Raw genomic sequence first — 127,500 nt, forward strand, 5'->3', positions numbered from 1 at the left:
ACACAGACAGACACACAGACACACAGACAGACACACAGACAGACAGACACACAGACAGACACACAGACAGACAGACAGACACACAGACAGACACACAGACAGACAGACACACAGACAGACACACAGACAGACAGACACACAGACGAAAACAAAATAAAATTCCTATTTACATGTATATCAACAATTAGCGCTGAGTTACCAACATTTTGGTGAGTGGGTCGCATGTTTATTTATTAAGAAAACTATAGCGCATAACTTATTAACTAAATGTGGGAAGGTATGACTGAGATTTCAGTCAATCTTGCCCAGAGCAACGACTGTTCTCCTCTTTGTGGCACTGTGGTGCTGACTGGGGCAAATTAATGGAGCGGAGTGGCAGCCGGGTAGACTCTATTGTTCACATTTTCGTCCGGACTTTGAGCCCACGTTTCTCCAGTCGGAGGCTTTGGGCAAGATTGACTGAAGTCCCAGATTTACACACAAATAGACTAGTAAAACCACTATGGAGTCTATGATGACTCCATCAGTCCATGAGCTGCCCTCTTGCTTTGAAAACTTAGGGAACACTGCTTCAGCGATGCCTGTGGACTTTTTCAATCATACCCCTTCAAAAAATTTTCGTTAAGCGATTTACGCTCAATTTTACGTAATCTTGATCAGTGCTGTCCAGATGCCCAACCAGGTATTCAAACCGTGTGGTCGGCCATGATCACTGACAATGTGACATGCGTAGCATATAATCGACCATACGATGTGCAAAAACAAAAAATTACCTTCCTGGTTCTCTCCCTCAGTATCTTTTCCGCTTCGAATACATCAGAGGTGCGTTGCATAGAGCAAACGATCTGTTCGCGAAGAGACAAAAAGTTTTCATGTTGTAGGCAACGCTATGTTCGCGGCGAACTGTTCGCGGCGAACTCAATTCTACCCTCTCTACCTATTTTCAAGTAAATGGACCCATCTCTTCGCGAGAATCAGTGCCTTCCTTGGTGGAAAGGTCAGGCTTCGGGTAGGTCTTTCCGAAGACGAAATATCAAGGTATGTTGATCTATGTTGCTCTATGACTGTTCTGAATGTAGGCAAAGATCTTGAAATTTGTTCAAGATCTTTGAGTTTGAGTGAGATCATTGACATTGTCGACATTGCCACGTCCGGCTGTCACTCGCTCAGTGTGACCTCGACTGGCTCGAGATCGAGTCTGCGTGTAGCCAAAACCGAAACTAGAAATGTGTTTTTCATCCCAGCAACGTGGACAAGCTTGGCATATATTGTAATTGTCGCTTCTTTGCATTAAAGGCACAGTAAGCCTCCCGTAAACCATCACAGATACGGTCAGGCTTTTACACACAGTACAAACACCCTTTCATTTAAACACTCATCGCTTGAGAACATCCTTGGTGCCCTCCGTAAAGAACGAACAATTTTCAAAGAATTTATTTTTGCGTGGTTTATCTATCGTGAACCCGTGTGATTCAGTTTCCCTTTTTCACAATGTAGTCGTCAGTTAGTCATTTGAATGCGACTCGATGTGAGCTTATCTACAATAGCACGTTTTTTATGCACGAAACAAACGGCTGTGGTTCACAAGAACTCTAGCGATGGCTTTTGACTGTTGAGAGGAACGGCGATATGCATAAACCGTCCGGGCTTTTCTTTTTTCAAACTGTCAAAACTTCGAATTGTACTGATCTTGTCTTGATGAAAAAAGAATTCTTTTATGATTAAAGAATGTTTGTGTAACAAGCTGTCAATTTATTATTTAGATTTTAAAAGTTAGGTCTAGCGCAAAAACGCACCACGGTCCAAAAACATTCTGATAATCATCGATCCACGGCTATCGCCAGTTTACATCGATAGAATGAGACCCGAAGGGAAGTAACTCATTTTTGACCAGAGACGAGTTGCCCAGAGCGGTTCGCCACGGGTCGCTCGCAGTGCGAATGACAAAAAGCCGTTTCTTAGAGCAGTGCAGGAAAGCGCTCGCGAAGCACTCGGCGAGCGGCTTTGGTATATGCTCGCCCACCGCCCGCCGCGTTATCCAAGATGGCGGCGGTGTTTACACTGCGATGCCGTGTAACGTGTTGCGATCTTCTCGGCGTGGTTTTCGACGTGACCCGAGGGATCCACCGCTTTTCAAGGTTCAGGGACTACCCCAGCTAAATTTCCCATCATAACTACATTCTCTCTGAAGATTTCACCGACCGAATCGTCTACTAGTTTAAGAAGTACAACTTTTTTTCATATCTCGCAGCAATCGTGCTTTCTTCGTCGCCATCGTGAAGCGATTTGCCTCGTTGTGAGCCCGTTGCATAGACCAATCCAGAGCAACTTTTCTCTGACCGGGCTATTGTGATTCTGAGCAACGCATGGCTGAGTTCAGGATGGGTCCAAAAAGTGTTCGAGACAATCTGCAAAATTAATTCTTTAAAAATTGCTCGCTCTTTACGTAGGGCACCTAGGATGTTCCCGTTTGGTGAGCGTTCAAATGGAAGGGTGTTTGTACTGTGTGTAAAAGCCTGACAGTATCTGTGATGGTTTACGGGAGGCTTACTGCCCGGGCGTGATTTCCGGTATTGAATATTCACAACAGCCGTCCAGCACCAAAACGAGGCGCCATTGTTGTACAGCACCAAGTCCACGAAAATAAATTCTTTGAAAATTTCTCACGCTCGACAGAAAGCAGCCAGGATGTTCCCGTTCGGTGAGCGTTCAAATGGAAGTATGCTTGTGCTGTATGTAGACGCTCGGGGAGCTCTGTGATGGTTTATGGGAGACTTTCTGTGCCTTTAAGCTTGGATTTATTTTAGCGCCTGTAAACTTTAATATCAACAATGGGTTAAATTCAGAAACAATGGCGGGGAGACGTGTGTGACGTGCCAGTTTGGGTCACTTGATCTTCATGTCAAAGACGATCAAAGTCATGTTCGTTGGGGATTTTGTCAGGCATGCTACTTTTCCGGTAATTGCCGGAAATCCGATAAAGCCGTTTTCAAAATCCGGTAAAGTCAAATTTATTCCGGTGAAGTTGAAACATTTCCGCAAAAACGATCCGTGTGAATATCGCGCAACGCGACCGGGCGCCGGTCTCAATGAAGCCAGCGCACAGTAGTGTTGTTTTCACCAGTTTGGAGGTGTGTTGAATGGTGGTGGGGGGAGGCTAAAATGGGATTTTTTAACAAGATCACAACACTATTACAGCCTTGAAAATGATGCCTAGAATGCACCAGATTGCACAGATTTTAACCGGTTTTTTTTTTAAATTTCCGGGGGGGCATGCCCCCGGACCCCCCTACTTGGCTCGCCTGCTTCGCAGGCTCAGGCTTGTTGCTTCGCCACTGGCACTGCGCGCTTCTTTCAGGCCTGTTTGTTTTTCAAGGCCATGAAACCAGGCGATGGTGTACCTCAAATTGTATGGCAAAGTTGAAAATAAAGAACCCATCACACATACATGTACTTTAATTTCAATCCACCCAATAGTTTTTGAGAAAATGGGTTTACAAGATTTAGCTCTGGAAATGTGAAATTGTGCAAGTATATATTCATGTGTGTGAGTGAGGGTGTGGGAGTTGAATGTGTATGAGTGTAGAGAGAGAGAGAGAGAGAGAGAGAGAGAGAGAGAGAGAGAGAGAGAGAGAGAGACAGACAGACAGACAGACAGACAGACAGACAGACAGACAGAGACAGACAGAGACAGAGAGAGACAGAAAGAAAGAAAGAAAACAATGAAAACAACATTCTTGTTACTGATTACAAATCATGATATGTATTTCTATGTGTGTATGAAAGAGAATTAAAAAAAATATAATAAAAAAAGTGCAACAGTTCTCACTTTGTGTTGAATAAACAATAGATCCAGAGGAGCGAATTACTGTGTGGTTGTGTTTACTTTGACACGTGCTTTCTGTACATGCAACTTTTACCGTGACCGTGATTTGCCACTGGTGTTCGTGATCGTGAAAACAAAAATCAAGGTAACTGTGATCGTGAAAGCTAAAATTTCTCTTCCCGTGATCGTGATGATACCCCCCCCCCCCCCCCCCCCCCTTTGGGGCCCTCATCGTAGGCCATTGACCGGTCACACGATGAACGATAGACGAACGATTGACTAACGAGTTCCCAGACAGTTGCAATTAATGTTTCCCGCCCGCTGTACACGCCTAAAACGTCTCCTTTATATCTGAGTAAGAAACTGTTCTTCCAAAGAGTTTTGAATCGACAAAAAGACGCTGTCCGCCACTGTCCGCCATTAGTTTACGTCACGGCGTGAAGGCCGCAACGACGCGTTATGATTGACTCTGCCCTTGCGATTGACTGACGACTGGGTCGCAGGAATAGAATAAGTTCTAAAGCTCAAAACTACGAGGGAATCGCATGAGACTGAGTCGAAGACTTGTCGTAGCTATTTTCCACGACTCAGTCGCCCCTGTGACAGGGTAAATCTCACGATTGTATCGCGTGTGTGACTGCCCTCTTAGTGCGGCCGCGGGGTATGTAATTGACAACGTTGTTGAGTGTTGTCTGAGTAAAATAAAATAAAAAATAAAAATGCGTTGCGTTCAATTTCATTCAGTGAGTTCGATAGATCAACTAAATGTATTAATTATGCGTCATGTGACTTGTTTTTATATTTACTGGACTAAATAAGTCAAGGCAGCACTGTCACGCCCTCATTTTTTAATCAAATTGATTGAAATGTTGGTCAAGCAATCTTCGACACAGTCCGGACTATGGGATTGAATTTCAGCTCGGCAGCGTAAATATTAGTTATTTATTTTGCTCATTAAAGTTTTCATTAAAATCGAATTTTCACTAACAGATTTACAAATGATTGCACCGTATATCTCAATTTCTCCTGAATCAAAAAATATATACATATGTAATGTTTACTTTACAAAATGTGCTCAGAATTACAGAAAATAGGTCAAGTAAGTACTGCGTTCGCACGCTACGCGGAGACGAGCGTGACCCGTCTCCGTCTTTGGGTGTGGTTAGTCGAGACTATCTTAATTTAGTCTCTCGTTGTCCTCGTTGTTGTGGTTGTCCTGCTTCTAGTTATTGTCTTCGTTCTTGTTGTTGTCGTCCGTGTCGTTGTCTTCGTTTTCATCGTCGTCGTCGTTCTTGTTATTGTTGTTGGTGGCTTGTTGTTGTTGCCTTCGTCGTCGTTATTATTGTTGGTGGCGTTGTTGTTGTTGTTGGTGGCGTTGTTGTTGTTGCCTTCGTCGTCGTTATTGTTGTTGGTGGCGTTGTTGTTGTTGGTGGCGTTGTTGTTGTTGCCTTCGTCGTCGTTATTGTTGCTGTTGTTAAATCAGAAGATGTAGGGAAAGACGTCAAAATGGCAGATTACCCAACATTAACAGCATGGGTTGGGGCAGAACAAAGACAGACCAGGGCAAGTCATCAAGGCGACAGCACCAGCAATGAAATACCAATCTCTTATGGACAAAATAAATTCAATAAGAGCACAAACAACAACAAACAGAACAACAACTATCAGCCACAGACATATTTTTAATCTTCATCCGCCATGCTAAATTGTCAGCAAAGTCTTCATAGCGGAATCTTAGCACACAAAAAACTAAACGTTGCCGCTCTCTCTCGATCCTTTTCTCGTTGTAATGTTGTTGGTGGTGGTGAGGGAGGTGTTGGTGGTTGTATTCTCTGTAGAGCCTTCTTTGAAATTTGAATTCAAACAAATATGTGGAGGAAATAATTGTTTCGTGTGCCTGTCCCAATGTAAACTCCTGTCACATGATGCAACAGAGAGACGATCGATACTGTGTCCCAGCAGGTACTGCGCTCTGTCGGTGAAGCGACAACATCATTTCACAGAATCATCGCTACAACCGTCTTCTCTTGTGTCGTCACCTTTGTCGTCGCTGTCTGCCTTCACCTTAACCCCTCACTGACCTCCTGCTGCTATCCATAGCGGTGAGTTCTTGCTGCTTTTCCTCGCCCGGTCTTGCTGTCGGGTTTGTCCCTCTCGCGCCATCTTGTCTCTTCAGTTACCTGAGTATGTGCAGGTGACAATAGGTGTACACACATGGCTGTGTTGTTCGTGTGTTGTGTTGGTGATGAGTTGTTAAAAGAGGGATCGTTTTTCGTCTCTTCATTTGATAGCATGCAGGATTACGAGAGTATCGTAGCACTAGCTGAAATCAGATGGCATGAATTTAGTAACAGCTATTGTGTTTTCAGCATAGCAATAGGGACCGATATTTAGACGAGACAAGTATAATGCCGACAAGTCGAAGACGAGTCGCATTATACTTGTTCGAGTCTAAATATCGGACCCTAGAGCTACGCTGAAAACACAATAGCGATGATATAGCTGTTCTGACCTTGATTTGTTGTTCCAAACTTACAAAATGACAGTTTTTGCGTCGCGTTGATCTCAGGTTTTCAAGTGATAGCAGACGCCGTTTCTTATGCGCATTAGTTTTGCGCAGGATGGCCACTGACTTTGGAAAAAAAAACACACCTGGATTTGACAACACAGCTGTTGAAACAGCTTTTTTTGGCTCACGTAAGTCTAGCCTATGCGATGCTAACTTTTGTCTGTCTGTGCGTATGTGTGTGATAGAAACTTTAACATTTGACTGAACAACGCAATACAAATTTTACCTGGTTATTATCCAAGCAACAGCTTCAAAGTATTGAAGCAATGATCAACATTTCGTCGGCACGTATGTAATTAAAGTGTGTATCCAAAGAAAACGGGTGGTGGGGGGTTTTGGGGGCGTAAAAACTGGTGACTGGTTTGTGTCGTGTGTGGTATGTAGACCAGGTCAGGGGTCAACATTAGGTCAGGTCGCGTGAAGGATTGTGGTATAGATTCACTTTTCAGTTCTCACCGAGCTGCATTCGCCGATTCGGGGAAGACGATTTTACATTGTTCGGTTTCGTAGCTCCATAAAAATAGATAAAGAAGATACCAAAGGAGATTTCCTACGGAACGCGGATCGTATCAACTGATGCATCAAATCAAATGATGCATCCAAAACCAAGATTTGATGCATCATTTTCACAATTTGATGCATCTTTTTCACAAAAGGATGCATCATTTTCCAAAACTGATGCATCCTTTTAGAAAATGATGCATCCTTTTAGAAAATGATGCATCATTTTGATGCATCATTTTGATGCATCACTTTCGGTTTTGTATGCATGCGAAAGATCATTCATTTCCGGTCTTTCCGTAAGAAATGCCTGAGCACGGAAAAACTTGAAATGACATTTTGACGAATATAAACAGATTGGTTAGATAAAACAAAAATAAACGTACAACATACCATTAAATAGGGAACAAGTCAAAGTCACGGCATTATGCATTTTAAGGCTTTTTTTTGTGGTTTGTTTTCTGTGCACACGAAGTTTTGACGCCCTTGACCTTCAACATAGAGAATACTACATGGCTTGCTGTGTCGTACCAGATTTACACGAGTTGTTTTTTTAAATAGTGAACTGCGAGCGAAAGCGAGCTGTTCACTATTTGAAAAAGCAACGAGTGTAAATCTGGTACGACACAGCAAGCCATGTAGTATTCTGTTTATCCTACATTATATACTTCTGTGCCAGATCTAACTAAAAGTCACCGACAGCGCTATTGCCTTTGGATCAACCCGCTTTAGAACTTCAAACCACTTTACTCAATTTGACATTCATTCCTCCGCCATGACACACACTCTCAAACTAGGACAAAGTAGTTCGCCTTTGTTAACACTGTTAAGTTTAATATTGAACATTGATTAAATAAATTCGAACAACGAAATGATGGTCACTTCAAAATATACCAGATAAAAAGAAAAGCAGTGGCCACAGGATAAAAGAAACCAAAAGGAACAACAACAGCAAAGCATATCCTTCCGCGATAGGATGACAGTCAAGTCGGAGCCAGGCGAGTCGACAGCTTTCAGATGGTCACTTCTCGGTTTGGTGACTGGACAAATATTGGTTGATGTTGATGGTACCAACGTGCACAGGCCTTGCAAACAGTGTTGTTAGCGTTTGCTGGGATGTGATTGTGGCAGTGGCAGTGGAGACGGCTGGAGTTGAAGTGGCCGTGCGAATCCAATGTGTCGTCTGCCGACACTGGCGACAGCTCCGAGACCGGTGCAGTGCCGTTTAGCATCAGACTGAAGCCACGGTGTTCCTCTTGGGAAATGCTGCTTAACGTTGTTGTGCCCAGCTGCATTATTTTGGTCGGAGGAACGTTATTCTCGGAAAGTTTCTGCACTAGGAACTTGCGTGCAGAGTGGTTGGTGTAGATCTACCTCGGGTTGATGATCCCAGCTTTTCTTCACATGTCGCGCTGGCATGTTTTGGATTGTCTTTCGCAAAATTTGAGATATTCTCTGCCATTACTGTCTTCATGCAAGGACACGTCTCCCCTCTGCATGTGCCTGTGAGGTGTCACGCTGCGCAGACCAAAGTTGACTGTGTTTTGCCACCACAGAGTATTCAGGATTACTTCTGGATCTGCGACTCCGAGCTGTTTTGTCTGCCACAGCTTGTCAACATCTTCATCTTTCAGCGGTTGAGCCCTGTTAAATCTTCTGCTTTGTCTTCACGACTTCTCTCAGTTACAAGTGCAAATTCGGGGCCGTCTATAACGGGTGCACAGTACTTTTTAGACTTCAACTGTCGATGGATGCTGCTGAGAAGGCCCCTCAGCGTGGGGATGGTTCATACTCTTTGCCATCCGGTTTTTTCAAACTCATGAAAAGAGAGCAGAGAATTTTGCATAATTTTTGTGGTTGGATGGTGCTAATGTTTCTTTTGTCCCCGTGTTTCGCCATAAACGTCGATAGGCGACGTATATCGTAAACCGTTTTTCGGAGAGTGTTCTTGTTCTTGTTTGTCTGAACGAATGAGTCTATTGGAGAAAAATCATAAATCATGGATGACTCGCTTTTTTCTTCATCGACTTCGTCATTCGCGTCATCACCAAACATGTCTTCGAACAGCTCATCACTCAAAAATTCTGTCAGTGTTGACAAATCGGTTTCGTGGCAGTTGCCATTTTGTTGCAAAAGTAGTTCTTCATGAATATGTAATTACTAATTTACATAGCTTGACCTTCCGGTTGATCCCATGTACTACTAATTTACATAGCTTGACCTTCCGGTTGACCTCATTTACATGATATACACACGTGTGATTTGAACGATTTTTATCTCACGGGTATCTCTCTCACGTATGTAGGATAATCAAACTTTCGTTTTCCGACGTTCGTTTCGCTTCGTATTCCGGTTCAAATTTTGCTTTTTGCTCGGCACTTTCCGGGAAAACCCGAAAATTCTGATGCCTCCAAACGATGCATCAAATTGTGAAAATGATGCATCAAATTCTTGGTTTTGGATGCATCAATTTGATGCATCAGTTGATACGATCCGCGTTCCGTAATTTCCGACATACAGGTTGATCTGCACAGCGTGTTTCCAGTGTCTGCGCAAGGAAAAACTGTCGAAAGCGCAGTGTCGATCTGGCAGTCGTGTCCCCGTAAGTACAGACAGATCTAGTGTCTCCCACTCTTGCACCGTGTTACACAAGCTTACTTTGTTTAATTTATTTTTAATTCAGCAGACACGGATATCAAACACAGTGCTAGGCAGTCACCTCTAGTGAAATGAGTTCATCTTCTTCTTCGTGTCGTTCGCTGTTAGATCGTCAGTCCGGACTGCAGGGCGAAACGTGCTGTCCTCTGAAGTTGATCTAAAGTGCCTGTAATGTTTGGATGTTATTGTTCTTGGTTCGATTAATGTGAATTTTAAGATTTGCAGTAGAGTCTCAAGTTTACTCTGTCCGTATAAAACTGTCCACCATTTAATTGAACATGCATATATAAGGAAACGAAATGAATCTGTTCTCAAAGTCAAAATTATTACGATTTTGCCTCATAGCTGTGTGTGTGTGTGTGTGTGTGTGTGTGTGTGTGTGTGTGTGTGTGTGTGTGTGTGTGTGTATGTGTGTGTGTGTGTGTGTGTGTGTGTGTGTGTGTGTGAGTGTGTGTGAGTGAGTGAGTGTGTGACGGAGTGATTGAGTTTGTGTTACTGTTTGTCGATTTCTTACGGGAGCCTTGAAGGCTTCGCCTCTTGTTATTACAGTGGAACCTCCCGTAACGACCTCTCCCAAGAACGACCCCCTCCTTTTGTCGTCCGAATTTTTCGGCACGGATGCTTTTCACACTGTAACTAACCTCCTCCCAAGAACGACGCCCTCCCTTTTCCGACGACCGACCTACCAACTTAGGGTCAATAACGACTTTGACCTTTTAACCAGTGAGTGTCAAAGGTCGTAATTACGCAGCACACGCGGAACACGCACGCTATTAGTCACGCATCAAGAGTCAGGGGTGGTAGTATGTAGTCAGTAGTGCGTGCGAGTCCAGTGGCCCACGGCTGTCATCTTCTCACCTGTTGCTGTCACACATGAAGGACTGCCCTCGAAGTAGGGGGGGGGGGGGGGGAGGAGTATGAGGGGTTGGGTAGGGGCAGTTAGAACGACAACTCAATAATGAATTGATGTGTAGTATTCTGTGAGTGTGTGCTCACCAACTGAGACCTCGGGTCAATGTCCCATGGCCCATTCTTGCCAATGAGCAAGTTTAACCTATGGGACGGTATCCTTTGATGTCTGAGAGGAAACCTTCCTGTCCCAGGTTACAGACACTGACCTTCTTACCCGGGGTCAATCACCCAGTTTTACCTATGAGACCGCGCGTGTGTGTGTGTGTCTGTGTGTGTGTGTTATGCCTGCCCGTGTGTGCGCTGGTGTGTGCACGTACATCATGCTTATCCATATGCACATCAAATAGGAACAAAAATAGGACAAGAAAAAAGGGTTGATCAGATATCAACAGGGCCAAAACATGTTGTAGAACATGGGGGGGGGGGGGGAGGGGGGATTAGTTGTGTGTGCGACTTTGAAAACGTAGAATGGAACTCCGCATAAAAGAACGTTCCAACGTAAAATCAAACTAACTCCTTTATACCGTATTTTGCCATGTTTAGGCACGGTCATGAAAGGAGTTCCAATGGTGCAGCCATAGTCGTATTTTTAGAGTATGCACAAACACACGCCTCATCCCCTAGATCATTGGTGACCTGAAGAAAGCAGTTAGAGCTGGGCTCAAGGCCATGCCTATTCAGGAAAGCTTCCGCGCCATTGACAATTTCGGAGGTGTAATTTGATAACACCTCAGTTTTGGAGAAAAGGTAAATGTCCGACCATTTTACCTATAGACTCGAAACTTTGTAGAATGGTCGTGGACGAACTAAAGTTCATGCACAACAGCTATCAAAATATTTGTTAAATTCAAATGACTGAAAAAATAACCCCTTCGTTGTAAAGTTTCACTTGCGCAATATGCGCAAATTTAATCAATGATATGAACGCATTTATCCATGGGAAATGTCCTGACCCTGCCTGCAATTGCTGTATTGAAGGCATTGATTGTCTAATGTTGATTAATGTATACTATGTCATTTGAATTACCCGAATCCACTCATATGTACAGAAAAATGAACGACTGAAACGGGAATCAAAGGTGGGAGCAGCAATGCAACTTCAATCACGGTATCATCAGTGGAAGAAAAGTGACTAAAAAGGAGGAAGCACCAATCCACACATAATCACAGTAACATGTAACACAAGGTGACTCGGATGAAACAGCCACCCAACTAATGTATTATGACAATGAGCAATCTGCACATAACATAAAACCATCAAAGCGATGTTCCTTAAAATAAAATGGTATCCAGGTCACTTGGGTTCAGTTATGTCATAGCATAAAACAGCTCACTGCTCCCATGAATTGTTCTGAGCCTTGCAATGATAAGTAAAGCAATGAGAGAAGATCTGATGCAGTGCACTGTCAATCATTGGCCGGCTGAAATATACTGCAATCTTGATGCAAATTACCATGTAGTTTTCTTGGTGATATGGTCATCACTGCAGGCAGTAAAAGATCACCCAACGTTTTGCAATGAAGAACAATGAAGTTATTAGTCGAACAAAAAATAAACAGACGAATAAAGATTGAAAATTGTCAAATGCAATGGGGCTGGATCTCCCTGTTGAAGAACTTTGAGCAAAAGACCACAAATGAGCTAACAAAGAATACTGTACGAAAGTACGAAATGTTACATGCACTGCAAGATATCCCTGTTGAGAAACTTTGAGTAAAAGATACCCATTTTATTGCAAAGAAGACATACAGAGTAACATGTATATGGACAGAGTGCGAAGAATTCAAACAAAGAAGACCCGACATTTTTAAAATTATGTCAAATGCAGAGTGGCGGAAAATGTGTTTCGTGAGGAACTTACAGCACACACAAACACAACTATTTGGTTTAAACAAAACTTTATTCAATTTTAATCATGACAAGAACAATGCATGGATGATTACATACTCAAGCATATAATGCTTATTTTAAGCAATCATAGTAATTACAAAACAAAGGTTAGCATGATGGCGGAATAAGTACATTAGCTCATTTCAGGAAACGAAAAACAAAACAAAAGACAAAACAGATACACAAACAAGCAGAAAATGGGAAGGGGTTGGTGATACATGAGGTTGCGAAAGTGCAGCTAGCTAGTAGCTAGCTTAAGGGAAAAAGAAGAAGAAGAAGACTCGGAGCGCCAATATTTGAGGGGATTTTTTCAATTGTAATAAGTGCACATAAGACACTCGCACAAAGTTAATGCGTATTGTGATCAGAGGAAAAGTCACTACATTGCGCATAAATCGAGACATAATTGATAAGTCGGAAAACTATTTGCAAAGTGTAAAAACAACACGAAGAGAGTGAGAAGAACGAGTAACAATTAAAAACATTGCAAGAAATAACAAAATGTCATATGCAGTGACGATTCTGCTGCGGAACTTTTAGTTTTAGTAACAAGTTACGAAGTTCCTGTAAATAGTTAACACGGTGTTCAAACAACATGAACAAAATGAGAAAAAGAGCAAAATAAATGCAATGGTGACAGTTCTTCGCGTACAGAAATGTTCAGTGTGTCGGTGACTAAAACAAGGAATTCTTGTGAAACCTAGACATATTGCATAACACCAGCGGCGGAGCACGCAAGAATAATGGTTCGATATGAAGACTCGACAGAGTAAACCCTATCATTATCTCCAGAGCGCTTCCAGTAGAGGCTGCCCGCGCTCGTTCACTGATACAAAAAGGTACCAAGTGTCGGTGTCTAACTGTCCCTCTCAGCGGGAGAGTTGCTTTGTCATAACCCCCTCCACTTCTGTTGTTTCAATGCCGGGGTGAGGTCAACGGTCAATCACAGCCCACCCCAGTCGCGAGACACTCAGCTGGTCGTGGGCTTTGCTTTGCTTAATCCGAATGTTGTACTCCGATGTAAGTAGACATAATAATAACAAGAAAATTTGCTGATTCAAATCAGCAGGTTCCCAGACGTTCCTTCATGTAATTTTTAGGTGAATGGTCAAAGTGGTTTCTTGCACACACTCAGTCATCTTGCACAACAATGCAACACAAAGGAACTTAGTCGATAAATATCGACAGGGGGCCGACACATGGTTTAAATGTGAAATGTGTGTATATGGGTGTGGGTCTGAAACAAACAAACAAACAAACCATGTGAACCCCAAAGTCATGCGCCCACACGAACACACACACACACACACCCACGCGCGGGCGCTGTAGAACACACACATAATATAGTAAATACTTCAACACAGTGTGCGTATAATGTTGTATTTGTTTAGTTTCACTTTCAAAGAAACCACAAAAAAGAAATCAACATGAACAACTTCAGAGCTCTTACTTTGATTACAAACTGCATGATTTGGATAAAAGTTGATCGGTTTGATCTAATGCTGATTTCAGTTTTTTTCAGCGGCATAAGTCAGTGCTTCGTCTCGTATCGAAAACAAAAGCAGACGACAAATTTAGTCAGTTGGAGTTGTCTCCCGTACTCCTGTAGCATGCACTGATCTAAAAATAATCCACTATTCAGTTTAGATCAGTGCGCTGCACCGAGACGGTTCGGGAATTCCCAACAAAAGAAAAGATACACGGCACTGGCAACTTCAGTGTCAGCTGAACACGAGAGCGTTCGGTCTTTTAGAAGATTTGTATCTTGAAATGAAAATTAACGAATATCGCGCTGTCCGAAGGAATGGAGTACATATCGGACAATGACCACGCTCAGGCTAAAACAATAGGACATCTGACCGACATGCGGCAATGTGAATCGGACATTTGGGGATTTTCATCTATGTCCGATGTCCGACGCCTAACGACATCCCTGCCTACATTATTCTGATTGATCACAACCAAACCTACTATCATTGGACACATCCAAATGCAAGCGTCTGTTCTTGAAAATTTCCCACTGATCTAAAAATAAAACCAGTGCAATTTCCTCGGTCGGGCTTTGCCACAGAAACTCACGGTTTAGTAAAATGTACAATGTATTTTCTGATTTGTGCGCAAAAGCTTTTTTTTTCTTTTTTCTTTTTTTTTAACATAACAATGTGTAATGTCACTGTTTGTTTAAAAGAACATGGTCACATTTGTAAAAAAAAAATTGTTAAATTAGAAAATAAATAACATTTTGGTTCATGATTTTTCCTACACCTGTGCTGAAAATAAGAAACAAAAATGTTGGTATATAAGTCACTCAAATACAAGTAAGTATGCGGGGGCCCGGGTAGCTCAGGTGGTAGAGCACTGGACTTGTGATCGAGAGGTCGCTGGTTCGAATCCGGGCCGGGACGGACACGGGTCAACTTTATGTGCAGACCCAGAGACGGTATCCATCTCCCACCCCCGTGTCACCATTGTGGACGGACACGGGTCAACTTTATGTGCAGACCCAGAGACGGTATCCATCTCCCACCCCCGTGTCACCACAATGGCACGTTAAAGATCTTGGTCATTCTACCATAAGTGCAGATGGCTGATACCACCTAAACACGCAAACATCAAAAAGCCGTGAGGGCGTAAAACTCGAATCGTATAAACCAATTATAGGCAATAAAGACCTGACGGACAATAAGCCCCTTAAAATTTACGTAAGTATGCATGGCTCGGTTTGAGTTTGTTGCGGTTGACCCTGCACAATTCGATTTCTGATGTTTTTGTTGAACAATTTTGTAATTCACAACTTCCTGTGTTACACAATCTCAGTGATGACCAATTTTGCCTCCACACCTCCCATAGGGTGACGGATTTCACAACTTTCTACAGATGAACAACAATGTTGCCTTCACACCTCCCATAGGGTGACGGATGTCACAACTTTCTGTGTACACAAACTGATGACGACATAAGCGCATGCGCAAACGCCTGCCGACACCCATAAGCTTTCAGCTATACATACATGTGAGCCAACGCCAGCGTAATACTAGGGCTCATGGCCCTAGAATAACGGACACAGACTGAACTGCCCAACAGTTCCCACCCCTGTGAAAAAAATTATACCTCCCTAACTCCCAATAAAGACCCCTCCTTTTTACGACCGATTTTTCTGGACATGTTCAAGGTCGTTAGTGGGAGGTTCAGTTTACTGTAGTTCATTCGTATGCAACAAAAAAAGCTTGACTTTTTTAATTTTGAACATAGCTACTTATGAAGAAGATAAAAAAAAAAACCATCAACGAGATACACGAGTATGGTAATACGGCAGAGGTATCAGGTACAAAAAATGACCTGGATGTTCGTGGAGGCCTATAGTAAGGGGGAAGCATTTTTCACCATGATTCATTTTAAGTAGTCTTTATGAAGAAATGAAAGCACGAACGTGCATAGACCTTTTTTGTCGAAACAAACACTTAAATTGAATAACGGAGAACAGATGTCTTGATTTTTAGTGTGATACATTTGCTGCTGAACACGTCAGATGATTTCTAGCAGACGACAATTTCGGACGGGAAGAATGAGCAATCTGCTAACGAACCAATGAGTCACGATTTTGCGATGCAAGAAACGAGATTAGGTCACCGCAGCACACCCTCTTATTGACTGTCGAACAAATTAGGTCGCTGTTAACACAGTGTGTAAACCATTGCAGACGGGGGGGGGGGGGGGGGGGGGGGGGGGTGTTTTGCGTGTGCTAAATAGCCCCCCAAGCGTCCTGTACGCATCATGCAATGTTCTTGCAATTGACGTCCATCACTGTAGTGTGTTTCATCCGTCTTTGGGTGTCGAGACTATCTTGATTAAGTCTCTCCTTGTCCTCGTTGTTGTGGTTGTCCTGCTTCTAGTTATTGTCTTCGTTCTTGTTGTTGTCGTCCGTGTCGTTGTCTTCGTTTTCATCGTCGTCGTCGTTCTTGTTGTTTTTTTTCCACTGTTTTGTTGTTGTTGTTGTTGTTGTTGTTGTTGTTTTTCTTTCTTTTCTTTCTCTTTTTTTTTTTTTTCGTTTTTTTTTGTTTTTTTTTTTAGGAGATCAGACATTGTTAATCACACATGTGCGTGCGTTTTTTTAATTTTTTTTTATATCGGAAGTTTTTTTTTATATATTTTTTTTTTATAATCATTTTAATTCTTATTAAGTTATTATTGTTTTCCTTCAGTCTCACTCTTTCTCTCAGCTTCACACTCAATGGACAGTAAACAGATCATGGACAATTGTTTTTAATTTTTTTTTAAATTTACATTTACCCTCTCTCTCTCTCCTCTCTCTCTCTTTCTCTCTCTTTCTCACACTTGTCCACACAACATCTCTCTCTCTCTCTCTCTCTCTCTCTCTCTCTCTCTCTCTCTCTCTCTCACTCACTCCCTAGTCTGTCTTTCTCTGCATCCACTTTCTTTCTCTTCGACTTGTCTGTTTTTTTCTGAATTTTGTTCTTCGGAATTTTCTGTCTTCTTCTTTGTTCTTCTTTTTTGCTTCATCTCTCTCTCTCTCTCTCTCTCTCTCTCTCTCTCTCTCTCTCTCTCTCTCTCCTCTCCCCCATACTCTGTCGGTCTCTCTCTCCCCCTCGCTCCCATAGTCTGCCAATCTCTCTCTCTCTCTCTCTCTCTCTCTCTCTCTCTCTCTCTCTCTCTCTTTCTCTCTCTCTCACTGTCTCCTCTCGTTCTATCTTCTCTCTCTCCACCTATTTTTATTTTTTTTTAATACATTTTGTCCTATATTTTCTTCCGTCATCATTTCTCCTTTTGTTACCTAACGTTTCTTTATTTCAATTTCACAGATAGCAACATATATGCGAGTCACAAGTCAATTATTTTTCTTAAACTTAACTCTTTTTCAAAAATACATCCGATCTCTAAAGGGGTACCGTATCTATAAATACCTATGCACATTTTTGCAATCAAGATCAGCAAATTGACATAGTTTGCTTCAGCGGATGAAATAGAATTCCTTTTAACTAGGCCAAATAGGGCATCCCGCACATCAACATGAATTCTTTTTGAACAAGCGGTGAAGAAGGCTTCCTCAACAAGACTCCACACTTTGCTTATTTTTATACAATAATAAAAGAAATGTTCGATATAATCTGTCTCTTCTGTACAATGTGTACAACTAATACTCTCAGCAATGCCCATTTTATACAATATAATGTTCGTTGGATAAATGTTATGAGTTATTTTCCAGTGTAGCAGTCTCAATCTTACTTCTTTTGATGCGTTGCTTGCTATCTGCCAAATGTCCTTGTTTATTTCAATTCCCATCTTTCTTTTCCAGAAACTGACTGCAATAGTGTCAGTTTGATAAGCGTCTACCATTTAATTTACGAAACTGCCTGGGTTTAAATGTACTTATTTTTTGATAATCCATTACCTTCATAGCTTGTATTCCATTATCATTCATCTTCAAAAAAAGGGATGCTATTGCTGTGCGAATTGCCCCATATTCAAATAGTTTTGTTGGTTTATGCCCAACTCTTTCACAAATCCTGTGAAATGGTAAAAACATATTATTCTCGTATAAATCCTTCACATAGCATATATCAGATGTAACCCAATCACGTAGAAACATTGTCTTGCCACGATAAGCAATTAGAGAGTTATTCCATAGGCATAAATTCTCCAGCTGGGTCATTTTTTTCACGCATGGTAATATCTTTTCATGGTTGTCAAGCCAACATTCTAAAACGCTTTTCCAGAACTTGTTTGTAATCAACCCCAACCCTTTAAATAAGGCTGGTTTGACGTTTGCTTGAAAGCAGCATAGATTTTTTCCGAGTTTGGAGAACATACTGAGTGGAATACTTTTCCAAGCTTCTTCGTTTGGTTGCAGTAATTTTGAAAACCATCCAAGTACAAAGGATTTTTGAAAGTCACCCAAGTCAATCATATTTAGGCCACCTTTACTTGTTTCCTGGCACATAACTTTTCGTTTTACCTTTTCATAGGCTTTTGTGTTTGAAAATCTTTTTTTCCCAATGAATCTGAAAAACATTGAGTTCAGTTTACATATGATCTTTTCGGGTATAATCAAAGCTTGCAAAACATGTGTTAATTGAGGGATCAAAAGTGATTTTACAAGGCAAATCTTTCCCATTATACTGCAGTTTCTCTTAGACCACTTAATCATTGTGCTCTGAATATGATTAATTTTTTCCGTCCAGTTTTCTTCGATTTCCGAGGCTTCTAAATTATTACTAAAATATATACCAAGAATTTTGACTTTTGATTTCCATCTGAAGCCACATGGCTGCTCCTCAGAGTACTTCTGTGAACCCAACCACATGGCCTCCGATTTCAGTCTGTTCACAGCCAGTCCTGAGAACTTGGAGAAATATGACACCAATGTCAGAGCATTTTGCACATCATCAGTGCCTTTCAGAAAAAGCGTAATATCATCAGCGTACAAGATCATTTTCAATAGTCTTTCTTGATTAGTACTATTGGCTGATGGCAAGAATACCCCTTTAACTGACTGATCTGCCCTCATCTTGACTGCCAGCAGCTCTAAGGCGAGCACGAAGGCCATTGGTGAGAATGAGCAGCCTTGTGGAATTCCAGCGTTCATTTCTATAGGCTCTGACAACCACCCCATATAATTTACACAACTTACTGTTTCGTTCATGAGCGTAGTGACCCATCTAACAAAAGTGTTACCAAAATTGAAGCGTTTAAAGGCATACATTATGTATTCTTTTGATATTGTGTCGAAAGCAGCTTTGTAGTCTAGAGCTAGGAGTAGCCCTGGTTTGTTCGTTTGTTTGAGATGTGTAATTATATCATCAATCATTCTAACTGCTGTGCTACTATTTCTGCCTTTCATAAAACCAAACTGATTTTCATGAATTATTGTTCCAAGCACACTTTTTAGGCGTACTGCTAGACACTTTGCCAGTAACTTATAATCTGAGTTTAGTAAAGATATTGGTCGCCAGTTATTCAGATCATCCCTTGACAGTTGCTTCCCTTTGTGTATTAATGTTATTCGTCGTCGTTATTGTTGCTGTTGTTAAATCAGAAGATGTAGGGAAAGACGTCAAAATGGCAGATTACCCAACATTAACAGCATGGGTTGGGGCAGAACAAAGACAGACCAGGGCAAGTCATCAAGGCGACAGCACCAGCAATGAAGTACCAATCTCTTATGGACAAAATAAATTCAAGAAGAGCACAAACAACAACAAACAGAACAACAACTATCAGCCACAGACATATTTTTAATCTTCATCCGCCATGCTAAATTGTCAGCAAAGTCTTCATAGCGGAATCTTAGTACACAAAAAACTAAACGTTGCCGCTCTCTCTCGATCCTTTTCTCGTTGTAATGTTGTTGGTGGTGGTGAGGGAGGTGTTGGTGGTTGTATTCTCTGTAGAGCCTTCTTTGAAATTTGAATTCAAACAAATATGTGGAGGAAATAATTGTTTCGTGTGCCTGTCCCAATGTAAACTCCTGTCACATGATGCAACAGAGAGACGATCGATACTGTGTCCCAGCAGGTACTGCGCTCTGTCGGTGAAGCGACAACATCATTTCACAGAATCATCGCTACAACCGTCTTCTCTTGTGTCGTCACCTTAGTCATCAGTGTCTGCCTTCACCTCAACCCCTCACTGACCTCCTGCTGCTGTCCATTGGGGTGAGTTGTTGCTGTTTCTCCTCGCCCGGTCTTGCTTTCGGTTTTGTTCCTCTCGCGCCATCTTGTCTCTTCAGTTACCTGAGTATGTGCAGGTGACACATATGGCTGTGTTGTTCGTGTGTTGTGTTGGTGATGAGTTGTTAAAAGAGGGATCGTTTTTCGTCTCTTCATTTGATAGCATGCAGGATTACGAGAGTATCGTAGCACAAACTGAAATTAGATGGCATGAATTTAGTAACAGCTATTGTGTTTTCAGCGTAGCAATATAGGGTCCGATATTTGAACGAGACCAGTATAATGCCGACAAGTCGAAAACGAGTCTCATAATACTTGTTCGATTTAAAATATCGGGCCCTATAGCGCTACGCTGAAAACACAATAGCGATGATATAGCTGTTCTGACCTTGATTTGTTGTTCCAAACTTACAAAATGACAGTTTTTGCGTCGCGTTGATCTCAGGTTTTCAAGTGATAGCAGACGCCGTTTCTTATGCGCATTAGTTTTGCGCAGGCTTGCCACTGACTTTGGAAAAAAACCCACCTGGATTTGACAACACAGCTGTTGAAACAGCTTTTTTTGGCTCACGTAAGTCTAGCCTATGCGATGCTGTCACGAAGTGGTTTGCATGTGAAATAAATGTACGTGTTCTGCCCTATTGCACTGTCTCTACCCTTTTCACACCAAACACTTCAATAACAGAATTTGGGAGGATGCAGGCTTATTATTTCCTCAACCAAAAACAACATACTTCTTCACTTCAAACACATCAATACAAATCAACTTTTCGACACACAGTTCACACAACCTCTTAGCTTTCACTCAATGCATGTAAATACATATTATAAAGATACTTCCTCAAATATAGATTAACGCACAAAAGAAGGCACCGACAGACACTCACGAGTTCGAATCACGGCTCACTGCATGTCGCCAGTTTCACTTCCTTGTGTCGCTGAATAGATGCCAACACACACAGATGCCAACACACACCTTTCACTGAAGATGCCAACACACACCTTTCACGTTTCTCCCCGAGAAACCCTTCCGCCATTTGCGAAAACAACCGTCGTCGGCTACGACCGGTATCGATGAAGACTCCACTCGTCTAGTCATCTGCGCCGATGTGGTCCCTTGATCGCCATCATCGTTCCGCGCTTCTCCCGTGTAAGGACCCTCCCTTACACGCCATGGAAATCCCTCATGGAAACTCCTAAAGAATTTAACCAAGTCTTAATACAACATTCTCTAAAACCATCTCTTCTTCCAACCGTTCATGTACCACTCATACATTCTCGTTCATTCCACGTTCACATTCCGTCCACATTCAATATCCAAACTAATACTTAATCTATGAATAACACTCCCCATACAAAGCATGACCGTCTTAAACTTAACATAAATGCGTAGCAATTATGTTCAAGAAATTCCCAATGAAAAACCGTGATACAATTACATCAAGAATTCTCTCAAATCTTCACACTAAGATTTGGCGCACTTTGTGTACACTAACCTTTACACTCCAGCTATGTATTCCAACGTCAATAATATACAACATATTAAATCATTTACCTTAAGAGACCCGTCTCTTGAAAGAGTACTTGTTCCCAGAACAAGTCTGACACGCGCCGACAACCTTCCCGGTTGAAAATCTCAAACGCTGTGTCGTTATTTACCCCAGACCAGCTACATGTCTCAAAACACTGCTCATCTCAAGCTAAAGCCAGTTTTGCGTGGAACGCACAAAACACGTGAATAACGCCATTCCGGTCAGCTACGCATCGCCTCTACAACATTTAGGGAGGTTAAAACCACGACGTGGTTTCACCTCACAAATATGCTACTCACATCTTTGTGACAGATGCTAACTTTTGTCTGTCTGTGCGTATGTGTGTGATAGAAACTTTAACATTTGACTGAACAACGCAATACAAATTTTACCTGGTTATTTTCCAAGCAACAGCTTCAAAGTATTGAAGCAATGATCAACATTTCGTCGGCACGTATGTAGTTAAAGTGTGTATCCAAAGAAAACGGGTGGTGGGAGGTTTTGGGGGCGTAAAAACTGGTGACTGGTTTGTGTCGTGTGTGGTATGTTGACCAGGTCAGGGGTCAACATTAGGTCAGGTCGCGTGAAGGATTGTGGTATAAATTCACTTTTCAGTTTCTCACCGAGCTGCATTCGCCGATTCGGGGAAGACGATTTTACATTGTTCGGTTTCGTAGCTCCATAAAAATAGATAAAGAAGATACCAAAGGAGATTTCCAACGGAACGCGGATCGTATCAACTGATGCATCAAATCAAATGATGCATCTAAAACCAAGATTTGATGCATCATTTTCACAATTTGATGCATCATTTTCACAAAAGGATGCATCATTTTCCAAAACTGATGCATCCGATACGAAAATGATGCATCCTTTTAGAAAATGATGCATCATTTTGATGCATCACTTTCGGTTTTGTATGCATGCGAAAGATCATTCATTTCCGGTCTTTCCGTAAGAAATGCCTGAGCACGGAAAAACTTGAAATGACATTTTGACGAATATAAACAGATTGGTTAGATAAAACAAAAATAAACGTACAACATACCATTAAAAAGGGAACAAGTCAAAATCACGGCATTATGATTTTTGTTGTTGTTTGTGGTTTGTTTTCTGTGCACACGAAGTTTTGACGCCCTTGACCTTCTACTCAAACTTTCGTTTTCCGACGTTCGTTTCGCTTCGTATTCCGGTTCAAATTTTGCTTTTTGCTCGGCACTTTCCGGGACAACCCGAAAATTCTGATGCATCCAAACGATGCATCAAATTTTGAAAATGATGCATCAAATTCTTGGTTTTGGATGCATCAAATTGATGCTTCAGTTGATACGATCCGCGTTCCGTAATTTCCGACATACAGGTTGATCTGCACAGCGTGTTTCCAGTGTCTGCGCAAGGAAAAACTGTCGAAAGCGCAGTGTCGATCTGGCAGTCGTGTCCCCGTAAGTACAGACAGATCTAGTGTCTCCCACTCTTGCACCGTGTTACCTAAGCTTACTTTGTTTAATTTCTTTTTAATTCAGCAGACACGGATATCAAACACAGTGCTAGGCAGTCACCTCTAGTGAAATGAGTTCATCTTCTTCTTCGTGTCGTTCGCTGTTAGATCGTCAGTCCGGACTGCAGGGCGAAACGTGCTGTCCTCTGAAGTTGATCTAAAGTGCCTGTAATGTTTGGATGTTATTGTTCTTGGTTCGATTAATGTGAATTTTAAGATTTGCAGTAGAGTCTCAAGTTTACTCTGTCCGTATAAAACTGTCCACCATTTAATTGAACATGCAGATATAAGGAAACGAAATGAATCTGTTCTCAAAGTCAAAATTATTACGATTTTGCCTCATAGCTGTGTGTGTGTGTGTGTGTGTGTGTGTGTGTGTATGTGTGTGTGTGTGTGTGTGTGTGTGTATGTGTGTGTGTGTGAGTGTGTGTGAGTGAGTGTGTGACGGAGTGATTGAGTTTGTGTTACTGTTTGTCGATTTCTTACGGGAGCCTTGAAGGCTTCGCCTCTTGTTATTACAGTGGAACCTCCCGTAACGACCTCTCCCAAGAACGACCCCCTCCTTTTGTCGTCCGAATTTCTCGGCACGGATGCTTTTCACACTGTAAGCAACCTCCCAAGAACGACGACCGACATACCAATTTAGGGTCAATAACGACTTTGACCTTTTAACCAATGAGTGTCAAAGTTCGTAATTACCGAACACACGCGGAACACGCACACCATTAGTCACGCATCAAGAGTCAGGGGTGGTAGTCTGTAGTCAGTAGTGCGTGCAAGTCAAGTGGCCCACGGCTGTCATCTTCTCACCTATTGCTGTCACAACTGAAGGACTGCCCTCAAAGTAGGGGGGGGGGGGGGGGAGGAGTATGAGGGGTTAGGTAGGGGCAGTTAGAACGACAACTCAATAATGAATTGATGTGTACGTATTCCCTGAGGGTGTGCTCACCAGCTGAGACCTCGGATCAATGTCCCATATACTTGCCAATGAGCAAGTTTAACCTATGGGACGGTTTCCTTTGATGTCTGAGAGGAAACCTTCCTGTCCCAGGTTACAGACACTGACCTTCTTACCCGGGGTCAATCACCCAGTTTTACCTATGAGACCGCGCGTGTGTGTGTGTCTGTGTGTGTGTGTGTGTTATGCCTGCCCGTGTGTGCGCTGGTGTGTGCACGTACATCATGCTTATCCATATGCACATCAAATAGGAACAAAAATAGGATAACGGACACAGACTGAACTGCCCAACAGTTCCCACCCCTGTGAAAAAAATTATACCTCCCTAACTCCCAATAAAGACCCCTCCTTTTTACGACCGATTTTTCTGGACATGTTCAAGGTCGTTAGTGGGAGGTTCAGTTTACTGTAGTTCATTCGTATGCAACAAAAAAAGCTTGACTTTTTTAATTTTGAACATAGCTACTTATGAAGAAGATAAAAAAAAAAAACCATCAACGAGATACACGAGTATGGTAATACGGCAGAGGTATCAGGTACAAAAAATGACCTGGATGTTCGTGGAGGCCTATAGTAAGGGGGAAGCATTTTTCACCATGATTCATTTTAAGTAGTCTTTATGAAGAAATGAAAGCACGAACGTGCATAGACCTTTTTTGTCGAAACAAACACTTAAATTGAATAACGGAGAACAGATGTCTTGATTTTTAGTGTGATACATTTGCTGCTGAACACGTCAGATGATTTCTAGCAGACGACAATTTCGGACGGGAAGAATGAGCAATCTGCTAACGAACCAATGAGTCACGATTTTGCGACGCAAGAAACGAGATTAGGTCACCGCAGCACACCCTCTTATTGACTGTCGAACAAATTAGGTCGCTGTTAACACAGTGTGTAAGCCATTGCAGACGGGGGGGGGGGGGGGGGGGTGTTTTGCGTGTGCTAAATAGCCCCCCAAGCGTCCTGTACGCATCATGCAATGTTCTTGCAATTGACGTCCATCACTGTAGTGTGTTTCATCCGTCTTTGGGTGTCGAGACTATCTTGATTAAGTCTCTCCTTGTCCTCGTTGTTGTGGTTGTCCTGCTTCTAGTTATTGTCTTCGTTCTTGTTGTTGTCGTCCGTGTCGTTGTCTTCGTTTTCATCGTCGTCGTCGTTCTTGTTGTTGTTGTTGGTGGCGTTGTTGTTGTTGCCTTCGTCGTCGTTATTGTTGCTGTTGTTAAATCAGAAGATGTAGGGAAAGACGTCAAAATGGCAGATTACCCAACATTAACAGCATGGGTTGGGGCAGAACAAAGACAGACCAGGGCAAGTCATCAAGGCGACAGCATCAGCAACAAGGAACTTAGTCGATAAATATCGACAGGGGGCGGACAAATGGTTTACATGTGAAATGTGTGTATATGGGTGTGGTTCTGAAACAAACAAACAAACAAACAAACAAACCATGTGAAACCCCCCCCCCCCCCCTCCCACCGCTCGCGGGCTGAACGACTGACGTCACATGTCGCTTGTCTTTTCCAGAAGAACACCGCGTGTACATAATACACAATTCGATCGCGTAGCACTGCCAATGCACATTTTCGCAACGAAAACCGTGCTACTGTTTCTTGTGTGTTAAATCTGAAAGCAATATAAGTGAACGAACAATTGAAAACTGATATCACGTTACTAAACTCCCAAAAGTAATAAATTACTTCTGACTGCGGTACACAATACATTTTCAAAGCAATTTTTATTATTTTCAAGACATAAAAAATACAACGGAAGAAAAATGCAAGCAATAACAATTTTTTTTAAAGTACAGACTAAATACTGAAGCTCTCTATTTCTCTTTAGTATGTTGGATTCAGGTGTACTTACTCACAGTTGCAGACAGATACAGATTGAAACACGTGTCGAGCGTAAAACAAAAAGTGAAACTAGAGAATAACATGAACCTGAAAACTTTTAAAATATTTGTACCCAGCACCAAGAGAGATTATTGTAAAAAAAAAATGTAATACAAAGTGTGTGAGTTCTACATAAGACAGGAGAATTTACATAGCAACAGAAAACATGCTTGTAAATCACTGAGCACCAACAGTTAAAAATCACTATCGCTCACCTCATGCAGACTGAAATGCAAACCTGCACACATACATACACACAAACAAGGGGGGAGCATCCGTGGACTGGCACTAATGATATGGTCAACTGCATATGTAGCTAACTTTGCCCGTCTCACACCTTGTTAATGTTAGTGTCACTGGTACGCAACCTGTTCTTCATGCTCTACTCTTTCCACCCGCGCTGCACTTTGTCCATCATTGACATTGTCCTCGGCTTGTGGTGGACTCGGATTTTTAAAAAAAGCAGGACAGCATTTTCGAAAACATCTTCTTGCACTTTCAAAGAAATGTCAAATGCATAAACTGTGTCATAAAAAAGCACAGGCACTGTATCATTGATTTGGCACTGTTGCAGAAAGTCCTTGTCATCAGCTTTCATTTTGGCAGAGCAAGCGACACCCACAGTCCGACGAAAAATGTCCTGCATGTCAAGGAACATTTGCACAATGTTGTCTTTGACAAATGTCAGTCCTCCTCGGTTAAGCACCGTTGTCATGTCAGTTGAAGAATCACAATCACTTTCTGACAGCTCACTGAACCTCAGTGCTTCTAAACAGCGCAGTTTCTCGTATCTGTATGCACCTTTCTTGAGGCCCCAAACTTTCTTTTTTAGTTTCTTCACCACACTCCCAGCAACATACCTGATCACATCCTTCCTCACACACTGGCACCGGTCGGTCATTTGCTTTGTCTTCCTGTTTGCACCCATAGGTTGCTTCGACCAGCCTTTCAAACATCCTGAGGCAAATGGAAGCTGATGCATGAGTCGACTTGGTGACCTCTGTAATGCTTGCATGGCTTGCGTAGTACAATGAGTGAGCCTTTTCCTTGGCCGCGTCCCGGAACTTCCCTCGTAGACCAAGGCATGACTCAAACACCTGAAGTTTGTCCCGAAGAACAGCACCTGTCAAACAGACCACAAAGTCTTACACTTGAACACATACAATAGAACCACCTTTGTATTACCTCAAACAATCTGAGAAAGCGGGTCTTTAAAAGGAGGCAGTCTTAAAATGAAGGAAAATTTACAGAAGTTATGCACAGACAAACTGACAAAATAAGGTCTTAAAAGGTAGGGATTATCAAATGGGGGGGGGGGGGGGTGGTCCACTGTATATATATATACAATAATAGATTTTTATTAGTCCATATCTTGGGATAATTCCCTGCCTCGTATAACTTTAAAAGAAAGGCAAACACACACACCATTGTATCCAAAAAGAACACTTGCACATTGACAAGTCTGGAATGTGTACGCGAATGATCAACAATAATTACACGTATGCCATACAGGGAGCACTGCTTACTTGTCATGTATATATGACAGCTTATTCTCAGCGTAACTGAATAACTTGAAATTTAAACTTGAAATTGTTTTACATTATAAGCAAAAGTGAAAACACTACTCCAACAAAATTGTATTCATTCATACAGTGTTTCCCTAAACACTTACAGTCCAAGGTTTTAACATGGCTTCACAGATCAGCTGACAGGCATTCATTTTCTGCAATCTCACTGCACACCTCTTCCAAAAGTGGAACTGTCACCTGTTGACATTTAAAAACACATGTAAATGTACACACAGTGACACAATAAAAAATCATGCGTAATGAGAATTATCCAAAAATATTATATGATGCACTGGTGTCAAATGTGTTATGGTATTTTATGTTATCACAGAATCTAAGTCTTGAAAAATACACATGTTCACACAAAAATATGGCAAATACCACATGAGACTGAAATATACACAAATCTGCAGTAACTTGACTGAGAAATCACAAGCGGGTGTAGTTGTAGGCATCACAATCACAAGACAAACAAATTCTGCCTTTATGTTTAATATTTTTCAACAATAAATGTTGCAAATGTAACGAATAACTTCTCACCTTTTGTGAAATAATACTTTGAGCTTGACACACTTCTGACTGTACAGGGGTTTTCATCAACAACAAAAGTGGTGCTTGCTTCCTGAAACAAAATTATTCAATGATGAAAAGAACTGAATGTGGCAGTGTTCAAAGTGATATTCAAACTTGTATACAACTATCAGTACCTATACTGTAAAACGAGAAGGCTATAGTATGTGTCATTCAGTGTTTTGTGCTGTAACAATGAAATGCAATCAATGCAAGTTCTTGTAGTCTAGAAATAAATACAACAATAATTTCAATTGAAACCACAAACTAGTCAAATAAATTGTGTAAATAGTTGGACAAAGAGATGCTTATTAACCCAGGGAAATAACAGGATTTCTTAGCAAAACTTTCCCAACCCAATTACCTGATTCAGTCCGGCTTTTCTGCTTTTAACACTTACTTTCAGTTTCACTAGAATATATCACAACTACAAGAATAACAATGGAACAGGAATGAGATTTTGTTTTGTTTTTGTAAACTACATCAGGATTTAACTAGTTTGGAAGCTCTGCTTACATACAAAATACAGACAGTGACGTTCAATCGTGGTGGCTGATCAGTGCACTGACTGAGACGGACGATTCGATTTGATCGCTTCACCACGCCTTTCCAACTATGTGCTCCCATACAGTTTTGGTAGATACATGCTTGTGCAAGTATGTTATTACCAATATGAATCTTATTTTCCTTTCGATGGTCAGTTTTACTCACCTCTGTAACCGCAGTCACCTCTGCGAATGCTGTCGAAGAATCTAACCGAAAGTAAACATTCTGGGAATCTACGCGCATCGGCCTTGACGCAAGTTCAATACTGAGCCAATGAGCGCGGCGCGGCGAAGTTGGCGATCCAGTCTATCTCTGTTGAGGCCTTGCAAGGTTTTGACGGCAACAATAATTATTGTAGTTCTCTAAGACTTTATTTCTGTTTGATTTGTAATATGTTGGGAAGACATATTTATCAATTGATCAACAAAATAAAACATAATAAAAAACGACACAACGTACGTACATTGTTAAAATTATTATTGGCCAACGTTGAACATTTAACGAAGGCCTCAATCTTCCCGCACCGTAGACCAGATTAGTAGGTGCTTGATTTTGGTATTTTGATTTTACATAACATTAAACCTTTCTTGGGGTTCATGGTCATGGCAACAGCCATAATAATATTATATCATGTATAATATTACATTTCAGCATATTTGAATTACATGTCATCATACCAAATTGTCATACATTTTTATTCCCACATCATTCTGATTGATCACAACCAAACCTACTATCAGTGGACACATCCAAATGTAAGCGCCTGTTCTTGACAACTTTTAATCGATCTAAAAATAGCAACTTGCTGGGTCCTTTGCCGCCAACAGACACTGTTTGGCCTGTAGGTAAAATGTACAATGTATTTTCTGATTTGTGCACAAAAGCTTTTTTTCTTTTTTCTTTTTTTTAACATAACAATGTTTAATGTCACTGTATGTTTAAAAGACCATGGTCATATTTGTAAAAAAAATGTTAAATTAGAAAATAAATAACATTTTGGTTCATGATTTTTCCTACACCTGTGCTGAAAATAAGAAATAAAAATGTCGGTATATAAGTCACTCAAATACAGCTAGGTATGAATGGCTCGGTTTGAGTTTGTTGCAGTTGACCCTGCACAATGCGACGTATCATGTTTTTGTTGAACAATTTTGACGTCACTCCTCCCATAGGGTGACGTATTTCACAACTTCCTGTGTTACACAAACTCTGTGATGACCAATTTTGACGTCACCCCTCCCATAGGGTGACGGATTTCACAACTTTCTACAGATGAACAATGTTGCCTTCACCCCTCCCATAGGGTGACGGATGTCACAACTTCCTGTGTACACAAACTGATGACGTTTTTCACAACAAAATGGCGCTGCCCATGGTCAACCTCTAAACTATCCGTATAGAATGGGGGCGTCCTCGCCCCCATAATGAAGTACCATTCAAGAAGAGCACAAACAACAACAAACAGAACAACAACTATCAGCCACAGACATATTTTTAATCTTCATCCTCCATGCTAAATTGTCAGCAAAGTCTTCATAGCGGAATCTTAGTACACAAAAAACTAAACGTTGCCGCTCTCTCTCGATCCTTTTCTCGTTGTAATGTTGTTGGTGGTGGTGAGGGAGGTGTTGGTGGTTGTATTCTCTGTAGAGCCTTCTTTGAAATTTGAATTCAAACAAATATGTGGAGGAAATAATTGTTTCGTGTGCCTGTCCCAATGTAAACTCCTGTCACATGATGCAACAGAGAGACGATCGATACTGTGTCCCAGCAGGTACTGCGCTCTGTCGGTGAAGCGACAACATCATTTCACAGAATCATCGCTACAACCGTCTTCTCTTGTGTCGTCACCTGTGTCATCGCTGTCTGCCTTCACCTTAACCCCTCACTGACCTCCTGCTGCTATCCATAGCGGTGAGTTCTTGCTGCTTTTCCTCGCCCGGTCTTGCTGTCGGGTTTGTCCCTCTCGCGCCATCTTGTCTCTTCAGTTACCTGAGTATGTGCAGGTGACAATAGGTGTACACACATGGCTGTGTTGTTCGTGTGTTGTGTTGGTGATGAGTTGTTAAAAGAGGGATCGTTTTTCGTCTCTTCATTTGATAGCATGCAGGATTACGAGAGTATCGTAGCACTAGCTGAAATCAGATGGCATGAATTTAGTAACAGCTATTGTGTTTTCAGCGTAGCAATAGGGTCCGATATTTAGACGAGACAAGTATAATGCCGACGAAGTGTGTAAACCATTGCAGACGGTGTGTTTTGCGTCTGCTAAATAGCCCCTCAAGCGTTCTGTACGCACCATGCAATGTTGCTAACGTCCATCACTGTAGTGTGTTTTATCCCGGTAGGTAAGTGAAAAGCTTGAATCGTTCTGTACAACACCCAGGGGATTAAATAGAGTTGCTAGCTCTTGTATCATAATGGGCCTTGTACGCACAATATATATATTTTTTAAATACAGGCTCAAACAAAAGTCGATTTTTTTGACGGACTAGCTGTGTCTTTGAATGAATGAAGTAATCAATCAGTTAATCCAGGTATTCAATTTATAAGATGAATTCCGTAATTGGCCAATTGAGTAAGTAAGTAAGTAAGTAAGTAAGTAAGTAAGTAAGTAAGTAAGTAAGTAAGTAAGTAAAGTGTTTGTTTGTTTGTTTGTTTGCTTGTTGATAATTTTGTTTGTTTGTTTGCTCAAAAATACAACACTGGTTTGTGGCTCAGAAAGAAATCAACATAACTGTTTCATAAAATAAGAATGTCAAATATCTCGTTCAGGTAAAGTGTGGTACTGGGACAAGAAGCAAGCATGGCAGCCGCCTCCACAAGTCACGATGACTTCTACAAAATGGATGCCATTCCAAAAGGTCAGTTTACTGGTGTGTAAAGCATGGTATTTTTCATTATTTAAACATTACTGGCATAGAGAGAGAGAGAGAGAGAGAGAGAGAGAGAGAGAGAGAGAGAGAGAGAGAGAGAGAGAGAGAGAGAGAGAGAGAGAGAGAGAGAGAGAGAGAGAGCAATGCCATTTGGAAGTGTTGTCAACGGTAAAACACATTATGGAAACTGCTTTCCTTGCCGTCAACACAAACTGTTGTTCGGGCATGTCCAGATACTCTCCAAGTGTTTTGCTGGGGAGAAAACGGTAACGGCCATGTTTATCATGACAACCAAATGTTGCTTGGACAAAGTCGAAGGCGCGAAGCCCTAAGTAGGCTAACGCAGTAACCTTGCAAAGAGGTATGCTTTCCCGTATTTGTTGTTGTTGTAGTCTGTAGAATCTAAAAGCTCAAATGTGGTGCCATATGAGCATACAATTTACCAGTGTCGTATGTGACCTCAATCCAAAGGATTTACTCCGATGGAAACTGTGCATTGGGTGGCAAAATGTCTCCTGATATCCTTCGACATGCTAAAGAAAATTAGTTTCGGTCATTTTTGGTCAATTTAGGATTTTCAGGTTATTTTCAAAACTCTGCACTCCGGTCAAGCATGAATGAGGAAACAGTATACCTTGGTTTAGCCGTCAGTGTATGTTTTGTGCTGTGCCTCTCGGCTCTCAGAGTCTGCATGATATTTTCCTGGCACTCGATGTTCAAGCTTGTCATCTTTTCTCGCCAATATTAGTTATCGATAGATTTGACTGTGATATCCAGATTTATCAGTGCCAATGTCGAGAAAGCTGAAATCATATCAGATCGAGGCGTGATTCAGCCCACTTTGAGAAGGACTCAGGACTACCAATCAAGGCCAGACACAGTGGCTAGACAGCTACCCCCCTCCGCCTCACTTGACCGTGTCATCACCCCTCCAGTGCCACGAGCTGCTGGCGATTGCATCAGCAGTCAAAATAGCTACCACCCCCCCCTCCCTCCCCCCTCTTTGCGCTATTCACTTCACCCCCTCTCTGATCTTATCCTGCGCTGACCAATCCTTCAGAGACTTTCCTCTCAGATAAAAACTCGGTCAGGCAGCTGTGTTCAGATCGCAAGTACCGGTCATTGACCCAGGTCTCAAGGCCAACCAGCTTTTACAATGCATCTGCCTTTGATCTGACCGCCCATCCAGAGCAAACATATTCCCCCTATGTATTTTTCCTTTGATGTGCCTGCTACGTACCACTGATCCAGTTTCTGGGAAATGTATAGGTCATTGACTGCAGGGATACTCATTAAAGGCACAGTAAGCCTCCCGTAAACCATCACAGAGCTCCCCGAGCGTCTACATACAGTACCAGCATACTTCCATTTAAACGCTCACCGAACGGGAACATCCTGGCTGCTTTCTGTCGAGCGTGAGAAGTTTTCAAAGAATTTATTTTCGTGGACTTGCTCCTCTACAACAATGGCGCCTCGTTTTGGTGCTGGACGGCTGTTATGAATATTCAATACCGGAAATCACGCCCGGACAGTAAGCCTCCCGTAAACCATCACAGATTACTGTCAGGCTTTTACACACAGCACAAACACCCTTCCATTTGAACGCTCACCAAACGGGAACATCCTAGGTGCCCTACGTAAAGAGCGAGCAAATTTTAAAGAATTAATTTTGCAGATTGTCAAAAATGAGTTACTTCCCTTCGGATCTCATTCTATCGATGTAAACTGGCGATAGCCGTGGATCGATGATTATCAGAATGTTTTTGGACCGTGGTGCGTTTTTGCGCTAGACCTAACTTTTAAAATCTAAATAATAAATTGACAGCAAGACAAGATCAGTACAATTCGAAGTTTTGAAAGTTTGAAAAAAGAAAAGCCCGGAAGCAGGGTCACGCAAGGGCCGTAGCAGACGACGGTTTATGCATATCGCCGTTCCTCTAAACAGTCAAAAGCCATCGCTAGAGTTCTTGTGAACCACAGCCGTTTGTTTCGTGCATAAAAACGTGCTATTGTAGATAAGCTCACATCGAGTCGCATTCAAATGACTAACTGACGACTACATTGTGAACAAGTCGCGTAAGGCGAAAATACAACATTTAGTCAAGTAGCTGTCGAACTCACAGAATGAAACTGAACGCAATGCAACGCAGCAAGACCGTATACTCGTAGCATCGTCAGTCCACCGCTCATGGCAAAGGCAGTGAAATTGACAAGAAGAGCGGGGTAGTAGTTGTGCTGAGAAGGATAGCACGCTTTTTTGTACTGGCTTCGTTTTAACTTTCTGAGCGTGTTTTTAATCCAAACATATCATATCTATATGTTTTTGGAATCAGGAACCGACAAGGAATAAGATGAAAGTTTAATTTTGATAACAATTTTTATATATTTAATTTTCAGAGCTTGTTTTTAATCCAAATATAACATATTTATATGTTTTTGGAATCAGAAAATGATGGAGAATAAGATGAACGTAAATTTGGATCGTTTTATAATTATTTTTTTTTACAATTTTCAGATTTTTAATGACCAAAGTCATTTTTAAGCCACCAAACTGAAATGCAATACTGAACGTCCGGGCTTCGTCGAAGATTACTTGACCAAAATTTCAACCAATTCGGTTGAAAAATGAGAGCGTGACAGTGCCGCCTCAACTTTCACGAAAAGCCGGATATGACGTGATCAAAGACATTTATCAAAAAAAGGAAAAAAAAACGTCTGGGGATATCATGCCCAGGAACTCTCATGTCAAATTTCATAAAGATCGGTCCAGTAGTTTAGTCTGAATCGCTCTACACACACACAGACAGACAGACACACACACACACACATACACCACGACCCTCGTCTCGATTCCCTCCTCTACGTTAAAACATTTGAGTCAAAACTTGACTAAATGTAAAAAGGGAAAATGGATCACACGGGTTCACGATGGCTCAGGGGTAAGATAAACCACGCAAAAATAAATTATTTGAAAATTGTTCGCTCTTTACGGAGGGCACCTAGGATGTTCTCAATCGGTGAGTGTTTAAATGAAAGGGTGTTTGTACTGTGTGTAAAAGCCTGACCGTATCTGTGATGGTTTACGGGAGGCTTACTGTGCCTTTAAGACCGTTTTCTAAAATATGTTAACACCAGCTTTGCTGACCAACTTAGTACAAGTAGTGACAGTACTACTGCTGTCAATTATTTCCCTTCAACTAAGGAAGTAAAACAACAAACCGATCCAGTATATGTGATAAAGAAGAAAAGACAGACCTTCAACAATAGGATAAGGGGTGCAACTCTGCAACTCTTCTGAATCAAAAGCATAAAGATCACCTGTGAACAATTCTAGGATCAGGAAATCTGAACATCTGTTTGTTTTCATTATAGAAATAGAAATGAAATATAATGCTTTTGATTATTTATGACTTAAGCTGTGGTAAATTTGGCTGGTATGCAACTTTTATATTTCTGCTTGATCTAACAGTAATATTAAAGGTCCTTGTCTACATTTTTATACCGAAATCGCCATTTGACCATTAAAATGCAGAGTCTATTATCTACAAATATCAACAATACACCCCCTTTCGATCAGGAAAGACGAAGCCAGTGTAGCCGTTTGAAAATTCATTGTAGTATTCCAGCGTAGTACTCATAGTAGGATATCCTTATTTGGAAAATGCCAAGCGCAAAACTCCTCTCAAATCCCGTGCATTTTGTGCGTTTAAAAAAAAGCGTGGACAGCGCTCCAGTGTCAAACTGTTGCTGCACTTGTTTGGGCGTGGTTATAAGCATAGTGACATGAATTTGATTGGTCAGTATTTTTAGGCAAAGCACATGTTCTCAGCAAACAGAAAACAAAATATTGGAAGCGTGAGTCACGCTACCCCAAAATAAAAAAAAATGTCACATATTTTTTTTTCTATATCTTTTTTCCTCATGGTTCATTCATCATCTGAAATAACTTTTTAGCGAAATCTAACCATAAGATTATTGAAAAAAAGCAAAAATGTAGACGACCACCTTTAATAACACACACATAAAGAAAAAAAAAACACCCAAGAAATCAACTTGGAAAAAAATTGTAGTCAGCTTTTTATACTTAGTTTTACACAACAAAAAACATAATTTAAATTTAAAAAAATTGCTGATTTACTCTTTTGTTCAAAGTGTGTGTTTATGTGGTAAGTAAAGTTCCATAGTAAATTACTTTGTAAATTGTGTGGTAGGGGGTACATAAAGGGGGTAACTTTTAGTGAGGTTTAGTGTGTGGTTGTGTGACAGGGTGTGAATGTGGTTTTGATTTCTTGTTTCTTTGAGGCGGCTTTTATTTTAAATTCTTTATTAAAACAAGGTTAATTATCATTATATTAAAACATAGCATTTTAGTCATCAAGTTTTGTGTGTGTTTGTGGTAGTTATTAGTAGTGCAAATCCACATGTATGCATAATAAGTATGAATGTACGTTTTTTGTGTATGTGGTTAGCACGCGACGAGCCACTGGGGCGGTTGTAAGAAATCCCGGCCGGTTGGGGGCCGGTTGGGATTTTGGGAGGCCGGTTCAATTTTTGACTTACCAGCAAAAAAAGTTAAGGTACACCCCTGGGAGGCTACTGCCATGTCGGAAATGTTGGATTGTCTGTTCCTGCTTTCGCAACTTTGCTGCTATAACTTTCATTTTTCAAATACTCTTTCGTTTTCTAAGACGTAAATAAGGCATCTAAAAACAACAAAGAAAATATTGTGTAAACAGATCACACAAAAAAGTTTCAGTGGAGGAACACGGAACAGCCTTCGCGGTTACTTGCAGACTTTTAGACTTCAAAGGCTTTAATTTGGCAATTCTAAACGATGACAGGAACTGAAGTGCCCCGGACTGTATCAGTGAAGTCCTCTGGCTCATTTTCTGTGTTGAAGACAGCTTCCAGTTCTTCGTCGTTATCGACGAACTGCAATGTTGATAATGTTGTCGAATCGCCAACTGCAGACGACACAATATTCCAAGACAACTTTCAAAGATGGCGTCTTCCGATAGCGCTAGCCTTCGTGACTGTTTTGAAGCTGTTGAGGTTTTTGTGTGGATTTTGCATGGCTATGACAAAGAGGGATGGGACAGTGATTCATGCTGGAGCAAAACGTTTAAATCGGCTGCTCATCAGTTTCCAGCCTTTACGTGAGTGATGAGCGCTGATACCCTGCAAGAGAACTCGCTTCTTGCTCCAAAGTTCAGTTTGTTTACGGCTGTTCCAATCGCCTCCCTCGGTAAGATTAAAACATACCATTCTACTACTTCTCTGTTAAAGGTGGGTGGAAAAAGTGGGTGTTTATTCATTACACAGCTTAATCTTGCTGATGCAATTACTTTCCTTTTATAAAGTTGCCCTTTAAAATAATGAGAGACTTGTGTTTTCTTTAAGTGAGATTTTTTTCTTCAAATTTACAATTGGAAAACTACTTCCTGCCCGATATCAAATTCACTAGGAACTTCCTGCGCGATATCAATTGATATACAGTTCCTAGTTGACCAATGACAACAGGTGTTTTTGTCATGTGATCAGAAAAAATGCGATAACAAGAAATATTTCCAAGGGAAAACTTCTGATTGTATTTTCTTGTTTTCAGGAATCTGTTTGATCATCAATAATTTTGAATTCGAACGGTTTCCCTCACTGGACACTGGGCCTGCCGACAAAGGTAAGTGTTTTGATCGGGATTTAATTAGTCATACGAATATGTATTATGTTGTATGTTGGTGACTTCATCTTTATCAAACACGACCTCGGACCGAAAAGCTTGCCATCTATCATTCCATTTTCCATCTAATAATATATTAAAATAAACTCACATGCAGATGCATGCAATTAAACACGAACAAAAATGTACAATCACCAACAAAATTGTTGCACATACAGGGTGAGCCCCCAAAAATGTAACCCGCAAAAATGCTAATCATTTCTTCGTCTGGTGACCGAATTACTTTATATTAGGTTTACATTTACTTCGGCTTATGCATGACACGTGAGTTTGTAACTCAAATGGTCTGACATTTGCGCAAATTCAAGAAAACTTGTCAAATTCGCAAATCGACTTAGCGGTATGGGGTTTGAAATTGAGCGGTAGCCAAACTTATTCAGTTTAACCTTTGCCGTAGGTCGCTAAAAACATTCTTTGCAGCACGTCGTGAGTACCCATGTAACCATACTTCTCAGAAGGAAAAACATGCACGGGTAAACAAAACAAGAACAAGAAGAAAAAAAAAGAAAAAAAATACAGAAATCAGGCTTTTCATTGAATTAGATTATCAAACTAAATATATTTCCGATTTTGTACTTAAATTTATCTTTTACGTGTTGTGTAATTACGCACCAAGTTAATTCTTACCTGAAATAAACAGGAACCATAACTCAGCTTTTATTTTGACACCGAACTGTAACTCCCCTATGTGGGAGTGGGATAGAGATCCCTTTTCAACCAACAATCTCTCGCATATACACCACCCCTGAAGCACAAGACAGTTTCACAATCACTCAACTTTACTATACAATCATCCCACAAACAGTACTACACATCACTAATAAGCAAATCACATACACCACAAAACACCCACACACAAACTATTGGGAGTCTAGAATCAGGAGAAAAAAAACAATTCTGGAACAACAACAAAAATATAACAATCTTAAAAACAATCCCAGAAAAATCTAAGTACCCCCCAAGTATGTCAGTAATGCAACCAAGTACAGACGCCAAGTCTCTTCCAATAGACTGCTTCGCCACCTGCAATACAAGAATAGACTAAATAGGCTCTACCTGCAACGCAAGATTAGACTGAATATGCAATCAGCAAAATGTCAAGCAAACATGGCAATCACATAAATCAACAAGTCATAAACAAGAAAAGAAACCATGAATGTTCAGTCTTTCTTGATTCGGCGTAACTTAATCAATCACACTGACTGTAATTATCGACAGTCCATAGTTCCGCACAGTTTCACACTAAGTGAAGGCGATGACGACTATTCGGTTGGTGTACACTGTTCTTGTTTAGTCTTGGCGAGATCAATTCTTGCGATTACACACACCAGGCACAAAGGTGAAGCAAACCAGCTACTAAATGAGAAGTACTGGTATTGCCGGATACAAAGATAAAGTTTCAGCTAGGCAAAAGATATACCAGCCAGGACACAACACCAGACTGCGTGAAGTAAGGCCGGGCAGGAAGCTTGGCGGAAGTAGTGTCGAACAACCACCACCGTGCTTCTGACCCCAACTGAAGACAACACGCTGTCCCAGGCGTTACCGCACTCAGTACACCAACTCAGCGGTCGCAGCCCTGAAGCCTGGTAAACTCTCCCAGCAAAACTCAATAACGGGCACTGGAAATGAATGAAGGCTAAGTTTAAGCTACTAGCCTGAAATTCATAACACCATAATCTAGATAGACAAGTACTTACAAGTTCACTTGGTTGACAATCCCTTTGTCAATCAAAAAACAACAAAGTCAGGATTTTGAAACCCACAACAATCATCTTGCAAAAATTACAAACAGCATTATCAAAACTCCCAGTCCTGATTTTGTTCAAAACCATACTCGGTTTGATGCAAGGGAAACAACCGTGTTATTCTCAAATGGTTTAGTTTGGTTTAAACAGTTTTATTCAGTTGCATAAATACAAAGCCGTAATTGAAAATTGTAATTAAGGGAGCACAACAAGATAAACTTATAAATGTGCTCTTAGAAACAAACGAGTAATGTGGCGGACAATATTGTAAATGCATGATAATTAAACAAATGAAAACAAAAACAACAACAGCGATAACTATAGCAACAGTGGTACGGAAATCTCACACACACACAACGCACACTTACACACACACACGTGCACACACACACAAAACACACACACACACACACACACACACACATAGAGACACACACATAGAGACACAGAGGACAATCAGATACAGGGAGAGAGAGAGAGAGAGAGAGAGAGAGAGAGAGAGAGAGAGAGAGAGAGAGAGATATTGCATCCACTATAGGTCAATTCAATGTTCTAGTAACAAAATGACTAAACATAATATGGTGTTAACAAAAACGTTTGCTGTCTAATATAAATTTCTGAATCTGATAAAACAGCGCTGTGTTTTCAGCCAAGGACTTGTCACTATTACCGTACATAGCACACAAAACAGTAATATTATTATTATCTGGTAGAGTATCAATAGTGGTTGCTCTAACATTCGTGTACAATGGACAGTCAAATAAAAAGTGTTCACAATTTTCAACATGAAAACCACACCTGCAGAAAACATCATTTGTCAAATGTCTTTTAAACATATCTGCATTTAAATCGCTTATCTCTAATCTTAATTTACAATGAATGATTTCTGCTTTTCGAACTTTAGAGTAGACATACGGGGGAATTAGAGGGTCATCTCTGGACAAAAATCTTTTAAAACAACCAATTGAATTCGTTTGTTTTATATGATCAGGTAATTCATTCCATAAAGATGTTGCAGAAGGAAAAAAGGAATGCTTATATAATTCAGTTCTACATCGAAACATTTGCCTATCATATGGTTTGCGTCGGTGGTACGGATTTACTGCTGAAATGAGAGATGGTAAGTAATCAAGTAAGTACACTGGCGCTAGACCATTAACTAATTTAAAATAAACGATCAATTTATGTTTTCTGCGCCGTTCTTGCAGTGTTGTAAAACCTGACTCATTGTAAAGTTTTTGATGGCTTGTTCCACGAACAGCTCCGATAATAGTTCTAATAGCATCTAGGTGCATTTTTTCAAGTTCAACTGCCAACATTGCATTGCAATTATCCCATATTACATCTGCATAGTCAAAATGAGGAAGAATAAAAGCCTTATACATCATTTCTAGTGCCTTGCGACTGAGCCGATATTTATAGGAACGCAAACATGCAACTAAAATACGAGCTTTAACAACTATAGAGTGTACATGATGATTCCATTTACAGTCATTTTGCAGATACACGCCCAAATGTTTATGAACAGTGGTTTCAATTAATATCTCTTCGCCAAATTTTAGCGGCAATGTTTCCGGTTGTCTTCTAGTAGAGACAGTCAATAATTCAGTTTTGGACTGATTAAAATTAACTTTCCAATTTTTTGCCCATTGCATTATCTGTTGTGCATCAGAATTCAAAATTTCAGTGCGTTCAAGTGTATTATCGAGGGACACGTACATACTCGTGTCGTCGGCAAATAATTTAATTATTGATTTAATATCAACAACAATGTCATTAATATAAACAAGAAACAGAAGTGGCCCCAAGACTGACCCTTGAGGGACACCAGAATGAACACAGCGGTAATTTGACATGCAACCTTTTATAACTACAGCTTGAGTTCTATCAGACAAATAATCTTTAATCCATTCTAATAACATATCTCTTATACCTATTGCGTATAATTTATAAATCAGACCACGATGCCATACTCTATCGAACGCTTTGGAAATATCAAAAAATATTGCTTGTGATGTACATTGCTTGTCCAAAGATTGACACAAATCGTCATATATACCAAGAAGTTGAAAGACAGTTGAGTCACCTGGAATAAAGCCTGACTGAGATACTGTCAATAAATTATGATCTGTCAAATACGTAAACATATGAGTTTGAATACATTTTTCCATTACTTTACCGATACAGCTTAATAAGGATATTGGGCGATAATTTGTGCATAGTGACTTCTCGCCTTTCTTGTAAACTGGGGTAACATGTGCCACTTTCCAAGCCTTTGGAAATTTACCTTCGGCTAATGATCTACTAAACAGTTTTGAAAGTGGATCAGAGACAACGTCTACGGCTGCTTTAAGAATCTTGTTATGAACAAGATCGGGACCAACTGCCTTGTTTTGGTCAAGGGATTTAATAATTCCAGAAACCATGTCAGTAGTAATAATAAGTGGAGGAGCGGATCCTGGGTGCTCTGACAGGGTTGGAAAAGGATCATCTTCATCATCAACACAAGATTGGTTAACAAAAAATGTATTAAATACTTCTGCTTTCTCCTCATCAGAATAACAAATAATTCCGTTATTGTCAATTGGTGGAATTTCTGACTGTGATAGGCCTTTCTTGGTCATGAATTTATTTACTAACTTCCACCAATCTTTGTTACCAAAATGTATTTGCGAATTTATTCTATCATCCAATTCAATATCATATTCTTCTTTTCTTTTACGAATTTTGTCTACTAAAATGTTTCGAATGCGTCTGAATAACGCCCAACACCACATAGAATCTAAACGTTTAGCTAAACTGTGTATTATTTGTTTTTTCCTTATCAACTTTTTAATTCCCTCGGTTATCCATGGGGCATCTCGTTCATTTATCACAACTGTTTTTACAGGCATACAGTGCTTGGCAGTAGTCATTAGTATATCCGTAAATGATTCGACTGCTGCATCCAGTGGTTCTAAGTTAACAACCTCAGGCCAATCTAGATTTAGCAAATCATCTACAAATTTCCCAATATTGAGTTTTGAATAATTATAAATGGTGCGCTTGAATGAACGTTTTAAATTAACTGTTTTCTTTATTTTAACATACGGGCAAGAATGGTCACTGCAAACTGGAGGGAAAATATCAACTGCATCTATCATGTCTGGGCATGGGGTTAATATCAAGTCAATAAGAGTGGATGAATGCTCTGTAATTCGTGTTGGTTCTGTCACGATTTGAAACAAGCTATTAACATTTAATAATCGTTGAAGGTGAGGCGGAGGGTTGTTCATACAATCAGCATTAAAATCGCCAAGTATTATCAATTTCTGTGGTTTAGTTTCCAAGACAAGTCAAACCATACAGGAATTTTCCTGGGTCACAGTAACAGAATTTACTCCAACTGTTAGCGTACGTTTTCATGAGAACACTACCGAAACAGAATTCGTCTTCCTTGCCAAGCAAAAGTTTTAATGAACAAAAAGACAGGACTGCGAGTTTTACCTCCAAGAAAAATTCACGCAAAATCAAAATGGCGGCTCGCAACCATGTGCGGACAATTACACGTCTGGTCAAAAATCGTACGTTAAACAACATTGAAACGAGATATAATACCCCTCCTACATCATAAATTCCAAGGAGTTAGAGTCGCGACTAATCATGTTACTCCCTTCTGGGGCAACCAACATCGCAGCACCACGTGGAACTTGTGTTTGACCGGCCCAAAAAACCGACAACAAAACTACTCCACTCGTGGTGAGAGGATAGATAGCGTTGAAAAATATTATACAGTGCTATAGAGAAGATTACTGCACTAGCATGCATTCTCTCGCGCACGTGGTCACAAGAATATTTCTCCCCATATCCCAACGACAAAAATTAAACACAAATGAGAAAAACAACTGAACGCAACATTCATGCGCAAAACTCAACAACCACTCCAGACAAAGTCACAGGTAAAGAACAACTAACCTTGCTGCCCGAGGAAAACTCGACACTCAGCCCTACGTTTCACGGAACACATCAAGCGAAACACCACGCAGTCAAACAAGACTGACAGTGGTAGGCCATCAGAGACACAATCGAGCGTCCACTGATTTGATCAGAGGGAAAGACCCCGAACAAGCATGTGTGTCGCCTTTTTATACAAGTCAAGTCAAGTCAAGTTTTATTCCAATAAAACCCCGTGAGGGTACATCGAAAATTAAAAAACACAATAAAAACACATTTCATTCAACACCAAATAAAAGGAACTAAAACAAAAAGAAATCAGACTATGTACAGAAAAGGGAGTTGAGGGGTGAGGGAGAGCAAAAACAATACAAGAAACAATTCAACAATAATAATAATAAATAGTAATAATAATAATACTAATACTGATAAAACACTACAAGTGCAAAGTGATTACATACATTTCTTTACTATGGGAAATGGGGGGAAGGGAGAGGGGGGGGATGATGGGTGGGTTAACATAAGGACAAAAATACTATTACAAACAACACAAAACAGATAACGGAGTATTAAGCTAAAAGAGATCATAATACCGGAATCTACTCAAACGACCGGGAACGATCCCAATAACAGAAAACAACCCCAACAAGACTAGAATTTACGCAGTTACTTCCCCTACACCGTAAACTCGCAATGTTCAGTCAGTTCAGTTTGTGACACGAACCCACAACTATCTCCCTTACAATCGCGATATTGTCTGAAAACTTCTGTGTACACATCGAAGGCCCAATCAGGGTTTCAATCTACAAATCCACTACTCAATGTGTATGGTTAGGGTTAGCCATCTTGAAATAGATCTGAACTCTTTTCAGAAAGAGAACCAGAAAGTCACATTACACTGTCAGAAGTATGGTTACATAGTGTCTCACGACGTGCTGCGAAGATAGTCGATGTTTGACCTTTGTTTATTTAATTACCTGTCAATCAATTTTAATGCGGGTTTAGGAGATAATAGATTTTTAGGTGTTTGGGGCATTTCCAAAAGCTCATTACAGAATTCCACCTAGTTTTTGAGATATTCGCAATTAAAGTCCGGACTGTTACTAAAGTACTCACGACCTACGGCGAAGGTTAAGGTAGGATGACACTTTTGAAAATGCGTTGGAGTAGCCCCCCTTTTCGGATATAAACGCTTTGTGTGTCGTAACAGGTAATCCACGCATTAGCCATATCGATATATAGGAAATGGCAGAAGTTTACAAATATCGACATTTTCTTTCAGTGCAACTAAAAACAATCGTTAGAACTTGCATTTACGACATGTCATCCGTGAGAACGTGTCAGTAAAACAAGCACTTGTTGGCTGACTGAATGACCCCTACAACAGACGACAGGTAATGGAAAGCAGTCTGCGCGGATACTCAAAACAAACGGCTAATGAAAAAGTGTGTTAATCCCTGCTCTGGATAAAAGACATCGACTACTTGGCAGCGTTCACAAGAAGAACATTTTTTCAGATTATCACCAGGGGCGGATCAGTTCATTGTATGGGGGGGGGGGTCCAAAAGTATATTGTGAAGATATGGGTGTGAAGGCGCGAAGCGCCTAGCTTGATAAGGGGGTCCGGGGGGGGGGGCATGCCCCGACCCCCCCCCCCCCCGGGAAATGTTGAAAAAAAGGATGCAAAATGGTGCAATCTGGTGCATTTTGAGGATGATCATTACCAGTTTCAGGCAGCAGATTTTGTCACTGATTAATACCCCAAAAAATGAAACTCAATGTAAAATAAAGAAATGCACCATAAAAATATGTTTATTTTTTTGGCTGGGGGGGAGGGGGGGTCCGGAAACCCCAGAAACACCCCCCCCCCTCGTCCGCCCCTGATCACTTCTACATTGTATTGCTCAGATCAATGCACGTAACGTACTTGGGGCAGATCTGAATTTCACATTGAAAGATGACAAAGGGGTCTTCTGAGTTGAGAACCACATGTGGTAGGATTCAGCGCAAGAGACTGGATCCATCACCTTTATTTCACTTACCAAAAGTCTTCTTTTCCACATCCTTATTTCTCTGCACCCCGCATGTCGTAAGAGGCGACTAACGGATTCTGTTTCTCCTTTTACCCTTGTTAAGTGGTTCTTGTATAGAATATAGTCAATGTTTGTAAAGATTTTAGTCAAGCAGTATGTAAGAAATGTTTAGTCCTTTGTACTGGAAACTTGCATTCTCCCAGTAAGGTCATATATTGTACTACGTTGCAAGCCCCTGGAGCAATTTTTTGATTAGTGCTTTTGTGAACAAGAAACACTTAACAAGTGGCTCTATCCCATCTCCCCCCTTTCCCCTATCCCATCTCCCCCCTTTCCCTCGTCGCGACATAACCTTCGTGGTTGAAAACGACGTTAAACACCAAATAAAGTAAAGTAAAGTCAGCGCAAGAGACCTAAACTTCAACTTGTCATCTGGATGTTCGTTTTTTCCATGTTCTATCACGTTTTCGAAGGTCTCAAAGCCACAAGTACAGTACCAACACTTGAACTTGATACATGTATCCATTTACAACGCCGCGCGTCATGCTGCAAAAAAAGTAAGCATCGGTGTCAGTGATATGATACTCGTGCTACTGCTTCACCACCAGCACACGCACAAACTTTATCTCCCCACTTTATTGTCCCGCCTAGCCTATTTACATAATTGACAGTCACATATTTATGTATTTATATAAATGGTGTGTGTGTGTGTGTGTGTGTGTGTGTGTGTGTGTGTGGGTGTGTGTGCGTGTGTGTGTGTGTGTGTGTGTGTGTGTGTGCACCGAATATTTCAGAAAACCTGACTCGCACGTTCGAGAATATGGACTTTGACGTGAGATATTTTGAAAATCAAACGTGCGCGGAGATGAAAACACGGATGGAAAGTATACAAAAAGACGACCATTCCAAGTACGACTGCTTTGTCTGCTGCATAAGTTCCCATGGAAACGAGACAGGGGTTTGCGGAGCTGACGATCACACGGTGAATATCAGTGAACTCCAGGAGTACGTCTACTCAACCCAGTGTCGCTCCCTGGCTGGAAAACCCAAAGTCTTCTTCGTTGATGCCTGCCGAGGAGGGGAGGGCCAAAAAGGTATTCTTCTTCTTATTATTATTATCAGTATTATCATCATACCAGTTAATGAGACATCATGATAGAGCACATCGGGGAAAAAAATGAATTATTGAACGAAGCACGTAGTTTCGGGCGCGTGTAACCACTGACGTAAATTTGCTAGCCTTGTAAACGCGTGAGTAACAAGAGGCGAAGCCTTCAAGGCTCACGTAAGAAATCGACAAACAGTAACACAAACTCAATCACTCCGTCACACATACACACACACACAGTAAGCATAGGTGAAACTGTGCAAGAAAGCGAGACACTAGATCTAGATCTGTCTGTCTGCATGTAGTCTACTTACAGGGACACGACTGCCAACTAGTCTCGGCCCGCTCAAAATAACAATGACCGAGACTTTCAGTAATTCCTTCGCGTGATGTCTAACCCGCTTACGTCATAATGTGACGTCTTCAAATGACGAAATGTTAAAGTTTCTACCACAGACATACACACGCACATACGCACGCACGCACAGACAGACAAAGTTACGATCGCATAGGCTACACTTCGTGAGCCAAAAATGAAACGTTCACGCTGTTTTTCCCTGACAGCAGCGTGCCTCTCAGGACTTGCTGTGTTCACGCATGGCTGGTCATCGCTGTACCCACGCAATTATCCAAACAATATCAAGCGTGTTTACAGACCTGGCAAATTCACACCAGTAGCAAATGAAACACGAAAAATGTCCATTCAAAATGAACAGCGTCGATGCAATGTCCACCAAAGATTTATTTTGGGAAGTGTTAAAGGTGAAGTAGATACATTCTCAAACAAAGTTTCAACATGTTGCACCTAAATTAAAGCATAAATTCTTGTGACATTTAATTTAATTATTTAATTAACGAGAATTAATCAATGCTTTAATTTGGGAGTTAGAAATTTGTCGCAATAATTTCTTGGCCAAGTTTATTTACAAATTACATTCTCTGCTAAAGAGCTTTACAGTCAAATCCAATTATTCACACCTAACGTAACACACCATACAGTGACAATTAATGCAGTGCCTGACTACGGGGGGGGGGGGGGGGGTGTTATGGGGGTTGCGCAACCCCCCCCCCCAGCCTAAACATGTACCTCACTTATTTAACCCCCCCCTCCCAGCCTAAACATGTACCTCACTTATTTACCCCCCCCTCCCAGCCTAAACATGTACCTCACTTATTTAACCCCCCCCTCCCAGCCTAAACATGTACCTCACTTATTTAAAAAAATGTATTATTGTTTATTTTAAGCTGTTTCATGCAAGGAGCGACCATTTTCCTATCTCAGAATATGACCTACAAGGGGCAGAGGAACATCCCCCTGGACCACCACTGGCAACCCCCCCCCCCCCCCCCTCCTAGTCCGGCCCTGTAATGTACCAACATTCACTATCTCACTCAGTCTCAATTCGCACAATTTGACACAAGAAAGATTCCTATTCATACACATGCATATATATTTAATCAATGAAGTAGATACATTCTCAAACAAAGTTTTAACATGTTGCACCCAAATTAAAGCATAAATTCTTGTGACATTTAATTTAATAATTAATTAACGGGAATTAATCAATGCTTTAATTTGGGAGTTAGAAATTTGTCGCAATAATTTCTTGGCCAAGTTTATGTACAAATTACATTCTCTGCTAAAGAGCTTTACAGTGAAATCCAATTTTCCACACCTAACCTATAAAACACAACATTCCAAATGCAAAAAAAACCCCCAAAAAATTCATTCTCTTGGCTCAGAATTGGTGTCGAATAATTGTGACACAAAGCGATTTACTGAAAATGTTACTTGTCACTCACTTTGACACTGTCGCCAAGCCAGTCTAAACTGCAGCACGCTGCTTCGGGAGGGACTTTTTCCTTTACACTTTAAAGCCAAACACCATCAGCTGCGTAGAAAAAAACAACGAAAATGCTGACTCAAAGTCAAACCAAAAGCTGGCCTCAACAACCTTAACCAGGTTCTCCTCGTTCTTCGCGAGGCACCACGGCTCGGGAAGCTGCTGTACATCACGACACACTTCTTCAAAGTTGTAGTTGTCATTCTTGATAGATGCACAAGCGTTCTGCAATAAAGCATGCAATTTAGAAGTGACAATGAATTTAAAAACAACAGAAGACATCAAGCATAATTATATCAAAACAGAATTACGCTGGAGGGGAGAGAAAACTGATCTGTTTGATGTGTTGATCTGACTTCAGTTTCTGCACCATTTTTAACTTCCATGCATGATGTACATTCAAATCAATCAATGGTTCAGTTATAATATATCACTTATCGGTTATTTCTTGAATATCTGTTGTTCCAGTTCTAAATTTTCATATAGTCTTTTACACAGATCTGTCAATATTGTTACTTACTTTTGGCAATTCTTGCAGTTTCTTTTATGGTGATGCTGTCATCTTTCCAGCGATTGAGATGTCGGCACTTTCCCCCTGAAAAACAACCACCATGGAATAGAAAGGGTATATATAAATCTACAGCCGAATTTCTAACATTCAGAAATTGTTCTGTAGCAAATTTGTCGGTTCGCTGAGCTAAAATAGTGGCCGATGTGAGCGAGAATTCTCCAGAAAAACGATCTGCTGATCAGCTTGCGTGCACAGCTTCGGTTTTTCCAGTGGGTCAGATGCTCTCGCGTTTCAAGTGTTAAAAACAAAAATAATGACGTGCCGTCCACAATCAATCTTTATTGTTGATTCACATGACTCATTTCAATCATCAGCAATGATCTTTTTGTATTGCTTTGTTTGCTTTTCACATACCTCAGCCACACACTCCACCTCCCCTTCGAAATTCTCCTTCTTCTCCATGTGTTGAAAGACTGCACCGGAAGTAAAGATACTGTCAAAACCTCTCGCAGCCGCAGACGGGAGTTCGAAACAGGGCCAGCGTTGGCGCGCGCGCAGAGTTGGCGATCCTGTCAAGGGATATCTATGACTAGAGGAAGGGTGAATCGCGAGACAGAGACAGACAGCGTGGCGGTTCACCACAATCACCTTTGAAGGCGAAGTCCTGTCAAACGGGTTTGAGAATTTTAGAGCTTATTTCTTAGCCCTATATTATCTGCTGTGGCTTCTCAAATGCCAAAACATACAGACAGATGATGATAAAATCGTTTATTTAACGTCACTCTGTAAAAACATTGGCGACATTTGTCTTAGATTAAGAACACACACCGGCACGCACACAAACTTTCCCTTTATGTACAGTGGTTCACCACCCTCCCGCCCCCCGCACACTCTCGCTCATCTAATTAAAAATGGTGTTAAGAGATACTTGGATATAAAATGGTATTTTTAAAAGTTCTGATAAAAATATATAGTAGCTGTATGAGAAGCAATGGCGTCAGCCGCAGCAACGTCTCTTCATATCCAGGGACCAAGTGGGTGCGTGTGCATAAGTCCAGCGATAAGTTTGGGACCTTGCCACCCAAGGTCTTTATTAAAACTTAAAAGATAGCTCAATTTTTCCTTTGAGGTATTTGGCAGAATATTTCTATTTGAGTTTATAAACTGAGTCAGGGGTTGAAAGTGGCATGAGTTCAAATCACACTCCAAAGTCAAATGAGCAATGGTGAGGTCGGATTGACACGTGCATTTAAGCTCTAGAAATTGGTAATTCCCAGCTTCTGCCCTTAGGCGGTTAATCCTTTTTATTACACGTGGGCATGCATTATAGGTGTTCATCTGTTTTGATGGGGCTTCCCGAATGAGCCAGCCAGAGCTTATAGCCTTGTGCATATATTTGTTCCTCCATTCTCTCCAGAGAAGAGAGTCTGTAAGGCTACTGATCTCAGAAGCAGACAATGGCAGGTCTACCTCGGAGGCGCCTATGCCTTGGGCAGCTTCTTTAGCGGCTTTGTCCGCTTTCTCGTTGCCAGGCACGTTCACGTGTGCTGGACACCAGACCAGGTTAATCTCGCTTCCTTTTTTTATAATTTTATTTGCCAGCTCCTTTATGGCAATGACAAGATCATGTCTTTTTGATCTTTTGTTAGATCTTAATGCTTCAATGGCTGCTTTGGAGTCAGAGAATATAGCTATCTTTTGAGGAGGAGTGTTCTTGAGATTGAGATGAACAAGCGACATGCAGATGGCAAGGAGCTCAGCTGAGAAGATCGAGTTTCTGTTGCACAGTTTAAATTTCCCAGTCATGTCATCGCTGGGGATTACAAAAGCTGCACCAGCCTTCTTGTCATCCAACACTGACCCGTCTGTGTAAACATGAACATGGCCTTTGTATACAGTATCAATGTGCTCAAGGGCTTGTATCCTGAGTAATAACTGATCATCCTTTGTAGCTGTGCAATATTCTGTGTCAAAATTCATTTCTTTCATTGTCCATGAGGGATCACGAGATATGGGGTTTTGGGCCACATCATTTGGGTCGACACTGATTTCATTAAAGAGTGAAGCATTGAATTGAGCCAGTGAGGAGAAAGTAGTGCCAAAGTGGGCCTTTTTGTTTTGGACATGATTGTAATGCGGTTGTAGCTCCTCTTTTGTTGAGTTTTGCACTGTGTTGGCTCGAACATTGTAATCTGCGCAGCACTTACGCCGCCACATGTCAAGAGGGAGGAATCCTGCTTGGTGGTATACAATGGCCTGCTTTGAATGCCTTGGGTGTCCGAGGGCAAGCCGAAGGGCACGACATTCCGCTGACTGTAGCTTATCAAGCCATTTTCGAGCCGACGAGAAGTAGGCCTCCTGTCCATATGATAGTCTTGATCTTATAAGAGCTCTGGTGATGTTTGTTAGAATAACTGGGCACTTTGCCCATGGTTGGGCAGCCAGTATTTTAAGAAGGTTGATGGTCTTATTTGCTTTGCTTAAAAGATACTTTAAGTGAGCAGTCCATAGTCCATTTGAGGTGAAAAGTACGCCCAGATATTTCACCTGCTGACTGGGTGAGACAACAGATTTATCTAGTGAGAACTGTATCTTTTCTCGATCTTCCAGTTTTTGGTTTGTAAAGACAACGAATACAGTTTTCTCGGCAGAGAGAGTGAGGCCATTCTCCCGCATATAGTTCGCAATGTTATCTATAGCTGTTTGCCACTCTTTAGAGAATTTGTGTTCTGTTTTATAGGTTTTGTTTTGATACTCTTTGCATAGAGCAATATCATCCGCATAAAGCGTCAGTTCGGCTCCATGTGTTTTAATTGTCGATATGTCATGCAGCATAATGCTAAAAAGCAGTGGTGCTATTACTGAGCCCTGTGGCACTCCCATGTCAACTTTGCGAGTGGATGATTTGGCACCTTTATAATCAGTTTGAAAGGATCTGTTCAGTAGAAAGCTTTTTATGTATTGAAACATATTACCACTGATGCCTAATTGCTTCAATTTGAACAACAATCGTTGGTGCCATACTGTATCGTAGGCTTTTTTGATGTCAAAAAAGACAGCAAAGAGAGACTTCTTGCGTGAGAGAGCTTTCTTAATTTTGGAGGACAGTTTTACAATGTGATCCGAGACACCCCTGCCTCGACGGAAACCGGCTTGGCACAGGGGTATTACCTTTTTTCTTTCAATTTCATCTGCTAGTCTGGATTTTAGTATTCTTTCATAGATTTTGCTCAGATGGGAGGTCAGAGATATAGGGCGCCAGTTGGAAGGGTCAGCTCTTGGTTTTCCAGGCTTTAAAATGGGGATCACAACAGCCTCTTTCCAAGCTGAGGGAATCAGGCCAGACTTCCAGCAGCATGTTGAATAAAAATCCAGTAAAAGATTTAATCCTTGGTTTGGTAAATGTTGTATGACCTGATAGTTTATTGGATCAGAACCACAGGCGGATCGGACTTTTGTCACCGATGCTATAGCCGTTTTCAGTTCTTGAATGGATAAGGGAGCATTTATTTTTAAGGAAGGGTTGAGTTCTGGGTCGTTTAAGTCCTGTTTATCCTCCCACTTCTTACGGAAGAGTTCCTGCTCACATAACAGTTTATCTGTTTGGCTTGCTGCTGCAAAAATATCTGCAAACAGACAAAAGCCGCTAGACCACATCACAAACAGAACTCTACAATACACAGGTTTTTGCCCACACACACACACAAACACACACACACACAGAGAAGCCGTATATATATATGTATATCTATATCTATATCTATAAATATATAGAGATAGGTGACAGTGTATTTTTCGCGTGGCTATAAATTGATTCGACCTTTTCACTTTGACAGTAAGAACAACTTACGGGTGCAAGGGAAGCGTTGTGGACAGCGCAGTGACATTCTAAAAATAGTAACTTACAAACGGGAATATGGATTGAAGCCACACGAAGGAAGGGAGATAAACGCAAAACACTGGAGAAGATAAGGAAGAGTTACTTATAATGGTGAAATGAACACAAAAACCAAAATCGGTTCAGCGCTGCGCGCTGAGAGCACGTGTTGAAATATCTCATCGATGATATTGTGTCCGGGGTGTAGCTGAATACGGTGTCCAAATTTGAAAAAGATCCACCGAGAACTTTGGCGTTGTGATGTGGTGTAGCGGCTTTGGTGTGTCGGTATGGGGGCCCGGGTAGCTGAGGTGGAACCAAAATCGGTTCAGCGCTGCGCGCTGAGAGCACGTGTTGAAATATCGACCAGGTTGTGTCCTGTCCCGGGTCTACCTGAATATGCCCACCAAATTTGAAGCAGATCCATCGAGAACTGTGGCCGTGCATCGCGAACTCACAGACAGACACACAGACTCACACACAGACAGACACAAGTCGTATATATATATAGATGTAAACTGGCGATAGCCGTGGATCGATGATTATAAATGTTTTTGGACCGTGGTGCGTTTTTGCGCTAGACCTAACTTTTAAAATCTAAATAATAAATTGACAGCTTGTAACACAAACATTCTTTAATCATAAAAGAATTCTTTTTTCATCAAGACAAGATCAGTACAATTCGAAGTTGTGAAAGTTTGAAAAAAGAAAAGCCCGGAAGCAGGGTCACGCAAGGGTCGTAGCAGACGACGGTTTATGCATATCGCCGTTCCTCTCAACAGTCAAAAGCCATCGCTAGAGTTCTTGTGAACAACAGCCGTTTGTTTCGTGCATAAAAACGTGCTATTGTAAATAAGCTCACATCGAGTCGCATTCAAATGACTAACTGACGACTACATTGTGAAAAAGGGAAACTGAATCACACGGGTTCCCGATGGCTCAGGGGTAAGATAAACCACGCAAAAATAAATTCTTTGAAAATTGTTCGCTCTTTACGGAGGGCACCTAAGATGTTCTCAATCGGTGAGTGTTTAAATGAAAGGGTGTTTGTACTGTGTGTAAAAGCCTGACCGTATCTGTGATGGTTTACGGGAGGCTTACTGTGCCTTTAAGTCATTTGTACTGGAAACTTGGATTCTCCCAGTAAGGTAATATATTGCACTACGTTGCAAGCCCCTGGAGCAATTTTTTTATTAGTGCTTTTGTGAACAAGAAACAATTAACAAGTGGCTCTATCCCATCTCCCCCCCTTTCCCCGTCGCGATATAACCTTCGTGGTTGAAAACGACGTTAAACACCAAATAAAGAAAGAACGTTTGGTAATAATACCCAATGCATTTGTGAATGTTGCAAACCAAAAAATATAGTGGAACTCTGCCTTAGACACCTACAGTTGCGATCGATCTGAGCCGACTTCAAAAAAGGGGTGCGTATCGCTTTCGCTACGTGTCATTTGTGCTACGTGTCATTTTTCCTACGTGTCTTTTGTGCTACGTGCCGCTATCGCTACGTTGATTAGTGCTACAAATAATTTGTCGATGAGTCGCTATCATTCGTTCATTATCACTACGTGTCGACAGCACTACATCTTTTAGCGCTACGTGTCATTATCGCTACGTGTCAATACCACTACTTACTGACGACTCTCTCTTTCTCATATTTTCGCTTGCTCTCACTCCTGGTTTGTGTGTGTATATGTATGTCTGTGCGTGTGTGTGTCTGTTTCAGTGTGTGTGTGTGTGTGTGTGTGTGTGTGTGTGTGTGTATCTACCTCTCTCTCTCTCTTTTCTGAGTTCTGAGTTCTCTCTCTCTTGCTCACTCGATCGCTCACTCGATCACTCTGTCTCTCACTCTGCCTCTCTCTCTCTCTCTGGCCTTAATGATTATAATAAACTATTCTGAGTTCTGAGTTCTCTCTCTCTCTCTCTCTCTCTCTCTCTCTCTCTCTCTCTCTCTCTCTCTCTCTCTCTCTCTCTCTCTCTCTCTACCGGCACGGTTGGCCTAATGGTAGCGGTGGACTGACGATGCTACGAGTATACCGTTTACGGTCTTGCTGAAAAATTACATTGCGTTCACTTTCATTCTGTGAGTTCCACAGCTACTTGACTAAATATTGTATTTTCGCCTTACGGGACTTGTTTGTTTGTCGTGCTGTGTGCCACACGCGTTGCAGTTGTCACCGTGTGTAGAGTTTAAGATGATGTGATTCCTATTCTTATAAAGACAAAGTCGATCTCTGTTACACCCCCGTAAAAATTTACATGATTACCCATATGGTCTTTGTTGATATTCTTTGTCTCGTGACTTTATCAATATGTCGCAGAATGATTCCACAAAATTCAAAACAGGGATCAGATTTTACCCGCAACTTCTGACTCGAGCAAATAGTGTGCACAGTCCAAAAAAAAAAGTTTTACACATCAGCAAATAGGAATGAACATGTAACCCAGTGGTAAATATACAGTGGATTCTGTGAACAATAACAGCTATTGTGTTTTCTGATTCGGTTGGCGACAGTCCTGGCGTGCGGTCACGTTTTTTTCGTCGCTCCGGTACACGGCAGTTGTCACAGTGAGCACTCATCGCTCTTCCCGCTGTCTACTCTTCGCGACCTATTGCGTCGTATGATCACCGAATGTGTTAGCTTTTTATTTTCTCATTTCTTCTCTTCTCTCTTTTGAAATATCATGGCCTCGGGTGTTAACCCTGTTTTTCTGAAAAGAAGAGACATTCCCCTGTCCGACAGTGACAGTGTTTCTGTGCTTGAAGTGTGTTTGGCTGCCGAAAGAGTTTCTGGACGAGAGAGTGTTCTCGGAGCTCAAGAGATTCGGGGGCTGTGGAGGATTTACGCAGCTACCAGAGAAGCTCGCAACACTCTGCTTGTTCAAGGTTTGAGTTTGAGGAACGTCGCCTTAAAGGTATGTGGTGAAAACCCTTTTTCGTTGCGTGACAATCTCGGCATTGAAAAGCCCTCTACTAAAGTTTTCATTGACAATCTCCCTCTCTCGGTAGCCGACTCTGAGATCGAAAACTCACTTGTTAGTCTCGGTTGCGAGCTCCGTTCAGGAGTTAAGCAACAGAGAGCTAGAGACAAAGATGGAAAATTGACTCGTTTCCTGACCGGGGGTCGTTTTGTCTTCATTACTGTGCCCCCTGTCCCTCTCGAGAAAACCATGACTGTAAGCATTTTCACCGCTGCTGTTTATCATAGGGAACAGAAGTCCGTGCCGAGGAAGGTAGTGTGCAGCAAATGTTTGTTGGATGGGCACCATGTGTCAGTGTGCAGCAAATGTTTGTTGGATGGGCACCATGTGTCAGTGTGCAGCAAATGTTTGTTGGATGGGCACCATGTGTCAGTGTGCAGCAAATGTTTGTTGGATGGGCACCATGTGTCAGTGTGCAGCAAATGTTTGTTGGATGGGCACCATGTGTCAGTGTGCAGCAAATGTTTGTTGGATGGGCACCATGTGTCAGTGTGCAGCAAATGTTTGTTGGATGGGCACCATGTGTCAGTGTGCAGCAAATGTTTGTTGGATGGGCACCATGTGTCAGTGTGCAGCAAATGTTTGTTGGATGGGCACCATGTGTCAGTGTGCAGCAAATGTTTGTTGGATGGGCACCATGTGTCAGTGTGCAGCAAATGTTTGTTGGATGGGCACCATGTGTCAGTGTGCAGCAAATGTTTGTTGGATGGGCACCATGTGTCAGTGTGCAGCAAATGTTTGTTGGATGGGCACCATGTGTCAGTGTGCAGCAAATGTTTGTTGGATGGGCACCATGTGTCAGTGTGCGAAAATGAAGTAGTGTGCAGAGACTGCAGATTACCAGGTCACAGACGTGGCAGTCCTGACTGCCAGACAGCCACCGAGAAAAACTCTGAAACCGAAACTGCGACAAGTCACGAGCCGGCGCAAACCGAAAAGTCTTTTGAAGCTGAAACTACAACAGACGAGCCGGTGCAAACCAGTGACAGGGCTCCGTCCTCCACCACCAACCTCGTCACCGCCCCCGACTTTTTCGCGAATTTTCGACCGTCTGTTCGTACACCGAGGAGTGCTACGCTGTCGGCGGGATCGCGAAGCCGCTCGGGATCTGTGAAGAGACACCGATCACAGGACCGCAACCGTGATTTTTTCTCTCAGCCTCAGAAACAGCAGAAGTGCGCTGATGTTAACAAATCACCGGCCAACGTCGACAATGTCAACAAAGAACAAAACGCCAAAGAAAGCGAGACGGGATGATTATGTCCCTTATTGAGAAGATTTCTTCCCCCTTACGACTACTGCATGTTTAATGGACTGTGATTTCTGGTCATTGCGATTTGGATGCGAGTTGGAACTACTACTAAAACATATTAATATTTTAGTATGGAAAATTTACAAATATTGTCCTTAAATGTTCGAGGATTGAGAAATGTTACTAAAAGGAAAAAACTATTTAGTCGACTGAGAGAAGGAAGATATGACGTAATTTGTATTCAGGAGTCTTATATTACACAGGCAGACGTAGCAACGTGGAAAAAAGAATGGGGAGGTGAATTAATCTCGACTGAAGGAACAAAACACTCGAAGGGTCAACTTATTCTTTTAAGAAAGCAGTTTTCCTTCGATTGGTCCATCGAGTGTCAGCATGAACGAATTGTATCCATAAATCTGTCTATTAATGGAAAAGAAACAACTATTTTTAATGTGTATGCTCCAAGCACTTTCAGAGAAATGAAAATATTTTTTGCTGTTCTTACTGAAGAGATCAACAGAAGTAATTCGATGATTAAAATAGTTTGCGGTGATTTTAACAGTGTTAGAGATAACAACCTCGATATCATTAGTGGAGAAAAACACCCTGCCGCACATGTCAAACTTTTCAACTCTTTTGTCGAACAGTGTGGTCTAAATGACGTCTGGCGTATTTTGAATCCCGAGACTAGGGAATATACATGGTCCAAAATAAATATTAACAAGTTTATAGCCAGACGGTTAGACTATATTTTTACAACGGAAGAGGGAATGGACACTGTGATCGAGACTAATTTAATGTCTGTCCCAACATCCGACCACAGAGGTGTACGTATTACACTAAAACTCTCTAACGGCAAGAAAGGACCGGGTTATTACAAATGTAATAATCTACTCTTGAAAGATAAGCAATATGTGCACAAAATTAATAGTGTAATTGACACTTACCTTGATGAAAATAAGCATGAGAACCCTGAACAAAAATGGGAATTATTAAAAATAAAAATAAACGAGGAAACGATCCGATTCAGTAAGCAACGTGCAGTTTTCAATAAAAATAAGCAGATTGACACGTACAACAAACTTGAATCTTGTGAATCCGATCTTGCTAGGGAACCTGATAACGTCACTTTACTAAGAAAACGCGAAGAACTTAAAATTCACCTTGAAATTCATGAACAAGAGCGATTGAAGAGCGCACAAACGAGATCTCGAATTAAATGGATTGAGGAGGGGGAAAAGAACACCAAGTTTTTCCTCAATCTAGAAAAAGTACGGGCAAATGCAAAACTTTTTCCGAATATTGAATTGGAGAATGGAGACAAGATACATGACCAATTTGAAATTTTAAAAACACAAAAAGAATACTATGCAAACCTCTATAGCCGTGAAATAAACATACCTGATTTGGTTGTATCTAACAGTGTTGACAACTTCCTTGGCGAGTGCGAACTTCCTAAATTAAGTGAAAACGAAATGCAACAATGTGAAGGTATAATTACCATTGAAGAAGCCTCCAATGCTCTTAGGATGATGAAAAACGGGTCTTCGCCCGGTCTGGATGGTCTGACTACTGAATTTGTTAAAATATTTTGGTGTAAACTGAAGGATGTAATTGTGCAATCCTTTAATTACTCTTTTGATCATGGTTCTTTGTCATACACCCAAAGGGCAGCAGTATTAACCTTATTGCATAAGGGAAAAGATCTGCCAAAAAACAAACTTACGAACTGGCGACCCATCTCACTGACAAACACTGATTACAAAATTTTAGCCAAGTCTCTTGCAAATCGACTGAGCAAAGTAATAAACAAAGTGGTCAATGAGGACCAGGTCGGTTATATGAAAGGAAGGCATGTCTCATCCACTATAAGAACTATAGACGATGTGATTGAATATTGCAGAATTAATAGGAAACCTGGGATTTTATTAGCCTTGGATTTTCAAAAAGCATTCGACAGTATATCCAAAAAATATATGATTTGTGCATTTCGTAAATTTGGCTTTGGAAAAGATTTTATACAGTGGGTAAATGTGTTGTTTAATGAAACCAGAAGTTGTATTGTGTACAATGGGTGGCTGTCGGAAAACTTTGATGTAAAATGTGGCATTAGACAAGGATGTCCGTTCTCACCGATGGCATTTATTATTGGTCTGGAATTTCTGGCTATACGATTTAGGCAGAGCAACGAAGTAAAAGGCCTTAATGTAACTTGTAGAAATATTTTAAAAATTCTATTATACGCCGATGATATCACTTTGTTTTTGAGAGACGCGGATGACGTTACAATGGTTCTACAGATTATAGACGTATTTTCTGAGGTGTCAGGCTTATGCTTGAATAAGCTAAAGTCTGAAGCAATGGGAATTGGATCAAGTAAAAATATCAATTTTAATTTTGAGGTAAAATGTGTTCGGCAGATTAAAATATTAGGAGTAAACTTTAACAGCGAGAAAAGCGCATCCGAAATTGAACTAAACTGGTCAAGTAAAATTGATAAAATTAAGCAAAGCATCTTCACTTGGGAAAAAAGGAACCTGGGCATTCCTGGAAAAATTTGCATTATCAAAACTTTTCTGCTCTCGCAGTTAGTTTATTTAATGCAATCTATTTGTATCCCTGACAAAGTGCTGCAGGAAATAAACACAATATTATATCGTTTTTTGTGGAGGAAAAAAGATTGTAATAAAAAAGCATTTGAAAAAGTAAAAAGAGTTGTTTTAAATAGCAGTACCGAAAAGGGTGGTATTGATATGATAGACGTCAAAACAATGCAAAACTCCTTCTTATGTCAATGGTTAAGCAAACTCTCATCTGGCAACCTTTCATGCAAATGGACATGGATCCCAAACAAATATTTTGAAGGGTTCGGTTGTGGCTTTGCCTGCTTTACTACAGCTATTCGACCGTCTAAGTTTAAGGGAATTGGAAGAATAAAATCGATATTTTGGACAGCTGTTGCTCGAACATGGTTAGAACATAATACAATTCCTCAGAACGATTGCGTGCAAGACAACTGCTTATGGAACAATCCAAGTATAAGTTATCAAAATAACGTTCTGTATTATGAGAACTGGGCCCGGTCAGGCATTACGTATGTAGGAGACATGTTAGGTAATCACGGTATCAAGTCCTATCCCGCTATCCAAGCAAGTGTTGACGCTTCACCTGGCCTCTACTTGGAATATATTGTAGTTCGATCAGCAGTATCTGAATATATTAAGAAAAGCAATTATGATCCTAACCAACCTGTATTGAATAGACAAAACAATCTTCTTTTCAATAAAACGAGTATTAAAAGTGCCAGGCAATTCCGTGAATATATTGTTGAAGAAAAGTACACTACCCCGAGATCTATCAACTTCTGGCGTGATATGTTTGGCATTAATGTCGACCAGTCACATTGGAACCTGGCCAAAAATGTAACCCAAGAATCCAGATTAAGAGAGCTGCACTGGAAAATATTACACACGATTTATCCAACAAATGTTCTTCTGTATAAAATTGGAATACGAGATAGTGAGAGATGCCCCTTCTGTCCAACCGAAATAGATTACGTTGAACATTTTTTTGTTAATTGTAAGAAAATAAAAGTGCTATGGAGATACGTTGAACAAATTATTTATGAGAAATATAAAATAAGAATAGTCTTTGGAATAGAACATATTTTGTGTGGTTATATTAATGGTGCTGACTCAATAAAATGCAAATATATAAATCACTTGATTTTGATAGGAAAGATGTGCATAAGCAAATATAGATACGGAACTCCCACTGATATTAAAATAATGTTTGACAAAGAGAAACAAATACGAAACGTAGAATAGTGTATCATATATACTTCTTTTCTGGCTTCCCTCACCGCCCCCTCTTTCTTTCGTTTCGCTAAAAGGAGAACGGTACCGGGGTAAAGGCGGAACTTACATTGTTACACTTAACACCACTTGTATGAAAAGAGAACTGTTACTAAGAAAACTTTAGCACGCTTACAATTTGCTTTTCTTCTTACTTATTGTGATTGTTACTATGTTAACTCCATCATGACACCGCCACAAACAACACTTAAGTCAACCCAAACACAGACATATGTAAGACAATAACCAACATTAAAGATGCAAGATTTTGTCCATTGTAGAAAACCACATACAATTGATAAATTTATAAAACGCCAATGAAGAAGGACGCTCAGCTGTAGAGAGAAAGAAAGAAAGAAGAGAAAAGGAAGGGGGAAAAAAAAAAAAAAAAGAGAAAAAAAAGGAAGAAAAAAAACAAAAAAAACAAAAAAAAACAACTTAGGGTTTCATTCTTTTTATTTATTTTTCAGCTTGAAGCGGACTGCATGCAACTGAGGCAAAAAAAAAAAAAAAAAGAAGAAAAAGGAAAAAAAAAAAAAAAAAGCTATTGTGTTTTCAGCGTAGCAATAGGGTCCGATATTTAGACGAGACAAGTATAATGCCGACGAGTCGAAGACGAGTCGCATTATACTTGTTCGAGTCTAAATATCGGACCCTATTGCTACGCTGAAAACACAATAGCGATTATATAGCTGTTATGACCTTGATTTGTTGTTCCTAACTTACAAAATGACAGTTTTTGCGTCGATGCGTTGATCTCAGGTTTTGATAGCAGACAAACTTCTTACGCGCATTATGTTCGCGCAGACATGCACACCGCTACACGCTTTCTGACTTTGGAAGAAAAACTGACTCCAAGTGCATTCGACTTCACAACACAGTTGTTGAAACAGCCTGTTAAGTTGTCAGTGTATGCTGTTGTCGATAGAAACATCGCCGTGGTACAGATGGGTGAACCGGAATCATGCGTCGGCCATTTTTCTCAATATGCTTTTGGATATTGAGTAAAATGGCCGACTTCCGCCGCATTATGCTTTGATGATCGGAAGAGACCATCCAATCACAGCCCCAGAATTCCCCCACGTGTTCATCAGAATAGCTATATTAACAAATCATGTAATTGGGAAAGAATAAAACAGCGTTAAATTGTGCCCTTTTCTGAGATTTCAGTCAATGTGGACAGTCTGAGAATTCAATCAATGTGACAAAAAACAGTCATATAGGTTTTCGCATCCATGGGAGGTAATCGGAACCGACCAAACAAACAGCCAGTAGCGCGACATATGTCGTGACAACCAGGTGACAGTATACGTAAAGTAGCGCGACAACCAGCCTAAGTAAGGGTTAAAATGTGAAATTGGTTCTGCGTTCTGCGAACAACAAAATGTTTACACATGCATTGTGCACAGAGAACAAAAGTTTACAGATCACCATGCATATATGGCATTTTGATGGTTAGGCCTGAAGAAATAAATTTGCTTTTGTTTAATATTTCTCTTGGGCTGCAAGCCAGCACAACATAATTAAAACATTTCATTTGCCAAATCAACGCCACCAAAACTGATAAATAGGACTAAGCATGGAGTATTCATTGCAGGGGCTCTTTTTACATTTAGTCAAGTTTTGACTAAATGTTTTAACGTAGAGGGGGGAATCGAGACGAGGGTCGTGGTGTATGTGCGTACGTGTGTGGGTGTGTGTGTGTGTGTGTAGATCGATTCAGACTAAACTACTGGACCGATCTTTATGAAATTTGACATAAGAGTTCCTGAGTATGAAATCCCCGAACGTTTTTTTCATTTTTTTGATAAATGTCTTTGATGACGTCATATCCGGCTTTTCGTGAAAGTTGAGGCGGCACTGCCACGCTCTCATTTTTATAATAATAATAATAATAATAATAACGGGCATTTATAAAGCGCCTTATCAGAAGTTCAAAGCGCGTGACAACAATACATGTATACAAAAATCATACAATCACTGTCAGATTCAAACAAACCAAATTGGTTGAAATTTTGGTCAAGTAATCTTCGACGAAGCCCGGACTTCGGTATTGCATTTCAGCTTGGTGGCTTAAAAATTAATTAATGACTTTGGTCATTAAAAATCTGAAAATTGTAAAAAAAATTAAATATTTATAAAACGATCCAAATTTACGTTCATCTTATTCTCCATCATTTTCTGATTCCAAAAACATATAAATATGTTATATTTGGATTAAAAACAAGCTCTGAAAATTAAATATATAAAAATTATTATCAAAATTAAATTGTCGAAATCAATTTAAAAACACTTTCATCGTATTCCTTGTCGGTTCCTGATTCCAAAAACATATAGATATGATATGTTTGGATTAAAAACACGCTCAGAAAGTTAAAACAAAGAGAGGTACAGAAAAGCGTGCTATCCTTCTTAGCGCAACTACTACCGCGCTCTTCTTGTCAATTTCACTGCCTTTGCCATGAGCGGTGGACTGACGATGCTACGAGTATACGGTCTTGCTGAAAAATGGCATTGCGTTCAGTTTCATTCTGTGAGTTCGACAGCTACTTGACTAAATGTTGTATTTTCGCCTTACGCGACTTGTTTGTTTTTCATGCTGTGTGCCACACGCGTTGCAGTTGTCACCGTGTGTAGAGTTTAAGATGATGTGATTCCTATTCTTATAAAGACAAAGTCGATCTCTCTTACACCCCCGTAAAAATTTACATGATTACCCATATGGTCTTTGTTGATATTCTTTGTCTCGTGACTTTATCGATATGTCGCAAAATGATTCCACAAAATTCAAAACAGGGATCAGATTTTACCCGCAACTACTGACTCGAGCAAATAGTGTGCACAGTACAAAAAAAAGTTTTACACATCAGCAAATAGGAATGAAAATGTAACCCAGTGGTAAATATACAGTGGGTTCTGTGAACAATAACAAATCATGTAATTGGGAAAGAATAAAACAGCGTTAAATTGTGCCCTTTTCTGAGATTTCAGTCAATGTGGACAGTCTGAGAATTCAATCAATGTGACAAAATCATTTTGTCACGCTTCAACCAAGATGATGAATGCTAGTTAAAATGTTTAAAAGAATATATAACACCAATCATCTAATTGGGAAAGAAATCTCGTCGCAGTACCCGACAGCTCGAGTCACCCACAATGAAACGTTTGTACGATTGACTGGACTTAAACAAATTAGCGGCTACATTGACATAAGTGAGGGACATAAATGTGCAAAAAAATGTGCCCAGAGAACAATAGTTGTACACATCACCATATATGTCTTGAGACGGGGAAAAAACCCAGCACTAAATGGAACAAAATTTGTACACTTCAGCAAACATGTGAGTGAAAAATAAAATGTTAACCCTTACACTGGTGCAATTCTGTAACACATGTTACACAGCCACTGGTGAATTAACAGAGAGAAAAATAACAAAAAACAAGTCATATAGGTTTTCGCATCCATGGGAGATAATCGGAACCGACCAAACAGACGGCCAGTAGCGCGACATATGTCGTGACAACCAGGTGACAGTATACGTAAAGTAGCGCGACAACCAGCCCAAGTAAGGGTTAAAATGTGAAATTGGTTCTGCGTTCTGCGAACAACAAAATGTTTACACATGCATTGTGCACAGAGAACAAAAGTTTACAGATCACCATGCATATATGGCATTATGATGGTTAGGCCTGAAGAAATAAATTTGCTTTTGTTTAATATTTCTCTTGGGCTGCAAGCCAGCACAACATAATTAAAACATTTCATTTGCCAAATCAGCGCCACCAAAACTGATAAATAGGACTAAGCATGGAGTATTCATTGCAGGGGCTCTTTACATTTAGTCAAGTTTTGACTAAATGTTTTAACGTAGAGGGGGAATCGAGACGAGGGTCGTGGTGTATGTGTGTCTGTGTGTGTGTGTAGAGCGATTCAGACTAAACTACTGGACCGATCTTTATGAAATTTGACATGAGAGTTCCTGGGTATGATATCCCCGTACGTTTTTTTCAATTTGTTGATAAATGTCTTCGATCACGTCATATCCTGCTTTTCGTGAAAGTTGAGGCGGCACTGTCACGCTCTCATTTTTCAACCAAATTGGTTGAAATTTTGGTCAAGTAGTCTTCGACGAAGCCCGGACTTCGGTATTGCATTTCAGCTTGATAGCTTAAAAATTAATTAATGACTTTGGTCATTAAAAATCTTAAAATTGTAAAAAAAATAACATTTTTTATAAAACGATCCAAATTTACGTTCATCTTATTCTCCATCATTTGCTGATTCCAATAACATATAAATATGTTATATTTGTGTAGTGGAGGAGTGTAAGGGTAGTAGTAGATACGAAGCCCAAGTCCAAGCGTCTTGTTTCAACTTTTTATTCAAGAAAACAATGCAAGGAAACGTAGAGGCCGAAGGCGAAACCCGTAGACAGCAAAGCAAGTGTAGTGTCGTGTTCAGCTGCTAGGAGCGAATGCATGCTTATGCCGGTGTCCGGCCTATACTTATAGCCCCGGCGCGGACTGCACAGAAAGCACCGTCCGCCGAGAATAAAAATCGCCTGAATACGGCCAGAAACACGGAATCTGTGTTTCTTACACTTGCTTTACCCTACGTTATTTAAACAAATACATAACCAATCATAACAAACAATACATCAAATTAAAGCTACGACCTTTAGCTTTCCATTGCAATAGATCACATTTCATAAAAACTTATATTTATTTAGTAGGATGCAAAAACAATGGTCCTAGTGAAGGCACTGAACCAACTTCAGTGCGGAAAATTACAAAACTCTCTAAACTGGAATAATGGACAAACTCATAAATCATACAGATAAAAAGAAGAACCCTAGACAAACATCATGATATGCGTTACTTGGGGGAAAATTATACATTGACTTAGTACGAAGCGGTAAAGTCCGAAAGTAAATGGAATCGGCTAAATTCCTGCGCGAGTACCTGTCTGCATAAATTAGCAATCTTTGCAGAGGAACCAAGCATCACTCATTACAACCAAATCCTTATAAACAAACTAAAATCATATGCAACATAGGTACGGGATATGTAATAGTGATACAAAAATGACAAAACAATGATTGAAAAGACAAAGATGAGTTTGTGAGAATCAATTTCTCTCGACGATACATGAAAACCGGTCAAGGTCAGAGTGACGCTTTGGTCAGTTCGAAGCATTATCGTAAATAACACAATAATATGCAGCCATCCAGCCTAATCAGTGACTTCTATGCAAACCTAAATATAATTAGGACCGTATCAAAGATAAAAGGGACTTTGATTGATAGAAGTTAGGTAGATATATAAAGAAAGGTATTGTATTAGAATTTGCGCCGGCAAGGTGCGCGCGCAGCATCGTATCGTCTGCTATGTACTGTACACAAGGCTGTTTCGCTATGCGATGATTAGAGTGTTTAGGGTAGCGAAGTGCACTTTGCTACATCTGGATTAAAACCAAGCTCTGAAAATTAAAAATATAAAAATTATTATCAAAATTAAATTGTCCAAATCAATTTAAAAACACTTTCATCTTATTCCTTGTCGGTTCCTGATTCCAAAAACATATAGATATAATATGTTTGAATTAAAAACACGCTCAGAAAGTTAAAACGAAGAGAGGTACAGAAAAGCGTGCTATCCTTCTCAGCGCAACTACCACCCCGCTCTTCTTGACAATTTCACTGCCTTTGCCGCAAGCGGTGGACTGACGATGCTACGAGTATACGGTCTTGCTTAAAAATTGCAGTGCGTTCAGTTTCATTCTGTGAGTTCGACAGCTACTTGACTAAATGTTGTATTTTCGCCTTACGCCACTTGTTTTTGTTTGTCATGCTGTGTGCCACACGCGTTGCAGTTGTCACCGTGTGTAGAGTTTAAGATGATGTGATTCCTATTCTTATAAAGACAAAGTCGATCTCTGTTACACCCCCGTACAAATTTACATGATTGCCCATATACATGGTCTTTGTTGATGTTCTTTGTCTCGTGACTTTATCGATATGTTGCAAAATGATTCCACAAAATTCAAAACAGGGATAAGATTTTACCCGCAACTACTGACTCTGAAAAGGTTGTGAAAAAATGGGTTGAATGTGAATGTTTATTCCTGAGACAGTGCTTGGAGAGCTTCTCCCGATGTGACTGCGTCATCTGAAGTGGACTGGGTTGCGTTTTGTGTTGCATCAAACATGTCTGTGGATTGTGTTGAATTTTGTGTTGCGTCAATCATGTCGTCATCCATGATTTGACTGAGCGTTAGGACGTCGACATTGTCGAGGTGGTTTGATGTTTGTAGGAGTGCTTGTTGCTGCAGGGTTGTTTGGTGCAGCGGTGGGTGTAGGTGAACATAGTGCAGATGAAGATTAGCTGGCCATTGCTGCAGGGTTGTTTGGTGCAGCAGTGGGTGTAGATGAACATAGTGCAGATGAAGATTAGCTGGCTATTGCTGCAGGGTTGTTTGGTGCAGCGGTGGGAGTAGCTGAACGTAGTGCAGATGAAGATGAGCTGGCTATTGCTGCAGGGTTGTTTGGTGCAGCAGTGGGTGTAGATGAACGTAGTGCAGATGAAGATGAGCTGGCTATTGCTGCAGGGTTGTTTGGTGCAGCAGTGGGTGTAGATGAACGTAGTGCAGATGAAGATGAGCTGGCTATTGCTGCAGGGTTGTTTGGTGCAGCAGTGGGTATAGATGAACGTAGTGCAGATGAAGATTAACGTAGTGCAGATGAAGATTAGCTGGCTATTGCTGCAGGGTTGTTTGGTGCAGCAGTGGGTATAGATGAACGTAGTGCAGATGAAGATTAACGTAGTGCAGATGAAGATTAGCTGGCTATTGCTGCAGGGTTGTTTGGTGCAGCAGTGGGTGTAGATGAACGTAGTGCAGATGAAGATGAGCTGGCTATTGCCGCAGGGTTGTTTGGTGCAGCGGTGGGTGTAGATGAACGTAGTGCAGATGAAGATGAGGTGACCGACTGGAGGCGTTGATTTTTACGCCTAAGATTGGTTAGTTGTGTGAAGTCTTTGCTCGCTTTGGTTTTTGCATCTGACAATTGGTTGATGATGGTCTGGAAAGATTGCTTTTGTTTATGTCGAAGTCGGGGTACTGCTTCACAGGCCAAGTTGTGGTCACCGTCTTGAAGTGAGGTCGCAGTGAGTTGGTCGTTGGGACGCCATATCTGAAGAAAATGAAAAAAAAATATATATATTAACAGCTATTGTGTTTTCAGCGTAGCAATAGGGTCCGATATTTAGACGAGACAAGTATAATGCGACGAGTCGAAGACGAGTCGCATTATACTTGTTCGAGTCTAAATATCGGACCCTATTGCTACGCTGAAAACACAATAGCGATTATATAGCTGTTCTGACCTTGATTTGTTGTTCCAAACTTACAAAATGACAGTTTTTGAGTCGATGCGTTGATCTCAGGTTTTGATAGCAGACAAACTTATTACGCGCATCATGTTCGCGCAGACATGCACACCGCTACACGCTTTCTGACTTTGGAAGAAAAACTGACTCCAAGTGCATTCGACTTCACAACACAGTTGTTGAAACAGCTTTTTAAGTTGTCAGTGTATGCTGTTGTCGATAGAAACATCGCCGTGGTACAGATGGGTAAACCGGAATCATGCGTCGGCCGACTTCCGTAGCATTATGCTTTGATAATCGGAAGAGCCCATCCAACCACAGCCCCCGAATTCCCTCACGTGTTCATCAGAATAGCTATATATATACCTTATACACAGGAGTATGCAACACTGAAAAATGATTTGTTTTGGCAGGAATGACGTTTGCATGATTACGTCTACATGAACAAAATTGTCTCTTTATACGTTTGCTCATTGGTGTAAAAATCCAACCCCCCCACCCCCCACCCCAAATGATCACACACACACACACACACACACACACACACACACACACACACACACACACACACGCACACACACACACACACACACACAGTGATGACAGTGCGCATCTCTTCCCAGCCTTGCAGCGCTTTGAAAGTTGGAAGCATTAAAGGTAAAAGCCATCGTGAAGATACGAACAAAAAGTATGACGTCTAAAATATATAATGATTCAAACGCATAGTATAACATATGTAAATGACAACAGAAAATATATACATGGTTCAAACACACACACACACACACACACAATCGAGTGCACGCATCCATGCATATAAAGTCATGTACACACACACAAACACACACCCAATAAAGGTACGTCCAATGGCACGTGTGAGTGCTGTTTTCAGGTAATATGGCCTATACCCTGGGTCATAGATTTTTACGAAATGGAAATCTAAAACGTCTAAAATATATAATGATTCAAACGCATATTATAACTAAATGACAACCTATGCCTGGGTTAGAAAAGTAGCAAAATAACTATTTGCTCCATGCTGTTTTCAGGTAATACACCCTCCCCTCCCCCCCCCCGCACCCCCCATATGTATTGTATGGCCTAAGCAAGATTCTTTCTGCATCTGCATGGGTAACCCCGGCAGAATCCAAAACTTTGGCTCCCAGTACCGCCCCCCCCCCCCCCCCCCATGTATGGCAAGATTCCTTGAAATCCCCCCCCTCATGTATGGCTATGCCTGGGTTAGTAAACAACGAAAGAATGCAGCGTTTCTTTCTGCATCTGCATGGGTAACGCCGGTGTGACGTTTTCATCTTTCGCCGTGTTGATATTTCGCTTCTCGGCCTCGTTGATCTAGTATAAACTCTACACTGCGGTACCGGTGTGACGTTTTCATCTTTCGCCGTGTTGATATTTCGCTTCTCGGCCTCGTTGATCTAGTATAAACTCTACACTGAACAAAAAAACACCCTTCGATAGTACTGATGAGCGACCTTGTGTAGTGACTTACATTCATGGGGCCAAATTTGTCCAACCAATTTGTTTTATCTAACTTAGAAATTTGATTCATCCTAAAATGTTTTCCTTCTTACTCAAGGGACGTAACCACCCAGTACATGTTTTCGAAGAATTCGATTTTGGGGGTGAAATCTATTAAATGTTACCACCAATTTTCTTCACATGCAAGAAACTGACATGCTTTTCGTCCATAAATAATTTCACTTCTTAATTTTACCAGGAAACAACATTTCAGTCTTGAGTATATATGTCGAGGGGGAAATATTGTACATAGGCGAAAGATGAAATCGTGACACCGGCAGATTTGGCTTAGTACCGCACCCCCCCCCCCCCCCCCCCATAATGTATGGCAAGATTCCTTGAAATCCCCCCCCCCCCCCCCCCCCGCCATGTATGGCCTATGCCTGGGTTAAAAAAACAACCAAAGAATGCAGCGTTGAAAGAGCGAAAATCCTGCAGTTCAGCTGTGGCGTGTCAAAATGGCGGGCCGGGGGGAGACTGAGAAACGTGGCGAATAATGTTGCAAATTCTCTATCTCTATAGTATAACGGTAACCCCTGTGGCAGAATACAGCAAGGTTACTTACTTACTTACTGCCTTTCACGCATGGTGGCGTGTAGGGCAGCGACAACAGCAAGGTTAGGAACACTTTAAAAAAGTTTTACAGACTGATAAATGTGATTTACCTGTAGAGCCAGTTGTATGATCCAGCAGTCGATGCAACACTGAGCAGATTTGAAAGCTGGAAGCAAGTGGCAAATAGACCTTTTTCACTTGAATTTTGGCGCATGCGCTGTGAAGTTTATTGTCAGATCTACCGGAACTAGGGGGCAAAAGGAAAAATCGACAACGAGGCTTGGTGCAAAGTCAAGTGCGGAGACGACGAGGCAAACTGTTGTGTTTGCAACTGCAAGTGCAACAGTGGAATGAAGAAAAAGAAATACGGTGAACAGAATTTGTCATTGTATGGCTTTCCGATGGGTGCAAGTGCGAAGGCGTAACAGCGAAGGACGCGATGGGTGCAAGCAATCCAACGACAGGGGTTTGTCGTGCCATTGAAAAGTCTGCTCGAGTCACTTTGTGTCTGGCAATGGCACGGCTGGCACCGATGCCAACTACGTTGACTTCGTACCCACCCGTAATCTTGGATCCCCCCCCCCCCCCCCCCACTCTCTACCTCTCTCTCTTTCCCTCTCGCATGATACCGCGTATATATACATACACGGATGTTTTTCTGTGTGTGAGTTTGTGTGTACGTATGCGTTTGTGCGTGTGTGTGCGTGTGTGTGTGTGCGGTGTGTGTGTGTGTGTGTGTGTGTGTGTAATGAAGAGAGAGAGAGAGAGAGAGAGAGAGAGAGAGAGAGAGAGAGAGAGAGAGAGAGAGAGAGAGAGAGAGAGCGGTAATTGAATTTGGCTTTTACCGAATGAAAACTATTGTTAAAAACAGTGCATTAAGAACTAAAACCAACCAACCATAAAATAAAAAGCACCCTCCATCCCTTTTAACTGTCTCTCTCTTCCGCTTTCTCGCGCTTTTTCTGTCTGTCAATCCCCCCCTTTCTCTCTCCCCCCCTCTCATTTCATAAAAGAATTTGGGAGAGAAGAAAAGTTTTCAATATCCTCGGTTATACCTTGTGTCAATATTTCCATTTACAAATATATGCAATAACACTGTCTTACAATTAGTCAAAAACAAAGCCCTTTTTTTCTAAAAAGATCAAAATCCGAAAGAAACAACTGAAATTCATGCAGAGACTTTCTTCCGAAAATTACAAATCTCTGGCAAATTGAAAGGAACAACAAAATATTCCTTCAGAGAGAGCGAGAGAGAGAGAGAGAGAGAGAGAGAGAAGAGAGAGAGTGAGAGAGAGAGAGAGAGAGAGAGAGAGAGAGAGAGAACTCAGAACTCAGAATGGTTTATTATTAAGGCCACAGAGAGAGAGAGAGAGAGAGAGAGAGAGAGAGAGAGAGAGAGAGAGAGTGAGTGAGCGAGCGAGTGAGCAAGAGAGAGAGATAGAGAGAGATAGAGAGAGTCACACACACACACACACACACAGGCACACACACACACACACACACACACACACTGAAACAGACAGACACACGCACACACACGCACACATACGCACACACATACATACACAGACATACATATATACACACACAAACCACGAGTGAGAGCGAGAGACTGAAAAAAATGAGAAAGAGAGACTCGTCAGTAAGTAGTGGTATTGACACGTAGCGATAATGAAACGTCGCGCTAAAAGATGTAGTGCTGTCGACACGTAGTGATAATGAACGAATGATAGCGACTCATCGACAAATTATTTGTAGCACTAATGAACGTAGCGATAGCGGCACGCAGCACAAATGACACGTAGGACAAATGACACTCAGCACAAATGACACGTAGCGCTAGCGATACGCACCCTCGCTTATGCAGGGGAAGTTCGCCAAGTCTTTCGTCCATATACCACCAATAGCCGTTTCAAACCATACCTTCGTGCATTTCCTTGACTTTTTGTTCTGTTTTGTTGAACAAGATAATCCGTTTTCTTGCAGAATTTCTCAAAGTAATCCTCTGGCAAAGTAATCTTCGAGCATCGAAAGTGAAAGAGGTATTTCAGGCCAGGCACCTATTGCCCCCTAGTTCCGGTTATCAGAGAGAGGCTGCCGTGCCCTAAAATCTGATTGGTCGAAACGCTGGGGGCAAAGGTTATACGAAAAAGGTCTACTGACGTTTGCTTTGGGTCTGACTAAAGACTGCGCGACCGCACGCGACCGCACGCGACCTTGCACTACCTTGCGGGGCCTCAAACTAAAGCATGTACGTGTAATATTTTTTATATATCCAGTATCTTCACAACATTATCATACTTTGTACCGATTTTAAAACACACGGCTAGGTTCGTCTGGGGTGCGGTCGCGTTGTGTTTAGTCAAACCGTTCGCTTTCGGCCAATGGGATAGCTGGGATATTCGGTCTGCTACGAATGTTTTCGCCAAAACGCCTCGAAAAGCCATTTCGCTTTCGAACTCGTTAATCTAACCCAGCCTATCGTGTTCATCGCGATCAGGTCCTTCGGGAAAACCGAGGGACAGGGGCCAAATCGGCGGGGTTTGGTAATGGTAGGATATACGTCCACACGGCGAAAAAGCCCACGCGTATTATGATATAGATACTCACTGAGACTCGGCATGTAGATCTAACCTCTGCATGACTAGCCCTACACGTTTACAGAGAGCAAGAAGCAGAGGGGGGAATAAGCATTCATATTGAACTGTACACAATATCATTTGTGCATGAGTTCTGAATATGCCTTATTCAGAAGAAATCAACATTCTACGCGCATTCAAATAATCATTGAACTCTTGATATTTGCCTGTGCGAAAGCATTTTTCTTTACGACAAAGATCGTTTTATTGTTGTTGAATAGGTCATTATTTGGCGCGATGTGTGGCTGGAGCTATGGAGCGCAATCCAGACAGAGGTGCGTTGATCACAGACAAACGGGACTTTCTCATGTCCTTTGCCACAACCCCAGACAACGTGTCATGGTCAAACCCCGAAAAAGGATCAGTATTTTTTTATCACCTGACAATGTTACTGAATCGTCACGCTAAAAGGTTTGTACCAAATCTTAAGATTTGTGATTGTACTTTGTGTCTGGTTTCTTTATCTCTCCGTCTGTCTCTTTTAACTCTCTCTCTCTCTCTCTCTCTCTCTCTCTCTCTCTCTCTCTCTCTCTCTCTCTCTCTCTCTCTCTCTCTCTCTCTCTCTCTCTCTCTCTGTCTGTATGTGTGTGTGTATTGGGGGGGGGGGCGTGTGTGTTTGTGTGTGAATGTGTATGTGTGCGTGTCACGTTATGTGTGTGTGTATTTGTGTGTGTGTGTGTGTGTGTGTGTGTGTGTGTGTGTGTGTGTGTGTGTGTGTAATTGCATTATTGCATAAAAAATAAGAGCTAAATATGCGGTGTTGAACGATATTGTTTAGAGCGAATTGAATAATAATACGATTCTAAAACCAACATATAAAAAGTGACATTGATAACCGAATATAGCCGGAAGACAATAGGTTCGCACATGTGTGACTAAACGTACATTTTCTGTTGTGAGAAGTGGGTTTAATTAATGTCGGGCAACTTTTCAGGCAGTGGATTCACTCTGACATTAGCCTATAAACTGCGCTGATAACAACAACACTGCAAAATAAAGAGCATAATGGTTTTCGTCTTTGTGTATTTTCAGAAAACCCGTGCTCAAAATATTGCACATGTTGAACGAAGCATTGACCAAAGAACGCCCAAGACAAAACCTACAGACGGCTGAATTTTCATCCACGCTGGCAAAGGAACTCCGCTTTTACCATCCATATCCAGGTTGTTATTTCAAATTCTTTAAAATCAAGAGAGGTTGGTGAATAGTGTATGCGTTTACCAGACTAACAGACACACGTCCACGTCTTTGAGCCGTGGTACAGTTGTTAACACTTTGATGAGGTATAATATACCTCCTGCGGGTTAGGGGGAGTCCCATATTGGTTGGGACGAGAAAGAATTTACCCGATGCTCCCCAGCATGTCGTAAGAGGCGACTAACGGATTCTGTTTCTCCTTTTACCCTTGTTAAGTGTTTCTTGTATAGAATATAGAATCTCAAACAGAATGAGGCAGAGCGATGTTAAGATATCAAATAACCAAAGGGAAGTAATCGCTCTTAATGCATACGACATGTGTAATAGAGTAAGCGAGAGTTGTACGGAACCTTTTCTCCTGGCACCTGAGAGAATAACAAGCATTGAAATGAATATATGAGCTTGCGGTGATCATCCTTTTTTGAGGATGAAAGTCGCTTGTTCATTTCAATGCTTGTTATTCTCTCAGGTGCCAGGAGAAAAGGTTCCGTGCAACTCTCGCTTACTCTATTACACATGTCGTATGCATTAAGAGCGATTACTTCCCTTTGGTTATTTGATGTATAGAATATAGTAAATTTTTGTAAAGATTTTAGTCAAGCAGTATGTAAGAAATGTCAAGTCCTTTGTACTGGAAACTTGCATTCTCCCAGTAAGGTAATATATTGTACTACGTTGCATGCCCCTGGAGCAAATGTTTGATTAGTGCTTTTGTGGACAAGAAACAATTGACAAGTGGCTCTATCCCATCTCCCCCCTTTCCTCCGTCGCAATATAACCTTCAATGGTTGAAAACGACGTTAAACACCAAATAAATAAAGAAAGAAAGATGAGGTATAATATGTATAATATTTTTGGACTTTTAATGACAGATTGTAAACACACAAACATATTTAGAAATACTTAAGGTGTGGTTTCAAACAAGACATCCTTGTTGGTCGTGTAAAGACAGTAGTTATATATAGGTTACACACTCCGAGTTCTGAATATTGTGCATATTTTCTCTTGGGTAGATTTTCAGGTATTACCGAGCCACCTCGCCAGAGGCTCGGTAATACCTGAAAATCGAACCTAGGGAAAGTATGCAAGATATTCAGGACGAGGTGTGTAAGCTTTTTATCCCATTTTTCTGACGTTTTCATTAAACAAAATCACCTTTTTGACACAAACTCTGCGAGTGCCTGTTATCTGCGTACCAAAACCTTCCGCCACCGCAAATTGTGTCATCAAATTTTAAACGAGTCCCCTTTTGTCTTTTTGGCAAACGCGCCATAAAACGTCTGCTTTTGTATTCAGTCATCTATACTGCATAAGAGAAGGAATAACAGTTATTTTTAGAGTTGAAATGAATTTGGAAATATTATTTTGCATTTTTGGCTTCTGGCTTTCGTCCTATCTGACCAGTATACCAGTCATATGTTTCCGACATTGGGCAGTTCAATGCATTTGATACTGTGCAGATACCGGCCGGTTTCAGTCGGTGACCCAAGTCGGTTGTCGGTGGCATTCGCAAAAAGACTGTTTGTGTGATTTTACAAGCGATGAGGATGATTGCTGAATGTGTGCTTATTCGAGCTGTTGTGCTTCAGTGTTCAAATTTGGATTACTTACTTCTTCAATCGTCATTTAGGTGACTTACTTACTTACTGCCTTTCACGCCTGGTGGCGTGTAGGGCAGCGACTCATTTAGGTGAGCGTTACTTTAATGGCTGTCGTTCAGTCTTAGGCAAGTAAGTTGTGCTTGCCCTTGAGTTGCTGTAAGATTTTAAGATGACTTATGTAAATTCTGGAGGATGTAATTGTGATGCTACAAAGAACCGACGCGCTCACAAAACAAAACGAACACTAGAATTGGAAAATTAATTAAAGTTTTATTGTGGATATGGTCATACTTGTCAATGTCATAGGAATCAGTTCGTAATATTAAAATATAAAAAGCTAAACATAAACCTATGGAGAGCTAAATTACTTATATTGGAGCGTGGCGGAAAAACTGATCTAAGTTTAGAATATGAATTGATGCTAAAATGTGGAGTAGATATGACTAGCTTGAGTGGGAGTGCAGAACAGTAGAGTGTGAAGCGTGGAGCGAGAAGCGCGGAGCGGCGGAAACTGATAAAAAGAAAAAACTAAACTTAGAATTCTAAACATCAAACTAAACATAAAAGGTGTCCTAAAAACATAAACATCAAAGATGGACGTCAAAATGGCGGCCGAAACAAGATGGTGGCAAATCAAGAAAAAATCACCAAAGCTATCCTAAACACCAAGACAAAATATGTTAGAAAACCCTAACATAGAATAAACGTATGACACACTAGGCTAACTAAACAAGAAACGACACGCAGTGAAAGGAAAGCTGACCAACATTACAGGACGGAGAAATACAAATACAACTCGCAAACATGAACCAAAATCTTACAGAAGGTTAGCAAACAAAAACTGGCTTAAAGTCAAATCATAATAAACCAGAACAGTCTCAGCTCTTCCCTTGCATAGATAAAAACGTAAGACAAAGAAACGGAAAGAAGACAAAGAAACGGAAAGAAGTCATAACAAACAAAGATTCGAAACGAAAATTACACGAATTCGGTAAATAAGAGCAACATGGAGTCAGAAATGGATACTCGCCTTTGACAGCATCAATATAATCTAAACAGGCTCAAGGCGAGCAACTAAACAGAACATTACAAATTAACTTGATAAAAACTGGTCCCAGGAACAGAGCAAAAAACCTATCTATACTAAAACACATGTTGTTCCCTGAACGGCTTCCCAGCAAGTGACGACGAATACCGGCTATCCACCACAGAGGTGAGCTAAAAGTTACTGCGCGTTACTACGGTTTTTACTGTTACAAAGCATGCGTCCCGTGCTCTCCGGGGAAAATCTCCATAGGCTAGCATGGTGTCCAGCGTGAGCCATACAGGCACATGAAATTAATATCAGAAAAACGCCGGCCACACTCTCGTTTATAAATTTGTTCGTTACAATATTTAACGTCAGTAAAACAAAAACAAAGGTCGTACCAGGACGCTCATACTTAATAAAGAAAACTAAAAGATAAAGAGCGAGCTAGACCTGCACGCGAAACTACAGAGGTGGCAAAAGTGCACAAATAGGTGCAAAAGTGAGATAAGGAAAGAAAAGTGAAAGAAAAGAGGTGAGAAGGAGATCAGAAAAAGGGGAAGCTACCACCACGGAAAGTCGCATGCGAGTCAAGCTAGAAGCATGACTAAAAAACACAAGCAAAACAAAAAGAATCTAGATACACAGAAGCAGGGGTGAGTTTTGGCGCTCGCCCGCTCGCCCCCGGCGACTTCAAATCGCGTCGGGCGGGTTCGAAATTCCTCTAAAATCGCCCGCCTGGCGAGTTCAAATTTCGCTGAAGCACAAAGTTGTTAGGCAACGTAGTCAATCGGAACGGCCGGCGAACAAATATCTCTGCGGGCGATCTCAAAATCTGTCACTTCTCTACTGCCCACTCATCTCCCCCCCCTTCCCCCACTTTCAGAAGGACTCAGGACTACCACCAATCAAGGCCAGACACATTGGCTAGACAGCTACCCCCCTCCGCCTCACTTGACCGTGTCATCACCCCTCCAGTGCCACGAGCCGCTGGCGATTGCATCAGCAGTCAAAATAGTTAAACCCTCCTTCGTCCCCCCTCTTTGCGCTATTCACTTCACCCCCTCTCTTATATCTTATCCTGCGCTCACCAATCCTTCAGAGACTTTCACATGTTGTAAAACAGTTTCCTCTCAGATAAAAACTCGGTCATTGACCCCGAGTAAGAAGGTCAGTGTCTCGACAGGCAGCTGTGTTCACTGAGATTGCAAGTGACCCAGGTCTCAATAGGCCAACCAGCTTTTACAATGCATCTGCCTTTGATCTGACCGCCCATCCAGAGCAAACATATTCCCCCTAGCCCTCTGTATTTTTCCTTTGATGTGCCTGCTATGTACCACTGATCCAGTTTCTGGGAAATGTATAATTATGTCATTGACTGCAGGGATACTCATTGAGACCATTTTCCAAAATATGTTAACACCAGCTTTGCTGACCAACTTAGTACAAGTAGTGACAGTACTACTGCTGTCAATTATTTCCCTTCAACTAAGGAAGTACAAAAAAAACAACCGATCCACTATATGTGATAAAGAAGAAAAGACAGACCTTCAACAATAGGACAAGGGATGCAACTCTGCTGAATCAAAAGCATAAAGATCACCTGTGAACAATTCTAGGATCAGGAAATCTGAACATCTGTTTGTTTTCATTAGGAAATAGAAATGAAATATAATGCTTTTGATTATTTATGACTTAAGCTGTGGTAAATTTGGCTGGTATGCAACTTTTATACTTCTGCTTGATCTAACAGTAATATTAATAACACAGACATAAAGAAAAAGAAACAAAACAAGAAAGCAACTTAGAATTTTTTTTTTGTAGTCAGCTTTTTATACTTGGTTTTACACAACAAAAAACATAATTTAAATTAAAAAAAAAATGCTGATTTACTCTTTTGTAGTGTGTGTTTATGTGGTAAGTAGAGTTCCATAGTAAATTACTTTGTAAATTGTGTGGTAGGGGGTACATAAAGGGGGTAACTTTTAGTGAGGTTTAGTGTGTGATTGTGTGACAGGGTGTGAATGTGGTTTTGATTTCTTGTTTCTTTGTGGCGGCTTTTATTTTAAATTCTTTATAAAAACAAGGTTAATTATCATTATATTAAAACATAGCACTTTAGTCATCAAGTTTTGTGTGTGTTTGTGGTAGTTATTAGTAGTGCAAATCCACATGTATGCATTATAAGTATGAATGTACGTCTTTTGTGTATGTGGTTAGCACGCGACGAGCCGCTGGGGCGGTTGTAAGAAATCCCGGCAGGTTGGGGGCCGGTTGGGATTTTGGGGGGCCGGTTCAATTTTTGACTTACCGGCCCCCCTGGCCGGTAGCAAAAAAAGTTAAGGTACACCCCTGCACAGAAGGCTCCTTAGCAGGGGCATTCACATAAGTTATCTGTACTGCACTGCGGTAGTTATGTCCTGCTGGTCTATTCAATGTATGTCAAAACTTGTAAATCTATCTACCTGCATGACCTGAACCTAGACACCGTTGTTTACTTTAAAATTGAAAAATAACACACGCAAGATCCGACCTTCTTCGCCACCTTTTATTTTAACCGTATTTCCAACTTTGTAAGTGGCAATTTCCATGTTGTTGGTCAACTTGATCAGTAGCCGATGATTCTGTAGCAAACGACAGATCTGCAGCAGACGACAGATGGGACAGCCTTGTTCTGTTACCCCCCGCGGGTTAGGGGGAAGAATTTCCCTGATGCTCCCCAGCATGTCGTAAGAGGCGACTAACGGATTTTGTTTCTCCTTTTACCCTTGTTAAGTGTTTCTTGTATAGAATATAGTCAATTTTTGTAAAGATTTTAGTCAAGCAGTATGTAAGAAATGTTAAAGTCCTTTGTACTGGAAACTTGCATTCTCCCAGTAAGGTAATAGATTGTACTATGTTGCAAGCCCCTGGAGCAAATTTTTGATTAGTGCTTTTGTGAACAAGAAACAATTGACAAGTGGCTCTATCCCATCTTCCCCCTTTCCCCGTCGCGATATAACTCTTCGTGGTTGAAAACGACGTTAAACACCAAATAAAGAAAGAAAGCCTTGTTCTGTTGAACCAGATTTAGCAATCGATGCTCTAAAAGCGATAGCAAAATTTTAATGAACACAAATGTAAACATACTGTTTTAGTTTATTTTTTTATTTCGTCGCTCAGGATTTTGAATCAGGATTTTGTTGTCGGAATTGATCTGAGTGGTTGCCTTTATTCAGTTTGAAGCGTACTAGAGTTGTGCGCCTTGAATCACTCGTCTTTCTCTATCGCTCTCGCTCTCATCTCTTCGGCCAACACATAATCTTCACTCAGCTCTTTTCACCCCAGCAGATTATGTGTATTCTTTGTTGTTTTCTTTATTTCTTCAATGTTAAAATGTTTGTAGATCGTTAGCCAAACGTGATTTCGACTTTTATACCGCAGAATATCTCGTTTTGCTGAAGAAAGTAGTCCCGGAGTCAATGATAAATATGCAGATGACCTCTATGAATTATTCAATTGTACTCTGAGATCAAATACAATGACCAATGACAGGTGAGATCGAGAGTCGGTGATGATGGATTATTCATATGGTAACCATAGATTATTCAGAATAATCACCTCCTCAGCTAACAGAGACAAAGAGGCAGGTCATGGGATAATAAAGAATCACGTCTCACTTATTGTCTTGCCTTTTTTGTAAGATGCGTGTTGGAATTGTAACAACTGTTTTTTTGCTCACCTTAACGATTGGTTGATCTGTCGGAATATGTTTGTTCTTCTGCTTGTCCATCTGTTTGTTTGTCTGTATTGACATATCTGTGTATCTGTCAGTGTGTACTATTTTCTGTGCAGGTCTATCTGAACCTTTTTGGCTGTTATATACATTAAATCCAAGAGAAAGTCTTTTAGAAAATGAAACAAAGCTCCATGTAATCAGGCCGAGACAGGTAATTATCTCCTTGTCTATTTCAGTGCGAGCAATGGCAACCGCACCAGGTCCGGTGAGTGTCTGACGAAATTGAGTTCAGTGTTACGATTCAACAAGTGGGGGGGGGGAGAGAGAGAGAGAGAGAGAGAGAGAGAGAGAGAGAGAGAGAGAGAGAGAGAGAGAGAGAGAGAGAGAGAGAGAGAGAGAGAGAGTTGATTTGAATTGAATTGAATTGAACTTTATTTAACAAGGATTAAGATTTAAGGCTACGCCTTTTCTTACAATCTGTCCTTGGGACGCACAGACACACAATGATAAAATTTGAAATTTAAAAATTAAAAAGTTAACAACAAAAGGGGAGAGTCTAACTTTTTCAAGTGGACATCACTGCTGCCATTCCAGAGCGTCGAAACATAATTAATGTGAGGCATTACATGAGCATGGTGGAACATCTCCAGAGTCCTTCTGTCCGTAAATTGCTTTAACTTGGATAGGAGGAAAACGTTCTTGGCTACTTTCTTTACAAATATGCTGTAAGTGTGCCTGCCACTTGAATTCACAATCAATAATTACCCCAAAAACGCGATGTTGTTGAACTTGTTGAATTGATTGCGTACCAATTGTAAGATTTAGTTTGAGTGGAGAAGTCTGGTGTTTTAGTCTGGTTGCAATTACCATACTTTTAGTTTTTATTGGATGGACAAGCCTAGCATTGGCACTACACCAGTTATTTACATCGTTTAAAGCTGTTTGAAGGGAGGACTATTGCTGGCACAGACTTTCCACTTGAATGAAGAGAAGAATCGTCAGCAAAAAAATCACTTCTTACAATTACTATCAGAACAGAGAGAGAGAGAGAGAGAGAGAGAGAGAGAGAGAGAGAGAGAGAGAGAGAGAGAGAGAGAGAGAGAGAGAGAGAGAGAGAGCGAGAGAGAGAGAGAGGAGAGAGAGAGAGAGAGAGAGAGAGAGAGAGAGAGAGAGAGAGAGAGAGAGAGAGAGACAATGATAATGACAATGACAAATTCTTTATTTACGAGGGTAGTGACATAAGCAAACAGGTGCTTTTTTTACATCCAGCCCTCGCCCATGGGAGGGTGTAATCTAATGATAATACGTTTTAAAAATGTTGGAATATCAATTAAAGAAGTAATAAAAACAAACGATGAACAAGCAAACGATTAACAGACTAAAAAAACAAACAAAAATATACATACAAGCGAACATGACATATCATTGTCAAAGGCATAATGAAAACTGTATCAATCAAGCAAAAACGTGTGCAACTTCGAGGGAAGAAAAATTCCGTGAACTGAGGAATCAATGGAACAACTACGTTGCAAATAATAACAATGTAGCATCGTCAGTTACATAAGTCATGTTATGAAATTAATTAGGTACATGTATCTACTGAAACCGGCACGGTTGGCCTAGTGGTAAGGCGTCCGCCCCGTGATCGGGAGGTCGTGGGTTCGAACCCCGGCCGGGTCATACCTGAGACTTTAAAATTGGCAATCTAGTGGCTGCTCCGCCTGGCGTCTGGCATTATGGGGTTAGTGCTAGGACTGGTTGGTCCGGTGTCAGAATAATGTGACTGGGTGAGACACGAAGCCTGTGCTGCGACTTCTGTCTTTTGTGTGGCGCACGTTATATGTCACCACCTATTTTATTCATGTTTTTATTACTTAGTTAGTGGAAGAATGTATGTTTTGTAATGTATGTTTGAAGGTGTATGCTTTTAATTAAGCGTTGTTGACTATGAATGTAGATGTAAATGCTTGTATAACTGTGTTTTAATTTTAAATGTGTCAAGCGCAAAGAGCATAATTGTAAAGTTATGATGTTGCGCTATATAAATGCTCATTTATTATTATTATTATTATTATTATGTCAAAGCAGCACCGCCCTGATATGGCCCTTCGTGGTCGGCTGGGCGTTAAGCAAACAAACAAACAAACAAAATGCATCTACTGAAACGTGTAAAAGGTAAAAATAAGGCATCAACAATATAAACATGTTCAGGCTAAGTGAGAACGAAATGTGCCATGTATAAGGAATGAGAAATATCTGTCTTTAAAAGTCTTGGCATTGACGGAATGTCTGAGACCGCTTGGAAGTGAATTCCAAAGATTAGTCCCCGAAAAGAGTAGGCTGGACTTAAAAAGATCTATACGAGGTCGAGGAGCATACATTTTTGTTGGGTCTTTTAAATTGTGGGAAGTGAATTGAGAAGAAAGAGGTGCAGGCGCTCTTCCAATTATGAGTTTATGCATCAAAACGCCTTTATTGTACATGAGTCTTGATTTAGGAGGAAGGATGTTTAAAAGTTTATAGTCTTCGTTGGAAACCGAGACTTGTAATAAAATAACTTTGATTGCTCTTTTATGTAAACTAAATAAAGGTTTCAGAGTCTTTGCACTCGCACAATCCCAGAGAGAGAGAGAGAGAGAGAGAGAGAGAGAGAGATGGTTGGTTGGTTTTTGGGGTTTAATGTCTCTTCAGCAGATGCTAGCTGCTATTCGAGACCGATACAGTTATTTTCTTTTCCCTTCATATGGCAACTTCTACGTTTCAGACTATTTACATTCAAATCTATCACTGTAAAAGAAGGTTCTCAAAATTAATAATTTTCACTTTTGGTACTTTAAATCTTGTAAAAAATCTTAATCTCTTTTAAAAAGTTAAAAATCTTGTCCGGGGGAACATCCCGGAGAGAGAGAGAGAGAGAGAGAGAGAGAGAGAGAGAGAGGGAGAGAGAGAGAGCGAGAGAAATGACCAGAGAGAGGAGAGAGACAGACAGACAGACAGACAGACAGACAGACAGAGAGAGAGAGACAGAGAGAGAGAGGGAGTGGGGAGAGAGACATACAAAAGAGAGAGAGAGAGGGGGAGAGAGAGAGCGAGACAGACAAAAACAGACAGACAAAGAGAGTCAGAGGGGGAGAAACCCAGACAGAGAGAGAGAGAGAGAGACAGAGACAGAGAGACAGAGACAGAAAGAGGGAGACATAGCGATATTTATAGAGAGAGAGAGTGAAAAAACATATGTTCAGAGCTTGCAAGTCTCAAATTAGCCGATTAAGAGGGATAAAATGTTCGAAATAAAGGTGTTGGCACACCTTAAGCTCTGTGATACAATCTTTGTTTGCATAAACTTAAATACACATTTCGGTATGAAATTTGTACTGAACAGAATAGAATTGAATCTGGAGAGAAGCTCAGTGAAAAACTCTGCATGCAATTCAAGATGTTTGCCATACTTGTGACCATGTACAGCTCAGGAGGACCTCTGTGGCCAAGCCACCCAGACCGACACACCCATAGACCGAGGTCAGAGTTCATGGCCCGTATTCTTGAAAAAGCTGCAACATTGTGTCCTTTAAAGTCAAACTATCGTTTAACTACCGCCCAGTATTTATTTTTACTGCCTGGTAATTATTTATTTTCCCCCTGTATTAATATGTGTGTCTGGCGGAAGGTCGGCGGCTACCAAAATTGGTTATTTTTAAAATAGTAGATTCTTCATGCTAGCTCCTCTCTACAAACAATATTTAAACACCAATTTATTCTTGAAAAAGCTGCAGTGGTGATTTTTGGCTCACGTAAGTGTAGCCTATGCGATGCTAACTTTTGTCTGTCTGTGCGTGCGTGCGTATGTGTGTGTGTATACATGTCTGTGGTAGAAACTTTAACATTTGAAGACGTCATATTACATTGACGTCACATTATGACGTACGAGGGTTAGACGTCACGCGATGGAATTACTGAAAGTCTCGGTGATTGTTATTTTGAGCGGGCCGAGACTATTTGGCAGTCGTGTCCATCAGAGATCTGTAGCAGTATCTCTGTGTCCATGTAAGTAGGCTGCATGCAGACAGACAGATCTAGATCTAGTATCTCGCTTTCTTGCTCAGTGTCACCTATGCTTACTGTGTGTGTGTGTGTGTGTGTGTGTGTGTGTGTGTGTGTGTGTGTGTGTGTGTGAACTGTGTGTGTGTATGTGTGACGGAGTGATTGAGTTTGTGTTACTGTTTGTCGATTTCTTACGTGAGCCTTGAAGGCTTCGCCTCTTGTTGTAATGGTATCAGAAAGGCGTTTGACAAAAATGATACCGTCTCGAGTCCACGTGTCATTCTAGTTCTATACTTCACTTTCTAAATATTTGTGTGACTTTCCAGGCATTTCGCTTCCATTGCAACCACGGGACGAATGTCGTGCTGAGTGACAACCAGCGGAAAGCACAGTATCAGGGCAGTGGTTTATTTGATGGTATCGTCATGTCAAGTGATCCCATGGAGGCTGACAAGCTGTATGAGGTAACACACACACACACACACACACACACACACACACACACACACACACACACACACACACACTCTCTCTCTCTCTCTTTCACACCCAAACATGTACACACACACACACACACACACACACACACACACACACACACACACACACACACGCGCGCGCGCGCGCGCACACACACTCACAGTCCGCATATAGGGATTACTTACACACAATAGGCAATTAAGTATATTAAGTTTCGAAAGTGCCGCCGAAAAGACCAAATTTATGGTTCTCACGAGAAAGAAGGTACAGTCACAATTACAGTCAACCACACACCCTCAGAGCATAAAACAAGTCGCGTAAGGCGAAAATACAACATTTAGTCAAGTAGCTGTCGAACTCACAGAATGAAACTGAACGCAATGCCATTTTTCAGCAAGACCGTATACTCGTAGCATCGTCAGTCCACCGCTCATGGCAAAGGCAGTGAAATTGACAAGAAGAGCGGGGTAGTAGTTGCGCTAAGAAGGATAGCACGCTTTTCTGTACCTCTCTTCGTTTTAACTTTCTGAGCGTGTTTTTAATCCAAACATATCATATCTATATGTTTTTGGAATCAGGAACCGACAAGGAATAAGATGAAAGTGTTTTTAAATTGATTTCGACAATTTAATTTTGATAATAATTTTTATATATTTAATTTTCAGAGCTTGTTTTTAATCCAAATATAACATATTTATATGTTTTTGGAATCAGAAAATGATGGAGAATAAGATGAACGTAAATTTGGATCGTTTTATAAATTTTTATTTTTTTTTACAATTTTCAGATTTTTAATGACCAAAGTCATTAATTAATTTTTAAGCCACCAAGCTGAAATGCAAAACCGAAGTCCGGGCTTCGTCGAAGATTACTTGACCAAAATTTCAACCAATTTGGTTGAAAAATGAGGGCGTGACAGTGCCGCCTCAACTTTCACGAAAAGCCGGATATGACGTCATCAAAGACATTTATCAAAAAAATGAAAAAAACGTTCGGGGATTTCATACCCAGGAACTCTCATGTCAAATTTCATAAAGATCGGTCCAGTAGTTTAGTCTGAATCGCTCTACACACACACACAGACACACACAGACACACACACACACACACGCACATACACCACGACCCTCGTCTCGATTCCCCCCTCTACGTTAAAACATTTAGTCAAAACTTGACTAAATGTAAAAACAAGTCACATTCCTGGGCCTCTCCTTCACGTCGAACCTAATAATAGGGGTCACACACCAAACAACCTTATTTGTCAGCAAAGTAAAAATGGCTGCACTTAAAATCATGTGCGATCTCCCTAGACACTCTATTAACTTATTAGTGTATCAAGAGGCTGGCTGGTTTCCCCTCGGCTCAATATGTAGCAAGAGCCAGTACCTTTGATAATATTGCAAACGAAGCCCTCACTGCTGATTTTAACACAATCACCTCGACCCCTTACCAACACCTATCAAGAAACACACCCAAAAGATACGTTGCGACGATCCCACTAGCAGATTATGTTCAAACAATATTTCAAGAAAGAGAGGCTACTGCAGAAATGTGCGACATCGTATGAGCATCCCACTATATGAATGACCTCCCTCATCCCCCAACAAGAGTCGTAATTCTCTCCGACTCAAAATAAGCTTTGACCACTTTCCAAAATGGTTTCAGAAACCGGGCAGAGCTACAGGCGGAAATATGGTTCCTCTGCCACCAAATCATTGCTCTGAATAAAACTGAACGCACTGCATTTTTTTTTTTTTTTATCTCACCAAGACCAAATACTCGTAGCATCGTCAGTCCACCGCTCGTGGCAAAGGCAGTGAAATTGACTCGCCAGAATAGCGCGGTAGTGGTTGCGCTGAGCAGGATAGCACGCTTTATATATCTGTTCTTTTTAACTTTCTGAGCTAGTTTTTTAATTCAAATATAATTATCATATCTATGTTTTTGGAGTCAGGAACCGACAAGGAATAAGATGAAATTACTTTTAAATGGATTCCAAAAAATGTAATTCTTATCATAATGTTCATATACATGTATTTAATTATATTTTTGGATCGTTTTACACAACAATAATTGTAATTACAATGTTCAGATTTGTAATGACTAAACTCATTTAGTAACTTTTAGGCCTCCAAGCTGAAATGCAATACCAAAGTCCGGCCTTCGTCGAAGATTGCTTGACCAAAATATCAATCTATTTGATCGAAAAATGAGGGCGTGACATGCAGTGCGGCCTCAAGTTTTACAACAAGCCGGATATAACGTCATCAAAGAGATTTATCACACACACAAAAAGAAAACAACGTCCGGGGATATCATACTCAGGGACTCTCAAGTACATTTTCGTGAAGATCGGTCCAGTAGTTTTCTCTGAATAATAATAATAATAATTGTCAGAAAGTACTGGTGTCACATGACTGATGTGAACCAGTTGATTGGCTAATGGCGATGCGCTAGAGTGCGCTAACTTTTCCACTGAGCGTATTCTTCCGCCCTTTGCCTAAGCGAGACTGTGCTCTTATCCTCAGAATTAATTAATGACATGTAGCTTATATTCTCCACAATACCAAATGACCATAAATTCCCCGCTTCTCAATTAAAGCAGAAGTGGGTTTTTTTCTGACAGATTGCATGTGCCTGTGCCACAGTGCTACTGATCTAAAATAGAATCCGCTGTGTTTCATCTAATTTTCGCCGACTTGCAAAATAGATTCTTCTCATATGCCGTGTTAGTGGCATGTAGCTTATCATCCACATTACCAAATGATGAGTTAGTATACAATTCCCAGCGGCTAACAGAAAACACAAGTGTTATTCCGATAACGTACCAGCCAGACCAGTTTGGAAGACTGACTCGATGGACTCTGTCATACGTAGCAGACTATGTACACTGAAATACGACTGCATCAGTTCAGTAAATGAATGGTTTCCGAATTATTATTTCAAGGCAAGAACAATCGTAATCGAAAACGTGTAGGGTTCAGAACGTTCTTACCATATATATAAGACTTATTACCTCATGCGTGCAGACTCAGTCAGTGCAGACTGCAGTGGTTCGATTGCTCTTGCCTAGCACAGTAGCAGACGACATAAACCCCGCTCAGCAAATTAACATGTTGGGCAAATGTGAACTAAAAAACGATGGGGATATGAAACATGTAGGGTTCAGAGCATTCTTACCGTTCATATTTAGTATCACACTCCCCGATGAGTGAAGATACAACACGAGAAATATGCCACATTTATTTTGAAAATGTGCAACCGTCGAGTCCTTCGACTTCGAGTCAATTCAAGGGGAGTCACTCCGCACAGTCAATCCGTCGAACCTCGACTGGAGGTTTCGAATCGCAAATAACGAAGAGTACAGTCCTTTCTCCGAGTTCAAATGAGGTCTCTCTGAAAGATCATCACTGTTCAGCTTAACGCTACACTGGAATTTACCAACAGAAATTAAAATGCGTGTGACGAAAGCACGACACACTTGAGACACCCCACACAAAAGTAGATCTTACTGTACACTGACGACCTAACCACACAGTTATGCCTATTCAAATGCGCGTAGCAAAATGTGCGTTTGGAATCTTCTTTTTTCTATGGCGGTACTGACAATATCGTTATTGAAACAATCCCAGTGCACTAAGGAATTTATAGAGCAAATCTCGAAAATAATTATTGAACTCAGCGCTATGCGCTTCGTTCAATAATGAATTTTCTCGATTTGCTCTATAAATCCCTTAGTGCACTGGGATGTCTCAATAACTTAAATAATAATAATAATAATAATAATAATAATAATTGTCAGTAAGTACTGGTGTCACATGACTGATGTGAACCAGTTGATTGGCTAATGGCGATGCGCTAAAACTGTTAGCGCACTCTTGGAGTGCGCTAACTTTTCCACAGAGCGTATTCTTACGCCCTTTACCTAAGCAAGACTGTGCTCTCATCCTCAGAATTAATTACTGACATGTAGCTTATATTCTCCACAATACCAAATGACCATAAATTCCCTACTTCTCAATTAAAGCAGAAGTGGTTTTTTTTCTGACAGATTGCATGTGCCTGTGCCACAGTGCGGCTGCCACTGATCTAAAAATAGAAGCCGCTGGGTTTCATCTAATTCTCGCCGACTTGCATAGATTCTTCTCATCGTGTTAGTGGCATGTAGCTTATCATCCACATTACCAAATGATGAGTTAATATAAAATTCCCACCCGCTAGCAGAAAACACAAGTGTTATTCCGATAACGTACCAGCTAGACCAGTTTGGAAGACTGACTCGATCGACTCTGTCATACGTAGCCGCACTGACTACACTGAAATACGACTGCATCAGTTCAGTAAATGAATGGTTTCCGAATTATTATTTCAAGGCAAGAACAATCGTAATCGAAAACGTGTAGGGTTCAGAACGTTCTTACCATTATAAGACTTATTACCAGCGTGCCTCGTGCGTGCAGACTCAGTCAGTCCAGACTGCATGCAGTGGTTTGATTGCCCTAGCAGACGACATAAACCCCGCTCAGCAAATTAACATGTTGGGCAAATGTGAACGAAAAAACGATGGGGATATAATACGTGTAGGGTTCAGAGCATTCTTACCGTTCATATTTAGTATCAGACTCCCCGATGAATGAAGATACAACACGAAAATATGCCACATTTGTTTTGAAAATGTGCGAACCGTCGAGTCCCGCGGCTTCGAGTCAATTCAAGGGGAGTCACTCCGCACAGTCAATCCGTCGAAGCTCGACTGGAGGTTTCGAATCGCAAATAATGAAGAGCACAGCCCTTTCTCCGAGTTCAAATGAGGTCTCTCTGAAAGATCATCACTGTTCAGATTAACGCTACACTGGAATTTACCAACAGAAATTAAAATGCGTGTGACGAAAGCACGACACACTTGAGACACCCCACACAAAAGTAGATCTTTACTGTACACGACCTGACCACACAGTTATGCCTATTCAAATGCGCGTTGCAAAATGTGCGCTTGGAATCTTCTTTTTTCTATGGCGGTACTGACAATATCGTTATTGAAACAATCCCAGTGCACTAAGGGATTTATAGAGCAAATCTCGAAAATAATTATTGAACTCAGCGCTATGCGCTTCGTTCAATAATGAATTTTCTCGATTTGCTCTATAAATCCCTTAGTGCACTGGGATGTCTCAATAACTTAAATAATAATAATAATAATAATAATAATAATTGTCAGTAAGTACTGGTGTCACATGACTGATGTGAACCAGTTGATTGGCTAATGGCGATGCGCTAAAACTGTTAGCGCACTCTTGGAGTGCGCTAACTTTTCCACAGAGCGTATTCTTGCGCCCTTTGCCTAAGCAAGACTGTGCTCTATTAATCCTCAGAATTAATTAATGACATGTAGCTTATATTCTCCACAATACCAAATGACCATAAATTCCCTGCTTCTCAAGTTAAAGCAGAAGTGGTTTTTTTTCTGACAGATTGCATGTGCCTGTGCCAGTGCCAGTGATCTAAACTGAAATAGAAGCCGCTGTGTTTCATCTAATTTTCGCTGACTTGCAAAGATTCTTCTCATATGCCGTGTTAGTGGCATGTAGCTTATCATCCACATTACCAAATGATGAGTTAGTATACAATTCCCAGCGGCTAACAGAAAACACAAGTGTTATTCCGATAACGTACCAGCCAGACCAGTTTGGAAGACTGACTCGATCGACTCTGTAGCAGACAACACAGAAATACGACTACATCAGTTCAGTAAATGAATGGTTTCAGAATTATTATTTCAAAGCAAGAACAATCGTAATCGAAAACGTGTAAGGTTCAGAACGTTCTTACCATATATAAGATTTATTAGCAGCCTGCCTCATGCGTACAGACTCAGTGCAGACTGCAGTCGTTCCATTGCCCAGGTTGGCAGGTAGCCTAGCAGACGACATTAACCCCGCTCAGCAAATTAACATGTTGGGCAAATGTGAACGAAAAAACGATGGGGATATAATACGTGTAGGGTTCAGAGCATTCTTACCGTTCATATTTAGTATCAGACTCCCCGATGAGTGAAGATACAACACGAGAAATATGCCACATTTGTTTTGAAAATGTGCGAACCGTCGAGTCCCGCTTTGAGTCAATTCAAGGGGAGTCACTCCGCACAGTCAATCCGTCGAAGCTCGACTGGAGGTTTCGAATCGCAAATAATGAAGAGCCTTTCTCCGAGTTCAAATGAGGTCTCTCTGAAAGATCATCACTGTTCAGATTAACGCTACACTGGAATTTACCAACAGAAATTAAAATGCGTGTGAGGAAAGCACGACACACTTGAGACACCCCACACAAAAGTAGATCTTTACTGTACACGACCTGACCACGCAGTTATGCCTATTCAAATGCGCGTTGCAAAATGTGCGTTGGGAATCTTCTTTTTTCTATGGCGGTACTGACAATATCGTTATTGAAACAATCCCAGTGCACAAAGGGATTTATAGAGCAAATCTCGAAAATAATTATTGAACTCAGCGCTATGCGCTTCGTTCAATAATGAATTTTCTCGATTTGCTCTATAAATCCCTTAGTGCACTGGGATGTCTCAATAACTTAAATAATAATAATGATAATAAATGAGCATTTATATAGCGCAACATCATAACTTTACAATTATGCTCTTTGCGCTTGACACATTTAAAATTAAAACACAGTTATACAAGCATTTACATCTACATTCATAGTCAACAACGCTTAATTAAAAGCATACACCATCAAACATACATTAGAAAAAATTCTTCCACTAACTAATAACAAGAGGCGAAGCCTTCAAGGCTCACGTAAGAAATCGACAAACAGTAACACAAACTCAATCACTCCGTCACACATACACACACACACACACACACACACACACACACACACACACACACACACACACACACACACACACACACACACACACACACACACCGCGACCCTTATCTCGATTCCCCCGTCTATGTTCAAACATGTAGTCAAAACTTGACTAAATGTAAAAAGCAGTCACAGATCAAGGAGAAACTCGCGACCTTAACATACACAAAATGACCAAACACTGGACAACAGAACTGAAAACAGAGGGCGGTGCACATGGTTGGATCATTGCGCCACGACATATAAAACAAGTCGCGTAAAGCGAAATTAACACAGTAAGTCAAACTGTCAAACTCACAGACTTTAACTTAACACACTGCATTTGATCACCAAAACGATAGCTTTGTCGACACCCCGCTAGCAAGAAAGCGCTCACACATTCACCTTAAAAGCAAACAGCGCTGCGGCTCAGTGAAGATCTGTCGAGAATGTGTCTGGTAATAACACACACACACACACGCACGCACACGCACACACACACACACACACACACACACACACACACACGCACGCACACACACACGCACACACACACACACACACACACACACACACGCACACACGCACACACACAAACACACACACACACACGCACACACGCACACACACAAACACACACGCACACACACACACACACACACACACACACACACCCTATCGCTACGCTGAAAACACGATTGCTGTTAATATAAACTTGGACAACAAATGTATTATTGCAACAGGTTTCAAACCCAAATTAAAGCATTAATCCCCGTGTGATTTGATTAAAACTCTATATGCCAGTTAAAGCCGTTCACTTTACCTTCAGGATAACTTTTTTGATTACATATTTATTTTAAAGAGATCACGTGACCGCCGTTCAAGTAAGGATACCCTCAAAATCGACCAAACAAAAACGGAAGGGCCGAATGAAATATCGACCAAAAAACCCACAAACTTTGCAACGTTAACATACCAGAAGAAAGTCAAACCAAACACCTATCCTGAACAGATTGTTTTGTTTGCTACCATGCGTATTTCGAGTGCTATGCTATTCCTACTGATGCAGGTGTCGATGTCAAGAGCGGTCAAAAACGGGACTTTTTGCGTCAATTTGTAGGGGTATCATGCCAAAAACGGCTGCACTTTAGCAACGACTTGGTAGATTGCTTTGAAACTTTTAAAATATTTTGCCAAGATACCGCAAATACTTCATACGAAATTATGGATCGTTACAGTTATTTATGAAAATGTTACGCCATTTTTTGAAAGAAGTTTTTTTTAACTCTTCATAGGATTGTTCACTTGTGTCCCAAAAATGTATGACTTTGCATGTCTTCAGAAAAAATGACTGATACACACACTGCGAAAGTTTTATGTGCGTGTAAGTACTGACGCAAATTTGCTAGGCCTGCAAACAGGCTTGATATTTAAGCTATGATTCTGATGCCACAGCAAAGTCCAGCCAAGCGTGACCGTAGCATATCAAATAACCAAGGGAAATAAGCGCTCTTTGTGCATACGACATGTGTGATCGAGAGTTATACGGCACCTTTCTCCTGGCACCTGAGAGAATAACAAGCATTGAAATGAACAAGCGACTTTCATCATCAGATGAGATAAAAATTCTCGCTTACTCCATTACACATGTCGTATGCATAAAGAACGCTTACATCCCTTTTAGCACTGCAATTATCAGCCTCATTTAACTGTCTACCCCGACAAAAATATGCACAGAATAAGATGTGTCTAATTACTGAGAACAATCATTTTTAAAGTAATAAATGTCAAAATAAACTCGATTCTAACTTGGCGATTTTAGAAATGTCAGTTTTTCTAATACAACACAGGTTGAAATTCAGTTTCTGCCTACTTGTATAAAAAAGAACGATTTTAGATTATAACAAATTAGACGTTCAAAAGTTAATAGTTGAGTTACAGAAAATTGATTGGTCAAACATAGTGACTTTAGAAGATATTCATACCGCAGCTTCTCTTTTTTTCGGAGCAGTTGTATTCGATCGTGAAAACCTGCTTGCCTGTCAAGGAAGTAACCATTCGGGAGGGAGACACACCCTGGATTACATCATATATTTTGACATTAAAAGACCGTAAAAGATTTATTCATACTATTGCTGTGCATGTAGACACTCCACAAGCTTGGGAACTCTTTCGTAAGATAAGGAATCAATACACAGATGCTATTCGAACGCGAAAGAAACAATATTTAGAGGAACTTGACCGGTTCGTATCTGATCCAAAGAAATTTGGTCAGAAGCAGTGGTGGAAGTTAGTTAACAGGTTTATGGCAAAGAAAGGCTCTGATCAAAACGAAATTCCGCCACTAACAGTTGATTGTAAAACCTATTTTGAAGACCAGGAAAAGGCTGAAATATTTAATATGTCTTTTGTTAAACAATCAGAAATAAACGACACAGACGATAATGTTCCCGATATAGACAATGTTTTTTTGTTTTTTATCGACGATATGGTCGTGACTTCCGAAGAAGTGAAAAGTGTAATAGAAAGTCTTGATTCATCTAAAGCTGTCGGGCCTGATAAAATTCATAATAAGATTCTTATTGCAAGTTTACCTATAATAGCAGAACCTCTATCTATTTTATTTACTAGATCATTTAAATGAGGGTGTATTTCCAAGCATATGGAAAACAGCACATATAACACCGATAATTAAAAAGGGGGATAAAGGAGACTGTTCAAATTATCGTCCCATCTCACTCTTAAGCTGCGTAGGTAAAGTTCTTGAAAAATGTGTTCAGAAACATGTGTTTGATTATTTTGTATCGAATAACATAATTACACCTTCCCAGTCTGGTTTTATTCCCGGTGACTCCACTGTGTACCAGTTAACATGCCTTTATAACGACTTTTGCAAGTCACTCGACGACAGCATTACTGTCCAGGCAATCTTTTTCGACATTTCCAAAGCATTTGACAGAGTCTGGCACAAAGGTCTCCTGAGAAAGTTATTTGCACTAGGGATTCGAGGTCAGATGTTTAATTGGTTGCAAAATTATTTAACTGATCAAACGCAAGCAGTGGTGCTTAAAGGAAGTATGTCTAGCTACTTACCTGTGCAAACAGGCGTTCCACAAGGCTATATTCTAGGACCTCTCCTTTTTCTTGTTTACATTAACGACACAGTTGGTAACGTTGAATCCATTATTAAACTGTTTGCCGACGATACAAGTATGTATTTAAGCCTGGAAAATTCTCAGATGCGAACAGATATTTTTAACTCAGATCTTGATAAAAATCGACCAGTGGGCTAGACAGTGCAAAGTTAAATTTAATCAAAGTAAAACAAAACTTCTGATTATAAGCAGGAAAAGAAATCCAGATTACATCCCTTTAAACTTCGGTGGCACAATTTTACAAGAAACTGAAAGTCATAAACATCTTGGTATTATTATTCAGAATAACGGTAAGTGGAAGTTACATATTAAATCTGTTATAGCAAAATGACGTACACTAGTAGCTTGCTTACGATCTTATAAATATAGACTGGGCAGAAAAGCTTTACAAATAATGTACAAATCCTTCATATTGCCACATTTTGATTATGCTGATGTTCTTTGGGATAACTGCCCTAAGGAGTTAGTCACCGAGCTCGAAAGTATTCACTTAGATGCAATTCGAACCATTGTTGGAGCAGTCCGCGGCACAAGCCATCAAAAATTGTACGATGAGTCAGGCTTTATTTCATTACTAGAGAGGCGTAAACGTCATAAATTGATATTATTTCACAAGATCGTTCACCGCAAGGTGCCAAACTACTTATTTGCGATATTGCCACCATTGATATCAACTAACAACCCATATCGGCGCAGACCTCTAGACAGGAAAGTTCCATCGTTTAAAACTGAATTATACAGCAACTCATTTCTCCCATCTACTACACAACTCTGGAATTCTTTACCAGACTATATAAAACTTAGTGACTCCCTAAGTGAATTTAAGCACTTTTTGTCATAAAACGATTTAAGTCCGCCGTGTTATTTTTGGCTCACGTAAGTGTAGCCTATGCGATCGTAACTTTGTCTGTCTGTGCGTGCGTGCGTGCGTGCGTCTGTGCGTGTGTATGTCTGTGGTAGAAACTCTAACATTTGAAGACGTCACATTACATTGACGTCACATTATGACGTAAGAGGGTTAGACGTCACGCGAAGGAAGTACTGAAAGTCTCGGTCATTATTATTTTGAGCGCGCCGAGACTAGTTGGCAGTCGTGTCCTATGCAGACAGACAGATCTAGATCTAGTGTCTCGCTTTCTTGCACAGTTTCACCTATGCTCTTTCTGTGTGTGTGTGTGTGTGTGTGTGTGTGTGTGTGTGTGTGTGTGTGTGTGTGTGTGTGTGTGTGTGTATGTGTGTGTGTGTGTGTGTGTGTGTGTGTGTGTGTGTGTGTGTGTGTGTGTGTGTGTGTGTGACGGACTGATTGAGTTTGTGTTACTGTTTGTCGATTTCTTACGTGAGCCTTGATGGCTTCGCCTCTTGTTATTCTGGAGATCGCATGCCACAAATAATTCACTGTAAGCTCAGGTTATATATAAGTGATCTTAATAACGATCTAGTGAGACGTCACGTTGCTACAGATGCATTTTGTGACTGCGGATTCCCGTCCGAATCCGTAAAACACTTCATATTCAATTGTCCAAATTATCGCGAAGCACGTCAAAAAACTATACATACCCTCCCCAATCACATAATTCACCTCCCCCACCTTTTAAACGGAGACAGACAGTATTCTTTAGATTTGAACAGGAACATTTTTTCCACCGTACACTCGTTCATTGAACGTTCAGGCCGCTTTGGGCAAATCAGAATAGATGCTCTGCAAGCCGGACAACAACTTTAACTTCTGCACATCTCCTACCCATCCCTCTTCTTTTATTCATCTTCTTTCCCTCCTTCCTTCCTTTTACTGTCTTTCTTTATAATCATTATACAACGTTTATTACGTTATTAGTAGATTTGGTTTATTGAGACAAATTGTTCAGCCGTTACCGCCTTATATGTTGTACTGTCATGCAGGAACACCACTATAAGCTTCTAGCTTGTTGCTGTTTCTGTGAACTTTGTATACATGTCATGATTGTAACCTTTGTTAAAATAAACTTATGTTTTATACTTCTCTGAGGCCGAAATCAACCATTGAAAGTGCTCAAAAGTTGTACTCACATTTGGAGAAATAACCTGGCTTTCACTGACATGTCTTGGTTTGTACACTGAACGCGTGTTTTTTGACTCACATGCGAAGCAAAAGTGAGTCTATGTACTCACCCGAGTCGTCCGTCCGTCCGTCCGTCCGTCCGTCCGTCCGTCCGTCCGGAAAACTTTAACGTTGGATATTTCTTGGACACTATTCAGTCTATCAGTACCAAATTTGGCAAGATGGTGTATGATGACAAGGCCCCAAAAAACATACATAGCATCTTGACCTTGCTTCAAGGTCAAGGTCGCAGGGGCCATAAATGTTGTCTAAAAACAGCTATTTTTCACATTTTTCTCATTTTCTCTGAAGTTTTTGAGATTGAATACCTCACCTATATATGATATATAGGGCAAAGTAAGCCCCATCTTTTGATACCAGTTTGGTTTACCTTGCTTCAAGGTCAAGGTCACAGGAGCTCTTCAAAGTTGGATTGTATACATATTTTGAAGTGACCTTGACCCTGAACTATGGAAGATAACTGTTTCAAACTTAAAATTTATGTGGGGCACATGTTATGCTTTCATCGTGAGACACATTTGGTCACATATGATCAAGGTCAAGGTCACTTTGACCCTTATGAAATGTGACCAAAATAAGGTAGTGAACCACTAAAAGTGACCATATCTCATGGTAGAAAGAGCCAATAAGCACCATTGTACTTCCTATGTCTTGAATTAACAGCTTTGTGTTGCATGACCTTGGATGACCTTGACCTTCAAGGTCAAGGTCACATGTATTTTGGTAGGAAAAATGTGTAAAGCAGTTCTTAGTGTATGATGTCATTGCTAGGTTTAGTTATTTGACCTTGACCCTGAAGGTCAAGGTCATGTCAAGGTCAAGCATGTGAGTCGTATGGGCTTTGCCCTTCTTGTTTTTACGTTGCCTTTATACGTCACCCTACCCCCCTAAAACAAATGACGTGTAAAACACAAGTTCCCTCAAATTGCCTTCGGATTCAACATTTTGTAAGCTTTTACTGATGACAACAGATATTATGTTTAAACGGTCAGATTAAACGGTTAATTATGGTCAGATTTTCAGCAGCCATAACGCACTCTGTTAATTTGAAAAACGTCATGCGTATGACGTCACAACAGATTGTCATGAGTATATGCACACATTAAGCCCTCGTTAAACACTCGCGCATGCTAACAATCAAAACAACCCCGGTAGAAGCTGTTTTAAAGCAACTAGACATGAGAACAAGTATTTCTGTGTTATAGGAGAGGTTGAGGCTTAATTTCAGCCAAGAAACATAACGGTAAATGTAATTCAGACTCATTTAAGATGAAGTCATAGAACAACAGGCGCTTCACACTGAATCAGAATTCCAACTCTCTTTGTATTCAGTGCTAGATTTTGTTGTAACAATCGCTGTGTTATGTACTTTGACATTCATATAGGCGCTCTTTTAATGTAATATTGCTTTTTTGTTCGCTTTAAAAAAAAAAAAAATGTTTGCCTCAGTTGCATGCAGGCAGCTACAACCCTTTTTTTGTGCCCTTTTTACATTTAGTCAAGTTTTGATTAAATGTTTTAACATAGAGGGGGAATCGAGACGAGGGTCGTGGCTGTGTGTGTCTGTTCGTGTGTGTGGCTGTGTGTGTGTGTGTGTGACGGTGTGTGAGGTGTGTGTGTGTGTGTGTGTGAGGTGTGTGTGTGTGTGTGTGGAGTGATTTTGTTTTTCTCAGTCCATCAGTAGGCTACATGTAGTGTATTTGTTTTTTTGGTGATAAAGTGAAAATGTATATAAACATCTAGGGCTGTTTTCAGTATTGTTGATAACATGTTCTGTTTGATTAAGGGTATTCATCTGGTATTTCCTTGTTTTCACTACCTATTTTACTCATGTTTTTATTACTTAGTTTGTGGAAGAATTTTTTCTAATGTATGTTTGATGGTGTATGCTTTTAATTAAGCGTTGTTGACTATGAATGTTGATGTAAATGCTTGTATAACTTCCCTTTTTACATTTAGTCAAGTTTTGACTAAATGTTTTAACATAGAGGGGGAATCGAGACGAGTGTCGTGGTGTATGTGTGTGTGTGTGTGTGTGTGTGTGTGTGTGTGTGTGTGTGTGTGTGTGTGTGTGTGTGTGTGTGTGTGTGTGTGTGTGTGTGTGTGTGTGTGTGTAGAGCGATTCAGAGTAAACTATTGGACCGATCTTTATGAAATTTTACATGAGAGTTCCTGGGTATGATATCCCCAGAATTTTTTTTTCATTATTTGAATAAACGTCTTTGATGACGTCATATCCGGCTTTTTGTAAAAGTTGAGGCGACACTGTCACAACCTCATTTTTCAATTAAATTGATTGAAATTTTGGCCAAGTAATCTTCGACGAAGGCCGGACTTTTGTATTGCATTTCAGCTTGGACGCTTAAAAATTAATTAATGACTATGGTCATTAAAAATCCGAAAATTGTAATTACAATCATTTTTTTATAAAACGATCCAAAATTACGTTTATCTTATTTTTCATCATTTTCTGATTATAGAAACATATAAATATGTTATATTCGGATTAAAAACAAGCTCTGAAAATTAAAAATATAAAAATTATGATCAAAATTAATTTTCCGAAATCGATTTAAAAACCATTTCATCTGATTCTTTGTCGGTTCCTGATTCCAAAAACATATAGATATGATATGTTTGGATTAAAAACACGCTCAGAAAGTTAAAACGAAGAGAGGTACAGAAAAGCGTGCTATGCAGCACAGCGAAACCACTACCGCGCTAAACAGGCTCGTCAGTTTCACTGCGTTTTGCACAAGCGGCGGACTACGGTCATTGTGAAAAAAATGCTGTGCGTTCAGTTTCATTCTGTGAGTTCCACAGCTTGACTAAATGTAGTAATTTCGCCTTACGCGACTTGTTTCCTTTTCCTCTCTTTCTTTATTTCCTTCTTTCTTTCTTCATGTTATGTATTTATTCAGTTAGCTTCATCGTTCAGTTTTCTGCCGATTTACATAGGTCCAGATAACAAAAAAACAACAAGGAGACAAATGGGAATCACTATATTTGGGAGTGGTGACGTCATCGCCAGATAGCCTGACACTGCCAGGCGTGACTTGGTGCTGGGAGAGTGCTGTGGCCATCTACAGTTCTGGTTTCTGTGACCGTGGTAAAGAGGTGAGTTACGTTCATTGTCATTCCTGCTGGTGAACGCTTGTGTGTGTGTGTGTGTGTGTGTGTGTGTGTGTGTTTGTGTGTGTGTGTGTGTGTGCGAGTGTGTGTGTGTGTGTTTGTGTGTTTGTGTGTGTGTCACTGTGTGTGTGTTTGTGTGTGTGTGTGTGTGTGTGTGTTTGTGTGTATGTGTGTGTGTCACTGTGTGTGTGTGTGTGTGCGAGTGTGTGTGTGTGTGTGTGTGTGTGTGTGTGTGTGTGTGTGTGTGTGTGACAGTACCTGGGTGTTCCTGTTTGCGTGTGTGTTCCTGTTTGCGTGTGTGTATACATGTATGTGTACGCGCGATCAATATTCACTAACAAAGTACAGTGACAACATAACACCAGTAACTCAACAGTCATCCATGTCTGTGTGGTTTCAGAACTACAAAGACATAGGAACTGTCCGGGGTAGCATAGCAAAGGACCTGGAGGACTTACCGGTAGGCAGCCGTGCGGGGGTGAGTCTTGACGACAGCAGACATCTCCATCTCACCGTGAACGGTGCTGACCAGGGAGTTGTCTGCTGTAGGTCACTGCCTGACGGGCCATGCTGGGCCATGTGGGAGTTGGGTTGTGTTTACACAGAGGTAAGTGCAAGGTAGTGGTTTCGTCGCAGCATTTGATGTGATGTGGTGATATTTGTGAGGTTGATGTGTGTATGTGTTTGGAACTTTTTCTGTTCTACCACGGTTGCTGCTATTGCTTTAGTTGTTATTTTTGGTGATGCTGATGGTGCTGTGGTATGGGTGATTAGGGTGTTGTTGTTGTTGTAGTAGTTGTTGTTCTTATTGTTGTTGGTGGTGGTTGCGGCGGTGGTGGTGGTTTTGTCACTCCTGCTTCTGCTGACCTTGATAGGAAACAAGAACGCTGAGGCGTGATGAACCATTCAGTCAAGCGACTGCACGCTATAACACGCCCGTTTTCCTTTCGCCTTCTAAACAACACACACACACACACACACACACACACACACACACACACACACACACACACACACACACACACACACACACACACACACACACACACACACACACACACACCCCGCGGGTTAGGTGGGAAGAATTTACCCGATGCTCCCCAGCATGTCGTAAGAGGCGACTAACGGATTCTGTTTCTCCTTTTACCCTTGTTAAAGGACCCCAACAGGCTATTTTTGGTGTCAAAAACGCGTTTATTTGCGTTTTGGCGTGACTTAGGTTAACCAGACAAATGCATGCCGTAGGAAATTGTTTTCTCACCTTCCCTCACAGGTTTTAGTTTATTTCGGAATCGTTTAGGCCATAATCCGACGAATTTCGTGGCTGAAGCGAAGCGTTTTCGCGTTCCGATCTGGCTGCCATTGTATCTCGAACGTCCGCGAGAGTTCGGAAGTTTCTGTTTCTGTTTCCGTATGTTACGCTGCACTTGTAGAACAAGTCATCCAGATGTCTGGCATTGATGCAGCGGAGCGGGGGGTGCGCAGCTAGTTCTTTATCGTCGTCTGGCTACTGCCAGCGCCGACTTGAAGCTCTCGGTCGATGCCGAGGTTACAGTTAGTTCATCTACAGGGTGGGCCATAAAAAGTGTCCACATTTAATTTGTTAATATTTTTCCTGTAAAGTGATATTTTCTTTTCTGTTTCAGATAGAATTTGAGACAAGCATCTTAGAATTCTTTTAAAGCCTGAATGGATCGCATTCCAGTACAGGAAAGGACCAAAATCGTTGAACTTCACTTTGCTACCAATTCTGTGGTTCTCGCCCAGCGCGCTTTTCGGAGAGAGTTCCCTGGCACACACTGTCCATGTGCGAGAACTGTGAAGCGCCTCGTGGATAAATTCAGGAACACTGGTAGTCTCGCAGATAACAATAAAGGACATAGTGGTCAACCATTTTCTGCTAGAAGTCCAGCTAACATTGAAGCAGTAAGGGACCGTTTGCAGGAATCCCCACGAAAACCAACAAGGCGGCTGTCACAGGAAGTCGGTATCTCGAGGACATCTGTACGAAGGATCATACACAAAGACTTAGGATTGTTTCCGTACAAGATACAAATTCTCCAACAACAAACTGATGCAAACAAAAGAGAAAGGTTATAATTCAGTCAAAGCATTTTTGAAAGAATTGAAAACAACCCAGGAGTTCTCGACCTCATTTTCTTCAGCGATGAAGCCCATTTTCATTTGAGTGGACATGTCAACAAACAAAACATGAGATTTTGGGCACCTAATCAGCCCCATGAACACATCCAGCCACCACTGAGCCGCGAAAAAGTAACAGTGTGGTGCGCAATTGGCAAAGGAGGTATCAATTGGACAGTGTGTGCCAGGGAACTCTCTCCGAAAAGCGCGCTGGACGAGAACCACAGAATTGGTAGCAAAGTGAAGTTCAACGATTTTGGTCCTTTCCTGTACTGGAATGCGATCCATTCAGGCTTTAAAAGAATTCTAAGATGCTTGTCTCAAATTCTATCTGAAACAGAAAAGAAAATATCACTTTACAGGAAAAATATTAACAAATTAAATGTGGACACTTTTTATGGCCCACCCTGTAATTTGTTCCAGGCCACTACAGTCTTTGGAAAGAACGAATTTCTGTATTGCTCAGTGTTACAGCGTGGCACAGTGAAGCATCTGCTATTGTTCCTGATGTAGTTGTCTACTGGATTCGAGGTGCTAAAATCTCTGGAAGACTGACGTGGACGAATGAGGCGTCCTGGTTTTTGAGGGATCAGGAACTTGTCAGGCGGGATTGCCGGCACCAGCCCCTCAACCACTTTGTAGAAGGAGGTTAATAATAATAATAATGCAAACTTTTATAGCGCTATTCTAGAAAATTGTCTACTCTTAGCGCTTTACAATACATACATCGACCAAGCATACTATACACGCACAGGCAAAGAAACCGACCAAACATAACCAACAAACTATACATGCACAGGCAAAGAAAACGACCAAACATACAATACACGCACAGGCAAAAATAACGACCAAACATAAGCAAACATACTATAACCAAACATAACCAACATACTATACGCGCGCAGGCAAAGAGAACAATCAGCACATATAATTATTACTGACATCTAATAATGCAGGTTAGGCGCAGGTGTTCGCGACGTTCCTGGAGGGTTGGTAGTTGGAGCTTGTGTAGGAGCCCAGTGACGAAGCCAGGAGTCGTGGTTCTGTAGTCACCAGAGATGAAGCGGGATGCGTTCCGCTGTATGCGCTCCAATCTCTCGACGTCCTGCTTAAGGTATGGGTCCCAGATGGTGGCACCATACTCAAGAAGAGGGCGGATGAGGGCAAGGTAGGCGTTGTGCCTGCAGTTTGATGGGCAGTGGCGCAGGTTGCGGCGGAGGAATCCGAGGTTGCTGTTTGCTTTCTTAGTGATGTAGTTGATGTGGGTGGACCACTTCAGGTCGTTAGAGAACTGAATGCCAAGGTAGGGGTTCGTGGGTACACTCTTGAGGATGGTGCTGTCTAGGGAATAGAGGTAGGAGGAAGGGGTTTTCCGTGCTAGAGTCATGACGTAGCATTTTGTAGCGTTGAAACGCATGCCCCATCTCTCTGCCCAGGATTCAAGGCTCTTCAGGTCTTCCTGGAGGGCGATGTGGTCGCTGAAGTCAACGATCTCCCTGTAGAGGAGGCAGTCATCTGCGAAGAGGCGCACTTGGGACTTGACTGCATCCGGGAGGTCGTTGATGTGGCAAAGGAAGAGAAGAGGCCCTAACACGGTGCCTTGCGGGACTGAGTCGACAGTGGTTGGGGCGGAGGTCGAGCCTTCCACAACTACCTGCATGGTACGTTGGGTGAGGAAGGTCTGGAGCCAGGCGAGGATGGAGCCGGAGATTCCGTAGCTGTTGAGTTTGTGGAGGAGACGATCATGGGGTACCGTATCGAAAGCTTTGGAAAAATCCAAGATGGCCATGTCGACTTGGCGCCCCCGGTCGTATGAGGATAGCAGGTCTTCTGTTGTTGTCAGGAGCTGGGTCTCTGTGGAATAGCCGGATCGGAAGCCATGATTTAGATTTGTCAGAATGTTGTTGGTTTCAAGGTGGGATAGGATGTGGCGGCTAAAAATGTGCTCCAGCATCTTACAGTGGTGAATTCTGGGTAAAATTTTCGATGACGTCAGAAGGGGTATTCATAGAAGCAACTTTAGCTGCTGAACCTTACAGTTTTGAGCCTGGGAGTTAAAATCAAGGGTCTGCGCGCCCCGTGATTTGTAATCATTTTTTTTTACGAATCACGTTAATGTTCCCGATATCTTCTTGTCATCCCAATTGTCAAGGCACAAAAACAAAATCCCTTGAGTTTTGGGGTAGTGCGACTCCGTTGATTTTGTTTTCTTTCTCCATATCATTACTAGATTGTCCCGTCGCTGGGAAATTCGGATCACTTCCTCCCAGTGGAAAGCTAGCAGCAACAGAGTCGCGATACCCCAAAGTCAAGGGAGATCTTTGGGATTTTTCTTTCTTTTCTTTATTGTCCCATCGCTGGGAAATTTGGGTCGCTTCCTTCGAGTGAAAAGCTAGAAACAACAGAGTCGCGCTACCCGAAAGTCAGTGAATCTATTAGATTTTTTCTCCATTTCTTTATTGTCCCATCACATTCCACAACTTGGACACATACCAAAACTTGGACACATGACGATATTACCACGTATTTGACACATACCACAACTTGGTCAATTACCACAACTTGGACACATACCACATCTTGGACACATACCACAACTTGGACACAGACCACATCTTATACGCATACCACAACTTGGACACATACCATAACTTGGACACATTAAAATAGCTTGGACACATACCACAACTTGGACACATACCACAACTTGGACACATACCACATCTTGGACACATACCACAAATTGGACACATACCACTACTGAAACACATACCACAACTTGGACACATTCCACATCTTGGACACATACCACATCTTGGACACATACCACATCTTGAACACATACCACAACTTGGACACTTACCACAACTTGGACACATACCACATATTGGACACATACCATAACTTGGACACATTACCACATCTTGGACACATACCACAACTTGGACACATACCACATCTTGGACACATACCACAAATTGGACACATACCACTACTGAAACACAGACGACAACTTGGACACATTCCACATCTTGGACACATACCACATCTTGGACACATACCACATCTTGAACACATAACACAGCTTGGACACATACCACAACTTGGACACATACTACATATTGGACACAAACCATAACTTGGACACATTACCACATATTGGGACACATACCACAACTTGGACACATACCACATCTTGGACACATTCCACATCTTGGACACATACCACATCTTGAACACATTCCACATCTTGGACACATACCACAACTTGGACACATACCACAACTTGGACACATACCACAACTTGGACACATACCACATCTTGAACACATTCCACATCTTGGACATATACCACAACATTGCACATATTGGACACATACCACAACTTGGACACATTCCACAACTTGGAAATTTCCACAACTTGGACCACAAACGCGACTCTGTTGCTGCTAACTTTTCACTGGGAGGAAGCGATCCGAATTCGCCAGCGATGAAAGAAAATAACGAAATGGAAAAAGAAAGAAAAACAAATCTAATGGATCCCTTGACTTTGGGGTAGCGCGACTCTGTTGCTGCCAGCTTTCCACTGGGAGGAAGCGATCCGAATTTCCCAGCGATGGGACAATAGGCTGAATAGAGATTTTTTTTTTAATTTTTTTTTTACAAATCGCGGATTTAGGTTCGACGTAATTTGTACAATATTTTTATATTTTTACAAACCACGGGTTAACAGCTCAGTTGGAGGTTTAATTGGTGTCAGTGTGTAGACATACAGGCTGGGGGAGTGGCTTAGGAGCGAGCAGATAGCTGTATCGTTATCAGCGTCTGCTACTGGAGATCGTTCTTACAGCGGCGTCCGAGTTGAGACGGAAGTGTCCCACCTATTTGGGTTGATAATCGGGGATTAATGTAGAATTGTATCCTCTTTGTCAGGTTTGAGGCACAAAGTGTACGAGGAAAAAACATTCTCTCTCAAGGGTGGAAGTAAAATGTCTGCCAGACTCAGCAAATAGATTAGGTAGCCCATGATCACTGTTGTGAGTGTAGTTGAAGGGGCGGGGATATAGCTCAGTTGGTAGCGCGCTGGATTTGTATTCAGTTGGCCGCTGTCAGCGTGAGTTCGATCCCAGGTTCGGCGGACATTTATTTCAGAGTCAACTTTGTGTGCAGACTCTCTTCGGTGTCCGAACTCTCCCCCCGTGTACACTACATTGGGTGTGCACGTTAAAGATCCCACGATTGACAAAAGGGTCTTTCCTGGCAAAATTGCTTAGGCACAGTTAATAATTGTCTACCTATACCCGTGTGCCTTGGAATAATAGGCCGTGAAAGGTAAATATGCGCCGAAATGGCTGCAATCTACTGGCCTTATATAAAATTCCATCTCACACGGCATCATTGCAGAGCGCCTAGAACTGTACCCACGGGATATAAGCTTCATTGATTGATTGAGTTGAAGTTCTATCGGATTTGTTGTTGGCTATGTTGTTGAAGACGTATAATTATGTTTTCGAATTTAAGTTGATGTTGTTGTTGTCGTCGTCGAAGATGAAATCAAGGTTGTAACGTGTCAAATCAATCGTGTTCCACCTACAGTTTATCAGTGTAAAGCTGTTGTTGTTGACATTGTAGTTGTTCTTGGTTTTCGAGTTGTCGTCGTTGTAGTTGTTACCCAGTCGGATAGAAACAAATAAAAACTCAAGCCTGAGTCTCTTTTTTGCAACTCCGAACATTCGGCAGCAGCTCACTCTCTCGGCATGATGTCGGGAGCACGCGCGCATCCACAGCTGCAGCAAAGACGCACACCGAGCGTTGCTACTTTCGCTTCTGGCTCCCCCTGTGACGTCACAGCCAAGGGCTTGCCGCCGCGGGGAATTTGAAGTCTCGCGTAGCAGACGAATTTGGTCGCTTTTTGAGCATGCATTTTGTGTAAAATTAGACTGATGCAACACAAAACCTGAGATTTACTGATCGGTTTTTGCATCTGTAGATGCTTACCTATATCATTAAATCAACCCCAACTGCTTTATCTGACCTTAAAAAGAGTCTGTTATGGTCCTTTAAGTGTTTCTTGTGTAGAATATCGTCAATTTTTGTAAAGATTTTAGTCAAGCAGTATGTGAGAAATGTTAAGTCCTTTGTACTGGAAACTTGCATTCTCCCAGTAAGGTCATATATTGTACTACGTTGCAAGCCCCTGGAGAAAATTTTTGATTAGTGCTTTTGTGAACAAGAAACAATTGACAAGTGGCTCTATCCCATCTCCCCCCTTTCCCCGTCGCGATATAACCTTCGTGGTTGAAAACGACGTTAAACACCAAATAAAGAAAGAACACACGCGCGCGCGCGCGGGGAGAGAGAGAGAGAGAGAGAGAGAGAGAGAGAGAGAGAGAGAGAGAGACAGAGAGACAGAGACAGAGAGAGACATAGACAGAGACAGAGACAGAGAGTTAGACAGAGAGACAGACAGAGAGAGAGAGAGAGAGAGAGAGAGAGAGAGAGAGAGACTCTGGGCTTGCCGTGACGGACTGTCTTTGTAACCGAGACCAAGACTTTGCCAACAATACTGAAGAGACTGGACAATGACGCTACAATATATTACCTTACTGGACCGGAGAATGCAAGTTTCCAGTACAAAGGACTTAACATTTTTTACATACTGCTTGACTAAAATCTTTACAAACATTGACTACATTCTATACAAAAAACACTTAACAAGGGTAAAAGGAGAAACAGAATCCGTTAGTCGCCTCTTACGACATGCTGGGGAGCATCGGGTAAATTCTTTCTCGTCCCAACCAATATGGGACTCCCCCTAACTCGCGGGGGGTAGTCCGCACTTAGTCGAAGATCATGTAACAAAAATTTCAAACAAATTGATGAAAAACTGTAGCTGTGAGAGTGCCGCCTCAAGTTTGACAAACAGTCAAATATGACGTCATCAAATAGCCCTATCAAAAATCGGAGGAAAAGGGCACAAGCAAATGCCCTCAGGAATGTATGTATCAATTTTCAAGAAAATCCGTCCGGTAGTTTTTGATAAATGCTTGTCACACACACACACACACACACACACACACACACACACACACACACACACACACACACACACACATCGGGAGACAGACCTCACTCCCCCCAATGTTAAAACATTCAGTCATTACTTGACTGAATGTAAAAAGCTGAAACCACCATGTGAAATTGTTCAGAATGGGAATGCAGCTGAAAAACTCGTATATTTCTGTTTTTTAACCGACTTTCTGTATGTACAGGTAACCTCCCTTCCTGTGAGAGAGCTGGAATAGAGGGAGCTAATTTCGACACAACACACGATCCCATTGCTGATAGATGTCATGGAGTGGAGTGGTGACAATGACCAGATAAATAGACAGTGTGTGGTTAATGCTTGTAAATATGGTGACTTGAACATATTGGTCTCAACATGTGCCACATTGATTCTCGGACAAGATTTGTTCAGTTTGACAAAACAAAAATAATATTTCATACAAGCGTTGTGTGTGTGTGTGTGTGTGTGTGTGTGTGTGTGTGTGTGTGTTTATGTGTGTTTATGTGTGTGTGTGTGGGTGTGTGTGGGTGTGTTGTTTTTTCCTTTTTTTGTTTTTGTTATTTAAGTTACTTTCAAACATTTAGTTAAATAGAAGAAAAAACTCTGTTGTACATGAAGTTGCATTTCAATATATCAGAGCGTGTGCAGGGTTGAATATTTACAATTTTTGGGTACTGCAAAAAAAAAGTTGTAATGTCAAAGAATTTGGTGATATTCGGGTGATATATAAGGCCACAAAAAAATAGTCTGTTTACGGTAACCCGACCGACCCTATTTTTCTCGCGCGACCCTAGGCTTTTTTTTTTGGCATTTGGGAAAACAAAAATAAGAAAAAAAAATTAAAATCTGTGGGTTTTTTTGCAAAATAACGTAAAAATATGGTTTTTTGGGGAAAAAAAATAAAAATCCCGACCTACCGACCCTATTTTTTGGGCCTATGTTACCGTAAACAGACCTCTTTTTTTGGCCTAAGATACCTACGTGTATAATTCTATATCCCATGACCTCCCTTCTTTGTCTCTGTAAATGTACTCTAGGTATATTTCTTGTATTTCCATTGAGTGTGTGTGCTCGTGCTCTTAACTAAAACAGAAGTCAAACCAGCAATCGTTAAAAACCCAGTCCGTTCGAGAAGCAATGTTATGCTCATGTGAAATTACAGTGTACCTGGTACACACGTTCTTATCGGTACATCATCGACTACGACTGTTCTCTGGACAAGCTGTTCGATGCATTTTGCGAGTTTTTCTAGCTCTTCTGTGGTGCAGTAGGCCCTTATACTATAGACGATGAAGGTGTCCAAGATCTCAGGAGATGCGTGTGTAACCACTAGGTATTCAGTCAAATCCGTGTAAGAGGCTTTCAGCTGACGGGGACAACTAAGCCACCATTATGCACCGACTTGACATAGATCAACAGACGTGCCTTTAGAATAATGTGTGCAGAGGTGCCTCATCTGAACAGACAACTAAAGCTTGATGTTTTCGTCACACGTTGTCTTTTGGATCTTCATGGGATATACAGTTTACAACACTCGTGATTTTGTATATGGCTTGTATTTCAGTCAAGACCCAGCGGATGAATATCAAGGGACTCACGAGCCTCGTGTTGTAACCCCTATATATTTCAAGTATGATAGTTTTCTGAAGAAACTGAAGAAAATTGTACAACAATTAATTGAATAATAAAGCTTTGTCAAATGAGATTGAGAAGTGTGAGAAGTTTGCTGTTGATTCAACATTGTATTGAGATTATTTTGAGAGCTTGAATAGTTTGTTTTGTGGGTGTGTGGGTGTTTTATTTAATTACCATTATAACTTTTTATGTTACCTTTTTCTACTGCTGTATTACATTCTATATCCCACTCTTCCCAAGTAAACTTCATATTTTTCTTGATGTTTGAGTAGGGTTGTAGATGGAATAGAAGGAACTTGAGATACAATTAAAGTAGGTATATATTGACAGTTTGGCCTTGATTTTGTTTGCTTGCTGAATATTTTTAATTTTCAGAGCTTGTTTTTAATCCGAATATAACATAATTATATGTTTTTGGAATACGAAAATGATGAAGATTACAATAAGCGTAATTTTGGATCGTTTTATAAAAAAATAATTTTAATTACAATTTTCAGATTTTTAATGACCAATGTTGTGCCTGCCGTTGCTCACGGCAGTTTTTATGTGTAACTGTTGTTTTGGTTTCGTCCACGTGTTATTTGCGTGACGTACGTGTGCTCGACGAAGCATCGTAGTTCGTTGTGTTTTCTGGATGCACGAAGGTCACAAGGCTTGAGTAACGCTCACCTTGTATTTTTGACCAACTTGGCATAGTTTTAGTTAGCACGTGTTTGAGCGGCTATGACTTGCTATTTTCCGCAGTCATGAACAGACGACCCTGTTTTGGCTTGTCATGATCCGTGCAGTCCATGTTATTAGGTATCAGGCGTAGTTTGGGGTGTATTTATTTCGGTATGTTGTTTATATCTTTTTGCCATAACGTTTTCAAACTTGTTATAGCAGCGTTGTTTTGGGTGTGTTCAAGTGTTAGTTTTGAGTAGTTTTCGGTGTTTAGCCTCATTAGCATATCAAGTCGATGTCGAGGATCAACTGTCTATTTTTCGTTAGTACGTCTCTGAGTCTGAAGGAAGAAGGTCGCTTTTTGTTTAGTAGCGAACCCGCTGTGCTTTTATACTCGTGTTTTTCACGGATTTGTGTGTTCATGAGGAACAGTCCCTGCCTGATGGCGCAAAGGTAAAATATTGTTTTTGTTAGTTAAGACTTGTTGTGTTCTAATGTTTGTCTGTTTTGTTTGTCTGTTTTGTTTGTCTCAGTTTTCGATAGTTTAGTGAGTAGTAGTTTTGGCAGGTGTTGTTATTTTTCTCTTTTGAAGCTCAACAGTTTTAGGAAGGTATCGTTTATGTCTTTTCGATAATTGTAGTCATGTGTACGTTTTCTAAACGGGATTGTGATTGTCGCAGTTGTATGTTTCTTTATTTGACGATTTTGGAGACTGGCGTTTAGGATTAAGGGTTGTCGGCCATTTTTGTATGTTATTAAATGTTCAAGTCGTAGATTATTTCATTGTTTTCAGGTGAACGTTAGTTGAATTGTGGTTTATGTATTCTATTGCAGGGTTTAATTTATTGTAAGGATTGACATTATATTTTGTGACTTATATGTGTATTTTTTGTGTATTTGCAGTTTTTTACCACGACTATAGAAATGAATTTAACATAGAAACGGTGGCTGGGTAATTAATCAAATAAACAACCATAAATTTTCTTGTTTTTTCGTTTTTTCGTGAGTTATTCCTTTGTACCTCCTGCAAGCGAGTCTGTGACGTAGGGTCTGCCTTCCAAAAAATGCATGTGCACTCACAAATGTCATCAATTAAATTTTAAGCCTCCAAGCTGAAATGCAATACCAAAGTCCGGCCTTCGTGGAAGATTGCTTTGCCAAAATTTCAATCAATTTGATTGAAAATTGAGGATGTGACAGTGCCGCCTCAACTTTTACAAAATGCCGGATATGACGTCATCAAAGACATTTATCAAAGACATTTATCAAAAAAATGAAAAACACGTCTGGGGATATCATACCCAGGAACTCTCATGAAAAATTTCATGCAGATCGGTCCAGTAGTTTACTCTGAATTGCTCTACACACACACACACACACACACACACACACACATACATCACGACCCTCGTCTCGATTCCCCCCTCTATGTTAAACCATTTAGTCAAAACTTGACTAAATGTAATAATGTAACAAGGGTATCAACCACTGTCTATTGCTTTGTGAATTGCAGCAAGGTATTGACTCCCCTGGGGAAAATGTTCTCAGTGTTGGTCTGATTGTTATATCTTGGATGTTGTCATTTTTCTGTGCATCATAATCCAGTCCTTACCACCTCTACCACCCTCCCTGCCACACGCACACACACACACACACACACACACACACACACACACACACACACATACACACACACGCACGCACACGCACGCACACGCACGCACACACACACCTTTGAAGATCCTGTTACCTGACATTGTCCTTGTTGTTTGTAAATCTACCTGTATTTTAACTGGTTCTTTGTTCAATAGCTGATTGCTTCCACTGTTTCTTTCTTGATCTCCTCGTCTCTTTTGCTTACTTGCGTACTTTGTTTGAGTTTCTTTGTTTCCTGCTTCCTTTTTTTCTTTCTTTCTTTTATTCATTCTTTCGTTCTTTCTTCTGTGAAGGAAATCACGAATAATACTAACAGGCAAAGTTTGACAGTGATATCCTCCACGCTTTTAGAGCGCTAACCAGGGATAATAGCGTGACATAGCGAAGTGTGTCGCACGTACTGTGAATTCAGCTCACTGACAGAGAGAATTGAGGTTGTGAATCGCAACGAAGATATCGTTACACTTAACCACTGTCCAGCGACAGGGAGGGGTTGTCACAGGAATCGACCGGGAGAAAGGAAGCCCGCGTAAAGCACTTAACAGTGCGTCGTATAACCGGTCGGACAGGAAGGTAGCGCCCAGATGACAGTACTAAGGATCTGAGAAGCCGCCGGAATATCGCTTATAGACCCGCATAGCTGAGATTCGACGGAATTTAGAGAAGCTAGTGCAAGGTTATGTTTGTCCGTAGAGTTGGACCATAGAGGTCACAGGGCGAGAGATACTGCGTAGACCGAGGTCGCCAGTAGAAGGATTTAGTAGTAAATACATTTCCTAGTGATCGGCCATAGACGCTGTGTGATTCTGTGTATGACCAGAATTAAAATATGTCTACAAGAGCTTGATTACAACTCTTACCAGTTCGGGGTTTTTAGGGCATATTTTACAGTGCTGTTGGTGCCTACTTGCCGAGTGGCTATCTGGGGTCATATTCTAAATGAAATATAGAAAGTTACATATAAAATGAAAGGACAATGAATAAGCTTTTCATATTTGCAAAGAGAATTGTGCTATCTTTAAAGGTAAACAGGTTATGGGGGTGACAACATGATTTTTGTTGAAATTTGTACGCCCATTTTTTGGGAACACGTGACAAACACAAAGAAGACATTTTTTGTGTTCAGTTTATTTCAGATATGCCGCTAATCTGTTTTGGCATTCATTTTACATAACATAGCAAAGTTTTATTGAGTTTTGCTGATAAACAAAAAAGTTATTGTCACCTGAATACACCCAAATTTCAAAGTTGGACGTTTCATGACATATGCATGCCTAAGGCCATAAAAAAAGTCTGTTTACGGTATCCCGACCGACCATATTTTTTCGCGCGACCCTAGACTTTTTTTTGGCATTTGGGGAAGAAAGAAAAAAAGTCTGTTTTTGGGAAAAATAACTTAAAATTGTTTTTTTGGAGAAATAAAATTATTATTTTTTTTTTTTTAAAGGTCTTTGTTTTTTTGGCAAAATAACTTAAAAATATGTTTGTTGGGAATAAAAAAAAAAGTCCCGACCTACCGACCCTATTTTTGGGGCCTATGTTACCGTTAACAGACTATTAATTTTTTTGAACCTAATAATGCATTCCTATAACTAAGTTATAACAAAACCCCAGCTTGTTTCTGTTATAAAGTGTGTCTTACATATGAGTTTATCCACTGTCCGACCCATCCAATGTAAAATAACCAATTTTTTTTTTCTCGATAATTAGATAATTGGTCAGTGGTAACTACAGGGGGCGGGGCAGGGTAAGGGAGCGAACTGGTAAGAGTTAAGAGATAAGGAATATTTAGTAGACAGAGCAGACGGTGATTTAAATCTGCCGGATTAGGAAATGTAAACAGCTCAGATCATGACTAAAAATGACGGGTCTGAGTTGTCAATGATGTTTTGCGAGAATGCCATCTATCTCTTTGTCGCAAAGACCGTGTGACACGAAAGTTCTGAGCGGAAGACAAATCTGCTGAGTGCAATTACGTTTCAGAAGATAGTTGGTTAAAACAGTGTATCACTCACAGGGCCAGACTAGGCTAAGAGGAGGGGGGGGGGGTTGCAAGTGGTGGTCCAGGGGGATGTTCCCCCTGGCGGGGTCAAGGGGCAGAACCCCTTGTGGGGGTCAGGGGGCGAAGCCCCCTTTGAAGCTGAGGGTTAGGTCATATTCTGAGATAGGAAAATGGTCCCTCCTTGCATGAAACGGCATAAAATAAACAATAATATAAAAAAAATGAAAAAATAAGTGAGGTACATGTTTAGGCTAGGAGGGGGGGGGGGGGTTGCGCAACCCCCGTAACCCCCCCCGGTAGTCCGGCCCTGACTCAGACACACACAGGAACACTATAACTTTATCAATCAGGCCTCATTTGCTTTCTTTTGTCATGTATGAAAGTACTGACCTTGGTTTAAAAAAGTGACCTGCCGCTGTGCAACAAATTGGTCGCCGTTTTACGCCGTATTTTGTGAATAAAACGTATTTACTACCCACACATACAAAACGATGCTGTTGGTTCTGTTTATTTCCTTTTTGTTTGTTTCATGCTTAGCAGTTTAGTATGCTTTGTTTTCTTCTCAATTCAATGGATGGCTATACAATAAGCATTTAAATGTGAAGATGTTAATATTACCCATGATCTGAGCCGTTCACAAATATAACTGTTTTGTTTGACTACACACGAGCCGTGAGTCGTTACACGTAAAATAGATATCGTGTGCCTATGAGTTCACGGACTGGTTGTATTTCTTTACCTAAGTGAAGGGTAGAGAGTTTTGATAGTGCAATTGTACGAGATTGTCATCTCTAGTTGTTTTTTGCTACAAAACTGTGAGTACCGGATTTTTGAGTACCTAACATTTATGTTCATGATTGTGTGTATTTGTGTGTATGCTGTCATAGCCGTATAATACAGTGGAGGGAACCGACATTTGGAGTTGTGTTTGATTCCTGTATGACAGCATATTAACACATTTGTATTCATTCACATTTTCCTTTCTTTATTTACTTGTTAGGTTAATTTCAATTCAAGCGTGATCAACAAAAGTAGGGGAAGGGCTCCTAATATGGACCGGCTCCTAATATGAACCACCTCCTGTTCTGACAAACTAACGGCGCTAGAGCGCTAAAAACAATTTCATTCGCTGTATTTACCCTCACTGGATAACTTGCACATGTCAAAACAGTTGCAAAAACACAAACCTCAAAACCGTTAGGCTTTTTCTTTTTTTTTCACTTTTGGCACCGTTCACTCTAAATTTTCCGCCTAAAAGGAACTCGTTTCTGTCCACAGCCAAAGCTTTTATCACACAAAATTTGCTATATATGAGAGCTAAGACAGTATTTGTTACATTTTAACAGTGTGTACCCCGAGTTTCTACTGCAAACAAAAAATAATAGCACAATCTCAAAGTATGTGTGAGTCCCCTAATATGGACCACCTTCAACAAATCGAAGAAATTAAAAGCTAAAGGCTATTTTCATTAATTCATTAAGAAGCTTGCTGAAAATAACCTATAACTAGCCCTCGAGATTTCAAAAAAATATAACAAATAGTTTTCTTTTCGTGGAAGTTGATAATTTCACTTATTTTCACTCTGTTTTTGACGAGTTTCTTTAGTTTCCTGGTGTGCTTCAAATAATGCTCTCATCAACCCGAAACAGATCAATCTAAAGCATCTTTTAATTAGTCTGTACACTAAGTTGTATCATGTTATTTTTAAGTATAGGGGGCTTTTTACAGAGATTCGCGAAGGCCGCTTTACTGGTCCATATTAGGAGCCTGGGCGCCTAATATGAATATGGACCGTTTGTGATTTTTTCTGTATTTAATTTTTTGTCTATTAAAGCTATTTTACTTTAATTAGGCCCAACGGTTAACCAAAGAGAGAAGGACTACCAAACACAAAATGAAACTTCTTCACAAGAAAACAAACCAGTTATCAGCATGAAACAAAAAGTGGTCCATATTAGGAGCCCTTCCCCTATCTAGTATCAGTTGGATAACTTTTTCTCTTTATGAACTTGCTTTATGTAAATAAATCTATCAAACTCAGTGTGACACGTTTTTGTTGCAGTGTGCGAACGATATGATCAAATGCTTTCCGAAGGATGAATAAATGATTGTCATAATGTTTACGAGTTTTCATTCATAACTAGCTGGGGAATAAATAACACTGTTCCCCGTGTAACAAATCGAGATGGTGAATGAGTTTAAGCTTTCAGGTGAAACGTGGATTGTTGGAGTAAAAGCCAGTGAGGCTGATAGTTAGATGTGTGGAACCATCGTGGATTCGAGGACAACGATTGTAAGCATTCACTCTCAAAGACCCGATAAACATTGATAATTACCGCAGCGACTCATGGTCAATTTGAAACTTATCTTTGTAACCGCAAAATGTACAAATAAAAGTAATAAAACCCTCAATAGAAAAGGAATATGCCAAAAACTTACCGAACTCGCAAATATGAAGGTAGCTCTGTACATGTTTAGATTGGAATAAAAGCGACGAAGAAGTTACCTTTAACGTCACAAACAGGTATGACGTGTTATCTTGAACTACTGTGACGCGCTTTGCAGCTCGGAATTGCGTCCTAAAAGTTCGTCTCCCTGTGGGTTATTGTGCGTGCTGCTGCGCTAACAAAATGATGACAAAAACGATGTTTAGTGGCTTGTTGTCAGACCAGCATTTTTGTGTTGGTCCTCGGGGAGCATATCGCTTTTTGTTACATATTTATCAACCGCGGCCTTCGGTCTTGTCGATAAAGATGAAACAAAAGACGATGTATGCTCCCCTCAGACCAACAAAAAGGCTGGTCTGCCAACAAGCCACTAAACATCGTATACTATCCGCTCATAATGTGTCCCATGAAACTAGAAATAGAAAAATACAATCATTAGACGTAAACATCTACTGGCAAACGTACTAGTGAGCATAACAACTGTACTCCACGAACGAAGAACAGAGGGCGGAGGACGTCATATCAGTCTTTGAATTCTAACCAAGAATGGCTTTGACTTGAAGCTATGAAAATTCCACTTAGTTTTTAAAATGGCTCAAACTGAGAATTTAATCCAACATAATTATAATAACGTCAAGAGCCTTTATTTGTTGCTAAGAATCCAAGCCAAAATTACGTCAAACCCTTTCATTTCTAACTAAGAATCAAATCCAGCATAATAACGTCGAAATTCTTTGATTTGTAGCAATAAGAATCTAATCTACACAATGACATATAAAGCTTTGATTTTCTAGCTAAGAATTCAATCTAGCACAATGACGTCAAAATCTGTCATTTCTAACTACGAATTCGTGTACACTACAAATCTCAGCCGGGAAGCTTGCACTGACCTTGGAATCATATCTCAGGACTTCCCTACGGTGGGCCACAATGACGTCTGCGCCGCAGCCCCCCATACAACGTGTGACTGCCCACTTCACCAACCACCGCCACCACTCCCCACTCTCCCAGTCCCAGCTACTGCCGAGAACCGGGAAAAACTCGAGAAGTTTCTCCTTGACTACTACAAGTCATCTACCTTCAACACTTGTGAGCACCAGCCACTACCGCTGATGGAAGGGCCACCTCTACACCTCATGATCAACCCCGATGCTGAACCAGTCGCCCACCACTCCCCCATCCCAGTTCCCCCTCACTGGCAAGAAGAAGTGAAGGCGGCGCTCGATCAGGACGTCAGGCTGGGCGTACTCGAGGAGGTACCAATAGGAGAACCAGTGACCTGGTGCCACCGCATGGTAGTGTGCCCTAAGAAGGATGGCAAACCTCGGCGTACAGTTGACTTTCAAGCCCTAAACGCACATGCTGTCAGAGAAACGCACCACACGCCATCCCCTTTCCTTCAGGCTCGCTCTGTCCCCCACGGAACAAAAAAGACCGTCCTAGACGCTTGGAACGGCTACCACAGCGTACCGATACGCGAGGAGGACCGCCACCTGACCACATTCATCACCCCATGGGGCCGCTACCGCTACAAAACAACACCCCAGGGGTACATTGCATCGGGTGATGGCTATACTCGCAGATACGACGCCATCGTGACTGATATCTCCAATAAAACCAAGTGCATTGACGACGCACTGCTGTGGCCAGACACTCTGGAAGAGAACTTTCACCAAGTAGCCAACTGGTTAGATGTGTGCGGCCGCCATGGCATCACGCTCAATCCAAGCAAGTTCAAATTCGGAAGGGACACTATCGAATTTGCTGGTTTCGAGATTGGACCCAACAACGTCAGACCAGCCAGACACCTCACAGAGGCTATACGGGACTTCCCTACACCCACCTCTATCACAGATATACGTTCCTGGTTTGGTCTCCTCAACCAAGTCGCCTACACCTTCTCCATGGCGGAACTGATGCAGCCATTCACAGATCTTCTCAAACCCAAGACACAATTTGAGTGGACTGAAGAACTGAACCAACTCTTTATCAAGTCAAAGGAACACATCATCAATGAAATTGAGAGAGGCGTCCAGATATTTGACAAATCCCGCCCCACATGCATTGCGTCAGGGATCGGGTTCTGGCTCCTCCAGAAACACGGCACCTGCTCCAGCACTGAACCCTTCTGCTGCGCCACAGGCTGGAAGGTCTCCCTCGTAGGTTGTAGGTTCACCCACTCTGCGGAATCACGATATGCGCCGATAGAAGGTGAAGTCCTCGCTGTAGCTGAAGCACTCACAAAGGCCAGATATTTCGTCCTGGGATGCTCCAACCTCCAGATCGCTGTCGACCACAAGCCACTGTTGAAGATCTTCGGAGACCGTCATTTTCACGAGATACAAAATCCAAGACTTCGCAACCTCAAGGAGAAAACCCTCTCATTTCGGTTCAACATGGTCCACATACCGGGGATCAAACACAAAGCGGCAGACGCCCTCTCACGTAACCCAACCGGTAAGCCCGATCACCTCCCACTCTCTGATGATCTTGCTTCCCTCCGGGACACAGACGCAGGCCACTTGTCCACTCACTCCTTATCCACACCCCACCTACAGGCCGTGACGATGGACAGGGTCAGAGTTGCCACCACAAGTGAGCTCCATAACCTCACAGAACTCATCGAAGCAGGACTCCCACCATCCCGTATGGACATGCCGGACGGCCTGAAAGAATACTACCGTTTCAAAGATGACCTCAGCACAGATAACGGCATCATCATGTACAAGGACAGGGTGATCATCCCACCATCTCTTCGCAAGGAAGTCCTCTCGACATTTCATGCAGCTCATCAAGGGACCACCTCCATGACCTCCAGAGCTGAAACATCTATCTTCTGGCCAGGCATAATCAACGACATACAGTACATGCGTCCAACCCGAACGCCCCTCCTACACCTCTCACGAACCCAGCCTACCCCTTCCAGCTATTATGCGCAGACTACTTTCACTTCAAGGGACATTACTACCTCGTTGTCGTCGACAGGTACTCTAATTGGCCTATAGTAGAGAGAGCGGAAGGTGGCAGCAAAGGCCTGATCACATGCCTCAGACGGACTTTCGTGACGTACGGGATTGAAATGGAGGAAATGGCATCAGATGAAGGACCCGAATTCACAGCCAATAATACCCGACAGTTCCCGAAGAACTGGGGCGTCCACCACAGGCTATCATCCGTGGCCTTCCCCCACAGCAACTGCAGGGCCGAGGTTGGCGTGAAGACCATAAAACGTCTCCTCATGGACAACTCCGATGTTGATGGATCACTCAACACAGACAGCTTCCAACAGGCGATCCTTCAATACCGTAACACACCTGACAGGGATACTCGCCTATCTCCCGCCCAAAGTGTCTTCGGTCGCGCCATCCGGGACTTCATTCCCATCCACCCTGGCAAATACACACCACACCTGACTTGGCAAGACACTCTCTCTAGCCGTGAGGAACCCTTACGTCATCGCCACATGAAATGCGCGGAACGCCTGAAGCAAAACACAAGAGCACTTCCCCCTCTGGTCGTCGGTGACAAGGTACGGGTCCAAAATCAGACTGGTCCGCACCCCCTCAAATGGGACAAAACTGGAACAGTCATCGAGGTCAAACAGTTCGATCAGTATGTAATCCGACTTGACGGATCCCGCCGAGCCACACTCCGCACCAGGAAATTCCTCCGCAAGTTCATCCCTGCTGTTACAGACACACAAACCTGGAGCCCTTCAGCACACGAGGAACAATTACCCGCAATACCTCCCAAGGACCAAGGGACACCAGACACGCCATCATCAGGGATACCGGCTCCACACGTGCCATGGACACAGACCCCTCCTCCTCGACCTACGCCTCCGGAACCACCCCCATCTGTGCCGACAACGCCACGCCCAACTCCGCATGCAACGCCGGCCAAGTCCGCTCCAACTGCCAGACGGTCCATCCACCCTTTGGCCGAACATACTTCCCCTACTGAAGCACCCACAGAGTCGTTGTTGAACCGAGACGATCAAGCCGCAAATCGATGCCACCTGCTTACCTCTCGGACTATGTTCTAGCGACCACAAACTCCCCACTCAACATGTGATGCGAACGTTGAACTTTCCCTGCCATTCCGGATCAGTGATGCTTCACTGTGGACTTTGTTCCTCGATTATATCATTATTTCAGTCTTTTATTTCATCCCCAGTCATTGATGTCCGCAACAAATCACTCGGTATTTTTATCTCGTGCCACCAAAAGACTTGGGGGGGGGGGGGGGGATATAGAATATTGATATTTTATGATGCAACGCGCCGTAGTGCCGCGTTTCGGTATAGACGCGTGAGGCAGGAATAGCCTCCCTTGACCTATCGGCCATACTGTCTCGACCATGTAACGGTCGCTGCGGCAATATAAGCGCTAAAGAGGTAATAATACTTTATTTTGACTGCCAGAAATCTAGTTTGTTTACATTTTAAACACTTATATTTTGTACTATTGCAATCACAACTCGAAAAGTTGTTATCTAGTTTCTTTTTTAAAAGAGCACGTGCTTATCATGGTTTCGTTGTTTTCTTTGTTGCAGTCAGTTGTCATTCGTACGAGACTGAATAGATTCTTTAAAAACACAGAAGTGTTATTGTTATTTACGTTAAAGATCCCACGATTGACAAAAGGGTCTTTCCTGGCAAAATTGTATAGGCATAGATAAAAAAAAATGTCCACCAAAATACCCGTGTGACTTGGAATAATAGGCCGTGAAAAGTAGGATATGCGCCGAAATGGCTGCGATCTGCTGGTCGATGTGAATGTGTGATGTATTGTGTAAAAAATTCCATCTCACACGGCATCAATAGATCCCTGCGCCTTGAGTCCGAGTCTGGAGATACGCGCGCGATATAAGACTTCATATAAATTCAAGCCAGAATAATGAAGTCAAAAGCCGAGGTTCAAACTGTTGTCTCGAAGTGAAACATCATCCCTACCATTGTGACGTCAGTGACATGAAGTGACGTACAGATATCTGAACTTGTCTGTACTTTTGCACTTTTATCTATCAACATTATTCTGTTGCAAGCATCACAGGCACATGAATTTAACATCGGGTAACGCATGTGTGTGTGTGTGTGTGTGTGTGTGTGTGTGTGTGTGTGTGTGTGTGTGTGTGTGTGTGTGTGTGTGTGTGTAGAGCGATTCAAAGAAAACTCTTACACCTATCTTCATAAGACTTTACATGGGAGTTTCTGCAAATGATATCCCCAGGACTTCCTTTTCTGGATTATTGTCTTTCATGACGTCATATCCGGCGTTTTGTGGAAGTTGAGGCGGCACTGTTACTAATTCTTCGATCAAATTGATTGAAATATTAATCAAACAATCTTCGACGCAGCCCGGACTATGGTATTTCATTACAGCTTGGTAGCTTAATATCTAATTACTGAGTTTGGTCATTAGAAATCTTTGAGAAATTAATCCAAAATGATTTACTGATTCCAAAAACATATACATAGGTTATGTTTTAATTAAAAACAAGCTTAGACAGTTAAAAAGAATACAGAAAATACACTGGCTTAACAATAATTATTTCTGTACGTTTTTTAAGTAAAAGTGTCATCAATTTCCTTTCCGCACACGCACAAACAGACAGACACACAGACAGACATGCAGACAGACAAACACAGTACAAGCAAACACCCCCCCCCAACCACAGACAGACAGACAGACAGACAGACAGATGCAGTGCGTTCAATTTTATTGTGTGAGTTAGACACACACACACACACACATGCACACCCCTTTGTCTTTAAACACAGCCAGTCAACGAAGTTCAAGGTTCCTGAACCGGAGCTTTCCAAACAGGCGATAAGATCAGTGTTATAAAACAAAACTTGACTAAATATAAAAACACTCCGCCCCGATTTGTTTGGTGCTCTTTTCTGACGTTTAAGTGCCGCACGTGTTGACCGTGCAAACCATTGTTTGTTTTCTTTTACTTGTTTTGATTGGTACACACACACACACACACACACACACACACACACACACACACACACACACACACACACACACACCACACACACACACACACACGCTCACTCACTTTAGCACGCACTTTCGCACGCACGCACACACACACACACACACACACACACACACACACACACACACACTCGCACGCACGCACGCATTAACAGGACTAGTGAGGGAATAGGTGTGTTTTGAGTGCAGGCGCACACACACACACGCACACACACACACACACACACACACACACACACACACACACACACGCGCGCGCACGCACGCACGCACGCACCCACACACGCACGCACGCAAGCACGCACGAACGCGCACACGCACATACACATACACACACACATACACACACGCACGCACGCACGCACGCATGCACGCGCACACACACACACACGCACGCACACACACACACACATATATATGCGCGCGCACGCACGCACACACACACGCACGGACGCACGCACGCACGCACGCACGAACGCGCGCACGCACATACACACACACACACACACACACACACACACACACACACACACACTGTCACACACGCACACACCCACATTTCACGCACACACACATACACACCTTTTTCCTAACAATATGTCTACCTTATATTTTGTGTCTGTGTGTTTGTTCTTGTACTTTGTGGGATGCAAAAAAGAGGAACAGGTAGAAATATAACTTTCACAACATTGTTTAACTATGCAGATCTATCAGCACACCTGTACATGTATAATAAATTATAACGTTATTCATTATCATTTAGATGTGTCTGTGATATCCACATTTATCAGTCTCAATGTCGACAAAGGTGGAAACATGGGCTCACGCCTCAATCTGATATGATTCAGCCTGTCGAGATAAATGAGATAAACTGGTATACAGTGTGTTTTCACGGTGCCAGATATATTAATCAAACGTCAAGAAGAAGATATAAAAGGACTGGGATACAGCAATCTGGTATCAACATATTTTTGTGAATCTGAAAAAGGTAAGTGTTCAGTGAAAGGCTTATAGGCATTGTAAGTCGGATTAGTATGTGTACACCATTGGAGTGTAACTATAATTTCATTTAAATACAGTGTTTTTGTCTTTTCTTTTCATCGTTGGTGTATAAGGTCCCCCGACTGCAATCATACGTGTATAGTTGTACCTTGTGCGTGGCAGGGTTTGTATTGGGTATACATTGTACATGTTTCAAGTGTAAATAAAGTCCACTAAGTTCCCAAATTCTCAACCTTCGTCTGTCCAAGTAGGCAATACCGACATCTCTTTCTCTTCTTCAGCTAGAAACCTCGGCTTCACCATCTCCTCAGACATGACACTCAACAAGCACATCTCCAACATCTGTAGGTCCGCATACTTTGAACTCCGCAAGATCGCAACCATCCGCCATACTCTGTCCGTTCAAACTACACACACTCTAGTCTGCTCTCTTGTTCTTTCTAAACTTGACTACTGTAACTCTCTTCTCTCTGGCTGTCCACTCTACCTCCTGCACAAACTACAGAAAGTTCAAAATTCTGCAGCACGCCTGATCCTCAAAGCACGAAAAAAAGATCATGTCACACCACTTCGCCGCACACTCCACTGGTTACCCATCCAAGCCCGCATTGAATACAAACTGTCCACTCTCTGCTTTCACTTCTTCTCTGCCTCGTCTCCTGCTTATTTCTCTGAACTTCTCACTGTATACACTCCTGCTAGACAACTCCGCTCCTCTTCTGATAGCCGCACCCTAGTCATCCCACACACAAAATCAAAAGCATATGGACAACGCACTTTTGCATTTTGCGCATCTACTCAATGGAACTCTCTCCCCTCTCACATTCGCCACTCTCAGTCAGTACAGTCATTCAAGCGAGCACTCAAAACTCACCTCTTCCAGAAACACAACTCCTAAAGTCGCAACATTTTGCCATCCTGTTCTGTAACGGTTCCATCTCTATTCAGCTTGTTATTTTGTCTTTGTTTTAAATTATTATAAATATAATTTTTCACTGCAGTAGTCCTTTAACTTTAACCCTTAGCTGTAAGCTAGATATGCACAAGTCATGTCGGTGCCACATAATGCTGACACACATGTTCCTGTGCATAGTTTATGGATAACGTGTAGTTGGGAAGTTAAGAGTAGAAATAATTAGTATTTAGTGTAGGAGGAGGGTTGGGGGTGGGTAGGGAGGGGGTGGGTATGGTTTACTTTGAGCAGGTCGGTTTCAGTTTTTTTAATAAACAATTCTAGAGAATTGTGTATCTTATATTTGAGTCTTTCGTGTTTTAGACATTGATGCATTTAATAGTTTTAACGAGTTGCCTTTTGTTTTATCATTCTGATGTTTATCTAGATGTGCTGTGTATCTTATAAGAAGTTCTTAAAAGTTTGAAGTTATTTTAGCACATAGGTTTTTTTTATGGTCTTAACAGTGAAACATGTATTACGTTATCATTAAGATTCATGCTTTGTTAGCACTAAGCAGTTGTTTTAATCAGTCTGGTTTTTTCTTGTTTTCATCTTATGAACATTCTAAATGTTAGACTAACTTATTGTCTTGTACAGAATAACAACTGTGTGAATGGTGCTATACTGAATGAAAGAGTGTGACATGAAGTTCTTGTACATCATTGTAAAGAGTGTGAATGACGTTTTAGTTTAGATGTCAAGCGCTTAGAGCAAGCCTTTTTAACGAAAGTTTTTGATTTAGCGCTATATAAATGTTCTTCTTATCTTATTATTATTAATACAATTTGGTTGCTAAACATGTTTCTTGCACCATTGGTGTATATCTATGAAGCTGGCTCTTTGCGTTATTTCAAGTTGTGTCTGGTTGTTTTATACCTGGAATGAAATGTTTACCTCAAATGTTTGCTTTATTTTGTGTATCTAAGGATTTCTCTTTTATTGTCAGTACGTGCTTCTTCTGTCCTACATGTTCCTGTATGTCTGTCTGGTTGTTTGTGTGTGCGTGTGTGTGCGTGTGTCTGTCTGTCTGTTTGTGTGTGTGTTTATCTGTCTGTTTGTTGTTTGTTTTGTCAATCAATGTGTGTGTGTGTGTGTGTGTGTGTGTGTGCGTGTGTGTGTGTGTGTGTGTGCGTGCGTGCGTGCGTGTGTGTGTGTGTGTGTGTGTGTGTGTGTGTGTGTGTGTGTGTGTGTGTGTGTGTGTGTGTGACATAACCTTACCTTACCTCACTCTGCCTCAACTTATGTGACCTTACCCTACCTGTATTTTCCAGTAGCAGTACAAAGCGATCAAGATGAACGTGAAGGTAACAGGGGTTGTCTTCTGCCTGCTTCTCCTCGTGGCTGTCAGCTTGTCGTCTGAACATGATGACACTCTCATTGACCTGGAGGTAAGCAAACACACTGCCCGACAGACACACACACACACACACACACACACACACACACACACACACACACACACACACACACACACACACACACACACACACACACACACACACACACACACACACACACACACACACACACACACACACACACACACACACACACACACACACACATACACACATACACGTAGTTGTCGGGGGGCAATTGTCCATATACGAATGTCTTGCGGATGTATTACGTACGTTGCGAGTGTTGCGAGTGTTGCGAGTGCTTGTAAAAAAAAAGTAAAAAAATTCGCATTGTTCGTAATAATGCTCTTAAACTGTGCCGAATTGCTCTTGGGAATAGAATTCGCCAATAATTCGTAATGATCGGGACATGGTCGCAAGACATTCGTAAATGTTCTTAGCCATTCGCCACCATTCGTCTCTTGTTGCGAATATTGGCAACATGCTTCTAATATTCGCAAAGCACTCTTTCGCAACGTACTCGTAAGTATTCGCAAGCCATTCGTAATCATCGTAAAGGTATTTGTAGCGCTCGCAAGGCATTCGCAATGATCGGTAGACATTCGCAAGCACTCGCAACCATTCGTAAGACATTCGCAAGAAATGTGTACATGAACATGTTGTATTTGGCACACACAAAAAGAGACGAATGGACAGGAAAAATAATGACCATTCGAAGCTTTACGAATCCTTGCGAATGTCTTACGAATGGTTGCGAATGCCTTGCGAGCGTTACGAATACAAAGAGATTATTACGAATGTCTTGCGAATACTTACGAGTACGTTGCAAAAAAGTTAAGAATATGACTTCCTTGTGAATATTAAGAACATGTAATGTTCGAAACAAGAGATGAATGGTGGCGAATGGTTAAGAACATTTACGAATGTCTTGCGACCATGTCCCGATCATTGCGAATTATTGGAACATTCTATTGGTCAGGGGAATTCGGCACAGTGTAAGAGTAGCATAAGTTTCACGAATCTAGAGCTCAACCCACTGGGCAATTTAAGCCCATCGGTTTGGTTTTTCTATTTTGGATTTACAAAATCATGTGGCATATTTTATTTAAAATTTCAGGAGGAACGCTTTGAAAGATCACCTTTTGAATGTGAGTATACTAGAATTGTGTGTGTGCGTGTGTGTGTGTGTTTATGAGTGTGGCTGTGTGTGTGTTTATGTGTGTGTGTGTGTTTGTGTGTGCATGTGTGTGTGTGTGTGTGTGTGTGTGTGTGTGTGTGTGTGTTTATGTGTGTGTGTGTGTATGTTTGTGTGTATATGTGTGTGTATGTGTGTGTATATATATGTGTGTCAGTGTGTGTGTGTGTGTGTGTGTGTGTGTGAGCATGCAAAACCCACCAACCGGGTTTATGTATATGTTCACACAGTACCAACTGGGGCTAAAAAAACAAGTGGGTTCCACATTTTGGAACCCAGTTGTTTTATTCTTGATTCGTAACAACCAGGTTCCAAACGACTCAGAAAACAAGTTTTAGCAAAAAATATTTTTTTTTTTTTTTTACGGAAAGAATGCCATATTCAAGATGATGACACTCTTTCCGTCAAAATTCCGTGCCCTATAGGCTACGAAATAGGTCAAATTTTATGCCTTTTTTAGTGTCAAATTCGTCCATGCCGGAGCGGATACTGCAGCCAGTGCGGTTGTAGTGCAAGCGCACTACAAAGACACTGCGCGCAGTGCCGTTGTAGTCCAAGTGC

At 41.3% G+C, this 127,500-nt stretch overlaps 1 protein-coding gene and 2 long non-coding RNA genes across 6 annotated transcripts in view; 2 read left to right on the forward strand and 1 right to left on the reverse strand.

Moving 5' to 3' along the window:
- Positions 1-26,832: 26,832 nt before the first annotated feature.
- Positions 26,833-28,710, reverse strand: LOC138956276 (uncharacterized). Its single transcript, XR_011452580.1, has 3 exons — positions 28,036-28,710; positions 27,600-27,693; positions 26,833-27,050 (listed from the first exon to the last, which is right to left on the reverse strand). It is a non-coding gene; the product is annotated as an uncharacterized lncRNA (long non-coding RNA).
- Positions 28,711-45,740: 17,030 nt separating this feature from the next.
- On the forward strand, positions 45,741-109,586 carry LOC138956275 (caspase-8-like). Its single transcript, XM_070327675.1, has 8 exons — positions 45,741-46,032; positions 72,709-72,898; positions 73,520-73,650; positions 80,267-80,295; positions 84,398-84,535; positions 99,633-99,791; positions 100,207-100,413; positions 108,221-109,586. The coding sequence occupies exons 1-8, from the start codon at positions 45,759-45,761 to the stop codon at positions 108,251-108,253; spliced, it is 1,161 nt and encodes a 386-aa protein (XP_070183776.1). The 5' UTR covers positions 45,741-45,758; the 3' UTR covers positions 108,254-109,586.
- Positions 109,587-123,384: 13,798 nt separating this feature from the next.
- The window catches only part of LOC138956272 (uncharacterized), a 5,411-nt gene continuing 1,295 nt past the window's right edge, over positions 123,385-127,500 (forward strand). The window contains exons 1-3 of one of the 4 annotated variants that reach the window (XR_011452576.1): positions 123,385-123,414; positions 125,655-125,771; positions 126,862-126,892. This is a non-coding gene — a long non-coding RNA (uncharacterized lncRNA). The other 3 variants (XR_011452579.1, XR_011452577.1, XR_011452578.1) reach the window with 3 other exon arrangements.

The sequence above is a fragment of the Littorina saxatilis genome, unplaced genomic scaffold (genome assembly GCF_037325665.1).
Source record: "Littorina saxatilis isolate snail1 unplaced genomic scaffold, US_GU_Lsax_2.0 scaffold_316, whole genome shotgun sequence".
Lineage (NCBI taxonomy): Eukaryota > Metazoa > Mollusca > Gastropoda > Littorinimorpha > Littorinidae > Littorina > Littorina saxatilis.

Coding starts and splice junctions, on each gene's coding strand:
- LOC138956275 (XM_070327675.1), top strand. CDS start 45,759: ATGGACTTTGACGTGAGATATTTTGAAAATCAAACGTGCGCGGAGATG. Junction 46,033..72,708: donor AGGAGGGGAGGGCCAAAAAG/GTATTCTTCTTC, acceptor GTTGTTGAATAG/GTCATTATTTGGCGCGATGT. Junction 100,414..108,220: donor TGGGTTGTGTTTACACAGAG/GTAAGTGCAAGG, acceptor CTGTATGTACAG/GTAACCTCCCTTCCTGTGAG.